General features: G+C 43.0%; 1 protein-coding gene across 2 annotated transcripts; it reads right to left on the bottom strand.

Annotated features, from left to right (window-relative positions):
- Nucleotides 1-70,819: 70,819 nt before the first annotated feature.
- On the bottom strand, nucleotides 70,820-140,332 carry LRRC2 (leucine rich repeat containing 2). 2 transcript variants are annotated; one of them, XM_060280112.1, is made up of 10 exons: nucleotides 140,208-140,317; nucleotides 136,548-136,630; nucleotides 128,734-128,879; nucleotides 109,479-109,686; nucleotides 107,119-107,275; nucleotides 96,697-96,833; nucleotides 82,320-82,465; nucleotides 80,312-80,467; nucleotides 78,094-78,230; nucleotides 70,820-73,105 (listed from the first exon to the last, which is right to left on the bottom strand). In XM_060280112.1, exons 3-10 carry the CDS (start codon nucleotides 128,856-128,858, stop codon nucleotides 73,056-73,058), a joined length of 1,116 nt encoding a protein of 371 aa, XP_060136095.1. In that variant the 5' UTR covers nucleotides 128,859-128,879; nucleotides 136,548-136,630; nucleotides 140,208-140,317; the 3' UTR covers nucleotides 70,820-73,055. The 2 variants fall into 2 exon arrangements, with proteins under 2 accessions (XP_060136095.1, XP_034955691.1); XM_035099800.2 differs by lacking the exon at nucleotides 136,548-136,630 and having other exon boundaries at nucleotides 140,208-140,332.
- Between the last annotated feature and the right edge of the window lie 3,847 nt (nucleotides 140,333-144,179).

Raw genomic sequence — 144,179 nt, 5'->3', positions numbered from 1 at the left:
TTATTGTTATTATTATTATTATTATTAATCAACCAACTTTTTTTAGGGACAGGTACTGGAGCACAATATTTCCTGATATTTTTTTAAGTCTACAAACTAAAATTTTAAAAAATCTGAATCCTACCAAGAATGAAGAGAATACTATGAACAAAGCACTGGACAGAAACAATAATTGAATGTATTTCTTCTTTCAGTGCTCTGAGTAATGCAAAACAACAACAACAACCCTGCTACGATAATGTAATTGAAGCACTTTCAACAAGTTGAACTGCAATATAAATACTTCACTGAAAAAGCATTTCTGTGCATGTGTACATGTGTGTCACAATCAGGCTGTTCTCCTGCTATTTCCTTATTTGATACTTGTGAACTTTCGCATGATGGAAAAGCCACTTCTGAAATTCTAGGGAAAGTTTAGAGCTCATTTCCATGTTGACTGCTTCTGGGAGGAGTGTAGTTTGTTAAGGGCATTGAAAATTGAGCTCTGCACTTCAAATGTATGGTGTCGATTTGTGACCAAAGTCTAACACTTATTGACCAATCTCACTATGATGTGGTGATGGCCACAAGCTTCTACTTGGGGACAAACAACGGGGAAGAGAGCTTTGTGCTCTTGTTCTGGGCTTCTCTGAGGCATCTAGTTGGTCACTGTTAGAATCAGGATGCAAAATCAAGAAATTGTACTGCATGATCAGACTCCATCTTCAGATTTACAGAAGCCATCCCGGTTTCTGATTTGATCCTGGAATGTCCCACTTTTCCTTAAAGGTAAAGGGACCCCTGACCATTAGGTCCAGTCACACGCGACTCGTGGTTGCGGTGCTCATCTCGCTCTATAGGCCAAGGGAGCCGGCGTACAGCTTCCGGGTCATGTGGCCACCGCACCAGGAAGCCCAAAGGGAAAGACAGCTCTGAGTCCACTGCTCTTAACCTCTACATTTGCAGGCATCCCTGTATGGGGTGATTTTAATGTTTAATGTTTTATTAAGCTTTTATGTATGTTGGAAGCCACCCAGAGTGGCTGGGTTAACCTAGTTAGGTGGGTGGGGTATAAATAATAAAATTGTTGTTGTTATTGAATAGGACATCCGTATTTTCATCAGAAGGTATGGTCAATTGCTGCCAAAGGTGTGATGCCTACATAGCAAAGAATGACCCGCTAAGATAGGAAGGGCTCCAGTACAGTAATACTTGGTGGGCACTTGGGACATGTTGAAGTGAATCTGCTGAGGCCCCTGCCAGAAAAGAGAGCATGTCATCCCACTCCATGTTCAGAAGCCAGCGGTCTTGCATGAATCATACTTCAGCATTGCTGCTCTCCTTTAGGGGGTATGAAGCAAGTCATGTGGTACCCAAAGTTCTGTCCACCAACACCTTACCATTGTTCTTTGCCCCACCTCCCAGGCAGTGGTGGAGGAAGCGGGTGCAGGGAGTGCAGACTGCCCCGGGTGTCATCACTGAGGGGGGTGACCGAATGACAAAAATATGAGCTTTTTAAAAAAATAATTTTTAAAAAATTGGACTCATGAAACTTTTTAGTTCAGTCAACAAACGTAACAAAATGTGGCTGGCACTGGGTGCGGTGCCACACCGTGGTGGGGCGACACTTACCGCAGGGCCTGCAGCGTGCCTGAGCCACGTGACTCTCCTGGGAATGACATAGTGGCTTGGGCGCCTGCAGGCTCCACGCTGCCTCAAATGACAGCATGGGACTTGCATCTGCCTTCCGCTTCTCCTTCAGCCGCCCTACAGCTGAGGGGGAAGTGGCGGCGAAGCTCCACGCAGCGCAGACTGCCCCTATGGGTGGCTCGCCTCACCTCGCCCCACCCCTGGCTGCAGGACGCGTGCACCACACCCAGCACCCGAGCAGCTAGCAATGCCACTGCTCCCAGCATTTGTCATCTGAGACAAATGCCAAACTCCTGATGGTAGTTCATCCGCCCTGCAGATCCACTCTCCCTATTGGCCAACTGCTCAAGAACAGTTGAGCATGAGTTCAAAATATCTTCTTCCGGCATGGAGAGAAATGTCTGCCCGACTTCTTAGTTCTCAAAAAGAGCTGAATGCAACACACACAACTCAAGGCATCACTCGTTCTTACTTTTTCCTCCGCTTTTGATCTGATTGTAGCAGTGGCACAGCTCCTGCAAAAGGAAGCCAAGAAGAGAATGAAAGTTTTCCTTTGACAAAGTCTTTGCTTTCCTTGCAACAACTGGATACCATGTGAAGTTATATTTCCAGTCATTTTCCTAGAGGTAAGAAGAGCATGTTACACATAGAGCGCTCTGACAATTGCAATTGGAAATTTGTTTATTTTCCTGCCATTCGCAATTGGCATGGCTAGTCATTCATTTACTTGCTCAAAGAGGGGTGAGGGGATGGGGAACTATTATACAATGCTGAGAATGGATTCTTTGCTAACAATCACATGAATAAATTCGGCCTATTTTTATGCAGATAATAATGGTCTGCCTGATGAGGAGAGGTCACGGGGGAAATTCCACTAGCTAGGCCACAGGCATGGAGCAATTTGGTCTTCCACTGATTTGACACCCGATGAAAACAACTCCATTGTGCCAAATCTTCTGATGCCAGGCTAATAACGGGTGTCAAGGAAGGCAAGCGCTGCCAGCAGATTCTAATGAGGAATTTCAATCAAATACATATTTAGCATCCTAACAGTGAATACGAGCACAAAATAACAAAGAAAAATATACAGAACATAATCATTCATACCAGATAATAAAGCCCTGGCTGCTGTATGTTTGCATTTAAAAAACTACTAGATAAGCGATCTCACACACAAAGAAAATCCTACAGCATTTACTGGAGGGGGGAAAAATAGGCTAAATAATTCATCAAAGCCTGAGACGGTTTGATTTTTTTTTTTTATGTTCCCTTTTCTGCATGTTTGGAAACTCCGATAAACATATTCTTTTGACTGCTGTGCAAAAGACATTGGAAGAGGCTGCACTCCTTGTCTCCTGATAGCTTATCTGTCTCTGTTCATACCCTTTAAAAACAAGTGAGGAAGAGAAGGTTGGTTCACCTAAAAGAAAGAGAAAATCTATGAAGGAAAGGTTTCACTAACCCCTGAGCTCAGGAGAAGATTGTCACTTGTTGGCTCAGTTCATCAAAATATTTCCCTTTCCCTAGTGATCCGTCTAGTTCCCTATACTTATGTCCTTTGGAAGCCTGTAATCTACACCACATACCATGTTATTGAACCTCGGGAAGCCTTAGTTAGTTAATTATGGGAATTGTTGCTGGGACTCCGAGATCTGTCTCCAGCTATCTAGGCAAAGCAAAGCACTAGCAAGGAGATAGAGCCCACACTAGCTTCTACACAACACTTTTCTTAGCTTTAAGATAAACATCCTGGGAGAATTTCTCTCTTTATTCAATTGCTATCTCAATGAATGTTTCTCTTAACAGCGCAGCATTGCAATAATAGGATGATGGCGATGATAACACCTTTAAGTCAGCACTTTATACCTGTAATGGTCTCGTGGTGACTTAAAGCAAAAATGCAAACAAAAATTTACATTTTGATACACTTTTTTTTTTAAAGCTAGATGCAAGACCATACTAGCTCCCCAATAAATTTGTTCTGGAATCCCACAACACTGGTAAGATAATCATTAAATGACTGGGGGATGTGGGTGGCGCTGTGGTCTAAACCCACTGAACTTCTTGGGCTTGCAATCGTAAGGTCGGCAGTTTGAATCCGCACAATGGAGTGAGCTCCCATTGCTCTGTCCCAGTTTCTGCCAACCTAACCTAGCAGTTTGAAAGCATACCAGTGCAAGTAGATAAATAGGTACTGCTGTGGTGGGAAGGTAAACAATGCTTCCGTGCACTCTGACTTCTGTCACGGTGTCCCATTGCGCCAGAAGTGGTTTAGTCCTGCTGGCCACATGACCTGGAAAGCTGTCTGTGGACAAACACCGGCTCCCTCAGCCTGAAAGCAAGATGAGCGCCGCACCCCATAATCACCTTTGACTGGACTTAACCATCCAGGGGTCCTTTCCCTTTTTACCTTATTATAAAATGACCAAACAGTAAATAACACCCAGCAGAAAAAAGAATTAGCTAAACTTAGTGACGGGAAAGAATTTTGATTCAGTTTTCATGTAAAGGCAAACCTTCCAAATTCACACGTTCTGAAACAATAAGCAAACTGAAATGCTGACATCCAATCAAAAGCCTGGGAGAAAGGGCAAGTCTTTGTCTGCTTCTGGACAAAAGATCATGTTTTGTGCACCAGGAAGACCTCCGTAGAAAGGGCACTCCATAGTTGGAGAGTGGGGTGCCCTCTCTCCTGTGGCTACGCCCTGCTGGAGGGGTCACCATTACGGGGATCGAGACCAATCTGAACTGGCAGCAAGAAGCATTAAGCGGTTTTTCATAATATTGTTAGATCCTTTCCACACCATGGCTGAAAAATATTGCATAAATGTATTTATTCATTCATTTGGGATCTTTCTCTTCCTTGCACAAGTCATCCCAATGTATTGGCAAAGTGGTTGGATCGATTTATAAAAACCCCTGCTTACAAATGGAATACACTTGAACAGGGTGGAAAGGGTGAAATGGCTGCTGAGTGAGATTGCTGACTTCGTAACTTATAAAGGAGCACTATATGTGTTGGCAGCTAAGAAGATCAGGAGAAAGAACTAGATAAAATAGTGGTCAACTGCAAAGGAGATTTGGACATTTAAGCTGGCACATTCTACCAGCCTGCTATTCTATTGTATGCAACAAATAATTTCTAGGAGACTGTGGTTTATTGTATTTGCAGTGCCTGATGTTTTTATGGTTTTTATGGTTATTGTTGGTTTTCTTTTTGTTCCCCTTGTGAATGATGCCACGGCCTATGGCTAGTGATAAAGTTTATGATGATGGCAAAGGGGTCGTTAAAAGTGAAAAGTAAAACCAGCTGGTCCAGCGGTATGAATCCATAGCGCTAGCTTCATTGGAGTAGTGATACTGTTACTTTCATGCCCAGCTTCTGTACTCCCCCACCTCTCCAGCGGAATAGCAATGAAGGACACAACACAGCTTGAATGGGATCAAATCAGGCCACAACTTTATTGACAACAGGTGTAAGCAATTTGGCAAAGGCATTGGCAACCATTTGCTTTGGGCCTGCCTACCCGAAGCGACGCCAAAAGTCAACAACGCAGTGGGGGATTCCTAAGACTTACATCAAATATACCCTGCAGGGATCACCACCTTGAGGAGTGCTGTGGCCCAAGCCCCCACTTGGCCATACAGACAAGGGGAACTCCCTTTAACCGAATACCCTACATATGGGGAGGGCAGGCAGAAACTGCAACTTCCCCCCCCTCCCCACATACAAAACTAAGGTTTACCCAATGGCTAAACCATAGATTGACTGCACTGGTGACACACACTGCATCAACCTCCCTGCTGCCTCATGCCTCCCCATCGCAGTACATGGCAGGAACTGCACATCCCTGCTGGGAAGCAAGTACTGCAGTTCCACTGGAGCTGCTTCTGGGTTTGACGCTCCTTTCTGCAATAGCAGCAGCTTCATTCTGAGTGCAGCTGCACATAGAATGAATCACAGCAGTCAATCATTGAATTAACATTCTTTTTTTAAGATAAATTTTATTGTTTAAAAGCACGATGAATAAAAACACAAATATACATAAGAAAAATACAAAAAGTTACAAATACAGGAAAAAGGGGGGGAGAAAAAAGAAAAAAGCTAGAAAGCCTTATCTAAAAAAACATTCCAACCAAGTCTATCCTCTAGGGGGGGGGGGGAGGAAATATACAGAATATATACACTCATTACCTTTGTACTGTACACAGATACTTCCCACCCCTTTTGTTATACATTTGTATCTATCTTCTCTTTCACAGGTTCTTACTAACAGTATCCTTTTTTCCTTTTCTTATCCATTCCAATCATTTCTAATTTTCTCAAACATCATTCAATATCCATGAGTAGAGAGTTATTTGGATAGTATGTTTTAAGATAATTTTTGTACACACTCCACTCTTTTGTAGCTTTTTGCACAGGTATATCTCTTATTGAATCGGTCAGTTTTGCCAATATTATATAATTTAACATCTGTATTTGCCAATCTGTTGTTGTGGGTAGCATCTCACTTTTCCAGCTTTTTGCCACCAAAATTCTTGCAGCAGTCACACCATATAGGAATAAAGATCTTGTTTCCTTTTCTGAATTTCCTTCCTGAATTAACATTCTTGAAGTATGCTTAAGTATGAATTGAGAACAAACAAAAAAATCACTTCTAGCAATGCAGGACATGAAACTGGGGCAATTGTTTCATCCTCCACAGCCCAACCTCTGTCATGCTGTTTCAAAGTTCTACCCAACTCAAATATTCATTGCAAACTGCAATTATTCTCATATCCATGAGGGCAAACGTACGCTCCCTACTCTGTGGGGTCATATTCTTTGTGTTTCAGTTTGCTCAGAAAGGTCTGTTTCACAGCTTGCTTACGGCGTGAACGATACATTAGCAGCAGTGTTTTTAAGGAGTCAGTAATAGTGGCATGTAGCAGAGGTGATGGCGAAACAGGAGTCCGACGGCAATTAAATGCAAAAGATGTGCAAAACACGACGCGGTTAAACCCAAAAGATGCCAGAGAACATTGCTGCTGTTCTTTTTAAGCTAACTCTGCAGTTCTCTAAACTGGTTCATCACCTACACTTTCCCTCATCTATTGTTGAATGATAAATTGCCATAACCTGGGGAAATCTTTGTGGCATTCTGAGTGTGAATTTGCACTCGTGAATGATTAATCAAGGGGACATGGGAGGACTGGTCTCCAGCCTGTAGTTGCATAGTGCCTGGAGAATGGAGCAATCAGCAAGATGCAGACTTGCTCTTTCTGTCTGTATAGTATCTGGGAACCACTCTGTGCAGAATAGCTTTAGCAAGGCAGCTCATATCCCCCTAATGCTCCTTACTACCAGGGTAGCGCCCCAACTCTGCTGCCGACACACCTCCACATAATAGCGTTAATGTGCACCCCAATCTCAAAGTGGTGAGAGATTTCAGGGGTGCCACTGCCCAACATCTACCCTAGACTTGATTTCCTTGGAATGAAGGTTCTCAGACACCGTGGAGACTTCATTATAGGTGGTTTAACTGGCACATAAAGGTTCAGATTAAGATAGAAGGGCTCACAGCATTAACACTCCCCTATGGTCCATGGGGTCACGAAGAGTCGGACACGACTAAACGACTAAACAACAACAATTTGGTTTCTAACCTTGGTTTCAGCACAGAGATTGAGTCTCTGTGCCTTTCCAGCTCCAAGCGAGGCAAGACTAGACCAACTAGCCCATGAGCTATTGTGGCCTCCAGCCAGGTGAGGGGTGAAAGCCTACCTCCTTCTTCTGGAAATAGCACCCGCTAGTTGTTTCTATGGCAACACACCTGCACTTAGCCAACTCTTTAGTCATGTAGGACCATTAGCTTAACAAAGAGACCAGTTTGGCCAACCCATCAGTTCTTTCCACTATAGAATCAGAGGCAGACTTTCAAATTTCGGAAGCAAGGCCAAAATATGATGTCCACCCATGCCTCTTGCCTTTTGTTCTACTCAATTAACTACATCCTAGGTGCAACATTATTAGATCGGCACCCAGTGCAGCAGAACTGGCCATGCTGTCCTAAATCTGCCTCTGATAGACTCCCATCTTAGCAAAAAAAAAGCCACAGGTTTGCTTGGGTTCCATAGACGATATCCAGACTGACACCCTGCCCTCCTAGAAATTATTCTGCATTTCCATATTTTGCAAGTCACTTTGAGATGTATGTAAAAATTGATTAAATTAATAAAATGCTAATAATAGAGCAAGGGCCCTAAATGCTGACAACAGCGTGGAACCGAATGGGCTGACACCATATTGACCTTCTGTACCAAGTAAGTCTTTCTTCCAATGCTAGGATTTTAACTGTCTAGCTAATAGGCTGCTTTCCCTAAATTAGTTTTGGCACTTGTCAAAACAGGCTTTCTGAGATGTCAGACTTTTGTGCTGACAAAAACCATGTGAGACAGAAAGCCAGTTTTGTCAGATACAACAATAGGCTGCTCTTAGTTTGATCTCCTGTCTTCATCATTATTAACTTGAAAAGACAGTAACACGTTTTTGTAATTAAATGTGGCTCTGGCAGCCCCTGTACCTCAGTGGTAACAAGAGACTGTAAGGGAACTACTAACTTTTTGATATTGAAACCAAGGAATAATTTTAATAAAGGAAAAAAGGGAAGAAAGAGGGGAAAGAATGAGGTCATTTTCACACAAGAGACTTCAATAGGCTGTTTTTTAAATTGGTTCCTAACACAAAATGTAAAACCTGCACTGACTGCGCTGTATATTCCATTTTTCTTCCTGTTTCTTTCCTGAATTTATTCCTCAATAGAAAAAAAGCACAAGAGAGGCTCAGATGAGCTCCTTAATGTTACGTCTGAAAGTACCGTGAGATGTGGCTACAGAAACCAACTAACAAGGGACAAACTCTCTTGCTTAAGTGTGTGGAAGAATTGATCAATCACATGGAATAATGATGGCAGATTAAAAATGTATGGTTTTAAAATCAGGCTGTAATTGGAGCTGCAATGAGACCTTTGCTGCTGCTGCTGCTGCTGCTGCTGCTGCTGCTGCTGCTGCTGCTGCTGCTGCTGCTGCTGCTGCAAGAATCAGACCAACTTTACTCAAGGACCTTCACTTTGGAAGCCACACACGATGGAAAGCTGTGTTCAATGCAGTGTGGCAACCTGATAATCTGGAACAGGCAGGGTCTTGCTTTGCTTATTAATCTGCCAAATCCAGGTGTGTAAAAACTTGCATCACTACTAAGAGCTTTTGCTTGCGGTTCTTGCTGACCGTTCATATAGTGTCAGGGGACAGACCACTTGCTCAAAAACACCCTGGATAATGCAACTATATTGAAATCTGGTAAATCTTCTCTTGTTCTTTTATTTTTAAGATTCTTTTTTCTTCAATAAAGTTCCAAATTTCTCTCTCTTTCTCTCTCTCTCTCTCACACACACACATAGTCAGGATCATTGTGGGGATTAATTGAGGAGGGGAAGAACCATGTATGCTAGCTTGAGCTCCTTGGGGGGGGGAGTGATATATAAATACCCAATTACAGTGGTACCTCAGTTTTCGAGCATCCCAGAAGCTGAATGTTTTGGTTGTCAAACGTCGAAGACACGGAAGTCATTGCTTCCATCTTCAAATGCGCCTCGGAAGTCCAACAGCTTCCATTGTGTGTTTTTCAATCTTTCTAATTGAACTTGCAGCCAGTCCTTTGCGCCTCAGTTTTCGGGCATTTCAGAAGTTGAACGGTCTTCCAGAATGGATTACGTTCGAGAACCGAGGTACCACTGTATATACTCAATTCATCACTGTACTCTGCAGAAGAGGGCAGTCTGCGGATCTCTTCTTATCAAGATACTCATTCAATATAAGATAGGAATTGATTCTTTAATGTGTTGGCACCTACCCTCTGGGATTCCCTCACATCAGGTATTATATGGACACTGTTTCTATTGTCTTTGTGATGACAACTGAACACCTTCCTCTTTCAACAAGCGTCTACATTGTCTACATTGGCTCCCAGTACATTTCCGAGCACAGTTCAAAGTGTTGGTGCTGACCTTTAAAGCCCTAAATGGCCTCGGTCCAGTATACCTGAAGGAGCGTCTCCACCCCCATCGTTCTGCCCGGACACTGAGGTCCAGTACCGAGGGCCTTCTGGCGGTTCCCTTGTTGCGAGAAGCCAAGTTGCAGGGAGCCAGGCAGAGGGCCTTCTCGGTAGTGGCACCCGCCCTGTGGAACACCCTCTCACCAGATGTCAAAGAGAAAAACAACTACCAGATTTTTCGAAGACATCTGAAGGCAGCCCTGTTTAGGGAGGCTTTTAATGTTTAATAGATTATTTTATTTCATTTTTCTGTTGTAAGTCGCCCAGAGTGGCTGGGGAAACCCAGCCAGATGGGCGGGGTATAAATAATGTATTATTATTATTAGTTTTATTATACATTGAGATTTTCATTCCAGTCACCCAGTGAGCTTCATGGCTGAATAGAACCATGAATGGTCCTAGTCCAATGCTGGGGTTGGAGTAGCAACAGGATTTGAGAATTAGTTTTTTGGTTTTCCCCCCCAGATGCATTAGAATTGCAAACATTTATTATGCTTCATGTGCTTCACGATTCTTTCTTGTACTGTAGTTCTTTCCTTTTTACATGGACTCTGACACGCCACTATGAGATTTGTAATTCACAATATTTGAAATTGAATCAATCTACTCTGTAAGATGCTACCCCTTTTGCTGTTGATTAAAACTTGTATTTTGAAAACTGATATTACATTACAGCTGGAGCTTCATGCTAAAATTGCAGTGGGACTCTGAGATGGATTACCATAATTATTTATTAAAATTCTTCCAGACGCTCTTTCAGTGTTTTTATCAGTAGATAGCTGGTTTTAAATTGGGACGTCCCTGCCGGCTAGAAATATCGCCTCTCCTAATAATTTGGAAACGTTGGCAAGGATGACTAGTTAAAGTGCTGCACTCTGCTTTTCCGAGGTTCCATACCAAAAAAAAAAAAATTCTTAAAATCGCATTTCTTTTCGCTATAATTTCTTGAGTTGATTAATGTGTAACAGCACTAGAGGAGTCCAATTGCTACTTGAAGTAGTGTGGCAAATACAAAAGTAGCAATTTAGCCAGGAATTGGTCCAGACCCAGGAGCAGGGACAATAAAAGTCTTGATTGACACCAGAGGCTGGAAGGTCAGAGCATTTTAGAGTGAGTTTCTCAAAACATGTGGAATCTAGCAGATCACGAGCCAATCAAGGCCAGAGTTAGGCAGCCAAGCAGCTAAATGGAAATAATCAGCAGTTAAGTCTGAGGCAAGCAGTATCGCAACCGACAAGTTAACCCAGTGTAAAAGCAAGGGTGGGTTGAAGGCAGAAACGAAAGCAAGTGGTGTTTATTAGGATTCAGTCTGGGGCCAAGCATGCCTACATAACCTGTAGTTTCTTTCTGAAATGGAAACTGGAGAGGCACATACATATCAGGACAGAAATGAATCCAGGTGGGCAAAGCATCAAAATTTTATTTAGGACAAGTATCCTCTTCATTCATTACTTCTGTGAGATTATAACTGTGTGGAATAAATAATAATAATAATAATATTTCCCCAGCCACTCTGGGCGGCTCCCAACAGAATATTAAAAGCACGATAAAACATCAAACATTAAAAACCTCCCTAAACAGGGCTGCCTTCAGATGTCTTCTAAAAGTCAGAAAGTTTATTTCCTTGACATCTGATGGGAGGGAATTCCACAGGGCGGGCGCCACCACCGAGAAGGCCCTCTGCTTGGTTCCCTGTAACTTGGCTTCTCGCAGTGAGGGAACCGCCAGAAGGCCCTCGGCACTGGACCTCAGTGTCCGGGCTGAACGATGGGGGTGGAGACGCTCCTTCAGGTATACTGGGCCATTTAGGGCTTTAAAGGTCAACACCAACACTTTGAATTGTGCTCGGAAATGTACTGGGAGCCAATGTAGGTCTTTTATGGTTTCGGCGGCCACTCCCAGTCACCAATCTAGCTGGGAGAAAAAGAGAAGAGTCTACTGCCCCTGCCTTTTGGGGATTTTCTAAAAGGGTGAACCCTACAATCAGCACATAGGCCCTCCCCATGTTTTAGAACCTCAATTATGGAGGATTTCCCATATTATCTAGGCTTTCCCATTGCTTGGACCACAGGGGAGGAATGCCAGCAAGACCCTCCAAATGTCCATATTTTCCAGGAAAGTCCCGGATTTACAGAAGCCATCCCAGAATGTTCTGCTTTTCCTTAGGACAGCCCTATTTTCATCTGACAAATGGTGGAGGGTATGGAGTTATGCGACCCTGGTAGCATAGCTGCCAAGTTATCCCTTTTTTAAGGGATTTTCCCTTTTGCTGAATAGGCTTCCTCGCGAGAAAAGGGAAAACTTGGCAGCTATGCCTGCTAGCCAAAAAAATAACTATACCACCTTTAGAAGACACCTGAAGGCAGCCTTGTATAGTTTTATTTTGTTTTTATTTATATTGGAAGCCACCCAGCGTGGCTGGGGCAATCCAGTCAGATAGGTGGGGTATAAATAATGAAATTCGTATTACAGTATTATTTAATAGGACTTCCCTATTTTCATTGGAGAATCGTTGAAGCATGATGCATGATGGCAGGACATGCAGAGCCAGATTTAGGTTTGATGAGGCCCTAAGCTACTGAAGGTAATGGGGCCCTTTATATGTCCAGCTGTCTTTTGCCAACAACAAATTGTCACTGTTTTTTGTGTTGAATATATGCTAATTTATGAACCTAATAGGTATCAAAAGCCGATTTTACATAGCAAGATATGTATTTTATCAAAGTAACTGTTGAACTGAAATACAATTAAGAAGAAGTATATTAAAAGTGAAATGGGGGGGGGCAAGAGAGTAGGGCCCTAACCTATAGCTTGTTTAGCTTATACATAAATCCGGCACTGAGGACATGGGACAGTAGACATGCGTGTAGGGTAATGATGAGGAAAGCCCAAAATTACTGGTACTGAGGCTCCAGGCAGGGGCGTAGGAAGATAGGGGCGGTGGGGGCGGGCCACCCCAAGCGGCGGGCTCCAAGGGGCACCATCGTGGGCACCCGCCCCGCCCCCAAAATGCGCACCCCTCCCCTGGAATGCATGTCACGCCCCTCCGGGAGGTGCGGCACACCACCGGAACGCGTGCCACGGCCCTCCAGGAGGCGCGCCGTGCCCCCGGAATGCATGTTCCACCCCTCCAGGAGGCACACCACGCGCATCCGGGTGCCACGGCCCTCCAGGAGGCGCGCCGTGCCCCCGGAATGCATGTTCCACCCCTCCAGGAGGCACACCACGCGCATCCGGGAGGCACGCCCCGCCCCCAGAACGGGCGCCAGCCCCACCCCCAGTGCCGGAGCATGAAGCTCCGCCACTGGCTCCGGGCCTCTTCTGAAGCCATAACAGGGTTTTCTAGGGATTACCTATGTTTCAGCAAACTTTTAAGTTATAATTCAATTATACGTAAGGAATATATATGTATTTCTAAAGCAAGCAAACAAAACACACACTCCCTTTTCATAAGACAAAAAGGTGCTTTGAGCATTTGGCGATTCTACAGTGCCTGTGTCTTACCACGGTACACAACAATAAAACAACAGCGGTGTAAAGAGGAGGATATTAGTCTTCTTTCACAGCATTTGGCAGAAGCCAAAATATGGGATTTCAAAGTAGTATTTTGCAGAGGGTATATTTATCCTTTAGTGGAAACCTCAGGAAGAGAAATAATGGAACTATTAGCAACTTAGGCCCTGTGGTTTTCTAGTTGTTCCCAGAGTAATTCAGCTTGAAACAGCTTTTCCCCCAAGAGGTTTCCTATCCATTTATCACTTCCTTCCATTGCAATGTCTTATTCTACCTGGTGCAGTTATTCAGGAGTCTAAACTTAACTTCCAGGGCCAAGTTCATCACTCCTTTCTTGTTGTGAAGTGAAATAGAGATTCCTCTATAACCTCTGCTGTTGGGTATAAACATTATTCTAGAGTTAAAAGCACTTTCCAAACACCTCTTATTTCATTTCCCATTCATGGTATACAGAATAGCATCCAAGCAGTTTCAGCCTAAACAAACTTTTCATAGGGATGGAGAGAAATTTGATTCAGTTCACGTTCAAAGGCAAATCTATCAAATTCTCACTTTCCAAAATAACAGAAAACTGAAATGAGCCATCTTTCAAAATCTGTGCTTCTCTCAGCAAACAATGCTTTCAAAAATGTGGTTATTGTGCATAAAAACAAATATATCATGAATGCATTATGTTAGGAGAAATTGCTTGCAAAAATGTGTGCCCTCGTCAAAACTGCATAAAAAAATATTCTTGGGAGAAAATCACACAAAAGTCTGACAGATTTCCATGAAGATCTAATACTCCATGAAATTGTTTAATCCTCTTTTAAATCTATTCAAGTTGGTAGTCATCACTACCAACTTGCAGGAGTGAGTTCCATCATTTGACTATGGCAAATATCATGGTACCCACCTTCCGTTCACGGAAGCAAGCGAACGCCTGTGAGCAGAAGGGAGACATCATCAAGAAGAGTGAAAATTAAGCAACAGGAGCTGACAGACTCAAAACTGTGACAAGCTGCTGTATCTGAATAACAACAGTTAACACACCGTGCCAAGTAACTAGCAGTAGTTTGTGGTTGGGTAGTTTGTGTTTTGTTGTTGTTGTAATTAATTGGAAGTGTTACTTGCTTTTAATAAACATATTTTTTGTATTCGCTAGACTCCAGAGTATGGCTAATCTGGCCCTCCTCATCCATGGCACAGCAGTGTGGGTATGTCTCCCAGATCTGATCTCTCTGGAATTTCCCTCCAATTGCCAAGACCACCAACTTCCTGACCTGTAAAGACCTGCAGGTTCCTATGAGAATGATCAGATTGCCAGTATTCATTTTGTAAAATGAAACTGCTAGCAACCATTTAAAAGATAAGCTCAGAATTCTGAGGGCAATAAAGACTCAAACCAATTAAAAAAAAGTTGTCTGGCTTAATTATTATTTTTAAGATCTAGGCCCATTTCACAAGTTTTGAAAGGCTAACTAGAGCTTGGCCTCCACTGCTCAGTTTTTGCTCTGATAAGGCATGGCTTAGTATTGCGGGCACCAATATTCAGATGCACAAATGCACACCCTGTTTGGATGTCTGACTGAACTTGCAACTAAGCTTGCCTCGGACTCTATTGAAACTGGCTGACAATATTATTGAAACAGAATAGTTGGCTGGATGCAAGGTCCCATATGCTCATTGCTCAGAGAGACAGTACTGAATCTTTCTAATGGCTAGCATCTTAAAAAAAATCATCATCATCATCACCACCACTGACACTAATTGGCGCCCTTGCTGGCATGATGAACGGAAAGACCAAGGTTTAAAGATGATCACCGACACTAATTTTTGTCCCTAGGGAGAGTTTTCCCAGGTCAGGGTTAAGGCAGCACAAAGAGTATGAACTGCTACTGGCTGTGTTTTGCCTCTCCTCTGTCTCTCCCCCTGCCCCATTTTGTTGATGATAGTTAAACAGCCTGTCCCTGCAGCTGGCTGACAAAAAAAATTAAAGTGTGCCTTCTTGCTCTTAGCTGTGTAGGGGGGGGGGCCTTTCAAGAGAGATGGAAAAGAAGTACAAGTTTTATCTGTACAAAGCAGAAAGGCATCAACTAGTGTTTTTTCTTCTTCTTCAAATAATCAGCTAGATTTTCATCCTCAAGGATTTAAGTATTAACTATATTGTGAGAAAAGCAAAAGTCCATGTCTTCACATAGAGCCTTCATTAATACGCTGGTATTTATAATTATGGAAAGGAAATATCTGAATGTTCAAGCAAGTAAATCAAAATAATAGATGTGTTCACTACTACCTCATGAAATCATTCGTGGGTTCATCTTTTTGCTGCATATAGTGTTCCCCAAACTGGGACGCAGCGTTAAGTAAAGTCCTATCTACATAGTACCCAAGGCTATCCAAGTTCTTTTGACCCCTGAGGCAAAATATCCCATAAGCATCTCTCCCTGGGAGTAGTAATACAACAATACCAAACCATATAACAATTAGCTGCCCTTTCCTGCCACCCAGAATGACTGCCTGAGGCAGTTGCTTCACTGCCTAATGATAAGGCCAGCTGTGCAAATGGCAATCAGAGTGAGGTGCAAGAATAATAAGGAACAGAGTAGAAATAACAAATGGGATGTACTTTTAAAAAAACACACAGTGCTTTGAATATAAAGCATCTCTGTCTCCACCAACTCATAGAATTGTAGAGTTCATTTGATCCTACAATGCAGGAATCCTGCCCACAGCTGTCCCTGGGTGGGCTTGAACCCACAACCTTCTGGTTAAGAGCCAAACCCATTGCACCACCTGAGCATAGCTGCCAATTACCCCGTTTTCCCCGGGAAACCCCCGTATTTTCTTACCATTTCCCGCAGGTGTCCCGAATGGCAAAATACCCCGTATTCCCCTGGGTTACGGAGCTCCTGCCGGTGGCCATGTTCTTCTGGTGCTGTGCCGGCACCGAAAGTCACTTCTACGCACTTCCAGACATGCGTAGAAGCGACTTCCGATGCCGCTGTGCCCATTTCCAAAATGTCTGCAGCGCCAGAAGTCGCTTCTACGCATGTCCAGAAGTGCGTAGAAGCGACTTCTGGTGCCACGGCGCTGCTGATCCCAGATTTTTCAATCCGGAACTTGGCACCTACCGGGTATGCACCTAAGATCTCTCATCCTCTCCAATATCTCAACATTGCAAATATGAAATCATCACAGTCTAACCAGGGTGTCCTGGACAAAGCAGCTGAGCTGTTTAGTTGTAGGAACTTGCTTAACAGAGCAACAGCATGCCACTCACGAAACAGCATTTCAAGGCTGTTGTTCCAAGCTGTATGGATCCTTTAAAAAGATCACTCCTCTTCTTAAGCAGTGGCAGGTATTATGTGGAAGGTCTCAGTTGTAAAGACTTCTATATTTGTTTTTGTAATTATTTAAATAACTGAAATATAAAAAAATTGACATCCTCTTAAATTTACCTTTTTACTTATTTTAAATGTTATTAAGAAATTGAGTATTATCAACAGGCAGTAAGTGTCTAGGTGCTGTGCTGAATTTTTATTGATTATTTGTTTATTTTATTTATTGTTCGATCTATCTGTATTTAATATATTATATGAGAACTAGTTTTACTGAAATATGTCAGCTGGAGGCTATGCATACTTCCCAGACATGCAGACAGTGACAAAATTAATCTCTCTTCCACCTTGCAAAAATATCATCAACCTTGGTCTCTGCTGAGCACTGGCAGAAACACACTTTCAAGAGTTTGCTCCTTTGAGTAGGTTAACAAGACAATAACAAATCCTATTACAACTGATGCTGCAACGTTTTTATATCCTCAAGGTATGTCTCAAGTTTCAAGGCCAATCTTCATTTCCATGCAATTGATAAAACATTGAATTAAAATATAAATGAAAAACATCCTAGCAAGCCCATTCTGCTTCTTACTATTAATGAGGTTGTCCCAATTATTTTAGATATGAAACCACATCTGCAAGGAATTTTAGACAATCCTTTTTTTACCATTCTCCAACAATCCCTTCCACTCCACTGTTTTTGAACATCACTTTAAAAAAAATACTAAATGAAGAAATATATTAGACATAAACCTATTATGCTTCTGCAGTTTAAGACATGACTCTTAATAACAAAACATGCCAATGCTTTGAATGACTTGTGTATTGTTTTGCCTTCTCAAACCTCTGTAACACATGACTTTAAATGGCTTTGTCTCAGTAATTTTTTAAAAAACAACTCTTGTGCCATCTAGTGGTATTCGCTTCAGCCATTTTAAAAAAAAACTACCAGACTAGTATTTTCCAGATACAAACAAAGGTCTGAATATCCCCAAAGGTTTCCTGCAATATAAATGGAATTCCATTCTACTTGCATTTCTTTCTCAGATGTCATGTAGCTCCATTAATGCAACAAACTTCATCATACCTCAGCAGCTACCTTGAGGCTAGGTTTTGTGTTCGTACAAAGATGGCCAGCCAACACATTCTAGGTTAAAAGTAAAGGGCCCCTGGACAGTTAAGTCCAGTCAAAAGTGACTATGGGGTTGTGGCGCTCATCTCACTTTCAGGTCGAGAGAGCTGGTGTTTGTCCACAGAGAGCTTTCCAGGTCATGCGGCCAGCAGGACTAAGCCGCTTCTGGTGCAACGGGACACTGTGACAGAAGCCAGAGCGCACAGAAATGCCGATTACCTTCCTGCCACAGCAGTACCTATTTATCTACTTGTACTGGTGTGCTTTCGAACTGCTAGGTTGGCAGGAGCTGGGGCAGAGCAACAGAAGCTCACTCCATCGCGGGGATTCGAACTGCTGACCTTCCACTCGGCAAGCCAAAGAGCTTCAGTGTACCCTATAATGCAGTGGTGGATAACTTCAAACCTCACGGTCAAATGTGCCCCTTCAGGTCTCTCTTTCTGACGCTCAGGACTCTTCCCAGGGTGCACCTCCTCCTCAGGCCACAACTCTCACTAGTCTTACATTGCACCTTCTGTTTTTGTCTGCCTGAAATGCATCCTTGAGCTCTGACAATGCTTCTTCCTTTCCTGGCTGGAGGCTAGAGAAGGGTTTGTGTGAGTTTGTACATTTGTTGCTCTGTGATTGCCTTTAGTCTCACCCAACACTGGGCATATGCCTCCCGGATAAGGTTACCCAGAAAGCAACATGATCGGAAAAGCGTTCTCCACCCCTGATAATACCCGTCTCCACATAAAACCTATAGCCAATTTTCTCAATCAGCATCTCAAATTATGCCTCCCGATTCTGACTTGAATCAAAACCCTACTATTTAAGAACTCTCAAGTTCTTCTTTTACTTCAGATAATGGTAAAAGCATCCTCTGCCATTTCTCCATCTTATGGCACAGCATTAATAATAGTTCATAACTGTAGGTCTTAGCAAATATTTTTCCAAGCAGAAAAGGCTATATATTCTGCATAAGCAGTGGGTACAAAAGGTACTATGTGTTAGTGCTTCACGGGGTGCTAATGTGCTAATGCAAATCACAATAGCCCATTTCCCCCCTGTTTTTAAAATGCATAATTGTTCACAGCAGTGAACTCAGATGCTGATTAACTAAAACAAACTCATTTTAAAACCCATGCTCCAACCCTCACTCCAGTTAGGACAATGCAAGCCCTGATTCTTTAAAACATTAGAAAATAAAACTTCAGACCTGTATCTCCTTTAGAACAATCTTCCTTCCTAAATTAATAGAATGGTAAGTTTGGAAAATGTTTAAAAGGATGATTATGAAACTGCTAGAGTAGATTAGAATTAAAAATGGAAATCAGTCAGGGGGGACTTGGGGAAGTCTCAAGGACAATGGTTTGAGAAGTTAAATAAAGGTTTAAATGAATTTATGTATTATTGTTGTTTGTTTCTTTTTGTTTTCTGTTTTGTTATATTGTTATATTGTTTTTTGTTTTGTTTTTTAGTGTGTTAATAGTGGTATAAAATCGATAAAAACTATTATTAAAAAAATAGAACAATCTTTCTTCCACATGTTAGCTCTATAAACCAGTGTTGTGCCAAAAACATTCCTCAATTTTCTTAAAGTATTTATTTCCCCTGGAAAGAGCCTTCTATTTTCCTCCCTCATCCAGTGGGTGCTATGTTTCTTCATAACTTCAGTGAGTGCCGAATTGAGTTTACTTTGCAATTGTGAGGCAGCTGAGGGTGGGGTGTGTGTGTGTGCTCCTCGTTTCTGTAGAATGATAGAAATGTCTCTTGCAAAAACCCTAAGCCACATTGGAAATAAAGTATACCCAGCAACAACAAAAATACAAGAAAATTTCATAAACATTTTTCTTCCATGCTCCGAGAAGGCTCCGAATCTCGGGGTATTTACAGGGCGAAAAGGGGAGAGCAGAAGGCTATCTGCACCCCCAAAATTAAGGGGCAAGAGGTGATTTTGCCTTGAAAAAATCGGCAGTGCCCAGCAGAGCTCTCGGCATCCCTTGCCTTCGGGCTGAGGAGAGAGGGGGAGCCCGGGCACTAAGACGTGGAGATCGACTCACCCTGTTAAAAGCTGTGCTCCCAACGTGGCAAGAGATAGTAAAATTTCTTTTATCCTGATTTAAACTTGTACCGGAGCGTGGGAAGTAAAGAAAGAGAGAGAAAAAAGACCCCCCCCCCGTGAGGGACTGAGAGAGACTTTAAAGGGGAAAGGAGACGGCGAAAGAAACACGGACAAACCGCAAAAGGGGGGTAAATAAGAACGAAAGAAAATAAAAGATATAAGATAGAAACGCTGCTGGAGAGACAAGAAATAGCATAGAAGTGATTAAAGAAAATGAGAATTTTACTGAAGTCACCCGTACTTTGGGGAGGAAATAAACGTGTACAGAGAATTTGTGCCGCTTGAAGGGGAAACCCAGAGATAGCTGCTTTGTATTGAGAGAGAGAGAAAAAAGCCAGAGAAAGAGGATCTTATAATAGAGTGGGAAGCTGGTGAGCTGAAGCGAAAAAGACCGGGGCCAGAGAAGGAGAAGGGGGAAGAAAATGGCGCGTGCTTAAAATACAAATGACTAAGCAAAACAGCTGAGCAAAGAAGGCAGGGAGAAGTGGAACAAAGAGAGGTCGAGAAAGAAAAACCTCTGAGAAAAGAAGACCAGCAACGAGCGTCATCTGGTGGTAAAGAGGAAAAAACACCACCACTGTCCTCTAAACTCTAAATAAGCGCCATCGAGTGGTCAAAAAAAGGAAGTGCAGTCTCAAATTTTAAAAGAAAATCAGCAAAATGCCAAATGACTCAAAATTAAAGAAAACAGCAGTGTCTGGAGCAGTTGGAATTTTACAACAAAGAAGAAGTTCAACGATGGAAAACGAAATGGATTTAAGAGACCTCATTTGGAGTCTGAAAGAAGACATGGGAGAAGTGAAAAAAGACCTAGCTGAAATAAAGAAAGAAATGAGTGATAGAGTTAAGACTTTGGAAGACAAGGTAGAAAAATTAGAAGAAAAAGCAGATTGCGATGTAAAAGACAAAGAAGAAATAAAAAACCACATGAAAGAGATAAATGAAAAAGGTTTAGAGACAACAAGAGAAATAGAAGAATTAAAATTGAGAATACAAGCAATGGAAAACACGATAAAAAAAATGACCAAAGAAAAAAAGATAAGTAAAAAAGAAATGGAAAAAGCCAAGAAAGAGGTGGAAGAGCAAAAGATGGTCCAGGAGGCACAGATGGATGCCCTTGCTATGATGCAAATGAAAATTAGAGAAAAGACATTAAGATTCAGGAATATTCCAGAGATAGAGAACGAAATTGTGGAAAAAAGAGTAGCCACGGAAATATCTAAGTGGCTAGGTTTGGAAGAAGCTGGAATAGAAAAACAAATAGAGAAAGCATTTAGAGTCAACTCAAGGAAGGCTAGAGCGAACAACTGGCCTATGGACTGTTTAGTGACTTTCAAATCAATGTGGCTAGTGGAGAAGATTTTGCAAACAAAAGGAAAGAAAAAGCTAAAAATAGGAGGAACAGAGACAGTGGTACTGAAAGAAATTCCACCTCGCCTGATACAAAAAAGACAGAAATATCAGTTCCTGACAAAGCATTTGAAAACGAAAAAGATAATTTTCAGGTGGGAGTACCCAGAGGGGTTATCCTTCTTCTATAAAGGAAAGAGAAGGAAATTTGAAAATGTGGGGGAAGCGGACTTATTTTGGAGGAAATACTGGCAGGACTAGGGGGGCGAAAAGATTAGACCAATCAAAGAAAATCAAGAAAACAAGGAAGATGAAGACGATCAAGCCAGTTCAGAGGAAGAAGAGGAATAAGGAGAAGACAACGGAGAAGGAGAGGAAGAATCGGATGAAGAAGGGAATCCCAAAGAACAGGGGGAAATATGAAATGTTACAGGGGACAAAAGATCTAAAGATTAATCAGGCTAAATAAAAGGGAGGGGGAATTCTATCTTGGGCCTCTACAAGAAATGTAAGGGATGTATCTCCCCAGAGATGCCTTTTATGTTTAAAACCGGTTGTTTTTCTAAAATATAAAGAGAGAAAGTAAGATATCATTAATTGTATTTTTAATTTTTACAGTGAAAGAGATTTTTTCATATCTTTGAATAAAATTTTCTAATAAAGTGTACTTAAAGTCAAGATGAATTTAAAAATATCTTCATGGAATGTGAACGGGTTAAATGATTTAAAAAGGGAATAAGGTGGGATATTTACTAAAAAAATCAAATTGGGATATTGCTTGTCTGCAAGAGACACATGTAAGTAAGAAACATGAAAGGGTATTGATTAATCCAAGTCTGGGGAAAGAATTCATTACAGCTGATGAGAAAAAGAAAAGAGGGGTGGTGATATACATAAAGGAAAAATTGGAACCAAAAATGATTTGGAAAGATAATGAAGGGAGGGTGGTGATAGTTGAAATAATGGTGGAGGGGGATAAGGGGATGATAGTAGAATTATACGCACCAAATGGAAGTAAAATTTATTTATTTCAAAAATTAGAGGAAAAATTATTGGAACATTTGGACAAACAAATAGTAATAATGGGGGATTTTAATGGAATAACCAGCCCAGAGTTGGACAAATCAAATATTAAAAAGAAAAAGAGAGAAAATAAATTGCCTAAAAGCTTTTTTGAAATAGTAGAAAATTTTGACCCGATAGATGTGTGGAGGTTCAAGCATCCACTAGACAAAGAGTTTACATATTATTCAACCTTATATAATTCTGCAAGCAGGATAGATGGAATATGGATAACCAAAAATTTAAGTATAAGAATTGGGAAAGCGGAAATTCAACCTAAAACCCTAACAGATCACAATTCGGTAATGATAACAATAGAAGAACAAGAAAAAGTGAGAAACAAAAGATGGAGAATGAATGTTTTTTTATTAAAAAATAAGGGAATTGTACAAGGAGCCCGGGAATTAATGAAAGAATTCTTTGAATTAAATTGTAATGGGGAAGTAGATCTGAAATCGGTGTGGGATGCCGGGAAGGCAGTTGCAAGAGGTTATTTTATTAAACAAAATAAATTGGATAGAATGAAGAAAGAAGGGGAGAAATCCAAATTAGAGGAAGAAATAAAAAGAAAAGAGAAAATATTATATAAAATATTATATAAAACAGGGGAAAGAGAGGTAGAGCGAGAGATAAAAATGTTAAGAATGGAATATGAAAAATTGATAGAGGAAGCAACAAAATGCTTTCTTTTCAAATCCAATTTTTTTATCAAATTGTAATCTTTGATTAATTTGGAAATATTGTAACCACGTTTTTAGATTTTTAATTCTTGGTATTCTTTTAATTTTAAATTTCCCTCTTTCTCCTCTAGTAGCACTTTATAAGTAGGCCAATTGTTGTCCATATTAATCCTTCGTACAGCCACTATTTCAAGTGCTGAAACCCACCAAGGCATTTTGGGTTCAAAGAACCTCCTATATTTCTGCCATGTTGCATACAGAGATCTTCTGACAATGTTCATCATGAAAACATTCTTTCTCTCAATCTTTTCCTTCATTAGGTAATGGTGCCATCCAAAACCCAGCCCCAATACCTCTAAGTCTAATATATCCGTGTCTTTAAGTTCTATCCATTCTTTCATCCACATGATAGCAGCTGCGTCATGATAGGTCTCTAAATCGGGGAGCCCGTAGCCCCCCCTTTCCCTGTGGTCAATCATAATTTTATATTTTATTCTCGGCCAGGAAATTTTATTTCCAGCCAGGAAATTGAAGGATTTTTAAAGCAATACCGCCTACCACAAATCCCAACTGAAAAAATGGCCCGAATCAATGAGGATATAACAACCCTAGAAATTGTAAAAGCAATTAAGGATATGAATAAAGGAAAAGCGCCCGGCCCAGACGGGCTACCCATAGAATATTATAAAGAATTACAAGAAATCTTATTGGATCCCCTTAAAAAAGTAATGAATCTAATAATAAAGAAAGTAGTCATTCCCCAATTGTGGACAGAAGCCCAAATAATACTGATTTCCAAACCAAATTCGGACATAGAGGACCCGGGAAATTATAGACCGATTTCGCTACTAAACAGCGACTATAAAATATTTACAAAAATATTAGCTGACAGATTGAGTTCAACATTAGACGATATTATACATAAGGATCAAGTAGGGTTTGTTAAAGGGAGGTTCGCAAGAAACAATATAAGAAACGTGATAAATATTCTGGAATGCTTAGAGAACCGTAGGGATAAACAGGCAGCATTACTATCGATAGACGCTGAGAAGGCCTTTGATAGGGTGGCGTGGCCGTTTATGTTAAAAACATTAGAAAAGATAGGAATAGGAGAAAAGCTGGAAAATGCCATCAAGGCCGTTTATAGGCTAAAATATTAATAAATGGCAGGCAGACAAATGCAATAAAAATCATGAGAGGCACCAGACAGGGATGCCCCTTATCACCTATTCTTTTTATCATCACCTTAGAAATATTATTAAAAAACATAGAAGATGAGGATATTAAAGGTATTATATTTGGAAGTAAAAAATTTAAAATCAAAGCCTTTGCAGACGACATAATAATAACAACGGAAGACCCCATCCATAGCATTCCCAGAGCTATAGAAAGGATAAAAGAGTACGGGAGAATAGCGGGCCTAAAAGTAAATTACGACAAAATTAAAATGTTGGTAAAAAATTTGGAACCAAAGGAAAGATTAGAATTACAGGAAAAAACCGGTTTAACGATTGCAAAATAAAATAAAATATTTGGGCATACAGACAATGGTCAAGGGCATTGATTTGATACAGGAGAATTACGGGGAGACATGGAAAAAAATAAAGAAAAACTTGGAATTATGGGATAAATTTAACCTTTCATTATTGGGGAGAGTGTCAATAGTAAAAATGTGTGTGGTATCTAGAATGATATATTTGTTTCAAAATCTTCCGCTATTGGGCAAAAGCAAAATATTTAAGGATTGGAAAAAAGCAATTACCAAATTTATATGGAAATTATAAAATTTATTTGGAATGGAAAAAAATCTAGAATAAAATATAAAATAATGACGGATTCAAAGGAAAGAGGGGGATTCGGCCTACCAAATTTAGAGATCTATCATGATGCAGCAGGATTAGTATGGATAAAGGACTGGATGGAACTCAAAAACAACTTTTTATTAGATCTGGAGGATTAGGCTTCAAATGGCATCTATACATGATGAAAGAAAAAATGGGAAATCATAATTGTTTTATGAATAATATAATAAGAAAGTCTGTGTATAAAATATCAAATAATATTGGAACCTAAAACGCCATGGTGGGTGTCACCATTTGAAATAATATCATTTAAAAAAAATAAGCATGGAAACGAGATGGCCAACATATATAGTGAAATAGTAGAAGAGTCAATGGGTAATTTGAAATTAAAGAAGTATGAGGAAATTAAAAATTTAGGTAGCGTGTGACTACAATATTTCCAAATCAAACAAAGGTTTCAATTGGATAGTAAGGTAGGATATGAGAAAGAAATGTCTAAATTTGGGGAAATTATGCTAGAGGGGAAGGGGAAATATATTAAAAATTTATATGAATTGATACTGCAATGGGATACAAAAGACGAATTAACCAAAGAAACAATGATTAAATGGGCTAAAGATTTGGGAAAAATAATCACAATTGAGAAATGGGAAAATTTATGGAAATGAGATCTGAAATATGTATCAAATTATGATCTAAAAGAAAATTTTCTCAAAATGCAATACCGATGGTACCTGACGCCCACAAAATTGGCCAAAATGTATAAAGGAGTGAATAATACGTGCTGGAGATGCCAGGAAGAACCGGGAACCTGCCTGCATATCTGGTGGCAATGCAAAAAAATCAAAAAGTTTTGGGACGACATATATGATGAATTGAATTTTTTAAAAAAATATCCTTTCAGAAAAGATCCGGAAATGTTTCTACTAGGACTTTTAAATGATGAAATAAAGGCAAAAGATAGAATATTAATTATGCATGCGACAGCAGCCGGCAGAATACTCATCGCAAGAAATTGGAAAAGTGAAAAGATACCCAAAAAAAGAAGATTGGGTTGAAATGATGATAATATATCAAAATTTAACAATCAGAGCAGGTAAGACAAAAGGAATAAAGGAGGAGAATTTAGAAAAAATGGAGTATGTTTAAACAGTACCAAAAGAAGCAGATAGAAAAGACCAATCTCTTAGCAGATATATAAAAGGCACCAAAAAAAGACACAAAAGGAAAATAGGGAGAAAAGTATACATAAAAAACTAGAAATATCGAAAGACCAGAGTAAAGGGATGACTGGAAGCCTCTTTTTTTAGGGGGGTGGGGGGGATGGATAGTGGGTTTAGGTATATCTTTTTGTATTATTATTTATGTCTTTAAGGGTGATTTGTGTTAAGTTATGAGTTCCATATGATTTATGTATTTATTTATGTTTTTTATGTTTATATTTATATGTTTAAGGATTGGGGTTTATATTTTTTGTATTTTTTGTATGAGTGTCAGTATGAAAGGATAGTCTGTTGATTTAAATTTGTTATATATTTGATTTAAGTTTGATTTAATTTGTATTTGATTTATTATTTGTCATTAGTATTGTTTTGTTTGTTTGTTTCATTTTCTATGTATGTTTTTAAAAATGAAATAAAGCTTATTTTATAGATAGATAAGATGATAGATGATAGATAGATAGATAGATAGATAGATGATAGATAGATAGATAAATTTTTAGCTGCAATTTTTTCCTCATTAACTGGTGGGGAATTGTTGTGGGGAAAACAGAAGAAATCTTCAGTACAGCACTACCCTGAACAAGCGCACTCATTTTATGATACTAGTTTACATGATTTATAAAACAGCCACTGCCTTCTTAACCCAGGCACAGTTACTAAGGATGCTCATTTGAGTCAACGCTTCTCCCTCTTTTTTTCTACAGGTGGGTGCTATGGAAACATCAAACACAGAATAATACATCAGATGCTTGCAAAAACCCAAGATTATTGTTTCCACTACTAGTTTATGGTTCACTTTTGTATCTACCATGAGGTTGCTTTTTAAACTTTTTCACCCTGCTCATTTAGCAGTTGAGTTATACCACCACAATAAATGTGCACACTGCTGGCAGTCTTTACTGTTATTGTTTTAAAGACTTTCACATCCACCCCCAACACCTTTTTCATATCATAAGATGGAGTGCACATTTTCTCTGTGCAGCTCTGAATAATAAGGTGAACTGGGATGGTTTGGATCGTGGTCTCATGTTCCGGGAAAGGATTCCACCATTAATAAGGTGTTTCAAGCCAATCCTGGGGTCCCTTAAATTCCAATTTGCTCCGTCAGTTTTCTCAGACATTAAACTCTCAACTCCCCCACCTTCATTTCTCATCATCAATTTACTCTGGCCAACAGATAGAAATAAGAGCAAAAATAAACCATGCAACACCTTAAGTACAGAGTGAAATATAAATAATAATGTAACTGTCATTAGCTCATGTATATTTGCATACATGATACTAAATTAAATAAGTTGTCCCCAAAAATGATTCCTCAGATGGATAAATGCCTACTTATTTTCACTGCTAACGATTTTAAAAAGGCCATGGTCAATTACGCCCATGGGATTTTATCTCATTTAACAGGAAATTGGGTTTACCTTCCTGGAATTTTGTTCAGTGAGCAGACAATCATTTGTTGGTGAACTGCAGAATAAAAATTACATGAAGAACTCCTTAAGGTGAGAGAACCACCCAACATATTTAACCCAAAAGCGATTGGGAAGACAGTACATTTAATCTGGCCAGAGTAAAAGTGATACAGTGTTTAACTAGGTGCACATTTCTAAAAATAAGCACCTAACTGTAAAGAATAACTGAGTAAGTTGTGCATGAATAAACCAAAATGTCTTTGCCTTACCAAAACAAACATGGAGTTAATCTCAACTGAAGAAGGGTGACAGTTCAATGCAACAAACATCTTGGGCAAGAGATTTTGTTCAAATGCTACAATAATTATAATCAGGACTAGAGGATACTGCAAGGATCACCAGGAAGATACAATAATATCTTCAGGTGGGTGGGGTTTGCGACACCGCGCGGGGCTTACCTGGCTGGTGCCACCCACCTGAGTGCCTTGGCCTATTACCCACCACCGGGTCAGGTAGGACAAAGGGGGCAGAGTAGGGCCAAAGAAAGGAGCCAGAGCACATTGGAGAAGCCTCTTTGTTCTTTCTTCCTTCTGGAGTCAGAGCTCTCTTCTGGATCGTGGCTGGATTCCACAAGGCTTGAGGTGGGCCTCCTTTGCCCTTGTGGGGGCTTTTTTACTTTTTACTTGCCTTGTGGGGACTGTTACTTTGCCCCCCCCCCGCCAATTGAACTGAGGGCCCTGCAGCCCTGGGATTGGGAGGGCAGTGGCGTTGGCTTCCCTTGGGGCTCCAGGGCGCCCCACCATACATTTTAAAATTCGGGCTCATCAGCCCTGGGTGGGTGGGTGATGCCGGGAGCTTCTGGCGCATCCCGGGAACTCGGCCGGGAGGGGGGGGGGGCTAGCTGGATGCCTCCTTGGCTGCGACTGCGGCCTGGACCAGGCCGCATGGGGGGGGGGGTCCGCCGCTTTGTGCGACCTCCTCCCCCCTGAACATTTTTTTCCCCGAAGGGATGCCTCGGCCTCCTGGCTGCAACTGCGGCCTCGGCCTGGACCGAGGGGGGCCAGCAGGCCCATACACAGCCGCCGCTTCAGCAAGAGAGTTAACCTTAGGCTTGTGGGTTCTGGTACCATATGGGGCAAGTTGCAAGGGTTCGACTAGATGACCTTTGGCAGGTCCATCCACGGCCGCAGCTCAACAGTGGGTGCTTCTCTGGGCCCACTAGAACCATGTCATGCATGGCAGTGTGAGGGTTGGACTAGATGATCTTTCCAGACCCGATGGGTTAATGTGGCGTATTGTGATTCAGTGGGCATGAATTTAACCTTTTCATTCTCTTTACAAAGCCTTTGCAGACGACATAATAATAATGCGCAGTTAGGTTGGTTGGTTCTGTCCTGAGTTTATGTTCTTTAACAGGCAAACAAACAAACAAACAAAACAAACAGCTAATTCAATAGGGCTAATAAATTTAATCAGCCTAGAATTCAAGAGTGACTGTAGCAGTGGTTAGGTTACACCCATGGCCACCGGTCAGAAAGAAAGCTCCCCTTCCCGTGTGGTTGAGCGCGCCTCCAAAGCCACAGCAAGGGGCACCCCAAGTAATGCGGTAAAAGCAGCCAAGCGAATCAAAAAAAGGGCTTTATCTTCGGGGAGGAAGGTTCCTCCCATGAAACTGGTACTCACCAAGAAAAAGGTGAGGGAGGATCCATTGGTAGGCCCCTCCACTTCTGAGGGTAGGCTCTACAGGGCCTCCCCTAAGGAAAAGATACCCGTTTCCCCAGTCGAGTCGGTTTCAGAGAGCGACTCTTCATTGGCTAGCGTAGATGAGCTGCTGGAATTAAGGCGCCAGAACCGTGTCCTGCAGCATCGCCTAGCTAAGGCTAAGGATAGGTCCAGATCTCCTCGTAGGCGCTCTCGCGCAGGGAGGCGGAGGCATAGGCGCAGGTCACCGGTCTCCAGCTCATCGGACAGCTCCTCCAGTCCCGACTCGCGCAGAACACATCGCGGGAAGAAGAGGTCGCACAGTTCAAAGAAGCATGGGCACAGGCGAAACGGGGATTCTTCGGATCTTTCTGGTACGTATGACTCCTCAGGCGATGAGTCGGAGGAGGAGCGTTGCAAGTGTTTCTGGGTCACTACACATAAGGCACCCGGCCTGCCTAGTTGGATTTGGGAACGGCGCACTCGTCGTCACCGCCGTGCATTTGGGGCCAAGGAGCTGTGTGGGGAGGATGGGTTGGATGCTAAAGGCAAGGTACGGGCATCCAATTTTAAGCAAGCGGATCAGCCTCCCGGTGTCCGGCTGAAAAAGAAGCTGTGCAACAGCATATTAAATGGGGAATTTGTGGACATGTTCTCACTCCTTTCACCGGCGTACGTCTGTAGTTCTAAGTACAAGCTAAAATTGCATAAAAAGAAAGAGAAGGTGGAGGTAGACAGGACGTTTGATAATTGGCTCATCGCCTATGCTTCTTACATGGGGTTGGTGGCTGCCGCTTACCCCGATAGGAATCATCCTAAAGGCCAGGAAGATGGTGGGGGACAGCGCTGCCTTGGAATATAATGAGGACTTTCGGGGGAGGGCGGCTGCAGACCCCAAGGCACGCTGGGATATAAAAGACAGTGACATTTGGTCTGAGATAGCGGCCCCCCATTTCCAAAAACAGCCTCACGGAGACAAATCAGGAAAAAAAACCCACAAAAATAAGGAGGGTGGCAGAAGATAGTTTGGGAGATTGTTAAGAAGATAAAATATCTAGGAATAGAGGTTACGGCTAACAATGTAAATTTATTTGAAAACAATTATGGGGGAAAATGGAGAGAAATCAAACAAGATCTAGAAAGGTGGAATAATTTTAAGTTCTCCTTCTCTGCAAGAATAGCAGCAGTCAAAATGTCGGTGCTGCGTATAATGATATTCCTATTTCAAATGATTCCAATTATAGGGAGGAAAGAGACTTTTGAAATATGGAAGAAAGATTTGAGCAAATTTATATGGGCAGGAAAAAAGGCAAGGATACAATTTAAATTATTAACTGACACAAAAGTGAGAGGAGGCTGGGGAATGCCGGATCTTAAATTATATCATGCGGCAGCGGGAATGTGTTGGATTAGAGAATGGATCGAATTGGATAATAAAGAATTGCTAAATGTGGAAAGTTTTAGGAACAACCAGGGATGGCACGCTTATTTGCTGGAGGAGAAAAAGGGGGGATACAAGGAGTTTACGGACCACGTTATTAAAAAATCCTTATTAAAGATTTGGAAGGAACATAAAGAAATTTTAGAACCAAAAATACCTAAGTGGGCTTCCCCCCTTGAGATGACGTCTTTATTTAGCAAAACCAAAGAAGGGAAATGGATAACGTATCAAGAGCTCTTAATAAAGGAGAATGAGCAACTAAAATTAAAATCATACCAACAATTAAAAGAACATTGCACAAGCTGGTTACAGTACTGTCAGGTGCAAAGCTTATTCCAGAGACATAGAGATTGGGTTTCAAGAAGGGAAATCTAAATTGGAGGAGTTCCTGATAGCAAATAAAGAAAAATCATTAGCCAAAATATATAACTATCTCTTGGAATAGGAATTGAAAGATGAATTGGTAAAGACAACTATGATAAAGTGGGCACAAGGCATTGGGAGACCCATCTATAGTAGCCAGTGGGAAAGATTGTGGAAAGAAGAGATGAATTAATGTATAGGTGGCATATTACTCCAGAAAAAATTGCAAAAATCTATAATAGAAATTCGAACAAATGCTGGAAATGCCAGGAAGAGATTGGAAATTATTATCATTGTTGGTGGCAGTGTAGTAAGATCAAAGAATTTTGGAATTTGATATATGAAAAGTTAAAGAAAATGTTAAAAAAAACATTTGATAAAAAACCAGAGATATTTTTGCTAAGTATGGTACCAGAAAATTTCACCAAAGATAGGGAAAATACCCTCCTCTATGCGGGTGCGGCAGCCAGACTCCTGATAGCCCAGAATTGGAAAGGGGAAAAAGTCCTGACTGTATTGGAATGGCAGGAGAAATTAGTAGAATTTATGAATCTTTCTAAAATGACAGCAGCAATCAGAAATAACCCCAAACAGAGCTGTAAAAAGGAATGGAAATATGTTGAGGACTATTTGAAAAAAGAAGGAATGAATATCGATTTGGTGATCTGCTTAGATTGAAAGATATGAAGGGGAATATAGGAAATATGTGTAGATATAAAATTAGGTAAGCAAAGAGAAAGAAATTCAACAAAGGAAAGCAGTACGCAAGCAATGGGAAGCAATTTTTTCTGTTTTTCTTTTTTATTTTGTCTTTGTTTTTGTTTTTTTCTGTTTTCTCTTTTGTTCTCTTTTTTTCTCTTTTGTGTTTAAAATGTATTATTATATTTGTATTATATTATGATTTGTATTATATTATGATTTGTATAGTTTATGTCTTTTTTCTTGTTTTTTTAAATCTTTTTGGTATAATTAGCTTGGGTTATTTTTTTGCTTTGTTTTGATGTACCATTTTAAGAAATTGAAATAAAGATTGTTTTTTTTAAAAAATTAAAAAAAATAAGGAGGGTGGCTACGTCTGCGTGCTGGGAATATAACAATGGGTTGTGTAGCAGGGACAGTTGCCGCTTTGACCATGTGTGCGAGCGTTGTGGTGGTTCGCACCCGCGCAAAGTGTTTTCGAGCCAAGCTGCCTTTTCGTGGCTTTCGGAAGACTGTATCGGGGAGTACATTCAAGGACGCTAAGGGAGACTCAGGAGCCTCCACCTCAGGCACCCAGCAGGCCAAGGCAGGCTCTAAGAAATGAGGTTTTTTCCACCCTGGCCCCGATCCCGGTTTCTTTGGCAGCTATATTACCTTTCTTGCAAGCTTATCCCAACAGGACAGCGGCCAACTACTTGGAGGCCGGATTTCGCCACGGTTTCCGCATACCAGTTTCCAGTTCACCAGTATCCAGAACCCCTCCCAATCAGAAGGCGGTAAGGGAAATGCCCCTGGTTGCATCCAACAAAATTGAGAAGGAGCTGCGTCTGGGCAGGATAGCTGGCCCTTTTCCTGCCCCCCCCCCCAATTTAAAAATTTTATAGTTTGCCCGCTTGGCATAGTGCCCAAGAAAATCCCGGGTGAGTTTCGCATGATTCACAATTTGTCTTATCCTAAGGGTAGGTCTGTAAATGCTGCCATACCACGGGAATACTGCTCGGTAAAATATGCCTCCTTGGATGTGGCTATTAAAATGATTAGGGAACTAGGCCCGGGGGCCTTATTAGCAAAATGTGACATTGAGTCAGCCTTCCGGCTGCTCCCAGTCCACCCTGAGGATTTTTGTCTCTTGGGATTTAAATTCAATAACAGTTGGTACTTTGATAAGGCCATGCCTATGGGTTGTTCAGTGGCTCCAGATGCAGCCCAGACCCCAGACGCCTTTCCAGACGAGCTGTGAGAGATTGGAAGCGAGAAGTGAACCAGGGAGTATTGTCAGCCTTAGCCCCCTCCACTAGACGTTCCTATTCCAGGGCCTGGGACGCCTTTGGGCATTTTCGGGGCTCCAAAACACGGCGCTTAACCGAGGGGGAAGTACTTCAATTCCTAGTTCTCCTGAAGCACAGGGGCCTGGCCATAAAAACTCTAATGCTTTACAGGACAGCTATATCCTTCTTTTCCAAATTCCTTCGTTGGCCGGATCCATGCGACACATTTCACGTCAAGAAGTTGCTGTCGGGCTGGCGTCGCATCATCCCTCCACGCCAGGATGGCAGAAAGCCCATTACCACCGACATCCTGAATTTAATTTGGGAAAAAATTACCAGAGATTTGCTGGTCAAATTTTGAGACACGTCTCTTTCGAGCAGCATTCTCCATGGCCTTCTTGGGGGCTATGCGTATCGGAGAGTGTCCGGCCATCGGGGAACGTCAAGCAGGGTTGAGTGATTCAGATGTCAAGTTCTCCGGGGACACAGTCAATGTCAAAATTCGGTCCTCCAAAACAGATCAGCTGCGAAAAGATGTCACGTTGATGCTTGCTCCAACGGGACAAGAGGGTGCCTGCCCCTATAGGGACTCTCGCAGTTTTTCCAGGGTCCGGCCAAAATGCAGGGGGCCTTTCTTCATTCATGCTAACGTGCAGCCTTTATCGCGGTTTCAATTTACAGCAGTCTTGCGCAAAGTCCTAGCAGCCTGTGGAGCAGATCCCCAAGGATACTCTGGACATTCCTTTCGGATCGGGGCCGCCACTTCAGCAGCAATCCAGGTTTGGGACCCAGCCCGCATCAAGACATCAGGGCGTTGGTGCTCTGCTGCGTTAAAGAACTACATTCGCCCTGGCTCCTCTTCCTTAACGCTTACAATTTAACTTTTTTGCAGGTTTGCCCTTCACGAAGATCTGGGTGGTAGGGCACAGCTTCGTACATTGGGCGGCGGAACATGCCCGGCCACAAAAAGGGGGTCTTCACCTCAACATTCACCCCAAGGTACGCATTTATTGGATGGGCCACCGGGGCATGCGGTGGTCAGGCATGATGCCCTCCTTTAGTAAGGCCACAGCGATGCATGGCCCCCCGGGAGTACTGGTGGTACACCTGGGGTAAAATGATTTGGTTGAGCAAAAAGGGCAGATATAGAGAAGCTGCACACCTTGTACCCAACAATGGCAATAGGCTGGTCCAATCTAATCCCCCGCCTGTGTTGGAGAGGGGTTTCCAATCCTTCTCGCATTAACTACGCGTGCAAAAAATCAACAGGGCTATGTGCAACACCATGAGGAAAACTGGGGGATTCCCTATCCCACACCCCACCATTAGGGCGGATGCAGCGGGCATGTTCAGAGCTGATGGGGTGCATCTGACACCACTTGGGAATGACCTCTGGCTAAATGACGTGCGGCGGGCCCTCATGGACCAGCTAGACATTAGGTTCTGATGTCAGAGTACGGATCATGGTCACTTGGTCGTGGGACTTGGCGGCGAGGCCCTTAGGGGCCTCGGGTGGCGGTTTTAGGCCTTGGCAAGGTTTCCTTTTGTCTATCTTCAGTTGGGAGGGATGCAATCAGGCTCCCTTCCCATGCAGCGGCGTTGCAGGGGCCCATTTAAAAGGGCAAAATCGTGAGTCCCTGGCCCTGGAGCGGCGGCTCGTAGGTCAAACTCCCGTATGGGGTTAGTGGAAGGGCATGCTGTGTAAGTTTGCGCTTTACAGTCCCCTCTCACTGGCCTCATCAACCTGCATATCCTCAGCCAGAGGGGCTTAGAGGGTTACCTGCCAAGGCCTGGGCCAAGTTTCCCACTTCCTGAATTCAATAAAGTTGTGGCCAATTTTAATCCATACTCTTGACTCTTCTTTATTGGGGAAGGGGGTAGGCACCACAGACAGGACTTAGCGCGTGTGTACACAATAACCATCCTAAAAATATAAATCTTGAATTAAAGCTTCAGGGTTGCAACTGGCTCCTACCTCAAAGGAACACTGCCCTGTCTCCAGTAGTATAGTTGCATTAGAAGATCCCTCCTCTTCAAAGAGGGGGGGATTTGCGGGCGGGACCCACTCTACGCTCTGAGCAGGGGGGCGTGTTCGGCCCCCTGCTCCACCTTTACCTGCCGCGCTCAGGGCCCTGGCTGGCCAATAGGGTCAGCTGTGGGCAGGGCTACCTGTTTCAAAAGAGCGCGGCAGACACTGCCTCTAACGCGAAAGGACAGGCAGGCAGCAAAAAGCGGGCTCCACATAAGAAGGGTTCTACCCCTAAGGTGATGGTTCAGTTTTTCAGCGAACTCAAATCTTTTGTGTCTGGTTTTGAGGAGTGTATGACTAACCAGTCTTCTAAGTCATCTAGGTCTCCATCGCCTGACATTATTCCCGATATACAGGTGGATGATCGGCCTGGCACATCTGTATCTTTCCTTCATGACTCACAGTCGGGTACGCATGACATACCCCAGGTCGCTGGTTTAATCTCTGAAGCACCTAGGTCTGGGGGCCAAGCTGTACATGCCCCCCCTCAATAACTCAATTTTGCCTCAGTCTTCTTTAAGCCTTCCACAGGGTCAGCAGAGTAGGATGCATCATCTTGAGGGCTATATCTCTTCCGGAGGCAAGGGAGCACAGCCTCATGCCCAGAAGAGCCAACAGCCAGGGGGAAAGAGACGTGCTAAGACAAAACATATTCAGGAGTCCAACACCTCTTCTGATGGGAAGGATGAGCAGCAACAGGCCCAGAAGAAACACCAGCCAGGGCGAACAGGCAGGCCAGCGGAGAGGGGTCGTTCCAAGGGCAAGCACGTCCATGACTCCTACACCTCTTCTGAAGGTGATGATGACCAGAGGGAACAAGAGCCAGGTGTACCGGACAAGCAAGCAGGGAAGAGACGTCATAAGAAGAAGCATGTCTGGAGGAAGTTGCGTTCACGCAGTTCGGAGTCAGGTACGTCATCTGATTATGACAGTGATGCATCTCTGGGGTCCTACTGGGGGAAGGCAGAGGGGATTTCTGGCCTACCGGACTGGGTTTGGCGTAGGAGGGCTAATTCCCACCATAAAAAATTTGGGGGTTCTCTGGAATTGAAGGATGGGGCCCTGGTAGTGGATGTTACTTCATCCATGCACACGGAATCGGACACAGTCCCCGGTGACCACCTTTCCCCCAAACTGAGGGGAAAAGTCTTAAATGGGGAATACGTAGACATGTTTGATTTGGTGCCACCTGCTGAGGAGTTGGGTAAGGGTGAGAAAAAGCCCTCTTACACAAGGCGTAGAGGCAAGCCGAGGGTACCCACAACCTTTGAGAATTGGCTGGATGGCTACCAGGCATTCATGGGAGCTATAGTTGCCGCATACCCCAAGCGTGCCCTGCATTTAGTGGCCTATCTAACATTAGGACAGCCTATTCTTTAGCTGGTGAAGCAGCTGCTATTAGATATGATGAGAAGTTCCGCAGGAAGGCTTCTCGTATCCCTAATGCACGCTGGGACAAAATTGTAAATGGCATCTGGAATGTTGTGGTTGGCCCTTACGTGGAGAAGAAACCGCTGAAGACTGTTCGCTCAGGTCGTTCGGATACCATGAAAGAGGTAAAACATAAGCTACTGTGTTGGGATTATAACAAAGGGGTTTGTCAAAGGGCGGTGTGCAAGTACTCACATGAATGTGAAAGGTGTGCAGGAGCTGAATAGGTTAATTGGGAGGGAGCAGCAGGAATTCTTGCCAAAAAGGAAAATGTCAAATAATATGAGACTTTTGTTAAATGCCATCGATTACTTAGATTGGAATCCTAGCCAGAAAGTAGCTTTTGTCTTCCTCGATGCGGAAAAAGCATTTGATAATTTGAATTGGTTTTTTTTTTAAAAAGTAATAGGAAAAATCGGAATTGAGGGTAAATTTTTAAATGGGATAAATGCAATTTACAATAAGCAATCGGCAAAGCTAATTATAAATGGGGACACAACAGAAGAATTCGAAATAGAAAAAGGTACAAGACAGGGGTGCCCCCTTTCCCCTCTCCTGTTTATTCTCTCAATAGAGAGTTTAATAATCGAGATAAAAGAGAATAAGGATATTAGAGATCTAAGGGTTAAAAATAGTTTATTCAAACTCCGAGCCTTCGCGGATGATATTATGATCATAGTAGAGGATCCAAGCTTTTCAATACCTAATCTTAAGATGAAATTGAAAGAATATGGTGAAGTAGCCGGATTTAAGATTAATAAAGAAAAAACTAAAATGATTGTTAAAAATATAAGGGGGAAAGAATTGGAGAAATTGGAGACAGATACAGGGTGGGAAATAGCTAAAAGTGTAAAATATTTGGGAATAGTAGTCTCGGCAAATAACGTAAATTTATATGAAAACAATTATTTGAGAATGTGGAAGCAGATCAAAAGAGATTTGGAAAGATGGGGTAATTTGAATTTAACAATGATGGGAAGAATTGCGGCCATAAAAATGTCAATTTTACCAAAATTTTTCTTTTTATTTCAGATGCTGCCAATTATAGAGAAAAATGAGGTATTTGAAGAGTGGAGGAGGGAGCTAAGTAAATTTATATGGAGCAATAAAAAACCCAGGATCCAATATAAAATCTTAACAGATAGTAAAGAAAGGGGTGGGTGGGGGGTACCTGATTTAAAAATATATTATGCTGCAGCAAATCTATGTTGGGTGAGAGACTGGATTATTTTGGAAGATAAGGAATTATTGGATATTGAGGGCTTCAGAAACAATTACGGATGGCATGAGTATCTTATGAATGAAAAGGAGAAAAGATACAGAGAATTCACAGACCACGTAGTGAAAAGATCATTGCTTAAGGTTTGGGAGGAGAACAAAAGGATCTTAGAACCCAAGATTCCCTGGTGGTTATCGCCAACTGAGATAACATCTGTGAAGGGGGGAGCGAGGAAGGGCAGATGGATAACATACCAAGAGCTGATTGAGAACAAAGATGGGCAATACGTTCTAAAATCATTTGATCAGGTAAAAGAAGATTGCACAAGCTGGCTCCAATACAATCAAATGCAAAGCATATTCCAAAAACATAAACTAATTGGCTTCCAAGAGAAAAAAATCAAAATTACAAGAAATACTAATTGATAAAGAAGATAAACATCTGACCAATTTATATAAATATTTGCTAGAACGGAACCTTAAAGATGAAGTGGTTAAGTGCAGTATGGTTAAATGGGCACAAGACATAGGGAGAACAATTTACAGTGTACAGTGGGATAAATTGTGGTCCGAAAGCTTCACAGCATGTACATCAATAAAAGAAAACATAATGAAAATGGCCTACAGATGGCACTTAACCCCGGAGAAAATAGGGAGAATTTATAAATTGGAATCGAACAAATGCTGGAAGTGCCATAAAATTACAGGTACATATATGCATTGCTGGTGGTGGTGTGAAGGTGTGCAGGACTTCTGGAATAAAATATATGAAAAAATGAAAAGTATGTTAAAACTAACCTTCGCAAAAACACCTGAGCTATTCTTGCTAAGCATGATTCCAGAAAGCGTGCCCAAAGATAAGAGGAATATTCTGTTGTATGGTGGGGCGGCAGCCCGGACATTACTAGCACAAAAATGGAAGGGTGAAGAATTGCCAGGGGTGGAGGAATGGCAAATTAAAATGGTGGAATATATGAATCTGGCCAAAATGACGGCAGCAATTAGAAATGTACCTAGACAGAAGATCCAAAACGAATGGCAATTAGTGGAAGATTATTTCAAAAAAGAAGGTATTAAAACAGAGTTGGTGATTTGCTTAATTTAAAGAATGCATCAAGAGAGGGAATTATTAAAGATAAGGAGGAGAGGTATTATTTCTAGGGAATTAGGAGAAAACAAGTAGAGGTGGAAAAGGATGAATAAGCGTTAAGTCGACAATCGGAGGTGTTTTTTTTTTCATAGCTTAATTTTAAACATTTTGGTTCTCCTTTCTTCTTTTTTTCTCTTTTTCTTTTCTCCTTTTTTTTCCCTTTCCTTTCCTTTTTTCTTTTTCCATGTTAGGTTATATTATGGGAATGAATGAGTATTTGAGTGTAATTTTGAGTGTAATTTTCTTTGGATCTCTGTCTTTTTTCCTTTTCTTTTTGTTAACCTGACTCTGCCACGACTATGAGTATTGTCTATTTAAATCTAACTCAAGGTTGACGTGGGTGAGGTTAATTTTTTATGTTATATCCTTATTATTACTTCATTATGGGTTATACTTTCAATATTATTTCATTATTTATGATTTTGTATGTTATGATTTCTTTATTATTTACATTATTGTTTTGTTTGGGTATGTATGAATATAAGAAACTGTATTTTAATATGAACTTCAATAAAGCTTATTTTTTAAAAAAAATTTTTAAAAAAGGTGTGCAGGAGCTCATTCAGCATCAGCATGCTACAAAGGAAAGCAGCCCTTTCGTGGCGGCCGGGGACACTACCAACAAGGGCCTAGAGGTGCCCCCGGCCCCGCCAATTCATCGAACTAGACACCATCTCACAATCTTCCCCATACCCCAGGACAAAATCCGTGCCCTTAGAGACAACATAGATAAGGATCTTCCACTTAAAAGCTCACCCTTAGGCTCACCCTTAGGCAGGTACAATCTCTCCTGGGCCAGGCAAGGCCATTACTAGGAATCTTACTTTTCTTGAGTTTTCCAATAGTGGTTGCAGTGCGCCGGTGGACAGTCGAATTCCGAAACCGCCGGGTTTGCTTTAGGACCAACAATCAAGCTGTGGTAAACGTATTGGCCAAGCAGTCCTCACGTTCCAATAGGGTCTCCAGTTTGCTTCGCTCATTTGTGACACTCTGCCTGGGTAAAGAATGACATAGCGGATGCTTTATCTTGATTTCAGATGGACCGCTTCCGGTCATTAGCACCTCTAGCTCAGCAGTGGCCAGAACCCTTCCCGGACCACCTCTGGAGCCTTGGAAACGCAACGTGATTAAGGGAGTATTGGCCTCTGTGGCCCCCTCTACCCTCCAGTCCTACAATAAAGTCTGGCGCAAGTTTATGGATTACCGGTGCAAAGTGCTAGCCCTCGCACACAACATCCCGCCTACTACAGAACACGTATTACAATATTTGGAACATCAGTACACTTTGGGGCGGGCAGCTAAAACTTTTACATTCAGCGGCAATCACATTTTTTCAGTAAATCTCTATTCTCTCTGGACCCTTGTGCGGACTTCATCGTCCACAGGGCAATTGATGGTTGGGGCAGGCTCCAGCCCACAAAAGTCGAAGGGCGAAGGTCGATAACTTATGACATTCTCTGCTTAGTTTGCAAAAAAGTGAGGTCTATTTGTTGGTCTAGATATGAAGCACGATTGTTCTCTGCAGCTTATGCCATCTCCTTCTTCGGGGTCCTCAGGGTTAGGGAGATAGTGGTGGAAAAACATTCAGGCAATGACTACCGTGGCCTTCTTTTAAACGACATTCAGCTATCCAGCGCCCAACTGGAGTTCAAAAACTGATCAGCAGGGTAAGGGTGCCTGGTTAAAATTAGCAGCTTCCAAGCATCAAGGTCCCTGTCCTGTAAAGGACACTAGGCGTTATTTGTGTCTGAGACCTGCTGGCTCTGGCCCACTATTCATTCATGAGGACAGTTCTCGGCTGATGAGGCACCAATTCACGCGTGTCCTGCGTCTGGCAATTGACGCATGCGGGTTTCCAGCAAAAGAATATGCCGCCCATTCTTTTAGGATAGGGGCTGCTACCTCTGCAGCACTTTCAGGCCTCCCTACAGACAGGATCAAGGAATTGGGCCGTTGAAAGTCAAACGCCTATAAGGGGTACATTCGTAAGGATCTTTAGCTGGAAACCACTTACCTCTCTTTCTCCTCCCTTCATTCTGCAGTTTCACCTTCAGTACAAGTCTGGATTTGTGGGCACAGCATCGTGCACTGGGCACGAGTGCGGGCTTGCGATCGTGGCCTTGGCAACAACCTGGGTTTGCCAGCTGATGTGCGTGTTTCCTGGATTTCAAGGTGTGGTATGCGTTGGGAAGAGCTGATGCCTGCTGTGACAGCTCAAGCTGCTGCTTGCGGTCCCCCTGATGTCATCATTATCCAGCTGGGGGGAAATGATCTTGCATACAGGAAGAGCGTGGACTTATTGCTTAATATAAAGAAGGACTTTGATGGACTTGCTGCCTTGTTCCCTGGTACAACCTTGTTTTGGTCCACACTGCTCAAGAGGAGAGTGTGGCGCGACAGTCATAACCCACGGGCCTTGGAGAAATCCAGGAAACTGCTGAATCGCGTGTTGGCGCGCAAACTGCGTAGCATGGAGGGCCATGTTGTGGAGCACCCTGAAATCAGGTTCAGTGAGGCGGCTCTCTTCCGCGATGATGGCGTGCATCTTTCAAATCAAGGAAACGACATCTGGCTAGCTGATATCACACGAAGCATTAGGGCTTGGTTACAGCGGTGAGGGCATTGGCGGCGAGCCTTTTGGCTCGGGTGGCAGTAGGCATTGGAATCTGGAGTTGTCTGGTGTGTTCGAGGACTGGTTGTGGCCATCATCCAACCCTCCTCTTATAGGGGTATCCCCTTAAGGAATCCGGCGGTCGTGGATCCCGTCCTACGCCTTGCTGGTGGCTAGGGCCATGGCACGACCCCCGGTGACACCAGGGGGAGCTTTCAGTTGTATTTGCATCAACAGGCTCCTTCCTTGGGGTGTTAACCTGATATGACCCCCCCCCGCCGAGCGGGGAGGAGTCACGCTTGCTAGTGAGTCCAATGCCTAAGCCAATACCTCTCACCTGCTCTAACCAATAAAGTTGTGGCCTTATTCTACCCATCAACCCTAATACCATGTGTCACTGTGTCTTTATTTATTGCGGGGGGCGGGTCCTCGAACCGCAAACACATCTTAGCATGTGTAAAGGTAAGAAACTAACTTGAACATCATTTAGACCCCAAGGCACTCCCTTGATCGAAACAGCAGCTCCATAAAAGAGCTGAGAAGTTATTTTAGCACTGAAAACTATACTGGTCCTCCTTCCCCCAGAAGAAGCATAGCAGAGTGGCTAGCTGAAGCCTTCTGAGAAACAAAATATATGTTTAGGCAGACAGAATGGATTATCACTCCCATATATTGAAAATGTACTGCATAACTTGTTTCTAATTTGAGCATCTAGAAAACACACTGAATTAACTTCTTCTCAAGTACTATGATCTTTGATTTCCTATAGTTAATCTTGACACAATTAAGTTTACAGTAAGAACAGAATTTAGCTAGCAAGCACCTAATTCCTGGTCTAGGACAGGAGGAAATGACTGTATCATCCATGTGAAGTAAAAACAAATGCCCATCAGGACCATAAGACTCTCTTAAGGAAAATGGCAGCTGATGATCTGTGATGCTAGTCTGACAATCTTCGGCGGTCCTTTCCACGTGCCTATCCCTACCTCCTCGTGGTGAGAGCCGGGCAACGTCTCTAGGCGGTAACGTCTTTAGGCGGCTAACAGGGAAGGCTTATCTGAGGTTCTGGGTAGATACCAGAGAACCTCAGCTCAACCTCACCCAGACCCGGTATAACCGGTATGAATCGACGTGGAAACACAGAGAGAGGTGGCGGGTCCCCTGACCATACCACCCGGGTGAGGAGCAGCTCCCATGCTGGCGGGCCTGGGGTAGTTCCTGCGGTGGAACCCCTAGTTTTCGTGTGTGAGTACCCAGGGTGTGAGAGGGCCTTCAACACCAAAACCGGACGCGGTGCCCATCACCGACGAGCCCACTCGGACTGGTATGACGCGCAACAAAACATCCATCAAGTGAAAAGGAGATGGACCCCCAATGAAACATCACTGCTGGCAAGAGAGGAGGCAAGGCTCCTGACCTCGGGGACATGCCATATGAACCTGGCACTGATGGAGAAGTTCCCATATATAACATTGGGGGCAATTAAAGCCCACAGGCGCCAGCGGGCCTACCAGGAATTGGTGGCAGCGTATACCCAGGAACAACAGGAGGTGGTAGAGAGACCGGCCCCTCCAACCCCGGTGGAAGCATTGAATACCCAGTGGTGAGACAGGCTAATAGAACATCTGCAGCAGCTCCCAAGAATGGCAGCCACCACGGAACACCTAACACAATTGGCAAGGCTGAGTGCCACCGTCGGGGTGAGGACCCTCACCAACGTGTATGACGAACTGTCCCTGGTTGTGAGGGGCATGCAGGGAATGTGCACCTGGCGGACACAGAGGGGAGCGAAGTAGCCAGGAACAACCGACATCCAATAGGCGGAAGAGGTGAGAGCGTTACGCCAAATTCCAAAACCTATGGCGTAAGAGTCCCACTAAATGTATAAAGTAGGCTCTGGATAAGAACCGAGACACGCCAGTCGAGAACGGCACGAGCCTCTTTCCATACTGGGAGAAGCTAATGACCAGGGCTCCGGACTGCTCACCCGGCCCTGGCCCCAGGAGGGATGTAATAACATCTCTATGGGCACCCATGACGGCTGCTGAGATAAAGAGAGCCCTACCATCGGCCTCAACAGTGCCAGGACCGGACGGAATAACCGTGGAACAGGTCAAGAAGATGCCTCTAGGTGCCTTAGAGAGGCTCTTCAACCTGATAATGGTGTGCGGGAAATGCCCTCAGTCATTGCTGGGGGCACAAACAACTCTAATCCCAAAGAAAGAGCACGCCCAAGATCCGGGAGACTTCCGCCCAATCACAGTCTCCCCAGTATTAACCTGAGTCTTCCATAAGGTCCTGGCAGCGTGACTTACGAGGGAAGTCAACCTAGACCCACGACAACGGGCCTTCCAGCAGTTCGATAGGTGTTCTGAAAACATCTTCCTCCTGGATATGGTACTGCGATACCACAAGCAACGGGCCAAACCGTTGTGCATAGCCTCCCTGGATGTGGCGAAAGCATTTGACTCTGTGTCCCATAACACCATAAAGGAGACCCTTCAATTGATGGGGATCCCTGACCCGATGACTCACTATATTAGTGACTTCTATGACCGGAGTACCACTACACTCTCATGTGGTGGTGTGACCTCCCAGGAATTTCACCCCAGGTGTGGGGTGAAGCAGGGTGATCCAATGTCACCCTGCATATTTAATATGATCATGGACCGCCTCCTTCGGAAAATGCCGAAGGAGGTGGGGTCCGACCTGGGAGACGGCGTGACAGTGAATGGTGTAGCCTTTGCCGACAATCTGGTGCTGGTGGCGTCGACACCAGTAGGGCTACAAACCACGATCGACATAGTGGGCGAACACCTCTCACTATGTGGCCTCACTGTAAACTCCGGGAAGAGCCTGACAGTATCCCTGGAAAGTGTTCCCAGGGAGAAGAAAACGGTGGTGAACCCGCGGCGGGTGTTCACCTGTAACAACAGACTGTTACAGGCTCTGAAGCGGTCAGACCAGTGGCGCTACCTGGGTGTCCCCTTTACGCCAGATGGACGAATGGCAGCTCGGCCACTAGACCACCTAAAGAAGCTTCTGGATACCATCGGCAAAGCTCCCTTGAAACCTCAGCAACGGATGTTTGGCTTGCGTACTGTCCTCCTGCCGTCGCTATACCATCAGCTCTCAATGGGCTCTACCACGGTCGGCCTACTCAACAGAGTGGACCGCTGTGTGAGGACGGCAGTGAGAAAGTGGCTAGGTCTCCCGGATAGTACGCCCGTGGCGTACTTCCACGCTAAGGTCGGCGACGGAGGCCTAGGAATTCCAGCGATGCGCTGGATGATGCCACGACTACGTAGGGATCAGCTCCTACGGTTGCCACTATTAAGGACGGAGCAGTCTACGTCTGGGACCTTTCTGAGGCGGGAGCTCTCTCTAGTAGAAGGGCGGCTACTGGAGAGGGGAAACAGCCTGTTCACACCTCAGGCACAACAACACCAATGGGCCAGTCTCCTGTACCAATCGGTGGATGGCTGTGCATTGTGGGAGTCTGGGAAAACCCGTAGCCAGCATGACTGGGTCTACGGCTGCACAAAGTTCCTGTCGGACAGGGACTATCGAAACTCTATTCGGATGCGCATCAACGCGCTTCCGACCAGGTCCCGCTTGGCCAGGGGGCAGAGAGCTGACCGGCTATGTTGTGGAGGGTGCCAAGCGCCCGAAACTCTGAACCACGTCCTCCAAGTCTGCTACAGGGTCCACCGGCATGATGCTGTAGTAAAATACATCCCGAAAGGACTTCGGAGGCAGGGGTATCACGTGGATTTGGAGCCTCACTTCAGGACATCGGAAGGTTTGAGGAAACCCGACATAGTAGCGAGTATTGGACGAACCGCACGGATAATCGACGCCCAAGTGGTGGGCGAACAGGCGGACCTGCGGAGGGCTCATGCCCAGTAAGTCCAATATTACACAAGGAACAACAGCCTCCTGGAGATGGTAAAAGAGTGCTACCAAGTGGATGACCTGAGCACCACGTCTGCAACGCTCTCTTGCAGGGGTGTGTGGAGTGATCACTCGGCAGAGGACCTGTTAGCCATGGGTATTGTCCGGAAACAAGATCTCAAGGTTCTCTCCTGCCGAGTGGCGATAGGAGGCATCTACGCACATTCGATCTTCAATTTCAAGATAATTTAAGAACAAAGCAGGTGCAAGAATACAACCTTGCCTGACTCCCTTTCATTTAAGGGATATCCTTAGTGAGCTTTCCCTGATTACCACATCTATTACGCCCAAAGAGGCGTAATAAGATTTTACTTAGAAGTCTTTTGTCAACAAGAATGTTGTTCAATTTCTGCTGTAACTTAATCCTGGGGCAGAGTCAAAGGCTGCCTTTAAATTCATGAAGGCCATAAAAGGTTTCCCTTTTGAAGGCCCTGTATATTTTCCAGCAAGATGGGAAAGCACCAAACCATGATCTAGAGTGGAATGATTCTCTCTAAATGCTTCCTGAGAGTAAATAAATCCCCCAACTCTAAAAAAGGAGTTCAGTTTACTCCTTACAAACCTAGCATATAACTTCCCCATAATGGACAGTAAGCTAATAGGTCTATAGAGTCCCAGATCATTGGCTGGACTTTTTTTTTTAAGGATAGGTTCTACAATGGCTTTCTTCCAGCTGCCTTTCCCCATAGCATCATATAGCATCTGATGCTTCATGGGTCTGTGGTGTCGGACTCATAGCACTGCTGCCTCTGCTTCCCATCAAAAACTGACAGCTAGATGAAGACCCAGATGAAGACCTTTCTACACATTTGCTGAGATGGTTTTCAATGTTTGCCCATGATTTTATTGTCTCCTTGAAAAGCGCCCTGGAAATATCTGTTGAAGCATGATAAACAAGTCCATCAAATAAATGTCCTGTACTGTACCTCCCCAGCCCAGGAAGGCAACCAGCTGATGGTTAATTCTCAATTGACAAACCCACACACTTATAGCAGCACCATTTAGCTGGCCTGAACTTTTCCAGGTTTGTGCCTTGTGGAGCAATTGAAGCAACAGTGGGACCACACCTCTCTTAGGTGCCCTCAAATGACAGAGTGTGCAGCGCCCTCACTAGCTACCATCTCCTGAATGGTAGTTATTATTATTTATTTATTAATTTATTTATTTATACCCCGCCCATCTGGCTGGGTTTCCTCCACCACTCTGGGCGGCTTCCAACAAAGATTAAAATACATTAAAATATCACAGATTAAAAACTTCCCTAAACAGGACTGCCTTTAGGTGTTTTCTAAATGTCGCATTCTGGATTAATTGTAGTTTCTGGGTCACCTTCAAAGGTAGCCCCACGTAGAGCGCATTGCAGTAGTCCAAGTAGTCCAAGATAACTAGACATGCACCACTCTAGTGAGACAGTCTGCGGGCAGGTAGGGTCTCAGCCTGCGTACCAGATGGAGCTGATAGACAGTAATCACTTCTCTTCCATCTTCAAGCCTCTCCTGGTTCCAGGAGACTGTGGGGCAGGAGATGGCTGGTATTTGACCTGATTGCCCTCTATTCTGCTACGAACACCTCCTGCACCCCCACTTCACATTTCTGATTGTTCCGACCCTTCCTCTTCCCCCGAGTCCTGTTGGCACCAAACCCCATAAACCACTGCCCCTCTCTCCTGCGCCAGTCTCTGCACACACACACTCATCAGAGCCCTGCCAGTCCCCGACAATAAATAAAAATAAAGAGGCACTCATCTTCCAATATCGTGTGCCAAGCTTGGCTTTTGTCAAGAATTTCTATTTTAAAAATTAATTAACGTACAAGCTTTTGCCCTGATATTCACAGGCAATGAACTTTGCATCAGCCAGGACAATCTATTTTAACTAAACTTAGATTTCACCATCCAAGTTTGATCGCAGAAAATTGAAAGTGTTACACTATAATGCCAACAGTTTAAACACTTTAAAGGGCAATGTTATCTATTAAACATCCAAACAAGGAAAATGACGTGCTTGTTAAATGCCATATTATGAATAGCCTAATTGCAGTAACCTTGAAAGGTTTCTATGATGCAATATATGGCACCATTTAATAAGCCTGTTTTATACAGGTTTATTGTGTAAGACAGCTTTAAAAGCATAGGGTCTGGTATTCATTGCTAGTCATACTTAAGAGTAGAGCTATTCAAATCAAAGCTATTCAAATGACTTACTCTGAGTAAGGCTGCAATCCCAACCTCACTCACTTGGGAATAAGCTCCACTGAACTCAAAAGGACTTATTTTTAAGTAGACATGTTTAGGATTGTGCTGTTAATTGACAATCACAGATATTCTTCTATTTTTCAAGTACTCATTCTCTCTCCCTTTCATATCTCTGTCATGACTCCGAACTGGAGCATCTTTTTCCTACTCACAATTACTTTGCTGAACAACTGTGACAGATTATTTTGCTTACATATACTGTGTAACTTTATAAGGAACCATACTTATAATCTACAAAAGGTAACACAATAGCAGTTTTTCATTCTGCACATATTGAGGGCAAGAACCTGGGAACCTGCACACAAAATTCCACCACTGTGCTACAACTCTTTCCCTACTTTGGACTCTTGCCTCATTCCCCCACTTCTTCCTGCCTCTTTCCTTTCTCTTTTTCCAACATCAAACAGTAGCTATAAAGGAAAAACTATATCAACAGTTTTCATTGATTGGTGACAAATTATTTTACACCTATAGGATGCACTGACTCTCCTTTTTCATTGTCATCCATAGCAATAACAATTCATTCATAAATGTATTCTGTAACTTCATGTCGATAGAATTGTTCCTGAGAATCTGGAAGCTGAGTTGAATGGAGCTTTTGCATGCAAGTTAGAGAACATAGGACTGCAACCTTAATTGAATGAATAAAATGTGATGTTAACTGCATGTTTTCCCCCTTCACATACTTGTCAAAGTCATTAATGAAAAATGATGGGTCCCTAGGAAAGTTCTCAAGCACCACACATCTCTCTGTGGCGAAAACTGATTATTTATGCACACAGTACATCACTGGAGTGTAACTTTAAGTTCAACAAGGCTTTCACATTTAATGAGTCTATGGAACTCTCACCCCATGCTTGCTTTGCTGTGATTCTCCCAAATTGTCACCAATTATAAAACACTGCGGAGGTCAAATCCTCTTCTAATTTACTGTTCATCTCATGGCTTTCCAGTTCTGCTTTCCAGTGACAGACACCACATAAAAAATGTGTGCCACCAGACTGCTATCACCATTGGCCAAATAGTTTTGCTGTAATTCCATTTAAGTAGAAAGGAGAATACAAAATGAGAGTCGGCGCATGTTTAATTCACGATGAAAACTTTAAAACTAATAAATGTAGACATGTATGGTTTTCCTACTTGGGTAAATGGCAGCTTCCATGTAGAGAACATTTTTTTATAATTGGAGAAATGATGCAAGGGAAAGGGTTAAAAAGAAATCCTGTGCCATGGTCCTTACTGGCCCCCAGCACAGATGCTATTTGCAAAGTAAAATTAAAGAGATGGAAATGCAAGCACTCGTCTGAGTTGGATGCATAGTTTGGCTCGAAGATAGAATAATAAAAGATACTTTAATATGTTATGTAAAAAAAAGATGCCTAAATGCAGTGATACTCATGCACAAGGGAACCGATCAGATGCAACATTAAAGCTCAAAGCTCACTGCATTCAGGCACTTCATGCTATACAATGACTTAGCATCAGTCAGAACCAAGCCACACTGAAATATTTGCACGGCTGCTAAAACTACACCCAGCAAAATCATTTGTAGCATAATAACGTCTAGCATAATCTGAGTTCCATGTGTATGCCTAGAACATTGTTAAGTCATTCCCCAAACACAGAGCTTTCAACAACCATTTCCAAATGAAAAATATCCATGTGGGACAAGAAGCAATTGATTCAGCAGTGGGGCTGCCAAGCTTGAGGTGCCCTGAATAAGATGCCCTCTGGAATGTGATGGCTGCTGCACCCATTTCTGTAAATCAGGGGTCAGCAAACTTTTTCTGCAGGGGGCCAGTCCACTGTCCCTCAGACCTTGTGGGGGGCTGGACTATATATATGAAAATAATATATATAATAAGAAAAATATTGGTAGAAAACTGGGTATTGAAACTTGCTTAACCCAAATCATATATCCCAGTTTCCAGCGGCCCTTTAAAGTACACTTCACACAGAGTATACACAGTCAGAAGTTGACCTGGCTAAGAAAACACCACCAAGAGCGTAGGGTATTATCTCCCTTATATGAAACCCCTTACTAGCTGCACACTTGTAAAAGTATGCAGATGAAAATACAAACGGTTGGGTTTCTTTAACTGAAAAACAAACTGAATCTAAAGAGACTTTAAACTAAAGATAAATGCTTTCTCCCACATTCCAAACCTCCCACAAACTCCCGCATAACTCCCATTAAACTACCCAAGAATTAACAGCAAACTAGCATTATAACTAAGCAACTCTCATACTAAGATTCAACTAAGGAATCTCTTAAACTGAGAACAACTGAGAGAGTGATCTACTACGAGATGAATCAAACTGAAAGATCTAACTAAGAGATGCAGAAGGCTTTCTGGCAGAGCCTTATATACTAGAAGCAGAGCCCACGCCTGTGAGCAATTCACAGAAACACCGGCACCTGTTTCTCTTAAACAGACAGTATTTACATTAGACCGGCTCCAAAGTAACTTGACTATTCCAACAATTTTGGGGGGATGAACAAATTCCCATGACCCACAAATAACCCAGAGATGCATTTTAAATAAAAGCACACATTCTACTTATGTAAAAACACCTGGCAGGCCCCACAAATAACCCAGAGATGCATTTTAAATAAAAGGACCACATTCTACTCATGTAAAAACGCGCTGATTCCAGGACCATCTGTGGGCCGGATTGAGAAGGCAATTGGGCCGGATCCGACCCCCGAGCCTTAGTTTCCTACCCATGCTCTAAATGTTGCCCTTAACAGGCAATGGGGAGAGAACAAACAGGGGGTTGCATTGCATTGATTTAATATTTGTGTTCCACTTTTCCAAGAACAATTGTTCAGCTCAAAGCAGCTCACAATAACCACAACAGCATTAAAAACAGCAACAAATGTTGCAATCACTAGAATATCAAACACCATAGCATATAAAGCAAACAACAAATTCATCAAAACGATAAATACAATTCAGTCAAGTCATAGCAACTCATAGTACACCAAAATTTACTCCAGATTCCAGAACAACACAAAATGGATTAGCTGCTGGTTATGAAAGTGGGGAAGGAAGGAAGGAAGGAAGGAAGGAAGGAAGGAAGGAAGGAAGGAAGGAAGGAAGGAAGGATTTGTCGCCTTTTCCACTGCCTGCCTGGTAGATCAGTAATGCACACACCATAATCAGTTAGCAGCAATAAATAATAATTTATACCCCCACCCCCTCTGGCTGAGTTTCCATAGCCACTCTGGGCAGCTTCCAACAAAATATTAAAATACAATACAAGTCCCATGGGGCTGTGGGGCCCTAGGGCTGTGCCCCGGAATGATGCCACCACAACTCACTGCACTGTAGTGTTGCAATTCAAAAGTCTTGCTTGATCAAGAGGTCACAAAACTACAGGTTGACTTAGAATTCATTTTCAGTGGTGTGTTCTTCCCTCAGATTGTATTTGGGAAATTTGGAAACCATAACATCAAAAGGTGTGAATACTTTGTGCAAGAAGAAGCATCTCTGTTAGGTCTCATGAATAATTGCTGCCTTTCCATAAAGCTGTCTGAAGAAAAGGGATGCAGCATAGCAAAATCTGGAGCTCTGATGCAAGGCATCTAGGCTGCTGCTACTCTGAGAAATATCACAGCAGGATTCCCTTGACTGAGTGTCACAGGCTTTGAAACGCAGAAGGAATTAAAAGACAGACATGCTCCCTTTCATACCTTATTCAAGACAACATATGAAATATTATTGTTGATCCTCCAATGTGATGAACTCCCTTTTCCTTACCAATACTGTACATACAAAAAGAAAATCACCAAGTGCCATCCTATTCATGTTTACTGAGAAGTAAATCCCATTGCATTCAGTGGTGCTTACTCCCAGGTAAGTATGCACAGGATTGCAGCCTGACTCCAAGAAATGCCAAAATGGGAATCAAAACATAAGCTTAGTGTCAAATTCAACATCCTTTTTTCATCTGATGTGCAGATGCTTTTAAGTAGGTGGCTAATCTCTCAAGCTGCATAGATTTACAGACAGTAGAAACTTCTTGGCCATCACATTTAGGATGAATTCACAAGTTGGGTTACTCACTTGAGCAGCCTAATTATCACTAGATAATGTGAATACACCACAACAGAAAAAGCTACTTATCTGTGGCAGTGTGGTAAATCATCACTTGCAGCTGCATTTCCTCAGAGCAAACAGGAAATGCTCCAATTGTCCTATAGTTTGATAAGAAAAACCCTTCTTGCTAAATGAATCATACGAAGGTAAATATTTCCAAGAACTATGGACAAGTCACCCAAACACCACAGTTCAATTCTCTTCCTTTATCACTGTAAAACAAAACAAAACACCTGAAACAGTAATTTCAATTATTTGAAAACAAACATGAGATCAACAAATAATTTATCAAACTCCAGCATTCTTGGAGGAGTTCTTTTTATTATTATTTTTAGCATGTGTGGTTTTTCCAGGCCTACTGAACAATGACAAACATCTTGTGACATTTAAGAAGTGGTTTCAATACATTAATTTTTAAAGCTGTACAACTTTCTCTCTCTATATATATATAGATAGATAGATATTCAGCATTTATACTATGTTAACCTTCCAGCTACACATGAATAGTTGGTGAAAATAGATCAATGTCATCTTTCAAGCACTAAACTCAAACCAAACATTTTGCCCTAGGTTTTGTTCAGGTGAGTGTTGTTGTTGTTGTTGTTTAGTCGTTTAGTCGTGTCCGACTCTTCGTGACCCCATGGACCATAGCACGCCAGGCACTCCTGTCTTGCACTGCCTCCCGCAGTTTGGTCAAACTCATGTTCGTAGCTTCGAGAACACTGTCCAACCATCTTGTCCTCTGTCGTCCCCTTCTCCTAGTGCCCTCAATCTTTCCCAACATCAGGGTCTTTTCCAAGGATTCTTCTCTTCTCATGAGGTGGCCAAAGTATTGGAGCCTCAGCTTCACGATCTGTCCTTCCAGGAAGCACTCAGGGCTGATTTCCTTCAGAATGCATAGGTTTGGTCTTCTTGCAGTCCATGGGACTCTCAAGAGTCTCCTCCAGCACCACAATTCAAAAGCATCAATTCTTCGGCGATCAGCCTTCTTTATGGTCCAGCTCTCAGGTGAGTATTTCAGTCCTTTAAGGGTTTTATTGCCATTTATCATCAAATACCGGTATTTCATATCTGAATCAAGTCGGCTCCTGTAACAACAGTAAGGAAGCAAACCGACACCTGAAAAATAACACTAATTTAGCAATATGAACTCCCATTCATAATGAATATGAAAGATAAACACTTTTTTATTATTCCCGATGCTTGTGAGAGACAATTTAAAAACACTCCTCTGTCTAAGTTGCAGCAAACTCCCTCCCAGCCTCTCCTTAAGGCTCAGGCAAAAACACAACTTGATCTTGCATGATCTTGCATGAAAATATAGACCAATTGTGAAAGCAGTCTATGAGAAATAGATAGTTCTTTGTGATTCTTTAGAGACAAAGCACTTTCTAATGACTGCTTGAGCTTCTATTTCATATTTACAGTGATCACAGAGGGGTAAAACTGGGGCTTTTTATGGACTCCCTCCACTGTAAGCTTAGCCCACAATGGAAAAAAAAAATGTAATTGGAAGCTGATCATTGGAGACATGCCTAAGTATGATCTGTCTAGTGGGTTAAATACTTGCAATATACATTTTACCTGGGCAAACTGGAGAGATCTTACGACAATTTCTTTCCCATCCCCCCAAATACATAGGTTGGTTTTGCATGAGAAGCAATCTGTAGTAGCAGCTGCTAATACAATCTCTGTGCAGAGATTCTGCTGAAGGGTTTTCATGAGAATTTAAACACACACACACACACACACACACATTTCCACAAAAACCTAAATGAGAAACACAGAGAACCAAAACTGGCATATCCCTCCTCATAACCTTCATCATGAAGTATGTTGTAGAGCACGCATCCCCAAACTTCGGCCCTCCAGATGTTTTAGACTACAATTCCCATCATCCCTGACCACTGGTCCTGTTAGCTAGGGATCATGGGAGTTGTAGGCCAAAACATCTGGAGGGCCGCAGTTTGGGGGTGCCTGTTGTAGAGATTTCAGCAAAAGGGGGGGTGCAAGTTCCTAGAAGAGAAATATCACCCAGACGCTTCTTTTGCCGGTGCTGATTATTTCTGAAACATGAACATTCCCAAGATTCCAGGGTCACTTTTTCTAGGAAGCTGGCATGTTTTTGTCCAAGGTTTAAAAGAGGCAACTATCAGTGGCAAGGGGCTTTTGTTGCATGGACCCACAACTGTTACCAAAAATAAATAAATTGTTTGTTCTTTGGGGGGGTTTTTTTGAGAGTGTTACTGTTGGAAAGATATAAATTCTAGTAGCAAGAATATTCCTTTGAGGACAGGAGGAGGTGAAGGGCAAAAGTGCAGCACACCATCAGTCTTCCTTTAGAAACTGGGTTGTAAAAAGTAATCCCAGCAGAGATAGATTAGCAGGGCAGAGTTCAGAGAAGGTTGGCTGAAAAATGACATTTATTGTGTCTAGTGGATTTTGTGAAATAAAAAAGCAGCTCTGTGTGTGCCTGCAAGTGGATGTAAGTTTACCTCACAGCTAGCGTGTTCCAGACAACAGACACATTTAACAAAAGCATAAATCATTTAACAAAAAGCACTGTCCTGCCATAAATAAAACATTCGACAAATCACAGTCAGACAGCAGCGCCTCTCAATAACTGAATGCACTGTTTTCCCAAAGGCTATTACTTTGTTCTTAACTCCAGTAGCTAAAACCAGGGAACCAGGCAGAGGGCCTTCTTGGTAGTGGCACCCGCCCTGTGGAACTCCCTCTCATCAGATGTCAAAAGCAACTATCTGACGTTTAGAAGACATCTGAAGGCAGCCCTGTTTAGGGAAGTTTTTAATGACTGGTGGTTTAATGTATTTTTAATCTTTGTTGGAAGCCGCCCAGAGTGGCTGGGGAAACCTAGCCAGATGGGCGGGGTATAAATAACATATTATTATTATTATTATTATTATTATTATTATTATTATTATTATTAAAATTGCTGTGGGTGCTGGATGGGATATTGCCAGTTTTCAGCAATGGCTCTTGCTCAATTGTTAGGTCTGTGTTCGCTCTTCCACACTCCACATATAGGACCACCTCTGATCACATGAACCAACCCAGACCGTCACCATCTAAGGCCATTCCTCAAGTCCCTCTTCTGTGAGTGGTCCAGAGGGTGGCAACACAAGAAAGGACCTTTCCTGTGGTAGCTCCCCACTTGTGCAATGCTCTCCCCAGAGAGACTTGCAGGGCCGGCTCTAGGTAGACCCCCGGTGGCATGGTGCGCCAGGGCGGCGGGCCGGTAGGCAGGGTGCCACGTGGCAAAGCCGCACAGAAACCATGCTGCGCCCTGCGAGGGCGGGGGCGCCGGAGCGATCTCCGCCCCTCAGCGCCAGGGCGGCCAACCTGCTCGAGACTGCCCTGGAGACTTGCCTAGCGTATTCATTACATATCTCAGACCCTCCAAGTCTCCCATTTTCCAGGGACGTCCCTCATTTAAAGAAGCCACCCCGGTTTCTGATTTAATCCCGGAATGTCCCACTTTTCCTTAGGATGTCCCTATTTTCATTGGAGAAATGTTGGAGGGTTTGATATATTTAAGTGCCAGGAAAAAAAAAAACATTCCTCTTCTCTCAGGCCTTTGGCTAATTAAACAATCTATGGCCTTTTAAACTGTGGGGGGGGGCATTGTTTTTGTTTGTTGCTATTTTATGGGGGGGTGTTTTTAAACTGCCCTGTGATCCTCGGATGAACTGCAGCAGAGAAATTCTATAAATTCTATAAACCGCTTGTTTACTCATCTTCACATTTGGTGTTTTACTACTGCCAATTTCATGCAATTATTCTGAGGCTGTGCGTCTCTAACACACATCATGAATACCAGATGGTGTTACCTGGAGAAGGGAGAAAGGGTATTTGTTCGTCAGGAAGGCACACTCACTGGTCTGTCCATTCTTCAACGTACCTGCTTCAAATTCAGCAATACCAGCAGCAACAATTAGGACAGCACAGTCAGTCTGGGAGATACCAATACGGTAGTCATGATTTTTTAAGGGGCGGCACGATATAATGTTTGCTTAAAATTCTGTGTTGCATTCTACTTTTTCTACTTCTTCATTCAGGCAAAGAGGAGCAGAAAAGGAGCTGCCTTCAGCAATGTTAGAAGGTACAGATGGCGTACTTGTCCTGAGAGAAGCAGAGCAATCAACAAGTAGAGGCCACAGAAGAGAAAGCAAAAACTATTATTATAGTGCAGGCCAGGAGTTGCCAAAAAGAGGGAAAAAATGCATATGCAAAGGCTTCACTAAGGGATCTGGGAAAAAGTCATATCCAGTAGAATTCATCTAAGCTTTGAAAATCTCACAGAACTGAAAGAGGAAGTGTCTTACAGGCCCGGTGGAAGGAGGTTAAGTCCTGTAGGGCCCTAGTCTCATGGGACAGAGCATTCCACCAGGTCGGAGCCATCACTGAAAAGACCCTGGCCCTGGTGGAGGATAGTCTGATGTCCTTAGGGCCCGGGACCTACAAACTATGGTTATTCATGGACCTTAAGGTCCTCTGCGGGGCATACCAGGAGAGGCGGTCTCGTAAATACGAGATGTACATTGTGCCCTATATTATTCCACAGCAGCACTGAGAGGTTGTCCAGGCTGTGTGATAGTTGACATCCGCACGAAACATTTAAAGTGCTGTTATACCACTTAATAGCACAGCTTTCCTCAAAGAATCCTGGGAACTAGTTTGCTAAGGGTGCTGAGAGTTGTTAGGAGACCCCCTCTCAGAGCTACAGCTCCTAGCACCCTTAACAAACTACAGCACCCATGATTCTTTGGGGAAGCCATGACTGTTAAAGTGGTACACGAGTGATTTAAGTGTATGTTGTACATAACTTAATTGTGATTGTCTCAGGGTTACTCAGTCAGCTTCTTGGCTAGGTAGGGAACCTAGGCTGGACCTACACTGACCTTCTTAACGTTATTAGGATGATTTTGGATATCATTCTAAAACGTCGCAGGGCATACGGGTAAATTTAAATATTCCTTACCTTGTTTTGTCTGTAACGATGCAGTTTCCCTACTGCTGGTGCTTGGTGGCTCTGCATTATTTACATTACAAGCAAAACGTAATGTGTCCATCTACATTATGAAAACCCTTCCTTAACCCTTCCTTAACGTTATAAACCATGAGCGTAGATCTGCCCCTAGATGGGACCAACCAAATGCAACTCTTTGAGTTACACCACAATGACCCTCTTTCACGCTCGAAGACATAAGCTAAAGATACCTCACGAACCTCAAATGTGTGTCACTTTCCAGATTTCACACTGAGCTGTGCGTGCACAAAACAGAAAAGGACCAGCTCTAGTTTTTAGCTCAGAGGTGAAGGCACTGTTTACAGAACAGCATGGAAAAGTGATGCAGAACTGTTAGTGGTCCTGTGGTTCTACCTGCAACCCACTTTATGTACACAGGCTAATATTTACTTAAAACAGAATTTCAAACGCCTCGGCTCCGGTTTAAGCTGAGCTCCCATGACAACCAGGTTTTGAATGTAAACCTTGGTTCTTAAGCGATTTCAAGCTACATAGTTCAGTTAGGTTGACAAAACATACAGCCCCTACAAAATTTCAAGAATACGCTGTTCGTTAACGATTTCACAGGAGAATACAGAAAACTGGAAAGGAGTACAGAACTGAAGTCTTGGAGATAACAAGCTTATTGATTTGCCCTTTTTTACATCAACTAGCAGACACCCACTTCAGAAGCTAGTTATAGCTGCTTTTAAACTTGTCCTCTCGGTCTCTTTTTCCATACTGCAGCTGCCTATTACTGCACCGCTGTCTTTCTTACTGAGCCACAGGGATGCATTTTCACCTCTGCACCACCTGTCAATACCATCTTAAGGGTTTCCCCCCCTTGTTTTGAGTGCCATCCACAATTTCAGTTTAGTGCCATCTGTTACAAACCTCAGGACTCCTGAACACCACCTCCATTATCTGCAGCAAGATAATTTAGATCTATATAAATCCCCTACTGCGTGTGCATAATTTGGAAAGCACAACACAATCAGAAAGCTCATTAAAAGGTTTCCTCCGCTGTTTTACTTACATTTCTTAATCCTATCTCGTTTGCGTTGTAAAGACAGAGCCGACTGGATAAAGACAACACATCTTTTTCCTGCTGACTTGTGACGCTCGCACCATAAAACAATGAGATGAGACAATGCAATTAAGTGGGTGTTCTGCATTCTGCTAACATGTCTACATTTGGTATCTTATGAGAGGGGGAAGTTGTCCTCTTATGGGCATCGTTCATTTTCAAAACTTTCAATTAACAGCAACGAACCCAAAGTATCACCAGGGGCAAAGGCAAAGGGAGATGACATTTAATTCATTCTTTTCTGTGCTATGGGATTTACGGGGCAATTCTATAATCATAGAATCAATGAATTATCTGGTCCAACCGCCTGCAATGCAGGAACCTTTTGTCCACCGTGGGGCTCGAATGAACAACCCTGAGATTAAGAGTCTCATGCTTTTCCAACTGAGCTATCGATGTCTACTTAGAAGTGAGGATGGAATTATAGGCTTACCCTGCAATCCTATGGTATCTCAGAGGGCATCTCCAGGGTCCATAGGAAGCATTGGATCACCCTCTCCTAGGGTGGAGAAAGAGAGGTTTAGCCTCAGATTCTCCTGTCCACGATTGTGGAAACTTCTTCAGCCAATTGCACCATCATAAATCCCTCCCTGCTAGAATCATTGGGGATTCCTATAGCCTGGTGTCCAAACAACTCACTTATCAATCACAGTTGTGACTTCACTCATTGACTGACAAGTGGGAGCAGCCAAACTGGCTCATTTAACAGAAATTGCTTAGGAAGGGCACTTTCACATGATGTTTCATAGCTTTCTTTCTAGAAGGGCTAGAGACTCACTTGAAAAATGTAAGTTCAGAGACTGGCCCTGTTAATGGGTGTCAATGAAGGCCTTCACAGGCCAAATGACTCCACTGACTTTAATTGGGGAGTACGAGAAATTATTATTATTAATATTAATATTAATATTAATATTTGTACCCCGCCCTCCCCAGCCAGAGCGGCTAACATCATATAAATAATACAATAAGCATAAAACCAAGCAAGCAGTCGATTAAAATGCATCCCAAAATTAAATCAAATAAATTAAAACTAAAGTTAAAACTGAACAAATGACAATCCTCAGGTTAAAATTGAAAATGGTTAATACCCGCCAGGACCAAATGAATATTGAAAACAATGCAACACACAAAAATACTAGAATTTGACAATGCATTGTTTGCTGTCATTTTTTCAAAGGTATTCCCCTCAGTTAACAGGGGGGTCAGCCTAATTCTGTGTATACTGGACATACCTATTAATCGACCACTTCATTCAGTGCTCCATCTTTACGGTAGCCTAATATAGATTTGAGTCTCCTAGTCTTGCACACGCTGAAATTCAATACCCATTTTATGATCCATGACACTCATTTAAATTTCTTAATGCAGTGAACTAGCAGCAAAACTATATAAAAAAAATCCCCTGTGGAACACAAAGTGTTTTCCAGTTGAAAACCTTGCCTCATTAGGCCACGCACATCACAAGTCAGAGAAAGGTGTCTTCTCTCTTCTGCTCACCAGTCTCATTAGTTTTCAGCAGTTGTTAGCCTTCTTCCAATTTCTGCACGGGGGAGTCCAGCTGCTTTTGCAACAGGAAAGTTGAAGAACAGTAATGACGTTCTGAAAACAAATAACTAAATGTGAATCTTGGGCCTCTTTGCCCTCTACAAGAAAAAAAAAAGAACCAAATTATGGTCATAATTATTACTTGCATAGTAGCATTTATGCACATGGTGCTTCACAAAGAATGAGAGCTTACAGAGAATGATGGTAAAGGGGTTGCAATCTAAAAGAAAACAAAAACCAAAGGGGACAAGAAAAGGAGGGAAATGGAGGTAGGAACAGGGATAAGAGAGAATTTGATCTGGTTTGCTTCAAAAGGCAAACCTTCCCAGTTTCCACAAAACACAGCCATCTTTCAGATTTTTCCAAATTTTGCAATGCAATTCTCCAGACAGGTAATGTGTACACAAATTTGCACACTAGGGTAAAGTGTGCATACAAATCAATTTGTTAGTGAACATAGCGAGCAAGAATATAAAAGGGGAATTGCATTGCATAAATGTGTATATTGGGCAAAATTGCAGGCAAACATGTGCACATGAGGATAAATTTGCTGATGAATTTTCAGAATGACTTTTTAAAAGACTGATGTGGAAATGTGGAGAATAGAACTTCAAATTGGAAACATGAGAGAAATTGAAATTAATAGATTTGCCCATCCGTACACAGGTCAGGTATTCCCCCATGATAACTGCCTCCAAATTTTAGAAATTAAGAAGGCCATGCAAAATTAGTTGCCAAGATAGGAACTTACAGTTAGAAAAATCTCACCTGAACAGTTTGGTTTGCCTCTGCCTTCTTGAGTTGAAAATCCTGGTTCAGACCTTTGCTCCAGTTTCTCCTTCTGCAGAGATTGCTTTTCTTTCTTTCTCCTAAGCATGTTCTTGTTACATTGTCACTACATTTTTTTTTTAAAAAAATCTCCATTTTCTTCTACTGTACTCTCTCTACACTTTTTCAGTAATGTCATTAGCAGGGCCGTCTTAAGCGCCCTTGGCGCCATGGTGCGCCGGATCTCTCCGGCGCCCTCCCGCCGTGTTTCCCAGCGCGGTGGGCGGGTGGGCGGGTGGGCGGGTGGGCGCAGCGCTGCTGTCACAGGCGCTGCTGCGCAGCGGGCGGGCGGGCAGGCACAGCACGATCTCTCCGGCGCCCTCCCGCCCCGTTCCCCAGCGCAGTGGGTGGGTGGGCGCAGCTGCGCGGCGGACCGGCCGGCCAGCGGGCGGGCACAGCTCGCGGCGCCCTCCTGGCGGGCCGGCGCCATGGTGCCCTGCGCCACCGGGGGTCTACGTAGAGCCGGCCCTGGTCATTAGACTAGTTAAAAGTAAACAAATGCATATGTATATATACAGTTAAGAACATAGAAAATTGCATTATACTGCACTACGATTACGGTACTGGCAGAGGTTCTCAAAGGTTTCAGGCAGGGAGTCCTCTCCCTGACCTACATGGAGATGCTGAGGATGGAACACGAGACTTTCTACATGCAAAGCAGAGGTGGGGAAGAGAAAGGACCCCTGGACGGTTAGGTCCGGTTGAATTTGACTATGGGGTGCAGCGCTCATCTCCACTTTCAGGCCGAGGGAGCCAGCGTTTGTGGGCAGAAGAGCTTTCCAGGTCATGTGGCCAGCATGACTAAGCTGCTTCTGGCACAACAGGACACCATGATGGAAGCCAGAGCACATGAAGATGCCATTTACCTTCCTGCCACAGCGGTGTCTATTTATCTACTTGCACTTTGACATGCTTTTGAACTGCTAGATTGGCAGGAACAATGGGCGGTCACCCCGTTACAGGGATTCGAACTGCCGACCTTACGATTGGCAAGCCCAAGAGACTTACCTTCCAAGTCCCGGACTGCAGAATCCGGGACCGGCAGCCGTGTGACACTGGAAGTTGCATCGACGTAACTTCCGGTGTCGCTTTGCCCTTCTATGGGCACCAAAAATGGCCGTCGCCGGCTTCAAAAGTCGCTTCTACGCATGGCCGGAAGTGCGTCAACGCAACTTCCGGTGTCGCTCCGCCCATCTATGGGCACCAAAAATTGCCGCCGCTGACACCAGAAGTCACGTCTATGCACTTCCGGACATGCGTAGATGTGACTTTTGAAGCCGGCGACGGCCATTTTTGGTGCCCATAGAAGGGCAAATCAGAAAGGAAAAAAATGACCGCCGTCAGGAGAAAATAACGGAGAAAAACGGGAGACGAAGTGATATGGGGGACCACCGGGAAAAGGTAAGTAAAAACGGGGGGTTTCCCGGGGAAAACGGGGTACATGGCAGCTATGCCAAGAGAACATTATGCCACCACCACAGACGTAGTATCATCAAACCAAGGCCCTTACCTGGACTCCTTTACAAATACAACCCAGTCGAAAATAATTTCCTCTCAGTTAGTCATCTCACTAAGCAAAAAGCTAGGCTGTCACTAAGAGCAGGGAAAAGGAGCCTGTTTCTGGACCACATGGGATGATGGGAACTGTGGTCCAGAAACATCCGGAAGGCCACATGGAGCCAACGAATTCACAAGTCAGTTGTAGCTAATGACCATTTTATGCTGATCTCTCTGTTAATAGAAGAGCAGAACGCAAGAGGCAAATTGCCATTCTAAAGCCACTTGGACTCGCCTCAGTGGTAATAATGCCTACTGTGTCTTTTGTGCAAGTTGTTAGAAGAGAAGACAAACTGAGGGAGACAACACACAGCCCTTGAAACATGCCGTTAGAGCCCCAATGTTAATGGAGACACGAAGAGCAGGCTAGAGGTTAGAGAAAATTACCCACGGCAGTTTGTAAAGCAGTAGGGGAAAACTAACAGCACAAAATTGCACCAAGCATGATTTACTCTATCCCAGCAAGTCTTCTATTGTTCTTGTCTTTACAATATTAGAATATATGCCATTTTTCTTTTTCTAAAAGGGCCACCTATGGTGTTAATGAGTTCATTTCAAAGTACATTCCACTACACAAACATTTAAAAAGCACAAGCAAGAACAAACAACAACAATTTACTTTTCTTATGTGCTTTTGGGTTGAAATACTTCTTGGAAGAAGAAACAGCTTGTGTTACCATGAATAAACTCCTCTTACTAATTGCAAACAAGACACTCTCTTAGGTCAATTAAAAATTAAACTAATTGGAATAGCTGAAGAAGATTTTATCTCATTACTATGCAGGCCATATTGCAGTCCAGTATAGGGACTCCTTGATGGCATTTTAGAAAGGAGATGAAAAACCAGATGAAAGAGCTCAAATGCCTTTATTGGGTCGGCTAACATAAAGTGATAAAAATGAATCATTCTGACAGTGGAAGAAGAAAGTTTGGTCTTTTCCCTCACTCCCACCTGCCTTGATTACTCACCTTCCTTCTTTTACTAGGCTCACTTTAGTGTTTAAACCGTATGCTTTTATGGGTGTATTTTACACATCAATATTTCTCCTCATTAGAACCACAGAACTGCCTCCAGTTTTGTGAATGGTTCCACCCCCAATGTGGATTGAAACAGGACATGGGGATCTAGTACACGATGGTGAGACTTTATTCAAAATGTGAAAGCCCAGTGGAAATAGCTCTTAAAGATCTTAATTAATTCCTTAGCTTTCTTTTGCATATTTTTTTCCCCTGAATGCATTGCAAGAATGATTATTCTAAGTTTTGGTCACTGCATTCATAATTTTGTAACTTCCAAAGTGACTCTTATTAAGTCTCCAATTTTTAATTGTTTTCACTGCAACAGTGCTCTCTATCTATCTATCTATCTATCTATCTATCTATCTCTCGTTTATTTTGAAATACCTCTTCAGTTCCAGCAACTTTAGCTTGTAGATGCCTGATACAGGCCCCTTTTCACTTGTGATTTAGTAGTGAGGTCTGTGGAGCCCTCACTGTGAAGTTTAAAGCCTGGAAACAATTGCATGCTGGTGTCTGGATGTCTGCTTTGGGATTACCTTGGGCCCCCATACGTCTGGGTTTTCCTGGACATATTCGGGACTAGGCCCTCTGAAATTGCGTGGGGGGGGAGATTTCTGGTAAGTGGTAAATTGCCCAGGAAAACCCAGACATATGGCAACCTGGTACAACCTACTCAACAGCTCCAGTCACAGATGCAGCAGCAACAGGAAGGCAGAAAAGGAAGAAAATGCCTAAGTGAGTGGGATTGGGGGGGGGCTCGGCCAAGTATATCTGAAGGAGCGTCTCCACCCCCATCATTCAGCCTGGACACTGAGGTCCAGCTCTGAGGGCCTTCTGGTGGTTCCCTCCCTCCGAGAAGCGAAGTTACAGGGAACCAGGCAGAGGAGGGCCTTCTCGGTGGTGGCACCTGCCCTGTGGAACACCCTGCCATCAGATGTCAAGGAAATAAACAACTACCTGACTTTTAGAAGACATCTGAAGGCAGCCCTGCTTAGGGAAGTTTTAAATGTTTGATATTTTATTGCTTTGTTGTTGTTGATAATAATAATAATAATAATAATAATAATAATAATAATAATATTCTGCTGGTAGCCGCCCAGAGTGGCTGGGGGAACCCAGCCAGATGGGTGGGGTATAAACAATATATTATTATTATTATTATTATTATTATTATTATTATTATCATTATTATCATTATTATCATTATCATCATCTAACTAAAGCCTGGCAGAGAAACTCATCGAGGGAACCCACACCTCCTACCCGGCCCTTCTCTCACCGTTGCCAAGCACTGGAGGTGGACAGGGCCGCAGCGCCATGCTCCACTTCGCCCACTTCACCGGGGTGAACAGGCCTTTCTTGCCCACTGCCTCACTAGTCCAGGACAGCCTCACCCCGGCAGGCAGCCCAAGGGACCCATTGAACCTCCTTGCGGGGTAGCCCCATCGCGCTCCAAAGTGTGCCTGGATGAAGAAGTTGTAGCATCTGCTGCACGCCAGACTCAGCGGTGCACCCAGCAGGAAATGCAGTGAGGCAACACAGGGAGGAGCGCTTAAACGGTAAAAAACGTTTTGAAAAATATATTGAATTTTCCATAGCTTACCATCGCCATCTAGTGTGACATTTGTATATTGCACTTTGCAACACACTTTAAACGTTTTATTTGCTGCTATATAGCTGAGTCCAGGGACAGCATAATCAGAAGCAGCTGAAACCAGGAAGTAGGCTTATTAAATGTGTTCACCACTTCCCAACAAAAGGTCCCAAAGTGATTTAACATCATGTAAAAAATAGAAAAATCTAAAAATAGAAAAAACAGATTAAACAGATTAAAACCTTTGGTGCTGCCAAAGTGCACAGGAAAACAAAGCTGTCTTTGCCTGCCACAGAAACTTGGTAGGCCTCTCTGGGGAAAGCATTTAATAAACTACAATCCATCCATAATATAGCTGTTCTCCATCTCTTGGTCAAAGCAAAGCATGTCTAAGAAACCTTTGAGGTTTCATATCAAAGATAACTCAGATTTTTACCTCCCTTTGATACAATTAGCCTCTTTGAAAGCATCTTCTCTGATCCACGCAGCTTCTCCTTCAACAGACTCCTGTCCGGCTACAATAAAAACGAAGTCAGCAATCAAATAGGTTTCAATTATGGTAAATTTTCACATTTGCTTTACAAATGGCAAAGGAAGCTTAGAAAGCTTTCTTCGAGACCTCTAATCCCCAAAGCAGGAAGAATCTGTATTCCATCTTCAAATTACTGGGAATACATTTCTTCTGCCAGGTTGACCCCAATTGATTCCTCCCTTTCTCTCTTTCTGGCATATATCTTCCCACCTTGCTCTCCCTTATACTTTTCCCCGCCTTTTGTAAATGGCTTTTTTTTTATCATAATTTTCTAAGTCTCAGGTTACAGAGAGATTTTTTTGTAAAGAAAGGCAAGCAATACTTCTAGGGAGAAGGAAGCTAATTTCACAGGAGACCAAAGCCCTTTCAGCTTCCAATTTATATTTGCAAAGACATATTCATTTTCCTTTCACAAAGTAATAACAAAAGACTTGGTCCCATCCCTCCAATTACTATGGTTACAGTCTTAAGCTCACACCTGTCCACATCATCAGACTGCATGAATGGCAAGAGATCACACAACACATGACAAGCTGTAGTATTAGGCACTTTTCTTGGAACTGCAGGTCTTTCCAATCAAGTGTCTTTATCTTTGAAATGTACAGGCTTCCTTTATATCCAAATCAAGCCATAGGTGTCAAAATTGCATCAGTCTGGTCCAAAACTGAACATCTGGCTGGCCATTTATGAGTATGGCTGTTTAAATAAATGAGCTTGAAACTCAATAATTGACTTGTTTGGAATTTTATCGGTACTTCCCGATCTTACCTCTGCCAAAATGACATTGCCAGTGACTTGTTTTCTTTCTTTTTTCCCTAAGAGATGCTTTTCTAAATAGTCAGTGGATTTCAGATGAAAAGGATAAAACAAAAGTGAACAGATTTGAAGGGGGGGAAAGCTAAAAATTATTTTTTTAAAATTATTAATTTAGATTTTCAAGCTAAAATTTCTGCAGGTGATCCTTGCTGACTCTTCAGAAGAAAAATATCTTGCAGGACTGGGGCAGGACAAAACTTTTTGAATGTGACCCCTGTGAATAGCCCACAGAGATGAAAGGAAGCTGTACAATAGAAATGCTTGATGGATTGCATCCCTGGAGTGGATTCATGCAGAATATCAATGGTGTTGTTTTCACTTCTGGAAGTCATTCCAGCATGGGAGCAGCCAAGATTGTAAGCAAGGAAGTTAATGATCTCAGGTACAACTTCCAATATCTTTGGCGGTTCTGAACTGTTTAATGTTGCAGGATCTGCCACAACTCAGCTCCTGGTTCACACTTGCAAGCAAGCAACTCCTCTGGGGGGGTGAGGCAACTGCCAATGAGAATGTCTAGAGACCTGCCTTGAGTTTACATACAGTTCCATCCTGTGCATGTTTACTCAGAAGTAAATTCCACTGTGTTCAACATGACCTGCTTCTTAATAAGTATATTATTGCAGAGTGGGGGACCTGCCTCAGGCAACAGATGCAGGAAGAATGAGGATTGATGGCAAGGTCCGCTATAGGTAGCATTCTGCACCACCCAAGCTAACTTGTTGCTGCTTTCAAATATGGTGTGAGGATGCTGCCATTGTTTAAAGGTTCCACTCCGTCTGGGGGACCATATTGTCCCTTGCCTTAGGTAGCAAAATGTCTTGGGATGTGCAATGCATCAGATGTGCCAGCACACAATGTGCAAAGAATCTACACCAGGACATAGATCTGGATTTACTGGTAAATTTCCAAGTGATCTTCCTCAGCAAAGATTTCAGTACCCTTTTGTTTAGCAACCACAGCGACGACAAAGCTAATTTGCCCTTCCAAATTAGGCAGCTGAGATAAAATAAAATGCTAGGTGGTGAAGTGGAATCAGGGAGTGGCTTTTTGTGTGGTGGGACTCTTATGGTTCTGAAAACAAATTCCCTGGGTTGAGCATGTGAGCAGTCATACCCTGTTCCCAGTGCTTTTTTGTTATTACAACAAGCGCCACACTTTTAACATTGGGGGAGGGAGGTGCCAGCACTGCGTACCCTTCAGTACCCCCAGAAAAAAGCACTGTCTGTTCCTTATTTCCATGATTGTTTGGTCCCCTGCTATGGCCACTGTTTTGCATCTAACATGATCGGCTGGTGGATATCAGGGTTTCCTCTAAAATTAAGTAACTCAGGCAAGTCCCTGATTTACACAATGCTGCATTCCTAACCCTGAGGAATTGTATAGCAGCTCAAGGCAATTACTTGAACAATCATGTACATCATACACCAAGCTTTGTTTTGACTGTGGCTCATCCTAGACCACCAATGAGTAACCCGTGGCCCTCTAGTTGTTGTTGGATTATAGTTCTCCACATCCTGGCCATACTGGGGGTAGGGGGGCTGATCTGATGGGGGTTGAAGTACAACACCCAACAAACAGCAACAACATCAGAAGGGCATAGGTTCACTTCCTCTGTCCCTGATCGTTCCTGGCCATTGGCCATGTTGCCTGGGGCTGATGGGATTCATAGTCCACAACATCTCGAGGGTACCATGTTGTTTATCTTTGCATACTTACTGGAAATTGAATGGGACTTACCTTTGGCTAGATGTGCCTGGATTACAGCGTTACTCTACTTTGAAAGAATGCAGACCGGAAGTAGCACTGCCGCCATTTTGGAACTGGGCGGAGCATGCTCAGAAGTGACTTTTGATGCTGCTTTGCCAAGTTCCGAAATGGCCACCGCGCCAGAAGTCGCACTGCAGCCATTTTGGAACTGGGCAGAGCAGCATCAAAAGTCGCTTCTGAGCATGCTCCGCCCAGTTCCAAAATGGCCGCCGCACCAGAATAAACCGGGGGAAAACAAAAAAATCAGTTTTTTCAGCTAGGAACAGCTGGAAAAACGGGGATTTCCCGGGGAAAACGGGAGACTTGGCAGCTATGGCTTCCTCCAGGGGCACCTCTAGATTGTTAATACATACCAGAACTTGAGGCTTGAGCATTTGAAGTGGATTAAAGGGCTCTGCTGCCCTAGCACAACAAACCAACAGACTTTTTGCAGTTCGGAAAGTGTTGGGAAAACGCTACTGAAAGTGTGGGAGGCACAAGTTATTAGTGGGTAAGACAGGCAAGCACCCCACAAGCAAATCAGAACGGATGCAGGGAGAATGATCATTGTCAATATAACCACCCCATAAGCAAATCAGAATGAAGGCTAAATAAAGGCCAGATTTCATCTCACCTCCACGTAAGCTTTGTGCCAGCAAATCAGAAGGAATGCTTGATCAATAGGTCATCTAGAGGGGCCCAGCTTAGAATCGCCAAGTGGCTTATTTATTTATTTATTTATTGGAACACAAAGGAAAGAGCCTGACATGACTTTCATCTGACTGGAAACTACAAGAGAATGCAAGAATAATGGGTCGGCATAATAATAATAATAATAATAATAATAATAATAATAATAATAATAATTTATTATTTATACCCCGCCCATCTGGCCGGGTTCCCCCAGCCACTCTGGGCGGCTTCCAAAAAAAACCAGAAATTCTAAAATACAGAAATCCATCAAACATTAAAAGCTTCCCTAAACAGGGCTGCCTTGAGATGCCTTCTAAAGGTCTGGTAATTGTTCTCTTTGACCTCTAGTGGGAGGGCATTCCACAGGGTGGGTGCCACTACCGAGAAGGCCCTCTGCCTGGTTCCCTGTAACTTGGCTTCTCGTAATGAGGGAACCGCCATCTGTTAACTCGCACAACAAGGTGCTGTCAGAATAGGAGCAGAAATGTATTAACATTCTTCGACAATAACAGTACGCCGAGGAGTGTGAGGAACATAGATGTATGATAATTGCCCCAAGGCAATTAGTGCTTCAAGAGAGAAATTAATTACTACAGACACCAAAAACAAGGAAGCCAAAAGGTAGCTTCCAGAACTCAATTATACAGATTTTCTTTCTAAACAAAGGCATGATAAAGATTGTTACTTCCTCCAAGCGTAGTCAGCTGTAACTACAGCAATTAAATTGTAAATGATCTGTCTGACCCATGTACCCATTTTTAAATGTCTCAGGATAATCCATAAAATGTAAGAAATAAAGCTAGCACTAAATAATAGGAAGGCTTTTATACACCCAGGCACAACACAGTCTAGATGTAATGTGACCTCCGAGTGGCCAGGTCAGCCAAAAAAAAAGCTTCAATGAGCACTTAATCTTACCAAGCATCAAAGAGAAACAAGCTCAATGTAAAACCCAAGGCAGGAGGAGAGCAATAGATAATGAACTTCACTTACTAAGGTAATGAGCTCTGTTTTCTAAAGGGATAATGAATGGAGTTAACAGCTTGGACAGAGGTAGCCAGGGTAGTACAGACTAAATGAGGCATGTCCAAAGTCCATTTCAGGGAGTCAATTTAACCTGGCCCCCATGGCAGTATATGTCCTGGGACAAAACCCTTAAAAAGCTCAGCAACTTCAATCCTAAAAAAAGCTCAACAAGTTTGGTCAGCCCTCGCGCATGTTCACTTCATCAAATCTGGCCCTCTTTGAAAAAAGTTTGGGCACCCCGACCTAAATCATATGTCGGTCACCATAATCACTACCAGTCCAATAACTTTTTTTTCTTTGAATGCCTGGTGACTACCCTTTTGCCATAACACTAAACTGCCCTTAGTTTCCAAAGCAATTTCCAAGGCTATATTGCAGGCATGTCCAACAGGTAGATCGTGATCTACTGGTAGATCACTGGACATCTGCGGTAGATCACTGGTAGATCATTGGCTCCCCGCAAAGAAGCTGAACAACTGTGGCTCCCCTTAAAAAAGCTCAACATTTTACCTCCTCCCTGAAAAACCTCAACAACTTTGACCCAAACTACCCCAAAATGAGCCTTCCTCCTTCCTAAAAAAAAGCTCAACAACTTTGACCTGAACCCCCCAAAAGGGGGTAGATCACTGCCAGTTTTTAACTCTGTGAGTAGATCGCAGTCTCTTGGTAGTTGGCCGCCCCTGCTATATTGCTTCCTGCTTCACCAGATATTTGGGGGGGGGGGTGATTGGGGCAATGGGGATGATGATCAGGGCAGAGATCAGAGCTCTGAGCCACATACTCCCTGACTGTGTAGAGGTTTTAGGTGCAAGCAGAATTCCTGAACGGGGGTCTTTTGCTCATCCCAGCAGTACAACTCTCTGCACCTCTTCTTCCATTCCACCCATTTCCTCCACGTCCCGCATGAATCACTTCTGCCTCTCAAATCCAATGCAATCTTTCTCCTTGCACCACTAGGACTGATCAAGTTGTAGTCCACATCTGGAAGGCACTGCATTGCCTATCTCTCTTTAATACGATTAAGTTGTGGAATGGTTTTAATTAAGGGTGATTGCTCATGTGTGTGTGTGTGTGTGTGTGTGTGTGTGTGTGTGTGTGTGTGTGAATAACCCAGTGGCCGCCAGGTAACTTGAAAGTTGGGATATAAATTCAATAAGTATAAATATATAAAGGTGAAAGAAAAAAAACAGCTGGAGTTTATGGAACATATGCCAGTCAAAGTTCTACTGTTTCAGGTGCTGGAAGTAAAATGATTCCCTCGCCGTACTCTAATTCCTGTTGGGTGCTTTGTATTAACAATTAAATTCTTGCAACTGAAACTGATTTCATCTTTTCGTGGCCTCTTGGTGCATGCAACCTGTACCAGAGGCCTGTTCATAACAAATCACGTTATATGAAATGCTGTCAGCACACATGATAAATGGACACTTTTCTTTTCTCCTGAAGTGAAAAGTTCTCAAGTTCCAGATGGCGTTTAAATGCCACTGGTCAAGAGGAAAAGAAAGATAATTGTATTTTCTTTTTCAGCATTCTTGGTATGTGACTAACCAAGACTTACTAACTTGGTTATTTACCCCTCAAAAATGCTGATTTATTGGTGACCACATTCTTGCTTGCTTGCAAATCCTTAAGGCACAATCTAAGCAAAATTAAGCTCTTTTAAGTTTTCCTTCTCCTTCTTCCCAGAACACCTTGCTCAAGACCCTCTTTTCCTGTCACCTCACCCCCTCAGTTGCCCTGACGACCTTCCAAATCCTCTATTGTTTCTTAATGGCCCTAGCTTGGCCAGGTCGTTTTTTGCTCAGGAATTCAACTGCAGCTTGTACTTCTCTCCCTTCACACCCCAAATAATCAACATCCTACCATTTATTAACTTCTAGGGTTTAGGGAGGTCCGCCTCCCAAATCTATAACACCAACTTTACCAGCTGGCTCCAGAGTTGAAGGGGTCCTTGCCAAAAAAGCCCTCCATGTTCTGGACTTCCCTATTGGCCACGGCTGGTTGGTGTGATGGACCACCATTTAAAATTTCCCACAGTGCTCTGGGTTGTCCTGCACAGCTTGACTCTGGAAATTGTAGGAATTCAAAATGATATTTACTTATAGCTCAGTAAAATGTTCCGAGGGGAGGCATCAGAAGCCCATATGGGCATATTGCGGCTCGAGGATGATGGGGCGACACCAGGCCTGTGTGTATAGCATTGCAGCCTTCATTGTACATGACATGGGTATTTGCTATGTTTATGTGGTAGTATAAGCTGTCTGTTCAAACTTTTACCTGCCTAAATCTGCTGGGTGTCATACAAATGAAACAACTTCACAACTGCACAGGTTATCAATATGGTTTATTGAACAAATGAAAAAAATAACTATGCAAAACAAAATCATTTTGAAAGTCTACTGTACACATACATAAAAAGTTATGACAGACTACAAAACAACTAAACTGTCATAAGAGAAAGTGAACCTATGGCTGTGACACTGAAACAAAATAAAAATATTTTTATAACGGAAAAATACTGCCATTTCAGCATTAACAATACTAATGAAAAGTGCCTAGTTTTAAAACATTACTCTAGCTTTTTTAAAGCTGGAACGTGTTTCCTGAGCTCTTTTTTCTCTTATAGTTCTAACAAATCTCTCAAATTGTAAGAAGCTACTTGTCAGAAGAGCTGCCGCTGTGTCATAATTTGGGTTGCCAACTTTTCAACTGGCAGCTATAACTGTCTTCAGCAGCAGCTTAATATACGGTACATGTGTTATTAGCAAGTGCTGAAGCTGTTTGCAGCAAGAAAAAAAAGCATATGAATTCTGCATATCAAGTTGCTGTGAAATACACAAGAACAGGCCAGGCAATTTTTTTCCTACTCATTTGGCAAACTTAGCTATTGCTCTTAATGAAGATTTTGAAAAATACAATCAAACGCATTCCCAAATGGCAGTTCCCATTTGTGCTCTATACCCCAAGCCACCCAGGGATGTTTAGGAAGCAGCACTGGATGAGGCAAACTCTTGCTCCAACAATCAAAGCAAAAAGGCCCTATTTCTTTGCTTACTTGGCTTGGAACCCTGTTCTAATTTACTTTTGCCATAGCCCTGCTCAACTGCAAATTGCTTTCTTAAACTCTCCTGCACTCAGAAAGGTTTGAAGCTACTGTGAGAAGTCTCGGGGGGGGGACACCCCAGAACTGTGCACACATCTGGCATATCCGTGCAGGATTCTGCACTGCAGCCTCTATATTTCTGACAGTAATTTCAGCTGTAAAGCAGCGTGGGGAAAAGACAGCTCTGAACAGCAGAGTAAACGTGTTAACTGCAAGCAATCACCTTTCCTCCAAGGATACAATTACAGGGAAATTGCCATTAGCCAAGGCGCTGTTCAGACAGCAGCTTTCCCTGGTGACTGTCCCACTAAATAGGAAGTGGGAGGAAAGGTACTTCTAGGAAATGGTACCAACTGAGCACCACAGTCACTGATTTGATAGTGATGGTGTGCTGATCCCACTAGTCCAAAGAATGGTCCAGCTCGGGAATTGGCATAGTCCTCTTGTGAGCTGTAAGTATCCTGGACACCTGGCATTTGCAGCAAACCCCTCTGCCTGGAAAGCAGCTTTAATTGGGGATTGATTCTTACAGTGCTGCAGTACACCGGACATATACACAGAAATGGTCAGTACAGAAGGGAAAGATTTTAATTCGGGTGCCTGTTTTTGGTCTAAAAAAATTACAGTGCCCCACGTATTTTAAAGAATTGACTAGTTTCACATAAGAAACATTTTAATGGTAGACAGAGTCACATGGTGATTACAACTATCACATCATAGCCTGATCATTTGAAGCTAATCCAACAAAACTCCGATAAACACTGCTAGCTTCTTCTTCTTCTTCTTCTTCTTCTTCTTCTTCTTCTTCTTCTTCTTCTTCTTCTTCTTCTTCTTCTTCTTCTTCGCTTATATTGGCACTTAATACTAAAGATGTTTTTCCCATTTGTTATGGCAAAATTAATCATTTGGTTTCTCTGATGACGTACGAATACCAGACCTCATATTTGGACACTAAGTGATACCTTTGTAGTGTAGCAAGGAACAGTCTCTGCAAAGAGAAAATAGAAGTATACTATGTTAGTTGTCAGTCTCTGAATGCTCATAGCTTACTTGGTTAGGCAGGTCTTGAAACAATTGCGGGAATAAGCTACACCCTCCACCCAAATCCTCCACACATTTTAAATTAATAACTTTTGTTGCAAGGAGTGTTCCCTACACATGGATATACTGTCTCCCTTTGAGGTGTTGTAAATCGCTACAATCAAATGGTATATAAATTTGATGAAATGAATAAACACATGATAAGCTCCACACAAGATGTCAGACACATAAGGGGAAGTAATCAAGGTGCTCTACACACTTCTCTACACTCTATCTGATCACTAGTTTCAGTTCTGAGGACCGCCGTTTCAGATATATATAACAATAAAATTGGGGAGGGTTAAAATGGCCCTAGAAGACATCCTGTATGAGAAAATAATATGTTTAAGCATATGGGAAAGATGTAGTATCCATATTTTAAAAAAAATTCTGAAAGAAAACAACTGATCATGCTATTCAGAGAGAAAAAGAAACAATGGTCTTAAGTTACAAGAAGTTAGGGGAGAAAAGATCATGAAAAAAACTTTAAACCAGGAGTGGGGAACCTGTAGCTCCCCAAAGTTTGTTGGATACCAACTCCAATCAGCCCATAATGTTGGCCAGGGGTAGGCAACCTAAGGCCCATGGGCCACAAGTGGCCCATGGGGGTTGTTTAACTGGCCCACGAACCACCACACACACACACACGAACCAAGCTGCCCGCAGTGCAGTGCAGCACAGGGACTCGCTTCTGCGATGCTGGAAATCAGATGTCGGATATTGTGGCCGTGTGCGCGATCCGGCCCACAGAGGGATCTCCGCTGGAGTGAACCAGCCCAGGCAAGGTCAACCTTGCCGACCCCTCATGTTGGCCATGCTGACAGGGACTGGTGAGAGCCAGGAGCCAATGGTTTCTTCCGGATTGCAGATTTCCCATCCTTGCTTTACACCAAAGCTCTACTTTCCCCAAGGAAGTGGTTTGCCCAACTTATTGGGCCCTTTGTGACATTCTGGTGGCCTAATCAATGCTTCCCATTCCTGTGTCAGCCAGGTGTCTATTGTGATCTCCTTGACTTGTTTGTCCTTGAACTAGAGACAAAGCTTGTTGCTTGAATAGTTCCAAGGCAATAAGGCATAATTCAGGAACAGTGACTCTCTCCATGGAGATGCAGAGGCCATTCTCTTACCCTCCCCATCACCATCCCTTGAGCTGCAGCAACCAAGGATCATGTTCTGCTGACAGAGGAGGAGGCTGGACCATGATAGCATCAGGGGAAACACTCTTTTGAACAATGCCTCACCATCCAGGAGCTGAACAGAAATGGTGGTCCTCAAGGTGTTGTTGGACTTCTACTCCCATCAGCCCCAGTCAGCATGGCCAATGGTCAGGCCAGTGGGAGCCAGTGTGGTGTAGTGGTTAAGAGCGGTAGACTCGTAATCTGGAGAACCAGATTCGCGTCCCCGTTCCTCCACATGCAGCTGCTGGGTGACCTTGGGCTAGTCACACTTCTCTGAAGTCTCTCAGCCTCACTCACCTCACAGAGTGTTTGTTGTGAGGGAGGAAGGGAAAGGAGAATGTTAGCTGCTTTGAGACTCCTTCGGGTAGTGATAAAGCGGAATATCAAATCCAAACTACTCTTCTTCTTCTTCTTGAACAATGGCAGTTATATTATTATTCTACAGTAATTTATTGCATTTATATCCCACCTTTTTTTCAAGTTGGCGTCCATAGTTCTCTCCTCCTCATTTAATCCCCACAAAAACCCTGTGAGGTAGGTTAGGCTGAGAGGCAGTGACTGGCCCAAAGTCACCCAGTGAGCTTCATGATGGTCAAGTTGGGATTTGAACCCTCATGTCCCAGGTCCTAGTCCAACACTCTAACCCAGGCTTGCTCAACCTCTGCCTTCTAGATGTTTTGAGACTACAGTTCCCATCATCCCTGACTACTGGTCCTGCTACCTAGGGATCATGGGAGTTGTAAGCCAAAAACATCTGGAGGGCCAAGGTTGAAGAAGCCTGCTCTAAACCCTATACCACATGGCTTTTTGTTGTCCAGCAACATCTGGAAGGCCACAGATGCCCATTTCCTCTGTTAAAGCAGCTGATGTTGTCTCTGGGTCAGGAACTAGTCTCACCTGCATATATGAGGCTTCAGTTTCCACATACCACAATTCCAAAAAAAGTCAAGGTTTTGCTTGTTCTCCTAATATTTCATTATTAACCGACAATGTACTGTTTAAGGCAGTAACTGTACATGACACTCTAACAAACTTCATGACCCGTGTCAAGTCAGACTCTCATAGGCCTCTGTTTTTATGTGCTTGGACAAATCATAAACTCCTGACAAAACACAATTATACACATAACCTTCCTAATATTTCCCCCTAAAGCTTCGGCCTCAGACTGTCTTCCTGCAATCCAGCTGTTAACCCAATTCCTCAATGGCTCCCAGTTGGAGTAATTATTTACTTTCAAGAAGCATGAATGGGCTGCTTGCCCTAAAAAATGGCAAAGATTATGGCAGTGTTTGGCCACTTGACAATAAAAACCAATATCCAGCAGTTTGAGTCCACACAGAGCTTCCAAAACAGATAAGCAAGCACAGAGTTATCTGTCTATAAATCCACTAAGTTCGATAAATGTGATGCCTCCAACATGATCATTACTGAATACCTACCTTTTGTAAATTACAGGGATGTCTCCCCATTGGATTCTTGCAATCTGATCCAGCTTAGGGTGTTTTCACAAATGATACTAAGAACAGCACTTGGGATGAAAAATTACCATCTATTCACAGTCTTAGTTTGAGATGCATGGCTTGTGAATTTTGTTTATATGGAATGGAAAGTAAAAGAGGGCTAAAAGTTAAAGGTAAAGGACCCCTGACAGTTAAGTCCAGTCGCAGACGACTCTGGGGTTGCAATGCTCGTCTCACTTCACAGACGGAGGGAGCCGGCGTTTGTCCGCAGACAGTTTTTCTGGGTCATGTGGCCAGCATGACTAAGCTGTTTCTGGCGAAACCAGAGCAGCACACGGAAATGCTGTTTACCTTCCCACTGGAGCGGTACCTATTTATCTACTTGTACTTTTTGGCGTGCTTTCAAACTGCTAGGTTGACAGAAGCAGGGACCGAGCAATGGGAGCACACCCCATCGCGGGGATTCAAACCGCCAACCTTCTGATTGGCAAGCCCAAGAGGCTCAGTGGTTTAGACCACAGCGCCACCCGCATACCTAAAAGAGGGCTAGTTTTGATCAAATATTCAGTGGGATTTGTTGGAGGAAGCCTAAATGCAAGGGAGAGTTCACATTCCATCACATCCAAAGCTCTGTCAACTGGCCAAAGCAAGAGATGGGATCATTTTTCACCATTTGTTTTCTCATTGGTAGTTTTTGAATTCCCCCTTCCCATTGAAACTATAAGGTTCCAGGCTGGCATAGTTAAGGAGCCTAATCCAGAGGACTCTTGAGAAAGTGAGGGGCAGATCCAGCAGTCCCAAGGTCACTCTGACATGCAGCATTCCTGAATATAAGTTACACTGAGGGCTGGGCCATTATGGCAGCAGAGTGGTTCCTTGGTTCTTGAACTTAATCCATTCTGGGAGTCTGTTTGACTCCTGAAACAGTTCAAAAACCAAGGAGCAGCTTCCGATTGGCTGCAGGAGCTTCCTGCACTCAATCAGAAGCCATGGAGCCACGTTGGATGTTCGACTTCTGAAAAATGTTCACAAACTGGAACATTCACTTCCGGATTTGCAGTGTTCAGAAGCCAATTTGTTCGGGATCCAAGCCAATTTGTTTGAGTACCAAGGTACCACTGTATCAATAAAATCATTTTTCACGTGGCTTGGTGCTAGACTAGGGAAAGAAGCTTCAGAAACTCTTTGGCTCCAGGACATAATATGAGAAATAATTATACACATAACTACTAGCAAGGCAAATATGTTTATGCCAAGGCTCTATACAGTGGTACCTCTACTTACGAATTTAATGTGTTCCGAACGCACATTCGTAAGTAGAAAAAAATTGTAAGTCGAATCCCATAGGAATGCATTGGGAGAAAAAATTCGTAAGTCGAAGCAACCCTATCTAAAAATTCGTAAGTAGAAAAAATCCTATCTAAACCGCATCCAAAATGGCGGACGGAGCTCCATTCGTAAGTAGAAACATTCGTAAGTAGAGTTATTCGTAAGTAGAGGTACCACTGTACATGGTTTAACACAAAATTGGCTTTCTTGGAAATAATTGGGGCCTTGTGGAGCAAGGGGTAGATGAACTTAATGAGCTACAATTTTGTAGTTGTTGGCACATTCTTAAACTTGGATCGCTTTAAAAGCGGATTGGACAAATTCGTGCCTATCAGTGGGTACTAGCCATGATGACTATTCTCTGCCTCCATGGTTAGAGGCAGAGATGCTTCTAAAATGCCAGTTGCTGGAAACCGTAGTCAGGTCCCGTGCTCAGGTCCTGCTTGCAGGTTTCCCAGAAGGCATCTGGGTAAGAACAGGATGTGGGCCATTGGCCTGATCCAGCAGGCTCTTCTTAAGTTCAGAGAAGAACGGTTATATGGTTGGCTAAGAGTTTTTTCAATAATGGGGCAGAGCTGCTTTAGGGACTATTATTCATTTACTTCTCTCCTTCCACACACCTCTCATTTACTCATTTACTTCTCTCCTTCCACCCAGCCTTCTCCTTTTTATATGAACTTCTTGCAGATTTCAAGCACACCTCCATAAGATGATTGAAAAACTCGCGTTGTGTTTTAAATGGCTATTCTCAGGGATTTTGACTCTGTGCCAGATTCCAGATCCTCTATGAAATACCTCACATGGATCGCAGTGAATAATTGACTAACTTTCCTCCCTAATGTGATGAAGAAATCAGGTTGAAATTAGCATCTCAATACACTGAAATGAAAAGGAAATTAGGCTACAATCTCATTGATAGATGTCTGTACCTCTTTCTCTGAGGTCTGTAAGGTAGGCTTTCATAAATTCTTTTTCAAACAGCTCACGATCACGGTCACTTTCTGTTATTTCGTCAATCTCTTGAAATGAGGTTGTTTCAAGAGGGTTATCCTTGAGGCTTATAAATCTGCAAAAAAAATGAAATATTAGCATGAAGAGGGTTATATAATGTTCCTTATCATGAGCAGACTGTAACTTGCTATATGCCAAATGATTTATTGCCCTATAAATTTTCCGTTCTTCCTGCTTGGTTACTGAGCAAAGTCAATTTATCTATGGGCAAACGTTTGCTGCTCTTTTCGTGGGCATAGAAGCCACACACTTTTCATGCTAATTAGCTAGAATAAACGTTAATTCAGAAGTAGCCTTGTGGAGGCAGACATGCGCAAGACTGAGAGCACATGCTTAATTATTGAATTGAAAGACATGTTTTCTACCTCCTGAGGAGCATAAAAATAGTTTTGACTCCACCCTCTCGGTTCAATTTTGCACAGCAATCTTAAGCAGGGGAAACCATGAAAAATATTTTAACTCAAGGGAGTTAGCTAGAGTTATGAAGGGAGGAAAACACCAGATTCGTACATGAGCACTGCTCCTCCTGGCAAATTTCCATGGCTCAATATTTAGATCCCTACTAACCCCCTTGAGATCATGATAGAATGACTGGTTCTGAGAGCAAAGGCCTTAAACCAGGGGTCAGCAACCTTTTAGAAGGAGTGAGCAGATTTTGAATTTTGAGAGAGTACTGAGAGTAATCATCACAAAATAGCTGCTGGGGGTGCCATAATCCAAAACGGCTGCCAAAGAGAGCAAGGCGCAGAACATGACCAACTCTGACAAGCTTATGCTTACCATGGGAAGTTAGATATGTTCTAATTGTGGAGATCACACAATACTGGTTGCACCCACACACTGATTGTGTTGGTTGTCCTGAATTTGTTTAACATGGCAGTTAAAGGGGTAAAGGTAAAGGGGCCCCTGACCATCAGGTCCAGTCGTGTCCGACTCGGGGGTTGTGGCGCTCATCTCGCTCTATAGGCCGAGGGAGCCAGCGTTTGTCCGCAGACAGCTTCCGGGTCATGTGGCCAGCATGACAAAGCTGCTTCTGGCGAACCAGAGCAGTGCACGGAAACGCCGTTTACCTTCCCGCCGGAGCGGTCCCTATTTATCTACTTGCACTTTGATGTGCTTTCGAACTGCTAGGTGGGCAGGAGCTGGGACCGAGCAACGGGAGCTCACCCCGTTGCAGGGATTCGAACCGCCGACCTTCTAACCCACAGCGCCACCTGGGTCCCATACTAACATGGCAGTTAGTATGGATTATTACGGAATTAATTGGGCTAAAGGAAGCTTTATCTTATCTGCAAATATGGTTATTGTCAGGGGATTGTTGCGGCTACTCCCGAGTAAAGACGCTCCAGTCCATTCTGTCTTTAAGGGTTTTATTCTGCATACTATTTACAGTGCAGAGATAGCAGAAAACATGACCTCCTAGTCACTCGTAGAATCTGATCCTTCAGCTCCGGGGCCAGCATAATAGCTTGGGCACCCCGAAACGCCGCCCTCTAAACCTGCGTTTGGGTGCGCGCCTCAATTCGGGCACCGGAAGTGCCTGTGCTCCCTCTTCTGCTTGTTGGCTAGGGCAGTGCAGGGGCTCTGATACCTCGCTGAGCCTTTCCTCCACTCCTCATTCCCCCCACCTAACCCGCTGCTACTGTTCTCGCTGGGCGAAGTGCTGGTCAGGATGATGGGGGGAGGCTCCCTGTAGGGAGTCCCCCTGACATCCATGATCAGTGCTTATTTTCTAGAAAAATAGGTGCCATAATCACCATATTCACCATCCTTACCACTCACCATAATACAATTCCTAGCACCTTTAGCAAACTACAGTTGCAAGGATTGTTGGGGAAATTGTTCAGTGTGTGTGTGCCCTTCATTGCTCCTATTCCCCAACAGCAAGCCATGAACATAGTTTCTTGGGTATCTAAAAGAGTTTTCCTTATTCCCTCACCCCCTTGTTTTACAAGCATATCTGTCAAGATGCTTCTTCTGCTATCTGTTTGTGACACCTTGTAACCTGGACGTAATATTGTCCGTGTGTTGGGAGTTAGATTATGTGAAGAAAATGCAGGATTAGATTGCATCCAGGAATAGATCCAGGAAAGAGAAAAGGAAGAACATTTTTTGAAGTTGTTATTGATTACTTACTTTAAACCTGTGGTTGACTCGCATATAGCTGTGGGCATCGAAACCAACTTATCACCACTCACTGCCAGTAAAGTGAGCTTCGACATGTTGACCAAAACTTGTGGAAGATAAGTAAGCTCGTTTTTCTGCAGGAGAAGAGTTTGTAATTCTTCCAGCCTTGGGAGATCAATAAGAGTTGCATAGTTAAATGCATTAATACCATAGCTGATATGTTTGCTTATATACTAGCAAACTTCCTATGTATTTGCCAGGCCATGAGAAAATGATAAGGTTTTCAAGAAAGGAGAGCTGAAGAAAGCAGACCACTGGGAAGATGATTTGCAGAATGAAAGCAAAGGGACTCACAAAACATCTGCCAAACACCCTAAGAGCAAGGCAGTTGTAGCAAAATTCCTGCCCTCCATCCATGAGAATGTCACTGAAATTTTATTTCCCATTTGATAATTTCGGGATGCAATTTCTTTTCGCATTAACTGATGGAGAATGGTGTTTGTGTGAGAGTGTGTAGAAACAGCCCTAAGCTAAATACACTATAAACCAAGGATGTTGGTAGACTCAACTCCCACCATCCCAAGCCATAATCTATGCTAGCTGGGCCAGATGGAAGCTGAAGTCAAACCATATTTGGAGGGTCACGGGTTCCCCATCCCTGATATAAACCTCCTTCAGGCATGCAAAAGAACACAAGGACTGAAACTGGGAAGATTCTGAATGCCCTTAGAACAGGCATCCCCAAACTTTGGCCCTCCAGATGTTTTGGACTACAATTCCCATCTTCCCTGACCAATGGCCCTGTTAGCTAGGGATCGTGGGAGTTGTAGGCCAAAACACCTGGAGGGCCGCAGTTTGGGGGTACCTGCCTTAGAACCTCTCTGTTGAAATTCATGCTGAACATGTTGGGTGAGGAGGGGAAATTGTGGGCAGGGCTGGTGAAGCCATGACCCTGACCCAAGTTGAGCCTTCACACATTCTTTCCCCCCCTGAATATGACTATAGAGTCTTAACCATAATTACAGTGGTACCTCGGGTTACGAATGCGATCCGTTTCGGATCGCAGTTCGTAACCCGAAAAGTTCGTAACCCGAAAACGCCGTTTTGCACATGCGCAAAGCGCTATTTTCACTATTTTTGCGCTTTGCGCAAATGCGTGCGGTGCTTCTGCGCACGTGCGCGCGCCGAAAATACTTCCGGGTTTGCGCAGTTCATAACCCGGGTTGTTCGTAACCCGAGGTGTTCGCAACCCGAGGTACGACTGTACTTTCAAAGCAGGACAGCAGACATGTGGCATAGCTGCCACCATCCTTCAGGCTCATAGACCAGAATATTTGTGCACATCCAAGGTTTCATAGCTTCCACCGCAAATGATCGTTAGATCAGTGGGTGCTGGTTTACAAGGGCAAATGAAGCACTACCCCACCAACCTCTATCTACCCTCAGCCAGCCCCAAGTCGCCTGCCTTCTTACTTGCTACCAGTTCAAGGAGTGGCACTGCCTGGCAGCTTCCTCCTTCTTAGGGCTCATCCACACTATATCCCATGCATAGGAAACATGGATCTGAGAGGCTTCCTTCTTGACCGACACTTTTCAGACACGGGTCTGAGCAGTTTTCCCTTTGCCCAGCCCCTTTTCCCCGGAAAACTCGCTCTTTAGTGCTAAATCAGAACAAATGGCAACCCACAGAAAAGCCAATTCAGCACTAAAGATCAGGTTTCCCCAGTGGAAAGCAGTGGAGCAAATGAAGGTGTGGATAAGTCCTTAGTCTCAGTGTTCCACTTGCAGAATTCAGCAGTGGGGAGAATGGGGAAAGAACCAGAATCTGTTGTCTCCGCCTCTCATTGACTGTGGCTCCACTTACTGGTGGTCTACCTCCCTTTTGCTAATGGGCACCAGCCACCACTGAGTTAGACAACCTTCCAATCCACACCTTCTGCAAATTTAGACAGTCTAGTCAGTCAATGCTTTGTTTGTTATAACCAAACTTAATTTCAAAGGCAATATAAAGGACTACCTGTCTATGTCTTGTGGGAGATCTTTTAGGTTGTTGCTGCTCATATCCAACCACTGCAAACTCGACATCCGGAGCACACATATTGGAATTGAGGGGAAACTGTTTGCTGACACATCGACAAAGGTCACTCTTTTCAAGTTACTTAGCTGTAAAACAATTCAACAATTATGAAGAATTCAGTGAGGAAAGAATGCATTTAATTATGGAGCTTGGGGATTTCATCTCCCCCCAATACGCACAAAGAGGTATCTAAGAATTAAAATTGTATTGGTGTTATTCAACTAAGCTTTACTCAGAACCACTGAAATTAATGAACATGACAAAGTTAGACCCACTAATTCCAATAGGTGTGCTCTGGGTAAAACTTAATACCACCCTATGCATTCTTCCTGACTTTAAAGCAGTGCTAGAAACTTAAAATATTGCTCAGCCTGCTGCTCTAAGGGTGCAATCCTGTAACTACTACTCACTAGTAAGACCCATTTTCAATGGAATTCACTCCCCAGTTGGTGGGAAAAGATTGTAGCCTTGGTCTACAATTCTGCACACAATTCTGCTCAGGGAACATTGAAGAAGATGAGAAACCTCCTTCCTTTTTCTAGGATCCTCCAATATTCTCCAATCAATGGTAGCAGCTAGAGGAGAGATACTTCATACAAAGCTGCCACCACAGCTAGTAATCTGGGTTGGACTTGCACTGCAAATATTTGAAAGTACAATTAGGAAGACTCAGATACAGGCACACACATTTAAGCTTCACATGCCCCAGAGGGTAAAAAATGATAATTGCTCACTTGCATATATTAATTAAACGTGCTTAACTTTCTCTTTCATGGAAATCAGTGGGACATAAAAGAGCCTAACTTTGCCTAGATCACACACATTATATTAAAATCAGTTAGGCTTGCTTTCAAGAAATGGATTAAGGATCAGAATTTTAATGTCCCCAGTTCTTTAGGAGACCAGCAAAGGATGATGCTTTGCTTTAATCTAACAGTTTTCCTGGAGAGCAAAAGACACCTGAAAGCCAGGAAATCAAATTAATCCTGCTTCCTAGGAAAAGCATAATAAAAGTAAACAAGCAGGGGAAATATGGGAAAGAATTTAAACAGCATCTTCTTTTGCTTATGGGGATACAATCCATGAGCCCTTGTGGAAGAAACATCATAGCAATGTTGTGTGCCATTCCTTTATTCTACCTGGCGTAACTCCTGTCTGACTCCCATATATTTCATCCAAATAGTCCTTTGAGATAAACAGAAGTTGCCAGTAGCAATTCTTGCTAGATTTTAGCCTGTTTTTCAAGCATAGGTAAAGGTAAAGGTACCCCTGACCATTAGGTTCAGTCGCGGATGACTCTGGGGTTGCACACTCATCTCGCTCTATAGGCCGAGGAAGCCAACGTTTGTCTGTAGACAGCTTCTGGGTCATGTGGCCAGCATGACTAAGCCGCTTCTGGCGAACCAGAGCAGCACATGGAAATGCCGTTTACCTTTCCGCCTACTTATTTATCTACTTGCACTTTGACGTGCTTTAAAACTGCTAGGTGGGCAGGAGCTGGGACCCAACAACGGGAGCTCACCCCGTCACGGGGATTCAAACTGCCGACCTTCTGATCAGCAAGCCCTAGGCTCTGTGGTTTAGACCACAGCGCCACCTGCATCCTTTCCAAGCATAGGTGGTCCTGAAATCAGAGCTTCCTTTCTGCAGTGATGTGATTCTTTCAGTCCAAGTTGTGCACCCTGGGATGTCTTCTTACCCCCCCCCCCACATCACCAGATAACACTGCTAAATAATTAGATAGCAGAGCTCAGCCTTGCTCACCTACAGGAATCAGGGTACTATTTAAAAACAGATTTGCTGGAGTTTGAGAGCATTGCATTTCTTTTTAAATTACAGTAATTGTTTCTAAATTTGAATGTGTACATATAAATTTGCACTGTGCCCTTGCAGCTCTTGAAAGGACACTGGGCTTTGCAAGCCACTCATCAGTTGATCACCAGTTTGATTTCAAACCATGTGGGCAAAGGAAAACAGGTGACTTCATGTCATTATGATTATTAAATTTATTAGATTTATATACTGTCCTTCATCAAAAGATCTTGGGGTGGTTCACAAGATCAGGTAATTGGCAGCAAGGTGATCCTTCCCACCATGGGCATAGCCAAGGAAGGGCAGGGAGGGGCAGCTGCCCCCCTCCCCAGATCAAGTAAAACAATAAGAATACTTAACTGACCAATCATGTCGGTTCTGCCACCCTAATCAAAGTACCTCCCCCCAACAAAAGTCCTGGCTACGTCCATGCTCCCCACCACTCAAAGTTGGCCCACAGGAGGTGGGGAAGGAAATGATCCCACCAAGCAAAGGTTTGCTTCACATTCATGTACAGTCGTACCTTGGAAGTCAAACAGGATCCATTCCGGAAGTCCATTCTACTCCCAAAACGTTTGGAAACCAAAATGTGGCTTCTGATTGGCTGCAGAAAGCTCCTGCAGCCAATCGCAAGCAACAGAAGCCCCGTCGGATGTCCGGCTTCCAAAAATAGTTTGCAAACCGGAACACCCACTTCCAGGTTTGTGGTGTTCAGAAGCAAAACGTTCGAGAACGAAGCTGTTCAAAAACCAAAGTATGGCTGTATAAATTTTTCTCTCAGTCACTAACTCTCACAAGCACTGAAATGGTTTTGAAGGGCTGTTGGTGAGAGACCAGCAAGGTATCATTTTAACCTGAATGGAAAGTGTGGGATGTACAAACTGAGTGACAATCGCTCTTCCTTGTGAGCCAAGTTAATTGGTGACTCCTTTCCTCAAAGCTGGTCATCAAACTTATAGTTCATATCACATGGTAGACAGCATGGATGGGAACCTGTAGCCCCTCCAGTGTTGTTGGAGTTTGGCAGTTCTCATCACCTCCGGCCATTGGCCATATTGGTTGGAGCTGATGGGAAATGGAGACCAGAGGTTCCATACAGAAAGTGCTCTATGGACCAATAGCACACAAGTAACATTTGCAGCCATTTCTGGAACCACAGCAATATTTCAAAGTGTACCTGTGTGCCAGTGGATCACATTTCAACTCGCTCCATGCCGATTACTGGGAGCAGTTCTTACGCAGAAAGAAAACAACCAAAGACGGTGGTATATAAATCAACCCTTGAAAATACTGGGCTAAGACTGAGAATTAAGAGACGTGGTTTGCTTATGCCATTTTGATTATCCTGAAGTAACTCTTGTCTTTGTGAGCAACAGGTCCAAATTACCAACAATAGGTACGGCATTGATTTTAACAAGAAACAAAATAAAATCACCCATAATTGCTGGGTGTGTGGAGCTGTGTCATGAACTCTGAATATCGAACTGGGAAAGCAAGCAAGCAGTAAGAGACTTCTGTAGCAAGATGGCCACAGAGCTATTTCAAGTTGAATGCCAAACGGCAGAAAAGGACTTTTATCAGCAGCAAAGGGATATAAAGGTCAAGCAGATGTCAGTGGACTAGTTGTCACCTCCTCCCCTGTAAGAAGATCCCTGTTTTCCTATCTCAAAAAGGCCTGGTCAGTCATGATGTCCTTCAGAAGCTGCCAAGTATTTCAGCATCCCAGGCCAACTGCTAGACTGCAAAAAAATTATGTAATGTGAATATGAAGATGTAACGACATGAATAATATTTCACGACTAATAAGACACTCACTAAATAGACAGGGTGTACATGGGAAATATATTGGATAATTGACTGATTGGTCTGAATGATTACTCAGGTGTCTCCTCCCCCCCCTTTTTTTGTCATCACAACCCTCTGAGGCAGGTTAGCCTGGAAGAGAGTAATAAGCTTTGTCACCCTGTAAGCTTTATGGCTGAGATTTATGGATTTGAAATTGGAAACCCTGATGATGCTAGTCTGATACTAGTGTCCCTCTCCCACAATAGCTGTTTTCTGGAATAGTCCCAGAGGTGGGAGCAGAATGACTGAAACAGAGTGCCACAGCAACAAAGGGGATCTGTAAGTATGGGTGCTTGTTCCTGTTTCTTTCTCTCTGGTATTCAAAATCTTTTCTTGCTTCACAATTTATTTTGATGCTGCTCTTCTGCCCCTTTTAAGTGATCTCTGTTGCAGTGCATGCAATCATTTGGGTGCCAAAGACAGCATTTCTATAAGCAACCTCACCTCAAGTCTGAGGCTTTCTGAATTAGCAGCATGGAACGCACTATCACAGCTTGTCAGATAGTGCTGGGAAATGAAATACATATACAGTAGGTATGAGAAGAAGGAGAAGGTTGTTGGGATGGCATAGAATTGGAGAATTGGAAGGGGACACAAGGATCTTCTTGTCCAACCCCTTGCATTGCCGGAATCTACTAACTCATGTTAGTAGCTTCGAGAACACTGTCCAACCATCTCGTCCTCTGTCGTCCCCTTCTTCTTGTGCCCTCAATCTTTCCCAACATCAGGGTCTTTTCCAGGGAGTCTTTTCTTCTCATGAGGTGGCCAAAGTATTGGAGCCTCAGCTTCAGGATCTGTCCTTCCAGTGAACACTCAGGGCTGATTTCCTTCAGAATGGATAGGTTTGATCTTCTTGCAGTCCATGGGACTCTCAAGAGTCTCCTCCAGCACCATAATTCAAAAGCATCAATTCAGAAGCTGATGATCTGAGTTACAGTCAGCTCCAGGTCTTGTTTTTGCTGACTGGGACATACTTTGTCCCAAAAGCAATAAAGCATGCAAATACCAGTAACATTCTTATATTGTTATTTTCGTTTGTAGTTCTGAAGGAGGGCTGGCCTTAAGGTTCATATATTATTCCCCTCCCTCTGAGCTTCCTCTGTCACCAAAGCAGTTCAGTGGCTTTAGGTGATGCTGGGCTTTTGGAATATCTGCACTTATAATTCCTAATTAAAAAAACCTCTGGTTTGTTTGTTTGTTTACAAAAGTTAATTTAAACTTTCCCCCCATCTCATTATATATCATTTCCCAGAATGCTTTTATTACCTTACAAGACCACCACATATGATAAAATGTGGCTTCCTTTTCTTTACATTTCCAACAGATATTTGTACCTGTCTTATACATTTTTGCTAACTTACTTGGAGTCAGATGTCACCCCCTAACGTTTTACTCATACGGTAGGGCATATGAGCAAGGCCAGGATTCATTGCGTACGCCCTCTCTGGGTCCAAGCCAGTCTCCAGAGCCTCCTCCCCTGCTCCTCGGCATCTTTGCTGTTGCAAGTTCACCTGTCCCCTCCAAGCATACCAGCAGTGACAACCTGGAATCCTTCCTTGGCATCTCCAAGTGGTTGTGTGGATTGTCCAAAAGGACAAAACAAGTGTTTGGCGTTGGAGATGTACACTTAGGGCACGTTGCCCAAGGGACCGCCAAACCTGGAAACAACAAGATGAGACTTGGGGGACCAACACAAGCCATCCAGTTTGTATGATAAGTTCTGCACTCCTGCATAAGTGGGGGGGGGAGCTATTTGCTTCTTTCTGGTGCCATCTTTGTCCAGTTCCCATATGTTAATGTACCCAACTGAACACACAGAAGACTAGCTTGAATCTAAGTCTTTAGTCTTAAGTTTTTAGTTATATAACTCCTGAGGGAGGTGCAGAAGGCCCGTGGTTCAATTCCCTGGCATCTTCAGGGAGGGCAGGTAATGTGCCCCCCCCCTCTGAAATCCTGGAGAGCATTGACACTCAGTATTGATAATACTGAGCTAGATGGACAAATGGTCTGTCTTGGGAGGGTGCATATACACACCTACTGTGGGATGTCTGTTTTTCCCAATTTTCTTAGTTTTATATCACAAAGAGTGCCTCCCTTCTACTTCATAATCCCTTGGAAATGGAATGTGACAAAGAAATATGAAGAAATGGACTAACACAGGCGAGAAGAAACTTGGGTTAGTTGTGCCTCAGAATATATATGGGGTTCTGATTATACTGTGTAAAGAACACCTCCTCTGGGCTCTTTCAGGTAGGGCTATATTTAACAAACTGTGCCTGGCTTCTATACGGCATGGAAGCCAAGCAGAGTTTTTATTTCATTTTTCCCCTTCCCTGAAATGCTAACAACAATTCCCTGAGGTATAGGACACAGAGGAAATTATGGCAGCTGAATAGTATATTTAATAAAGGAAGTCATGTACATTTTATTTCCTTTAGAAGAATGATGGGTTTTTGCACCTTCGGTAACATTTTATTTTTAAACAAGTGCACCAAGCTTATCAATTTTACCTCGGCAGTTTATTTTGCCACCTCTATATTCCCCCCCCCCTTTTAAGCACTTTGTTATCCAACTCTGAATCAGTTATAATGCAAGCTTTGTGCAAGCTTCATTTTATACCACATTTGACAGTCAAACTACCCAGCCGCCATTACTGCTGTCCTCATTTTTAATCAAAATTGTCATCTTTATTTGACAAACGACCTATATTTCTGCTTATCTTAATCATTCTGCTTTAAAATATAGCCTGTGCAACATTCCTGAAGACCCCCGTTGCTTTGCTTCCCAACTCTCTGGCAGCGAAAGTTTTGGCTGAGAGAAAAGGACGCCGCGTCCCTGAACGGAAAGAGTTGTTTGATTAATGGGTGCATTTTCAGTCCTGCTTTATTTATTTATTTTTTTGTCATTGAAAAGGATCCGCTGATAAGGTCACCTGCTTGTAGTTTTAGCGTGAACTGCCCATTTCGTAGCATGTCGGAATGCAGAGGTCTGTGATCCTTTTAGTTCTTGGCTACCTCTCTGAAACAAAGCTGTATAGTCAATTAAATTCAACTCATGTGCCATATTCCAAAAAGCTGGAACCTGCACAGGGCCAGCCAAACCAGGATCCAAGATCAGCATCATGGCTCAAGGAGTAGATCAGGGGAGGCAGCAGATCGCCTGCCCCCACCCACCCACCCCCATCCTCAAGGCTGCATGCTGCCATTACCAGGCCAATCCTCCTCTGGCACTGGCTGCCCTTGAGCCAATCCATCATCCCTACACTGCCTGCTGTCTTCATAATACAGTGGTACCTCAGTTTACAAACACAATTGGTTCCAGAAGTCTGTACTTAAACTGAAACGTACTTAACCTGAAGCGAACTTTCCCATTGAAAGTAATGGAAAGTGGATTAGTCCGTTCCAGACGGGTCCGTGGAGTACTTAAACTGAAGCGTACTTAACCTGAAGCGAACTTTCCCATTGAAAGTAATGGAAAGTGGATTAATCCGTTCCAGACGGGTCCGTGGAGTACTTAAACTGAAGCGTACTTAACCTGAAGCGAACTTTCCCATTGAAAGTAATGGAAAGTGGATTAATCCGTTCCAGACGGGTCCGTGGAGTACTTAAACTGAAGCGTACTTAATCTGAAGCGAACTTTCCCATTGAAAGTAATGGAAAGTGGATTAATCCGTTCCAGACAGGTCCACGGAGTACTCAACCTGAAGTGTACTTAACCCAAGGTATGAGTGTAATTGGTTCTGGAAGTCCGTACTTAACCTAAAGCGTACTTAACCTGAAGCGAACTTTCCCATTGAAAGTAATGGAAAGCGGATTAATCCATTCCAGACAGGTCCGTGGAGTACTCAACCTGAAGCGTACTTAACCCGAGGTAAGTTGTTGGTAGGTAGGTGGAAGGGGTGGTGAAGGTGAGATATGTGATGTATGTTTTGTATGTAATATATGTAATGTGATGTCAATCTGAAGAAAGGCACTATGTAACAATACTGACTTCGCCAAACCTTTAGTAGGCATTGCAAGTATAGGCCATCATAAAACATCCATATATAAAATTTTAAAATATATACAAATAAACAGCCATGTAAAAATATGTAATAATGTGGATTTTCATTGGAGTTTCTTCTCGCTAAATGGTGCCAATCACCACTCTAAGAGAAACTATTGACAAAAACTCAGCCACCCTTGCAGTTACTTCCGGGTTAATGTCAGACAGATAGAATCTGATAGTTTCATTGTGCCATGATGTTGGACTACCCAAAAAAGGGGATAGCGCACGTTTGAGTAGCTGGTTGTACAATGCACAGTAGAAAAGAATACGTTCTACTGTGTCCGGCACATTCATGCGCAGTGGTTCTGGGGATGTTTAAATAATCTTGAAAAAAGCTGAGAGGAAAATGTTCAGTCAGGCTAACATAAAGGCCCTGCACTGGGTTCGAACTGTTAATTTTGAAATATAAGTGACCCTGTTACCTGTTGTATTTAAACCATAGAACTTGGGGGAGGATTTTCATTGGAGCTATGTAACAATATGGCCCCTCCTCTTAGCAGTGGCGGAGCTTCATGCTCCGGCACCGGGGGTGGGGGCGGGGCTGGCGCCTGTTCTGGGGGTGGGGCTCCCGGAGGGTCATGGCGTGCATTCCGGGCGTGTGGTGCGCCTCCCGGAGGGGCGTGACACGCGTTCCAGGGGCGGGGCGGGGCGGGGCGTGCGTTTGGGGGGTGGGGCGGGCGCCCGCAATGGTGCCCCTTGGAGCCCCCACCGCCCCTATCTTCCTACGCCCCTGCCTCTTAGCAAGGTTTTGTGGGATGAGATGGCTCCCTAGATCCTAGGCACGCCCACCCTGTCACAACAGATGCAAAGAGCCCCAGCTAAAGCTCTGCAAAAGTCCCCCAGCAATATAAATTACAGGAAGCCCACAACTTACATGCATTTAGCTTGTGCACATTCAGATTTACGTATGTGGCAAAAATATAAAAATTAAAAAGTAAGGGGCAGAAAGGGCATGGGGTTCTAGGGAAAATGACTTCTGCAATCCCACCTGCCCTTAAACCCAATGGGTTTTAACTAGACAGGATTTTGGATTTAGGCATGATCTCCATGATCTCTGAAATGTAACCCCCACAAGTGGCGGGTGCAGAGGTCCCAAATTTCAGCAGCGCCCTGTGCAATGCCGTAATTTGCCATCCTCGCCTCCCTTATTTCCATTCTGAATAATAGTTGTTTGTCCCTGAGGCTCTGCACCCAGTGTAACCAAACCAGTCGTGCTCCCCTAAATTCACCTCTGCCCCAGAGTACATTGCGGGTCTACTGTATAAGCAGTTTCCTTGCAGTTCCTGGTTCTAATTGCTTCCTGATCAACATGGTATGGCATGGTGTTAATGATGAATCAACTCAGTTCCCGTTTTCTGCGTAGAGAGGGTTAATTGCGAATTTTCTCTCAATCTTTTTTTTTGGTGAAATATTGCTAGTTCATATTTTTTTTATAAAAAAAAAGTGGGGGGAGTTGAATAAAGTAGCAGTAAAAGCCCTGATTGTGCAGAGCAATTAGGGGGCAATTCATCGCTTATGCCACACTGCACAGAGCAGGAAGCATTTAGGGGCAGTAAAGTCCACATCCCCCAGAAATGCCTTTTTCAGTCAAAACTAGAAAGACTGGTGCTGGGGGGTGGGGGTGGGGAAGCAGGAGGATAAAACAAAAATATATTGAAATGCAATAGATTGACAATAATTGACAATTTTTTCAATGGATTGGCAATGATATTTTGATAAAATTAGAATTAAAACAGAGATAACAAAAAAAAATCCAAGCTAAATGATAGCTAGAATCAACCCCCATCCAAGCAAAGAAGAGCAAAGACCAAACAACAAGCTTCACTCCACACAGAGGCTGAAATATTTGAAAGCCATTTCCCTCATTTTTTGACATGATTGCACAGAGATTCTCCATGCCAGTACCAAAAGCTGGCAAGACTTTGCAATGCTGGCTTAAAGGGAATCCTCCCAATTAGGCAGGGAAAGGTGGAAAGTGGCTTTGAACTGTTTAAAGCCATTATGTGGAGTGCTGGCTCCGGGTAACAATTTTTGGCCACTTCCATCTGGGTCTGTAATGACTGAGCTGGCCCCAAGTAAGGCCCAGACACATTTTTATATGAGTGAATTATCCTTGTGTCCAACACTGTTAGAGCCTGCGAGGAAAGCCACTGATAAACAGCCGACACAAGGTTTAAATCAGGGATTAGCAGGAGATAGGCTGCTGTGGATCATGTAGCAAATGCTGTTTCTTGCAAAGAATGCTGGATTAAAGGGACACTGGTCTAATTCAACAAAGCACTCCTTATGCTCTTAAGCAAACATGTATAGGCCTACTAAGAATCACCTAACATAGATTTGTTGTGCCTTAACTATTAAGTGGTTCTTCCTGGGTATGCATATTTGCTTTGCAAATTTAAAGGACACAGATCGACCATGGATACTCTAGTAATACTGTACATAAATAAATGTAACAGACAAAGTAAGCAGGAATGATTTTAGCCCACCCATGAAGCATTAGATGTCAGGGCCTGCCAATAATTTCATTATTATTATTTTTTTGCTGCTTTTTCTCAGTGTCTTTTCTGCAGGCTGCAGAACCAGCCAATCCAGAATTGTTTTCCCAGTGAACCAGACTGCTAAACAACAACGAGAAGAACAATATTTTGATGTAACTAGGAACTACTGCAATGTAAGCTATTGTTTCATTTGACATAAACTGCCATTAAAAAAAGAAAACCTTTCTGAAACATAAAGCAAGAAGTTCTTACAGAGGTAATTTTATTTGCAAACATTCATATTTGAGAAATATAACCCCCCACACACACACACCTCTTACTCCAAAAAAGATACAGTTACCGGTATGTTGCAAACTATAAAACACTAGTTAGCTGCTTTCTCCTCTCAGAGGGGAAAAAAATCAGTGATTGTTCACTTCAGGGTGGAAAATATTGAGAACATTTTCAAAGATAATATCAGTGAAATGGAGCCCTGGAATAGGATAGCAATGGCAGGTGCTAAATAAATGTCAAGGGAAAAGATGGGAGGTAAATGTTAAGGCATAGCTAAAAGACACTGATCTTTGGCAATGTGCTATTATAGCAGCAACATTTCAATGACTGATACGTTGGAGATGTTATCTGCCTGTTTGATGGATGCTGGTGTAGCAGAATGGCAATTGCTTACATGTAGCATTACTGAATCATATATTCACAACTGGGAAAGCTACTTTTTTATCCTTCAGCTAATAGCAGATCAGGTTTGCCATAAAGCAGCATTGTGCCTTTTGAATATAACCTGTGATGATGAACTTTCATTCCAACTTTTATACTTGTATGGTTGTTGGGACTGAAAGAAACCCTCTGGATGATACTAGCCAAAGTTTGACATTTATTGGGAAGAAGAAGAAGAAATAATCCCATTGTTAAGTAAGCAGATTCCTGACTGGAATAGAATTCTTTTATGAGGGTGGCACAGTTTTCCCCATAGATATGCGTAACTAGAGCTGCTCCTTGACAGTCCCGAAAGAATGGGGCCAGGGAAGCAATCGATCCAATAAATCTTCACACTGAGCAAACTTTTTCTAAATATCTTTTTCGTTTCCATTTGCCTTTGTTGATATTGAAAATTAGCACTTGGAGATGTGCTCCTGACTGCTCCTTGAAATTTGGCCAACTTGGACATTACAAGGAAGTGAGAAAAAGCCCTCCATGACTGGTTTTTTAATGCTGGGGGGAACAAGCCCAGAGGGCATAGATAGACGGAGCTTGGTCTGGTGAGTCTCAGATTGTTCAGGCCTAAGATTTAGATTTCTGGTTCAGGTTGGTTCCCTCTGCTCCTAATGGACACTATCAACTATTTTAAGTGCATCACCAACATCATCATTTCTTAGTTGTCTTTCGCCACAAGGGGCCAGGGTGTGTTACAGCAGTATCCCCAGTGTGTGCTAAGTGATGACTCATCCCTGGGAAACCCGAATACCCATCATCTCAGCAGGCCATTGGAGGCAGCAGCAGTTGTGGCTCAGCTCAGCTATCCTGAGCAAACAAGTTGCTTGCATAGGATCTCTCTCTGGGACCAGAGAGAAGAAAGTTCATGGACTGTATTAGGACTTAAAGAAGACTGGACTGTATTGCCAGCTTGTTTAAGTGCAATGTGTTACTTTGTATTTTTGCAATGTTTTATTCTGTAACTAGTTTTAGACAGTTTTGCCATCAAACCTTTTGGATCTCTTTTTTCGTAGTAGAGAGCATTCATTTCTACTCTGCACAAGGTCCAGATCAGGAACTTCAACTCTAACATGCCTGCCATAAATAAAAAAGGTAGGTGGTGTGAAAGGCTAATGAACACGGCTGATTCACACAGGTATTGGAAAGAATACATTCAGAATTCCATTATAGGAATTGCAAAAATTTGACAAGGAACTGTTGAAATGGACCCTTCAGCATCACACCCATTTGCCTATATACAACCCTACACCTGTCTACTCAGAATTAGGACCCACTTTGAGTGCTTCCTCTGAGGTAAGGGGTGAATTGCTCTTTCAGGTTGAGAGCCGTGTTCTCTTCTGGACAGTCTTCCAGGTTCTGCAAGCCTGGGCAGTGCGTATGGAGGTCCTGGGTTGCCCAGAAACCAAGATGCCTCTCTAAGCCTCACTAATGTGGTCCCAGGGGAAGCAGCTTGGCTGCAGGAGTTGCTGGAAGGAGGTGCCGTCCAACCACCTTAGGGACTCCACTCCGGATTCATGTAGGGTTTACTCCTTAGCTTTTTCTTCTCCCAAAGATATCCCACAAGGTAAGAGAGGTTTAGGATCAGAGTCTTCCTTCTCCTAGATGAGCCAGCTTCCCAGGTTTATGAGCCCTGTCTGCCCCTCTGATAAGCATTGTCTCTAGCTGTGGGCTGAGGCTAAGGCTCCACCCTTTAGTTTCTTCTTCTTGTTGTTGTTGTTGTTGTTGTTGTTCTTGTTGTTGTTGTTTTCCTGGGCAGTTGTGCATTAACCTCTTCCTCAATAGACAGCCTCTTGTTCTGGGCCTACAAAGTAAGTGATCTGGCCTTGTATATTAAATAAGAACTTAATAGCTATCTTCTTCATGCTTACACCTTCCTCTGTGTTCTTCTTCCAGGAAAGCAAGAATCATCAGCATGCATGGCAAAAAACCCCAAGGAGCATGGGAAGCAGGGCTAGAGAGGCAAGGGGTGTGTCTCAGGAGGCTTATGGCCTGGGAGAGTCCTGAGGGCCAGATCTGGCCCCTGAGCCTTAGCCCCCCCCCCAATCTGTGGTCCATGGGATTGTAGCCCTAGCGTCTCCCAAACATTTATAGAAGCTCATGCAGTGCTAATGCTTCCACAAATCTCCTCTGACAACTGACACCTCACCACCTGCCCTTTCCATTTTCACACCCTCCTGCTAATATTGGGAATTATATGCTATGCCAATATCTGCCCCCCAACCACACCCTTCCCCCAGAAAAAGAACACAGCTGCTGCTTTCCTTAGATTGACAGACTTTTGGCAAACATTGCAGGGGCAAGTGAAAATATGTGACCCTTCCTTCCCTCTTCATGGAAGCAATGGGAATATGGGTTCAACAAAGATGGGACGGGATTCGCTCCAAAGGAAACATGATACAGAAGTGCAAACCCAGATACCGGTAAATTAAATGCACATAACGCCAGGATTGACTATCTCTCACACCTCCCAGCATCTGCAAATGTCAACATAAGTCTAAATGACCAATTATTCCACAGTAAATTTTAGGAATACCGGTATACTGTATTAAGAAGGGTATTTAAGATGTCAGTCTTTAAACAAATTTCCAATGTTTGATACACAAATACCAAGTGCGTATACCAAGTGTGATGTTGGAGATCTGCAAATTTGATACCTCTGATTTCTCATCTACTTTTGCTCTGCATGGATGCATCTATCTTCCTTGTATAAAATCAAACTGTTGGTCCATGTGGTTCAGTCCTTCCTCTCCTGATAGGCATTGGCCCTTCAAGGCCTCTCTACATGCAAATCCTTTTTATTCCTGTGCATTTTACACTCCCTCATGGATGTGACACCAGACAATGATCAATCCCTTCCCCTTCTATTAAACATGCACACCTAATCTTGTCACAGAGCTGAATGTTCCATGGTGAGATGTATCCGTATTTTGTAGAATGATCTTAGCTGGACCACAGACATAAATGTCTGAACCTCTGCCAAATATTTTAGGTTTTGCTGTGGATGGCAGCCTTGGAACCTGGCCATGTGCTTTTAATAGGCCACGCCTAAGCAGTAGTAGATTGCATGCATCCAGCTGTCTGCATAATTTTGTTTTTCTTGGCAGACACCCATTACACTATTATTAGCCTAGTACAAAGTACCTCCTGGCATGGTTTTGCTCTCCTTTTCACTAGCGCAATGAGAGCCATATCATGTCATATATAAAAACAGACACTCATCTGTTCTGACCTACTCTTCCAGCAACTAGGCTTTTCAGTTTTATGGATTCTAAAACTGCCATTAAAACACTTTTGTGCCGTGAACTACACTTGCGAAAGTCAATTTTGTCACATGGGTTTTTAAAATATCATCATCATCATCTCACCACCCAAACTGATTACCAAAATGAGGTCAAAAATCTTACTTCAAACGGGAGTTCTGCTAGTTCTAGATTTCCAGACAAATCAAGTCTTTGCAGGTTCTCACAGTCTCCCAATTCTGGAGGGACAGCCTTCAAGCGATTAAAACTCACATTGAGCTCCTGCAGGTTTTTTAAGCAACCTGTCAAAATAAAGTGAGCCAAGATCAGCTGTGCAGTAATTCCAATGACTACGGTAACAAGAAGAGGCCCCTGGAAAACACGGGGCCAAGCAGTTTTCTAATTCAGTGGTACGGAGTGAGTTTTCCCAGAGAAAAGCAACAGAGCAACTAGAAAACTGGATGAGCCATCATAAATACAGACAGGGAAAACAGACCCGATATGATTTCATGAAGGGGGAGAGGGAGGAATTAGGGCAGCCTAATGCATTTGCTGATAAATTGCATTAATTAATTAACGGTTTAAAAGTACACATTTCCATGTGAGGGAATAGTTCTAAAGAAAAAGTGATGCACGTGTTTATATTACACTTTTAGATTAAACACAATACAAACATTATCTTAAATGAAGGATTCTCCATTCTCTAATAGAAGGGAATACCTCTTTTAAGATAATAAATATGTTAATTATAAAATGGTGCTTGACACTATATATATATATATATATATATATATATATATATATATATATTCTTAGTGGGTTGAGAATGTTTTTGTTTGTTTGTTTTTTTAAAAGATCATTTCTCATAAAAGACAACTGCACGATAGCACAATTCTCTCTAGTGTTGGAGAATATGACAAGTGTATGTTAATTTTGAATTATTGATCTGTCTGTCTGTCTGCCTTTCCACAATGCCTTTGCACTGAGGAGCTCAAGATGATACAAACAACTATCCCGGAATGAGCTAAATTAGTTCAGAAGAGGGAAAGTGAAAGGCCCAAGGACACCTCCTGAGTTTCAGGTATGAATGGGGATTTGAATCCGGTGTGCTCAGATCTCCCCAGCCATCGTCCAACATGCCATGCATCTCTTGACTGTTATACTCCATAATTCACAGAGGCAACATTTGATGCTCCACCAACCCAACATCTGCAGCCTGCTGTAGCCATCTAGAAAAACTACAGAAGAGACTAGCAAAAAGGAGGGAATATAAAAGCCTGGTATTCTCTCTTTTCTGCTATGTGATAAGGCAAACCATATTCTGGGGCTGTGGGAAATTGTAAGGTTTTATAGGAGGAGGAGGAGGAGGAGGAGGAGGAGGAGGAGGAGGAGAAGAAGAAGAAGAAGAAGAAGAAGAAGAAGAAGAAGAAGAAGAAGAAGAAGAAGAAGAAGAAGAAGAGGAAGAAGAAGAAGAAGAAGAAGAAGAAGAAGAAGAAGAAGAGGAAGAAGAAGAAATTCGGGTCACTACGGCTATAAAAGGAAGCATATTTCACGAGGCTGTGCAAGCGCTAAACATCCCTGGCTCTGACAGGGGACTGGGGCAACTATAATGAAGTGAAGGACTAAATTATGACCAAGAACTATCTATTCCATGAAGATCCAATTCTATAAAGGGCCAAAGGCAGAGGTGAGGCAGAAGAAGTGACTTGATTCTAGAGTGGAAAATCCCCTTTTGGTCCCTTGCCCCATTACAGGAGTGGCTTCTGAAGATATTTTGCTGCCTGAAGCAAAGTAGTAAAATGGCATCCCCTCCTCCAAAATCAAGGTGCTTAGTACCCAAGACCAGCCAAGTTATTCTGGCACCTGAGGCAGGAAATCCCACATGCACATCTCTCTTTCCCTGACGAAGAAAACATAACAACAAATTAAGCAGGTAACTCTTTGCTGCCTTTTCACTGCATACAAAATATGCTGTCTGAGGTGGACCACTTTGCCTAATGGCAGAGCCGGCCCCATCAGAACATAGGAAGCTGCCTTATAGTGAGTCAGGCCATTGGTCTCTCTAATTCAGCATGATCTGCACTGGCAGAAAGCTCTCCAAGTTTCAGACAGGGGATATTCCCTCCAGTAAGTTAGCAAAAATGTATAGGACTAACTCAAATGTCTGTTGGCAATGTAAGGAAAAAGAGGGCACCTTATATCATATGTGGTAGAATTGTAAAACGATAAAGGAATTCTGGGTAATGATATGTAATGGGGTTTTTTTAAAAAAAAAATGTTTAAAATAACTTTTGTCAAAAGACCAGAAGCCTTTCTCTTAGGAATTTTAGGTGCAGATATGCCAAAGGATTTGACAAGACTTGCCCAGTGATGGAAAGAGGATAAGATGCCAACTAAAGTGATTGTGCAACCCGTACAGCACACAGGCGACAATTATTCACACAATTAAAATTCTTGTTCAAAAACAATTTTTCACCATTTATCAAGTTTGTGAGAATAAGACAAGTACTTACAAAGTGCCATGAAAACTTATAAGCTATTTAAAATAAAGTGAACTTGCAGTGTCAGATTTTACTAAGTTCTTACAACTTCTTGACTCAATTTTTGTTTTTTCTTGTTTTTTAGGTACGTTCAAAAAGGTAGGTAAATTCAACGGTGTTCCCAGTAGCTGTGAAGTGCAGGTGGAAGACAGGGTGCCAGCGTTCTATCCCCGTTTTGCCCTAGCAGCAGTTGAAGAGCTGCTATTTCGCCCCCGACAGGGCCAATTTATTGGGGTAGGCAGATAGCCCACTCCCTGAGCACAGTTCTCTGGGCTTCCTCAGTAGTCTCGAGCCATTAATGTATCTATTATGCTAACTAATAATAATCCAAATAAAATCTCATTAGAATCATCATAATACATTTCTAAATGTTCACTTAAATACAATTAAATACAAAATTAATACAAAGGTTCATAATTATATACTTACATGTCGTTATAGAAAAAAAATTCTTGGCTTAAACATAAAGAACTGATTAGCTTAGCAAGGTAGCCATGTTTGATTACAAATATATATACTCTTATTGTGGGCTTTTTAGCATGTATTTTACATTAACAAGGAGGAGGAGAAACGGAGGAGAGGATGGAAATGAAACTATCAATACTATCACCTTTGCCCTTGCATGTCCAATAAGGTAGAATCTGTCACTCACATTCTTTTATTTTGTGAATTTTACAGTGAAGAACGAGCTGGACTTATTTTACCCCTTTTGTCAAAATTTAAACCCTTAAAATATTATTTGGAATTCTCCCCCGAAATTTTACAAAAATTCCTTCTGGAAGATTCCTCAAGTCCAGTATCATATGATGTGGCCAAATTCTGCACTTTAGCTATTAAGAAACGTAAATCTCTTCTATTTGAATAATATATTGCAAATTCATTCTGTGTAATTGTTTTGCTTCCGGTGATGTTATTGCTGATTTTTTGTTTGGAATTATGGTATTTTGTATTGCTGGCTTTTGCTGTAATAAAACTAAACTGATGATGTTTGGAATACTTACATCCCATACAGATACTCATCTCAATATCCATTGCTGTAATCAAATAAAAACTGAAAGATCGAATTTGGAATTTAATCCTACCGGATGTAATGTTTTAAATAAAAATATTAAACGTGCTTCTTGTTGTTTTAGTGTTTTTTAAAATGTCCTGTTTTTTATACCGGTATTTCCTAGGAACGAATTGCCAAATCCCAAAGAACAATAAGTCCGCATCACTATGTTTCATTTTAAGATAGTGCTATCTCAGGGAGATAGAAGTGCTAAATTTAGGCTTAAATTTTGCCCCCTACTCAGAAATGCTCGCCCATGAACACCCACATTGACCTTTATAAAATGATTTAACAAATTAAACTAAGACTCATGTTTCAGTCGAAGACCGAATCTACAAACATCTCCACTCCATTCAAAATAAAATCATCTTTCATTCCTCAGAATCAGGACTTCAGGATAGAAGCTTTTCAGCATGAGATATTAAAAGTTCTTGATAAACTTGAAAAACGCCATATTCCTATTAAACATAACATATCTAGAAAACAGCAGACAAGGGTGGTGCCACCATAATAATGGATACAGTGGCTTATGACTCAGAAATCAATAAACAACTTGCAGATAATAACTTTTACCTACTTTCGTTGTTAAATATAGATTACAAAATTTTTACTGGGGTATTGGCAAACAGGATGAAAAACATTCTAAAAAGAGTTATAGGGAAAGATCAGGCTGGGTTTTTACCTGAAAGACAAATAAAAGACAATACTAGAATAATTATTGATTTACTAGACTATGTAGAAATGAATCCGAGTAAAAAATAGTAATGTTACTTGTAGATGCTGAAAAGGCGTTCGACAGTATTTCATGGAATATCAGCACTGGAAACTCTTTTAAGAGCATTAAGAGAAGATAAAGAAATCAAAGGCATAAAAGTAGGAAATCATTGATATAAAGTCAAAGCGTTTGCAGATGGAAATGCCATTAAAAAGCATTCAAAGAGCCTTAGAAAAAATGAAGGATTTTAGCAAAAGGAAGAAGCGGACCATTTGGATCCCTTCCAGTCAGCAATCAGGCTGTTTCCTAGTTCTGCTGGATCTCTCAGCGGCTTTTGACACCATCGACCATAACATTCTTCTGGACCGTCTAGAGAGGCTGGGAGCTGGGGGGACTGTGATACAGTGGTTCCGCTCCTTCCTCCTGGGCCGTGTTCAGAAAGTGATGGTGGGGGGTGAGTGCTCAGACCCCTGGGCTCTCACTTGTGGGGTGCCTCAGGGTTCTGTCCTCTCCCCTATGCTTTTTAACATCTATATGCAGCCGCTGGAAGAGATCATCAGGGGGGTTGGGCTGGGTGTTCATCAGTATGCGGATGATACCCAGCTCTACCTCTCTTTCAAATCAGAACCAGTGAAGGCGGTGAAGGTCCTGTGAAAGTGTCTGGAGGCAGTTGGAGGTTGGATGGCGGCTAACAGATTGAGGTTGAATCCTGACAAGACAGAAGTACTGTTTGTGGGGGACAGGAGGCGGGCAGGTGTGGAGGACTCCCTGGTCCTGAATGGGGTATAACTGTACCCCTGAAGGACCTGGTGTGCAGCCTGGGAGTCATTTTGGACTCACAGCTGTCCATGGAGGCACAGGTTAATTCTGTATCCAGGGCAGCTGCTTATCAGCTCCATCTGCCTGTTTATCAGCAGGCTGAGACCCTACCTGCCCGCAAACTGTCTCGCCAGAGTGGTGCATGCTCTAGTTATCTTTCGCTTGGACTACTGCAATGCGCTCTATGTGGGGCTACCTTTGAAGGTGACCCAGAAACTACAATTAATCCAGAATGTGGCAGCTAGACTGGTGACTGGGAGCAGCCGCCGAGACCACATAACACCAGTCTTGAAAGACTTGCATTGGCTCCCAGTATGTTTCCGAGCACAATTCAAAGTGTTGGTGCTGACCTTTAAAGCCCTAAACAGCCTCGGTCCAGTATACCTGAAGGAGCGTCTCCACCTCCATCGCTCTGCCCGGACACTGAGATCCAGTGCCGAAGGCCTTCTAGCAGTTCTCTCGCTGCGAGAAGCCAAGTTACAGGGAACCAGGCAGATAGCCTTCTCGGTAGTGGCACCCGCCCTGTGGAATGCCCTCCCACCAGATGTCAAAAAGAAAAATAACTACCAGACTTTTAGAGGACATCTGAAGTCAGCCCTGTTTAGGGAAGCTTTTAATCTTTAAGAAATGAGTGTATTCTAATATTTCTGTTGAAAGCCGCCCAGAGTGGCTGGGGAAACCCAGCCAGATGGGCGGGGTATAAATTATTATTATTATTATTATTATTATTAGGCTTTAAGTTGAATAAAGAAAAATCAAAATTATTAACAAAAAATATGGGAGAGAAGAAAAGAATTAGAGGAAAAAACAGAGCTAAAATAGAGAATAAGGTGAATTATTCAGGCCTTTGGATAACAAACAATAATAAGAATTTATTCAAAGATAATTATATTAAAAAATGGAAAGAAATTAAAGAAACCTTAGGGAAATGGGACAAATTAAAATTATCTTTGTGGAGAAAGGTTTCAATGATCATGATGATGATACTCCCTAAAATTTTATTCCTCTTTCAAATAGCAACATCTGGATTCCCTGCGGGCCTATGTGTGAGTTTTGTTTGTGGACTTTACCTCAGCTTTTAATACTATTGTCCCATCTAAATTGTTTTCTAAATTACTTCATCTTAATGTTCCTGTTCCTGTTTGCCAGTGGATACACAGCTTTTTAATGGACAGGAGGCAGCAGGTGAGGTTGGGGGAAATTATATCGAGCAGCAATACCATCGGTACATCTGCTCCCCAGGGGTGTGTGCTTTCCCCACTGCTTTTCTCTCTCTACACAAATGACTGCACCTCAACTGACCCATCGGTTAAGATCTTGAAATTTGCAGATGATACAACAGTTATTGGGCTTATCTAGGAATCTGTGTATAGGCAGGATGTAGACCATCTTGTTTCGTGGTGCAGCAGTGATGTACCCAGGTACATGCCCTCAGAAGCAGATTCATATTTTCTTAAAAATCATTTCTAAGTCTGTGTCCTCTGTCCCACTAAAGAAAGGAGATGATGGAATCATGTTCTGACAAGCGCATCCTTATTTGAGATACCAACCACCTGGTTTTAGTATGTACAGTATTCTTCTTTAGGAAGAAGATGTTCAAGGTTTCTGAAAGAACTGGCATGCGGCCTAGAACTGTGATAGGAAAGGAATTCTTGCGAAAGCAGGCCAAGGATTATGTGGACTAGACTAGAGTATTCACATTTCAAATATATATATATATATATATATATATATATATATATATATATATATATATGTATATGTATATGTATATATGAATGTATCTAATAATCATTTTTCCCTTCTGTATCACTTCTTTGTATATCAATAATGTATCTGTAATGGAAATAAGGATGTTCTAGGCCAGCCTATGCTGAGTCGCTTTCTTGCAAGCTCGCAATAAAGTACTTTTTATACTTTCAAACTCAACCCCACGTTTCTGGAAGTCTTCTTCGCCTTCGCAGCTGCCCAATAATTTGAACCCACTTCTCAGGTACAACATCAGGAATAATTTGATGCTGAATGACCAAAAGACAGTGGAAATGGTAATTGATTTCAGAAGGCACTCTTCCGTCTTGCTGCCACTTTCCATCATTGGTAACATGGTTGTAGTAGTAGTGTCCTTTAAGTTCCTGGGCTGTATAATTTCCTCAAAACTTAAATTGGTCAGGCAACATCAATAGTACTTTTAAAAAGGCCCACCGGAGGTTGTATTTCTTGCGTCAACTAAGAAAATTCAATTTGCCCCAGGAAGTGTTGATCCAATTTTACAGAGGTACCATTGAAACTGTTCTCTGTAATTCTATTACTGCCTGGTATGGCACAGCCTCCAAGATGGACAAGAAAAGGCTCCAATGAGCAGTAAGAATTGCAGAAAGTGTAATTGGTGTTAGTTTGCCTTTAATAGAGACACTTTATGCTGTCCGGGTTAGGAAGAGAGCGGAGGCAATTGTCGCAGATCCTTTGCATTCTGAATTTCATCTGCTTGATTTGCTTCCATCTGGACATCACTACAGGACTCTATACACAATAACAGCTAGGCACAGGAACAGTTTTTTCCCTTGTGCCATCAAATTGTTAAATTCATTGTTGTGTAGCGGAAGAGGAGGCCTGTTATGGGTGGGGTTCCTTTGCTGTGCTATTGTATTGTGAGTGGAACAGTGTTTGTATAAGGTACAATTAAACTGCAATGTAGTCGAAGCAAAATTCCAAGTATGTTGGTACTTGGCCAATAAATCATTCCTTATCCTTATTTTTTATAATTTTGCCTTGTAAAAACCAAATAAATTTTTTTAAAAAAAGGCTTTATAGGTCAAACCCAGCACTTTGAATTGGGCCCAGAAGTTAATTGGCAGCCAGTGCAGCTGGGCCACGATTGGCATTATATGATCCAATGGTTTGTGTCGGTGTACAAAAGAAGAAGATCTAAATTAAATAATTAAACAACCAATGTATCTTTGTGCCTTCTGAGTGGAAGTAGTTAAAGCAGTAATGAAATCCAGTTTCCCTGGTAATTTCATGCCTGAGAATATTTTACTTTTAATTAGTAGCTGCAGCAACGATCCCAGTCATTCCTGAGTCATGATTTATTCTTATTTTTATTTCTTCCTTTTTAAAAAATCATTATTAAACACATTAAAACCAGTAATTAAAGTACAACTTTTAATTTTTAATAGGCAGTGGGTGTTATTATTGTGGAAATGCAATAGAGAAAAGCTGCATTACAGTTCCTAAGTGGCTGTTAAGAAAACTGTAAGTGGAGACCATTATAAAGCCATTTTTGTACATAAAGCCCTTTTGAAAGGTAAAGAATCTTCCCATGAATGCTAATAACTGACTCATGCTGCTTATTACCCATAAGCACCTCACCCATCCAATCCATTTACTGAGCTGCTATGATGTCACAGAAGGTTCCACACCACCTAACCGTTATATAAGAAGAATCTTACGTAAAGGTATAAATCAGGCACAGGCAAACTCGGCCCTCCAGCTGTTTTGGGACTACAACTCCCACCATCCCTAGCTAACAGGACCAGTGGTCAGGGATGATGGGAATTGTAGTCTCAAAACATCTGGAGGGCTGAGTTTGCCTATGCCTGGTATAAATGTTGATGGGGATAATAATGGTGTTGGCGATGGTGCATTTTCTGTGAAAGAAAAAAGACCAGCTTGACTAAGAGGCCTGGGCCTAACCCTAGACACAGGGAGAGCCTGGTGGGAAAACTGCTATGCTGGTGATGTGGAAGTACATCTCCAACAAATGCACTCATTTGATTGGGGACAAGCACTTCATCGTAGTAATTTCCATTAGCCAGAGTGTGTAGGCCAATGATTTTTCAAGAGGACTTTCTTCAGGACAGGGGAAAACACATGAGCAAAGAGCATTTTATGCAACTAACTATCCCCCGCTCTTCATTTTTATGTGACAAATCATATTTCCAAGAACGCCTGTTGCGTCTATCAGCTCAAAGGAAGAAGAAGAGACCTTGAGATAGCATCTAATTTGGAGGAGGATTCCATTTTTATTCTATTCTCCACTGCCACCTTGTGGAATACTTATTAAGCTTGCTGGTTTGTTTCATCCCAAAGATCAACACACCAATAAAACAGCCAGACTTTGAATTTTTGTTTCATACCCATAAATTTCATGCTTGTGCCTTGTGGGTGGTTTTCTAATGCACTTAGCTTTCAGAGTGCCCATAAAATATATCCTGATATCAGCTGGCAATTATATTCATAAAGTATAATGTACATAAATAAATAAATCATATCCATAAGTGTTAACAGTTGGAAAAATTTAACCTGGCATTAGACACTATTTAGTTAAGACACTATTTAGTTAAGATCTGTGCTACTTAACCCCACCCCCCAAAAAAGTGAAAAAAGAAGAGACCATTTTAATTTTATTTACTTCTAGTTTTAAGGGGATGAACAGTTTCCCCCTTCTGTAATGAACCAAGGTTCTTGGGTTTAAAAAGTTGGCAACAACAAAACATAACTCTCTTGGTTGAAACTCAAGAAAATACAGTGGTACCTCTACTTACGAATTTAATGCGTTCTGAATGCACATTTTAAAGTAAAAAAAAAAATGTAAGTCGGATCCCATAGGAATGCATTGGGAGAAAAAAATTGTAAGTCGAAGCAACCCAATCTAAAAATTCATAAGTAGAAAAAAATCCTATCTAAACCACATCCAAGATGGCGGACGGAGCTGCGTTCGTAAGTAGAAACATTCGTAAGTAGAGTTATTCGCAAGTAGAGGTACCACTGTAATAGTCCAGAATTTCCATTTCTGGGAAGGGAAAGGAAGTGTGAACTATTGTCAACAACCCAGTTGCAATATCTCAATGACTCATTCACAAATTAAGCCCCAAATCACCAAATTTGAAACCACCAAAAAGTACTGCCATTGCAAAACCTGGTGTGCATCTGGATACATCTGTCACCCATCCACCAGCATTATTTTCACTTAAGTGTCATTTAGGCAGGCAGTCAATCATCAGAGGTGGGATTAGGGCATCATGACCGGTTCTTCCACACAGGGCACGGGGGCCAAGGAGTACCTTCCTTCCTGCCTGCCTTCCTTCCTTCCTTCCTTCCTTCCTTCCTGCCTTCCTGCCTTCCTTCCTTCCTTCCTTCCTTCCTTCCTGCCTTCCTGCCTTCCTGCCTTCCTGCCTTCCTTCCTAAAGCCTAGTAAGTGCTGGGCTTTGGGAAGGAGGCATGAGGGCTCTGACAGGTCCGAGAGTCCTCCTGTCTCCTTCCCAAAAAACATGGAACAAGATCGTGGTGAACTTCCATCTTTCCCCCCCCCCCCCAACAAAGAATGGGAAACGTCACCTAAAAGTGAGAGAGCGCATTTGACAGGAGGCGAAAAGTGTTAAGGAAATGCATGCTCCCTTTCAGTTCAGCGCTAAATGTGATGATAAACAATAAAGGTGATGTCTGGGGAGCGGGAGACCTACCAATTTCAGGCGGAAGCTCTGTGATCAGGTTACTCGGTAATTCTAGTATTCTCAGCTCCTGAAATAAGGCAATGTAGGCTGGAATGGTTGTGATCATAGTATTGCTTATATGCCATTCTTTTAGATGTGTCTGGTCTTTCAGAGAATCTGGAAATTCCTAAGAAAAGGAGATACGCATAAAGGTCTTTATTTAGGAATCTTCACAAACAGAATTTTGTCAACATTTTGAGATACTAAATGTGCTTTGAACATATGTTTCATTGTACTATGCACTTCCAACTCTATGCTTCTATGAAATCACAATCCCCCCCCCATTTAACATGCATGCAAAGGGAAGGGGGGCAGATCTCTCCTGGTCTCCTCTCATGCATTTTAAAAGGAAGAGCGGCAACTTACACACATTGACCCCATTCATAATGCCCACAATACATGTATTTTTAATACACAGTGCTGAACTAGAGGAGAGGCTGGAACTATGTGATGAGATCTCACATCTCTTTAAATTTATTTCAAAAACAGTCCCAGGTACTGCGGTGACTGAGGGAGGGAGTCTTAGTCATTTTGCCTCCAACCATTTTCCGAATATAAACCATTCCCCAGCAGCTGTTTCTCCCGTTAAAGAAAACATACATGCCAGGGATCTCCAGGGATTCCAGAACTTTTCCAGGGTTTGGCTTCCTGGAATGAAGTTCAGCAGAGACTGTGGTATCTATGGGATAGATGGTTTTGTTTACACATATACCGGTATATAACTTGAGCATAAGATGGAGGTGCTCACCGCATTAACACATCTTGCTCCCATATATGGTTGCTAGAGGAGCCCCACAGTCCAGCACAGAGCCAGAAAAAAATGTCTCTCTGCCTCAATCTTTTGGATGCTGATGAGGAAGGACACTTATAAGTGGCCAGCTAAGGTCATTGTCTTACAAAAAAGAAGCTTGTTTGACTGGTTCAGCAACCTTCTCTACTAGATTCTAACTCTCGCTGGATATGAGGCCAAGAACTGGAAGCTGCTCAGGGCATCATTCAGACTGACCTTCACCCCTCAACGCATAACACCATGTATGTTTTCCTTGATGAGGCAAACAGCCTGGTGAGATGGGAGTGATTTACATGAGGCAAAAAGCACAGGGCAAAAGGTTGTCCATGAGAAACCAAAAGAAACCAAAATTGGCAAAGATTTGGACCATGTTCCAGTGGCTTCTCACCTGTTTTAGAAGATTGTCATCCCTCTGAGCTTCATTTCTCCCTTTAGCAATATTTATTTTTTTCCAAGAGTTAAGGAAGAAGTGGAGCTCAGAGGGATGACATGACAATCTTCTAGAACAGGAAAGGGAAACCTCCAGACCTCAGCCCAAATTCAGACTACCGGGCCTCAGAATTCAGACTGCACTGGTCTCTCCAGACCACCCCACACCCTCCTTGTTTGTAAGTGTTGCCAGCACAGCCAAATAGGCCTGCCCAACCTCACTAGAGGCCACTTCGAGTTGGACATTCTCAGCCCTGCAACTGGCTGTAAAACAGGGACATATTTTGGAGATAAATTAAGTTTGAGTAGTGCTTATGTCCACGAATGGTTCCCCCCCCCCATGTGTCTTTTTCAGCCTGAGAGCCACAGTCTCTCCTGGGCAACCTTCTGTAGTAGAAAGTAGTAGAAAGCAACCCTGGAGATCTTTCCAGCCTACCTTGCCTTTAAATTATATTGGAAATGCAGGGGGCTTCCATATTGCTTTCCTATTAAAGATGAAGACTAGACTTTTCTAGTGGCTGTCTTTGTGGAACAATTTATCAGCTTCCTGCTGGCTTCTGAAGATTACTGAAGAACATGAGGGAATTGAAGAGCAGAGCCAAAAGGAAGCCTGTGTAAATTTCACTTCCTATCATAAGCTGGTTTGTAAACCAAGCACTAAAATGCCATATAAGCCTTTAGCCATATGCATGGTGAGAAGCACAATTCTGAAAAGCCAGTCATAATAAGTTTTCAAGTGTCCTTTAAACATATTTTCACATTCATTTTTTCCTGCTTTTCTTTTGATCCCTTTTCTTATTTATTTTTCAAGGATGAATGTTGTTGTAGTATCATGTTAACTTTTGCTTTATACAAGGCACTGCAATTCTTTCTTCTTCTTTTTAAGGCTAGAGAAGAAAATCTTGCAAGCCTACAAGCAAAGGCTCTAATTCAACAAAGTTTAGGCATGCTTAAGTCTAATGAAGTCAACAGATGTTGGCACACCTACGGTAATTCTGATAGATTATGACCAATGTGATTATATAAAAGGTGGGGGGAAATGATTTAATCCTCTGATCTCAATATCATTTGTGGCAAAGTGTTGCACCACCCAAATATTCTACCCACTTACTGTCCAGTGCTCTCCTGAAAGTTGAAAAATAAATTTGTTTCTTTCTTTCTGCGTTTCATTCAACAAGGCAATCTTCTTAATGAGCGGAGAGTTGTTTTCAAGCTTATCCAAAATTCTGTTAGCATCTACGACACCATTATTCAGATATGCAGCTTGTGGAATGCCATTTCTTCTGCACTCTAGGATAATGTCCCATTCTTGCCTTATCCTGAAACAGGACAAATGAAAGCATTTGTCTTTTCTTTCTTATTCCCTCTCCGCCCCATAAAAAACCATGTAATAACATCGTGTTTCAAAAAAGACAAGATCATTCAGCATCCAAATGAGATCGTATAATTTCTGCCACTGTAAAAAAAACAATGTCAACAGCTTAAAAGCACAGGAACTTGGTGTGATTGTGCACACAACACAGGGAGAAATACGAACCTTGTGACTGTATGTGGAACTAATGTTCTTTGGCTAAGGACAAAAAATATCCTTTGGGTCTTCTCTTGTCATTATTAGGCACCAATAGGAAGCCAAACTCACTCTTGATGGACTCCCATTCATTTCTGAGATGCTTTGTAACAAAATAAGCTCATACCCTCCAACAATTCTCTGATGAAAATAGGGGTGTCCCATTCCATAATGATAATTATACTATTTATACCCCACAGATCTTACTAGGCTGCCCCAGCGACTCTGGGCAGCTTCCAACATACATAAAAACATAATAAAACATCAAACATTTTTTTAAAAAATTCCCTATACAGGATTGCCTTCAGATAGCTTGGGAGTCAAATAACTCCATACCCTCCAACATTTCTCCATTGAAAATGGGGACGTCCTAAGGAAAAGCAGGACATTCTGGGATCAAATCAGAAACCGGGACGGCTTCTATAAATCGGGGACGTCCCTGGAAAACAGGGACACTTGGAGGGTCTGTTAGCTGTCATATACCAAGTTAGACCACATAGCCCTGACTGAAAGCAGCTCTCCAGAGTTTCACCAAGAGACTTTCACCAGGGCAACTGGGAATTAACATGAGCCAAGCAATGGTTTTTTGAAGAGTTCACACAGGCATTATGCTGAAAAGCTGCAAAATGTCATTCTAATAACACAGAGCAACTTGGAAATGCTGTGGAATTGATCCTGTGACTTTCTGTAGGCAAAACAGATACTCTGCTACCAAGTTACAGGCCTTCCCTGACTTTTTGTGCTGCAGTTCTTTGCATATTTACCCCCTGAGGTCAGTGGGGGACATCCCTCTCTGGAATTCTGCTCACCATTAACATGGGCAGCACCATCAAGTTATTCCTTCTTGTCCTTCTCCTCAGGGCCGTCTTAAGCCTATCTGGCGCCGTGGTGCAGGGATCCCTCGGGCGCCCCCACCCTTCCCTCTGGGCAGGCTCGTCCCTCTTTGGAAGAGTGGGGAGCGTGGAAAAGATCGAAATTCCAAATTGAGCTGTTGGAGAATAATGTTAAATTGTTGTCGAAAATGTATAATTTGCTGCTTGATTGGTACACAATGGATGAGACAACAAAGGAATGTATGATAACATGGGCTATAGATCTGGTATACAATATAGAGTTTGGTAAATGGACAAAATTGTGGAAGGAAAACCTTACATTTACAGCATGCATAACCTTAAAAGAGAACATACTAAAAATGGTATATCGTTGGTACATGACACCAGCAAAGCTGGCTAAAATGTACAGGAAAAAAGACAAAGCTTGCTGGAAATGTAAGGTAGCAGAAGGCCATTTCTACCACATGTGGTGGACGTGTGACAAAGTCAAAAGTTTCTGGGAACAAGTCTATAATGAACTAAAAAAACTATTTAAATACACGTTCCCAAAAAACCTGAGGCCTTTTTGTTAGGGCTGATGGGAAATGAAATTTGGAAAATAGATCAAAGACTGTTCATGTACGCCACAGTGGCAGCAAGAGTCCTATTAGCCCAGAGGTGGAAGACAACAGAAATACCTACAATTGCGGAATGGCGAGTGAAAATGTTGGAATATTTGGAACTGGCGAACCTGACCTGCAGAATCCGGGACCAGGAGGATACGAAATTCAGTGAAGAATGGAGTAAATTTTGGGAGTATGCTAAGGAGAATTACAAAAATTTAAAGACTCTTGTGGGCATAAGTTAGAACCTACAAAGTTGATGTTTCTAAGATATGTTTTTGGCTAAATCTTTAATTTGTCTGGGGTGTGACGTGTTTTTTCAAAATGCGCGAATCAAAAGGGAATTATACCTCTTACCAAAGGGGGGAGGGAAGTACGAACCTGAAAGAAACTGACAAATGTATAATGTTGAAGCTTTTAAGCTGTTGTAAATAGTCTAATGAAAAATCAATAAAAATTCATTATATAAAAAAAGGAAGAGCGGGGAGCGAAGAGAGGCAGGAACCAGGCGAGGGGCTATGCTGGGCAGGGAGAGGCCCCGAGAAGGAAGAGCCCGCCCCACTCCGAGGCATCGATGACACCGTGCGCACTCGGGATAGACAGGGCCGCCGCCGCCACTGCCACTGCTCCCTGACCCGCCCAAGCTTCCCTCGCCTCACCCAAGGAGCAGCCGGGCTGCGAAGCAAGCAGGATGCTCAAGGGCAAGAGCGCACAATGGAGGCGGCCGGGCAGCTGCTGTGGAGCCGGCGGGTGGGCCAACCTCCACCCAGCAGCCACCCAGTAGCAGCAGTGGGCCGGGTCCTCCCCCGGCGGGCGGGCGGGCAGGATGGAGCCGTGCCCCAGGCCGCCGCCTCTGGAGCCCAGCCATGGCCTGGTGGTGCGTCTGGGTTGGCGGCAAGGACACACACCCCCGCCCCAGGCTGGGCACCAAGTTGCAGCTGCCGGAGGTCCAGCACAGCATGGTGGCCGGCGTGCAGGGAAAGGGGACACCATCAGCAAAGCTGCGCAGCTCCACCACTCGCTGAGAGGGTGGCACCCTGACGCAGTGCACCAGTAGCCCCATTGGGAAGGACGGGCCTGCTTCTCCTTCCTACAACAGTTTTCTACTGCTGTGCATTGAGTAGCATACGAAGAAATAAATAATGGCTGTGAGTGAGCTTCAATGTATCATGTGAAGTTACAGTGTCACACCCTCCAACATTTATCTGATGAAAATAGGGACATCCTATTTAATAAAATAATAATAATAATAATAATAATAATAATAATAATAATGCCCTTCTGACTGTGTTACCTCAGCCACTCTGGGCGGCTTCCAGCATATATAAAAACATAATCAAACAACATTTAAAAGCATCCCTATATAGGGCTGACTTCATATGTCTTCTAAAGGTTGCGTAGTTACTTATCTCCTTGGCTCAGGGGTCGGCTAACTCCATACCCTCCAACATTTCTCCAATGAAAATAGGGACATTCTGAGGAAACGTGGGACATTCCAAACTGGGGCAGCTTTTGTAAATCTGGGATTGTCCCTGGAAAATAGGAACACTTGGAAAGTCTGCAGTGTTTGATCAAGCCAGCAACCTAGAAGTAGACTGGGAGCATTTTATAGCCAGCACTTATTGTTTTATTTCCTATTTGCCTTGTAAGTGAAATGTAATCCTCCTTAAGAATAGAAGATCAGGCTGGGTTGGTGCCACAACACCCCGGCACCTTTTCCATTCCTAACACAGTGTTTGGCACTAAAGAAATACTACAGAATGGTAGAAGTGTTAAACAGTCAAGAGCCAAAGGTCACCAATCCAATAGGTTGCTAAGAGTGACTTTGCAAGTGGTGTTACTAATGTAAACAGTACAGATCACCAGTTCAACTGGGAATTCACACAAGCAAGACAATGGCTATTTGAAGAGGTCATGCAGCCATTTCTGGGAAACGCTACAGAATAAAAATAGACACCCCCCCCAAGAGTCATGCATGGATGTTGTTGGCAAGCCTTCAATAAGCCAGTGCTGTTAATGAGCTGCAAAGGTTTTTGAGATGCGACTGAGGAGAGAAGGTAGGTGGGAGGTGAAGTCCATGGAGAAATAATAATATATTATAATGCATTAAAGCGTGTCCTCCCTAAAAGAGGGCGCATGTTGCAGTGAGACCTGGAGACTGACCTCCTGGTTGTGGGTAGGTCTATTGGATAGTCACAACACCTGATTGGTAGGTCCCTCGTCGCTGGGTTTAATCTGGCCAATGGGGTGCAATCTAAATGGATCAAGGGACCTATATAAACCCATGCACGTACAATTAAAATCAAGCAAAACAAATCTATAGCTCACAAGGTTAAAATGCAGCGGAAGTAGTCTGGCAGAATAAAAAAGTCTTAACTGCCCACCTAAAAGATATCTGAGAATGGGGGTCGTGCTAACCTTGGGAAGAAAGTACAAAGTCAAGGTGCTGCCCCTGTAAAGCCCTGTCCTGCATTTCTGCCCATCACGTCTCTGTTAGCGGTGCAACACAGAGAATGGCCTCCAAAAATTATTGCAACTGATGAGCAGGTTCCTACCGATGAGCAGGTTCCCCAAGATGTCGTATTTCTGTTTTAGACTGCAGAAATGAGAGGGTGAAGCACTTGGTAGGCAACACAGCACGGAGCATTATTCACTGGAATTGTGGATAGGTACAGGCATGTGACTGCAGTGTTTTGGAGAACTTTGTGTTACCAGATCAGTGGAATTGCAAGTTGCACATGTTGGAGGGTAGTAGGTCCAGATAACTATTGCTGAATGCCATTTTTGCTGGCATATATTCACTAATATTCAAAGATGGTACAGTATGTGAAAAGCCAGTGTCAATAATGCTAAAAACAGGTATAACATACATATTTTTGCTAGAGAGAATTCCCCTTCAATGTTAATGGAGCTGAATTATAGCCAGTAATGTCAGCACAATTGCCAGTTGCAAATGCTGCTACAGCTACACTATCATAACGTAGCTAGCTTTTCCTAAGCTATACTCCCTGTTACTCATGCCCGTTTTTCCGCAGTTCTCTTTACTTTCGTTTTTGGCAGCTTGTTTGGTGGGTGCTGCTATTTATTCAATTTATTGAAAGAATCCAGCAAATTGCAAATGGCCTTCATCAATAGCACCTTCTTTAATCACAGACCATTTTCACTCTACCATCCTCAACATCCAAGGAAAAGACCAAAGTAAGCAAATTTTATGCTGCATTGCTTTCTGGCACAGGGCCATTCGTCCAGTTTAGAAGTTGGCTGAAGTCTTCAGTGCAAGCCTTTACTGTCTACAACTGGCTGAGAATGTAGAATACTGCAAATCTCACACAAGTGGTATAATATCTGGACTTGTAAGGCTAGGCATTGGGTAGGTAAACCTTTGTGATGGGAGGAGAGGTTGTTGCCTCCGCCTGCCCTTCCTCAATAAGGGTATCCCATTAAAGGGATCCGGGTGTTCTGTCCGAAGCCTGGGCAAGGGTGCCCGGATTTGATGTGTATCAGGCTTCCTCAACCTCAGCCCTCCAGATGTTTTTTGCCTACAACTCCCACGATCCCTAGCTAGCAGAACCAGTGGTCAGGGATGTTGGGAACTGTAGTCTCAAAACATCTGGAAGGCCGAGGTTGAGGAAGCCTGATGTATGACATAGGGCACCCCCTACCGGTGATTTACCCTTAGGAGACTCCCTGCAGACACACAGGAGTCAGGATATAGTCTGGTTTCACCCAGTACCTAAGCCAAACCGCTCACATCTGTAACCAATAAAGTTGTGGCCTATTTTTGCCCATTAACCTAAACTATCCGTGTCCTTGTGTGTTCATTACATAAGCGAACTACAGGGCATGGGGCCTTGACGTGCAATAGGTGCTCCACACAATGTGACCCTGATTTTGCAGAGGTTACACCTTTACAGCACTTGGAAATGTCTAGAGAAGAGCACTGTTCAAAGAGGAAGCTTTTTATAGCTCTTCCTCCCTAGAAGGGTCCAATTGCCAGCCTCGGTCAGTGAGGCCAGCTCAGATCTTGAGAACACTTTTGGGCCCACAGCAATTCTCTAATGCAACTATCACATATAACCACATGGGGCATCCACACAAATTGCTGAAGGATCCCAGGTCTGCCCCAGTGACCCCCGACATCCACACAAAGGTTGGATGGCCACCCGTCAGGTGATTCTTTAGCTGTGATTGGGATCCCTTCCAACTTAATTCAATGAATATCATTGTTCTCAGTCCTCTTATACCACCATGTAGGATCACATTATCACACCACTATTTGAATGTACACAGGTGAAAACTGTCTCTGTGCTCAAAGAAGAGAGAGAGAGAGAGAGAGAGTCGGAAACAGTTTATTCTTTGCAGTCTTAGCAACACTTTTTGTCAACACATGATAGTCAATGTCTCTAAATAAGCATAGCTACATTGACGTCAAACGGTACAGCTGAGCATCGGCTTTGCTTCTCTGAATAATCATGGTGATTGAGAAGTCTTTCACATTGCCAAATTGAATTGTTCTGTTAAAAAGGGAGTTCGGAGGGATTAGGCAGTCCACAATTTTCGAAATAGCTCTGTTGCCTCCTTTCTTTCTTTTTTAATTGCATATGAAAGATTACATATAGATGGTTACAATAAAAAAAACATCACAGCACCAGCACTTTTCCTTTAAAGTTAGCTGCTCTAATAGAAAAAAAAGTTCCCATGGCCATTGATTCTGTAGGTTCACCCTATCTGTACTTAAAAACAGTCTTGCAGCAGGAAGAATTGTCTCAGTTTTTCCTTAAGTTAAATGCACAAGTTGCAGATATGCCTGGAAGCGAAAGGAAAGTCCGATGCTGTAAAGAAAAATATTGCATAGGAACCTGGAATGTAAGAACCATGAATGGAGGTAAGCTGGATGTGGTCAAAAATGAGATGACAAGAATAAATATCGACATCCTGGGCATCAGTGAACTAAAATGGAAGGGAATGGGTGAATTCAGTTCGGATGACTATCATATCTACTACTGTGGGCAAGAATCCCGTAGTAGAAATGGAGTGGCCCTCATAGTCAACAAAAGAGTGGCAAAAGCTGTAATGGGATGCAATCTCAAAAATGACAGAATGATCTCGATACGAATCCAAGGGAGACCTTTTAACATCACAGTAATCCAAGTTTATGCACCAACTACCGGTGCTGAAGAAAGTGAAATTGACCAATTCTATGAAGACCTACAACACCTTCTAGAAATGACACCAAAGAAGGATGTTCTTCTCATTACAGGGGATTGGAATGCTAAAGTAGGGAATCAAGAGATAAAAGGAACAACTGGCAAGTTTGGCCTTGGAGTTCAAAATGAAGCAGGGCAAAGGCTAATAGAGTTCTGTCAAGAGAACAAGCTGGTCATCACAAACACTCTCTTCCAACAACACAAGAGACGACTCTACACATGGATATCACCAAATGGACAGCATCGAAATCAGATTGATTATATTCTCTGCAGCCAAAGATGGAGAAGCTCTATACAGTCAGCAAAAACAAGACCTGGAGCTGACTGTAACTCAGATCATCAGCTTCTTATAGCAAAATTCCAGCTTAAACTGAAGAAAGTAGGAAAAACCACTGGGCCAGTAAGATACAATCTGAATCAAATCCCTTATGAATACACAGTGGAAGTGAGGAACAGGTTTAAGGATTTAGATTTGGTGGACAGAGTGCCTGAAGAACTATGGATGGAGGCTCGTAACATTATACAGGAGGCAGCAACGAAAACCATCCCAAGGAAAAGGAAATGCAAGAAAGCAAAATGGCTGTCCAACGAGGCCTTACAAATAGCGGAGGAGAGGAGGCAAGCAAAATGCAAGGGAGATAGGGAAAGATACAGGAAACTGAATGCAGATTTCCAAAAAACAGCAAGGAGAGACAAGAGGGTCTTCTTAAATGAGCAATGCAAAGAAATAGAGGAAAACAATAGAATGGGGAAAACCAGAGATCTGTTCAAGAAAATTGGAGATATGAAAGGAACATTTCGTACAAAGATTACCATAATCAAGGACAAAAGTGGTAAGGACCTAACAGAAGCAGAAGACATCAAGAAGAGGTGGCAAGAATACACAGAGGAATTATACCAGAAAGATATGGATGTCTTGTACACCCCAGGTAGTGTGGTTGCTGACCTTGAGCCAGACATCTTGGAGAGTGAAGTCAAATGGGCCTTAGAAAGCACTGCTAATAACAAGGCCAGTGGAAGTGATGATATTCCAGCTGAACTATTTAAAATTTTAAAAGATGATGCTGTTAAGGTGCTACACCCAATATGCCAGCAAGTTTGGAAAACTCAGCAATGGCCAGAGGATTGGAGAAGATCAGTCTACATCCCAATTCCAAAGAAGGGCAGTGCCAAAGAATGCTCCAACTACCGCACAATTGCGCTCATTTCACACGCTAGCAAGGTTATGCTTAAAATTCTACAAGGCAGGCTTAGGCAGTATGTGGACCGAGAACTCCCAGAAGTGCAAGCTGGATTTCGAAAGGGCAGAGGAACCAGAGACCAAATAGCAAACATGCGCTGGATTATGGAGAAAGCTAGAGAGTTCCAGAAAAACGTCTACTTCTGCTTCATTGACTATGCAAAAGCCTTTGACTGTGTCGACCACAGCAAACTATGGCAAGTTCTTAAAGAAATGGGAGTGCCTGATCACCTCATCTGTCTCCTGAGAAATCTCTATGTGGGACAAGAAGCTACAGTTAGAACTGGATATGGAACAACTGAGTGGTTCAAAATTGGGAAAGGAGTACGACAAGGTTGTATATTGTCTCCCTGCTTATTTAACTTATATGCAGAATTCATCATGCGAAAGGCTGGACTAGATGAATCCCAAGCCGGAATTAAGATTGCCGGAAGAAATATCAACAACCTCAGATATGCAGATGACACAACCTTGATGGCAGAAAGCGAGGAGGAATTAAAGAACCTTTTAATGAGGGTGAAAGAGGAGAGCACAAATTATGGTCTGAAGCTCAACATCAAAAAAACCAAGATCATGGCCACTGGTCCCATCACCTCCTGGCAAATAGAAGGGGAAGAAATGGAGGCAGTGAGAGATTTTACCTTCTTGGGCTCCTTGATCACTGCAGATGGTGACAGCAGTCACGAAATTAAAAGACGCTGCTTCTTGGGAGAAAAGCAATGACAAACCTAGACAGCATCTTAAAAAGCAGAGACATCACCTTGCCGACAAAGGTCCGTATAGTTAAATCTATGGTTTTCCCAGTAGTGATGTATGGAAGTGAGAGCTGGACCATAAAGAAGGCTGATCGCCGAAGAATTGATGCTTTTGAATTATGGTGCTGGAGGAGACTCTTGAGAGTCCCATGGACTGCAAGAAGATCAAACCTATCCATTCTTAAGGAAATCAGCCCTGAGTGCTCCCTGGAAGGACAGATCGTGAAGCTGAGGCTCCAATACTTTGGCCACCTCATGAGAAGAGAAGAATCCTTGGAAAAGACCCTGATGTTGGGAAAGATTGAGGGCACTAGGAGAAGGGGACGACAGAGGACAAGATGGTTGGACAGTGTTCTCGAAGCTACGAACATGAGTTTGACCAAATTGCGGGAGGCAGTGCAAGACAGGAGTGCCTGGCGTGCTATGGTCCATGGGGTCACGAAGAGTCAGACACGACTAAACGACTAAACAACAACAACAAATGCACAACCACTTCCTCTGAATAACTAATCTAACTGGAAAGACACAGAGCAAACCTGAAACAGATAAGACTGTTGGACTTTTCTTTGCCAACCAAGTTTGCGCAGCGGTTGGGGCGATGGAATAAAAACTTGCCCGCAATTTCTTTGCTTAGCTTTATTTTAAGTAATAATCAAACAGCTGCAAAACACCCCTTCTCAACACTACACAGTCCCCCAGTCATTAACCAAATTCTTTAACACTAGTCAATTAGTAAGTCAAACAGAGAGTACAAAGTTAGAGAGTAAGATAGCAAGATATGATGCAAAGCATTTGGTCAACTTAAATACAGTATTCAAAATAATCAATTATCCTATCACATCGCTGCATTCAGTGCAGCAGGTAAACTCCCCCTGCTAATTAGGCAAATTGCTAACATACCACAGGTGTGCCGAAATGTCGATAGCTCACAGGTGTGCCGCCATGCAGGCTAAGATTACAAACACACAGACCTCTCTGAGTAGCACCATTGACCACATTAATATTAAGAAAACCTAACAAAGACTGCTTCCAAAAGCTACATACACCAGGTGAACCTTGTGTTCACTGCCAACCACTGATAGTTACTATAACTCACTGAATTGAGCTAAGCAAAATTCCAGATTATTTATTTATAATAAAATAAATATCAGAATAAATGTAAGAAAATGAGTAAGAAAGGAGAGCTTGTATTGATTTCTTACACAGAAGCCCTGGGTCAAACAACTTCTCAGAGTTCAGACTAGAATATTTTGCCGCTAGGAAAAAATATTTCCTTTTTTGCCCATTTCTGTCATGGGCATCTGTTAAATAATATAGATGGGATCACTAGCAGTAAGAGACACAGCTACTCTCTCTCTCTCTCTCTTTCTCTCTCTCTCTCTCTCTCTCACACACACAAACACACACACACACACACACACCATTTTATGAATTCTAAAAAGAGTCTTTGTGCCTTTGTGTTGACATGCTGTGCCACCCAAAAGGGGGGGGGCGCCCGTCTAGTTTTGCTCCTAAGTTCAAAGAGCAGTGAGGCACTCATCTACCTCCATATATTTAAAACAGGGTGCAAACAGTAGCATAGTTGTCCCTCTGGGACAAGACTACCTTCTTACGCATTATATGGGGAATAGGCTGTTGCATTAATGATAGTGGAATTGTAGGCAGTGCCAGGAGAGACATAATATGGAGGCTTCTGATTGTTCAAAAAGGCAGATAGCTAATTTGTTCTGAATAAATGTGTTATACACTTCAAGATCAGATAACTCTAATCACTTGAGCATCATTACTGATTCAATGAATCTGTGTAGCCTTCCTGGCCCAGAAAAGTAGCAACCAAATCAATTGCTGGCCGTTTCATTCAACATGTACTTCTAAACCTTGGACAAGCAGGGAAAGCCAAAGACTGTGATACGAATTTTTATGTTGTTTGATTAACTCTAGAGATGAATCAGAAATTTGTATGCCATACGTATGACCAAACGGATGTGTAGAAGCTCATTATGTCTAAGCCAGAGTTCATTGCTATACTCTAAGCCAGCCTGTAAAATGGAAGGTGCTGATGTCTCTTCCTGAATCCTTATGCTAACACAGAAAGTGCTGGGTTTACCGGGAAGGTAAGAGAAACCATGTGGCTGTTCTAACCCCAGGAGGATGATGGAATCAGACTGCTGCATATCTTAACCCTAGCTATTTGAAATGAAAGGGTGTGTGCACAGTTCGCCTCCCTAATCCAACAGCCAGGGCTTTGGATTTTAAAAACAAAAATCTCTTTTAAAAAACAAAAATCTTTTTAAAAACAAAAAATCTCATGAGGCATCTACTTGGCTGATGGAAAAGGGTTTTTTTCCCCTTCTCTCTTCCCTGTCAATATCCCTCCTGCTAGCACAGTAGAGGGGTGTTTCTCCCCACCCCTCCTCCTCTGCAAAGATGACTCAGGAGTTTGCTCCCAAAGGCAGGGAGGGGAAGGGGGGCATGTGATGGCCACTGGCCCAGAGAGGACCTTTGAGCCAGGCTTTATAAGCCTGCCCCTACCCAAGTTTAGGCATCCTTTGATGCACTTTGGTTTTCTACTAGTTTCTGGTCTGGTGGGGGTAAATAGGATACTTTTTCAGGGCAGAGATTCTTGGATTGGCCTTAGAGTCCCTCCTTTGCTGCCTACTCCACACTGCTGGATGAATTAGATTTGTGAGAAACCGCAGTCAAACGTAACTATGCATGAGTGCTAGTTAATGCATGAAGGGGTTAAGGCCACAGAGTTGTGTTCCTAGACTCTGGTTACAGTGAAGCCGCTTCCCTTCCTTTCCTCATTCTCTCTTTACAACATGTAACTAACAAGGAAGGACATGTCTCAGATGCATGTTTGGAACTGTCTTCCTGTATATTATACCAAAGTGTATTCTACCTGAGTAGATGCTGCATGGAATAACACATGAATCACAAATCTGCCCCACGGGGCAATAAAGAGAAATTATTAGGAGTTTGTAACAGGATGTAGCAATTGGCCATAAAAAACTTTAAATGTCATCTCCAATGTTTGGCATTTTGTGCATTGTATGCTTTACTACCGCAGTTCAATCCAGATCACGAAGCAACATTACCTGCCCACCACGAGAAAATAGCCCCTAACCAGCAATAAACTGTGACAGACAAATAAAGCTTAACAGCCACCACTTCAGAGACAAATCTGTTCTCTGAAAAATCAAAATGCAAAATTTGCTATCACAAAAAAACCCTGCACTGTTTCCATTCCACTGCAGTTGGTCTTCACTGACCACTGTGGCAAAATGACATAAGTTAATGTCATTTGTCAATTACATTCGCTTTATGTCATTCCACCCTATTCATTTCAGTGTAAAGGAAACACAATGGAATTGCTGGGGATGCAATCCGTTACATATCACTTGCAGACTGAAAGCAACAACAGTGAGTGCCCATTGTTTTTGCTGGATTGATTTCCATTCCAGACAGGGGATGAATAAAAGAAGAAAAGGCTAAGAAATAAACCCTACACAAATCTGGAGTGGAGACCCTAGGCTAAAGATGGTGCCAAATACGTCTCCTTCCAGCAATTCTTGCAGCCAAGCTGGTGCTCTGCTTCCCTTGGACCACATCAGCAAGGCCAAGAGAAGGGTCTTGTCATCTGGGCAGCCCAGGACCTTCAGAGAAGTCACTTTGCAGCAAAAACAATGTGGGAGGCAGCAGTTACGAGTTACTGATCTCTGCAGCCACAATAGGCACTGTGATTCTCCAGTGGTGTGACTTTGCCCCCAGAGGTGCACTCTATTGTCTTTCAAGACTGATGGGTGCTAACAACAGCAGCAGGCGTATCTTCTCTCCAAGCCCATCAGTTCTACAGTACACCCAATTCCCCTCTTTATTCTGGCGATTCCCCCATTGTATGATGGAGAGTGGGATTGTGTGACTGGCTATAATGGTCCCTGGCAGGCGAGCAGCCTGATAAAACAGCAAAGACCCTCCGTCAGTTTTATACAAGTTTATTTAAAAGAAAAACACATTCAGAGCATGGCAATCTGCCTGCTCTCGTTAATCTAGTTGCTCAGTCTGACTCATCGTTCCTCCCCCAACAGGAAGAGCGCCTTTCGTTTCCTTCCCTTCCCTTGCTCTCAGAGCCTCTCTAATCTCCTAGTTTTAGGACTGCAGGGCTGAGCTACCTCTTCCTCAGAAGACTCAGCCTCCAACACCATCTTATCTGCTGGTTGCCTAGCAATGCCTTGGCCGACATCCAACTCTTCCTCCCCTTAGGAACTAACTGCTTCTTCCTTGGAAAGGAGGGGCCCTGGGCTGTTCTCTCTAAAATCAGACAGACAACTCTCATCTCCAGAGTCACCCTCTTCATCATTCAGCTCAATTTTCGAGGCTGACTCTCCCGGTGTAGTGGTGGTGGGGGGCACATTCCTGACACTGGCCCTGCTTCCTCTATGCATTGGAAGACAAAGGCCTGAACTCAGCATAACCGGGGTTCTAAATTGCACAGGGAGCTCCCATAATTACAGCAGCTTCTCCCCTGTAAATACTGATCCCCCAGTGCATGGAGGGTCTGCCCACAGAGGTGTGATGGATGGTAGCAAAGTCAGGCAAGGAGGGGTTATGGTTATGCTCACCAGGCCTGGCTCAGCCATGAGGTGGGGTTGTGGAGGCCCCCATGGGAGCCCTGCCCACCCAGGCACCTCCGCCACCAGCAGAGAAGCGGCGCAGGCATTGGCACTGATTTCCAGCAAGATCTCATGAGATCTCCCTGAAATCTCATAAGATCTTATGGAGTGAGGGGAACTGAACACCAAATAGCACTGCCTTGGGGAAGAGAGAATCCAGCTGTCGACAGAAGAGTCCTCTTCAGCGTGTCTTTAAAACAGTTTTGCGACTGGAGAACGCATTGATGAAAGCCTTTGTAACATAACAAACCCCTGCTCCATTGACAATACCTGCTGGACTCTTTTAGCCTCTCTCAAAGTAACGTCAACAGCTTCTATTTAAAGCTCGCAATAACAAGGTTTTACATGCCACTTTTAGCCGATATAATCAAATGAAAAGCAATCGTTTAACTCACTTGACAAAATACACTGTTTATCCCTGACACATCAAACCCTCAATTTATCAAAAGATTTTCTTTCTTTCTCTTGGGTTGATATGAAATATGCCACATGCAATTCAAATGGAGCGTTTTTAAACATAATTGCAGCCTTTGTCAAGCCTAAAAGCATATCATCATTGCAGTATTGTCAAATGATTTTTACCATATTACACTGCTTAAGTGCAGGCTTTCCAATCAATGGATATGTACATGTTAGTAGTGGTTCAAAAGACAGTGACGTTGCTTCATCTCCCATGTGTCTCACATTGTATTTGCATGTTGCTGTACACATCAGAGAGGGGACAGAGCTGTCTTCCCCCAATGCACATTAACAGTTTGGTTTTCCCGTGCCTGCAGCCTCCTAAAGCTGCCATCTGGCCGTGTGCTACACCTCAGCTTCTCAGCGGTGTTTCTCATCAATTACGGAGTAGATATAGATTGTGACTAACACTGTGTGTACACAGCTTCAAATGCTAGTGGCCAGAGCACACTGGAGCCAGAGTAAATGGTAATGTGGCCATAGGCTATGATATGGCAGGGAAATGCTGTACACAGTTCTGGAAATACCGTAATTCAGGCGATGGGCCACAGATCAATGGAAGAGCATGTGCTTTGCTTTGATAAAGGTCCCAGGATCTCCAATTTTAAAAAGGATGAGAAAGACTCAGGAGAGCTGCTGCCAGTCAGAGCAGACAATACTGTGCTAGATGGGGGAAGTTGCATGAGGCTTGAGGGAAATTTGGAGAGATGGGGTTGGCAGGATGAGAAGGCGCTGGAAGGCCGAAGTGAGGAAGAAGAGCTTGTGAATCCTTTAACCACTGTCCGGGAGCATTGTGAACAGACTCAGAAATGTGTGAAAGCTTGGGAACATTTAGAGCATGGGTAGGCAAACTAAGGCCCGGGGGCCGGATCCGGCCCATTCGCCTTCTAAATCCGGCCCGCGGACGATCCGGGAATCAGCGTGTTTTTACATGAGTAGAATGTGTCCTTTTATTTAAAGTGCATCTCTGGGTTATTTGTGGGGCCTGCCTGGTGTTTTTACATGAGTAGACTGTGTGCTTTTATTTAAAATGCATCCCTGGGTTATTTGTGGGGCATGCCTGGTGTTTTTACATGAGTAGAATATGTGTTTTTATCTAAATGCATATCTGGGTTATTCGTGGGGCATAGGAATTCGTTCTCCCCCCCCAAAAAAATAATAGTCTGGCCCCCCACAAGGTCTGAGGGACAGTGGACCGGCCCCCTGCTGAAAAAGTTTGCTGAGTCCTGGTTTAGAGGAGTGAAATGCTCAAATGTCATCCAAGTTCCGTAAAGAGGAAAAGTGTACAGAGGAACTCTTTGACTTCTTGCGTGCTAGAGACCATTGGGTGGCTCATAAACTTTTCAGCAAATTGAAATAAATGTTAATATAAGCCTGTGTCCTCCTCATGCATAGCTGATGAAAACCTGAATCTGTTCAGTTTGAATAAACATGCAGCCCTGCTCCTATTATATGAAGGTGAATGCAATTAGCTCTCTGGTAATTCAGAGAGAATTTAAGAGTTGCCCTCAGAATACATCTATGTTTTGTAGATTTGTGGTTGCTAAGTGTTTCTGTAGACTTCTGGTATTAAAGATATTTCCTGTTAAATGTGAAAATGTTTGTTTCTTATGAAAGCCAAGTCCTCTAAGCATACTCTGAGGTAAAACATTAAAAATTAGGCAAATAATAATAATAATAATACTGTGCAAGATGGGCAATCAGTCCAGCCTGATATATTACTATTTAATATTATTATTTATTAAATTTGCATCTTAAAAAGCAGAGACATCACCTTGCCAACAAAGGTCCGTATCGTTTAAGCTATGGTTTTCCCAGTAGTGATATATGGAAGTGAGAGCTGGACCATAAAGAAGGCTGATCACCGAAGAATTGATGCTTTTGAATTATGGTGCTGGAGGAGACTCTTGAGAATCCCATGGACTGCAAGAAGATCAAACCTATCCATTCTGAAGGAAATCAGCCCTGAGTGTTCACTGGAAGGACAGATCGTGAAGCTGAGGCTCCAGTACTTTGGCCACCTCATGAGAAGAGAAGCCTCCCTGGAAAAGACCCTGATGTTGGGAAGGAGAAGGGGACAACAGAGGACGAGATGGTTGGACAGTGTTCTCAAAGCTATGAACATAAGTCTGACCAAACTGTGGGAGGCAGTGGAAGACAGGAGTGCCTGGCGTGCTCTTGTCCATGGGGTCATGAAGAGTCGGACACGACTATTTTTTTTAAAAAATATTTTTATTAATTTTCCAATTAAAACCAATTATATCACATTCAATATTTCAAATTATACACATATATATATCAATCAAACCGAATGTTATGCCAAATCATCTAAAGAATTTTTTATTTGGGTTCCCATGCTTCAAGAAATTGGGAATTCCTCGCAACTGTCCACTGCCGTCTTTTTTCTAAAGTTCAAATCGTCCTCCAAGTTCATAATAATCCAGATCTTCCCCTTACAGTCACATAGATGTTTTCCACTTTCATCCGATTGTTTCCCAGCCGCTGAGATAAATATCAAACAACGTTTCACAGATGTTCTTTCTCCTGTGTGAGTTAATCAGTCCAGCCTCCCCATAAATCTTCTTAATGGAGCTCCTTGTTGCGTCGAAGCAGCCCGAAGCAGCGCCATCTCAAAAAGCTCAAATCACTTTCGCTTTCTCTCATAGCCATGAAGATTCACGATCATTATAGAATTTACAGCTTTTTCAGGCAGGAGACCCAAACATCAAACCATAAACTCTTGGTAAATTAATGGATCTCCTTGCCCTATAGCTGAACTTAGCTTCAGGTCGCTGCTCCAATTTAAAGTGCGTCACAACTCATAAATCCTCCGAGCGCGTCCAGAACTCCTTCCGCCCGACTAGGGGGAGGCTTTTCTCATCAGCAACTCCACATCTTTAAAAAAATATGCTCAGTAACAACAGTTATAAAGTTCAACTCACACAGTCTTTTGCTTCTCTTTCACTCCAAACAAGCCAGGACATCGCGTCCGGGAAGGTACGAGGCAACAATATGAAGGAAAATAAAAATAAAAACTCGCTTCCCTTATCGCTCCGTCCCCATCAATCCTTCTTCCAGATGCAGTACAATCTTTGACTCCTCTCCTTTCAGCAGCATAAATTTCTCAGCAGTAAACAGCGCTTCTTCCCCTCCTTCTGAAGTATGTCCATAGATTTAAGCCTAATTATCTTCTTTAACCATGGAAATCCCCGCCATGCAGATTAGCGTCCGGGAGTCCTGGCCCTCGTAAGTGCTCAGCCCAAGCTCCCCCCACTCCAAAAACAGTCGGAGTGGGTCTGGGGGCATCGCGGGCCAGCGGCCCCTCTCCGTAACCCCCGGAGAGGGTAGGGGGTTGCCATTTACTCCCCTAGCAACCGCCAAATTCCTTACGAAGGTCAGAGAGATGGAAAACAGGTCCGCCATTCCTGCAGGCGGAAACCGGAACGAGTCGGACACGACTAAACGACTAAACAGCAACAACAAAATGTGTATACCACCCTATAAATCCAGGTCTCGGGGCAGTTCACAACATACAATCACAATATAAAAACACAAAATACACAATAAAAAGAAAAACAAGAATAACCCAATAATCCTCCCTCCCAGCACATTTTAAAGGGGCATTTTCCAATGTTTATCTTCCTATCTTAAAAGAATGACAGTGCAGAGATACAAAGGCAACTAACATGATAAAGAGTCTGGAACATCTCAATGAGAAAAGGGTAAGTACCTTTTAATTGTTCTATTAAAGGACAACTTAGGGAGGGGATGCTAGAGGTTTATGGAATTATGCATGTTTTAGGGAAAGTGATACTATTCACCCCTGATACCAGAACCTGGGGCACTGGATAAAATTTGTTGGCAGTAGCTAGGACAGACAGAAGAGAGTACTTTTTCACACAGTCGAAATATTTGCCACAAGCTTGGCAATGCCACAGTTGGTTGCCATGTGATGCCATGGGGGAAATGTCTAGAAATGGTTGTTACCAATGCTGTCAAGCTTCCACTTTAGGACAGAGCTCCACCCCTGCTCCACCCAGAGGCGGAGCTAGGTGCTCTGGCACCCGGAACAGCATGCACCCGGGGGTGGGGCTAGCCGCCTGAGGGGGCAGGGCTAGCATACCAGAGGCCGCCGCGCGCATCCCAGGGGGTGCACACCGGCCACCACGAGCCTCCCAGGGGGGTGCACAGCCCAGGGCATCTGGGAGGGTGGGGCGGCAATGTCAACCACCCCCCGAGGTAGCGCCTGGAGCGGACCGCACCCATCACACCCCACCTCAGTCAAATGAACAGCTGGGCCCACAAATGCAGCAGGATTGCGCACTAGCTTTTTTAAAGTAAATGAAATAACTCGCATAAAGAGGCAGATTTCCCCCAAAGACCATTGAGGCCAGAGTCAAAAAATCCCTAAATGCACCCATAGAACTCATGCCTCTCAATAGCAGCTGTTGAGGGAAAACCTTAGGGGAGGGATGGTGAGGTTGGTTGGTTGGTTGAAAACAGATACACCCCGCTTTGTATTTAAAAGTCCAAGGTGGTTAACCGTTCAAATAAAAGTCAAAGTCTTTGGGGAACTCTCTGGCTCACCGCTGTTGGAAACAGATGCGCAACGAAGTGAATCCTTGGCCTGTTTCATCAAGTCTCTTTCAAAGTTTCCATAAATGCAGGCATGGAGTTTGATTTATTTTATTTTCAGTGCTATACTAAGTTTGCACGGTTTTGCTCATGTCCTAATGCAGCTATAGCCATCCCAATAAATGTAATGCAATGTGCTGAAATCAGAAGGTAATTTCGGGGTAGAGTCTGAAATAGCTCGTCTCCGGTATCATAAAGCCAAGAGATATTTAACTTCTGCAATGTGTTTAAGAATGCTGGGTGTTAGCGTGCATCCCCCTAGGAAAAGGGAAATTATCTAATAAAATAATGCAGACAGGCTATTGTTGACAATGATTCATCGACAGCTTGATTTATAATTCAGTTTTCAGGCAATTAATCAGATTTATATTAAAAAGAATAATACATTTCCTTACTTTTCTAATGCGCTTTGGGCTATTCGTTGCTTCTCCTTTTTTTCCCGTTCTTTGTGCTTCTTAACCCGAATCTCCCACAATCCTCTTATGGCCGAAAAGTCTAATATGATCACCTGATGCCCCATGTTGCTGACATTAAGATTCTCCTGCAATAACAATTTTATTAATATGGTGTCATTATAAGGAAAAAGAAGCCGATGACTTAAAGATAAGAAAAGAAGATAATATACCATAGTTAGACATAGGCATACAATCCTTTCAGTCCTCATTTCAGATGAGGACATGACAATCAAACCAAAACAAAAAAAATTATTAGAGTTAGTACTTGCAATAATTTTAATAATCCATATTCCTTACTCTATTCATCACCTTCAGTACTGTATCCATCCTGCCGCAGGGTGGTTTCCAACAAATAATATGTTGTTCCTCTCTCTATCCACTTTTTAACATGGGTTACGTAACTTACGTAACTTTTTCCATAACCTACATTCATTTCAACGTAAAGGAAATCCCTTTTTAACTCTTTTATGTTACAGAATCTCTCCCTATGGAACTCTATCCAGCTTTCATCTGGAGTCTTTGAAGCCGACTTTCTTAAAATCCATCGAACACTTCCAGTTGTGTCTTTAGAACTTTCTTTGCATCTCTTTGAAGGGACATAGAGTGTGACCTGTCACAGCTTAACACCCTTTGTGCTAAGCACCATTTTATAACTCTGTTAATTTTTGTAACTGAACTTTTAATTAGCAGTAAAGCACTTTTCTGGGTACAATTTTAAAAATTAGTGCCCTCCTATCTATCTATCTATCTATCTATCTATCTATCTATCTATCTATCCATCCATCCATCCATCCATATACTGTATACAGTGGTATCTTGGTTCTCAAACGCCTTGGAACACAAACAACTTGGAACCCAAACACTGCAAACCCGGAAGTAAGCGTCCTGGTTTGCGAACTTTTTTTGGAAACTGAACATGTTCCGTTTTGAGTGTTATGCTTCCGATTTGAGTGCCACACTTCCATTTTGAGTGTTTCACCAGGGGTCAGCAACTTTTTTCAGCCGTGGGCCGGTCCACCATCCCTCAAGCCACGTAGAGGGCCAGACTATATGGGGGGGGGGGGAATGAATGAATTCCTATGCCCCACAAATAACCCAGAGATGGATTTTAAATAAAAGAACACATTCTACTCATGTAGATTCCCGGGCCGGATTGAGAAGGCGATTGGGCCGCATCCGGCCCCCAGGCCTTAGGTTGCTTATCCCTGTGTTACACTGAGGTCTGTCTGTTTTTGCTATTTATTTTACTCTTTTGTTTTGTTCTTGTGACTGTGTGGAACCCAGGTCAGCTACTGATTGATTGATTGATTGATTGTGTGACTGCAGTACATTGTTTATTGCTTTCATTTTATGGTTCAGTGGTCTTGTTGGATAGTAAAATTCATGTTAAACTGCTGTTTCAGGGGTTGTTTTTAAAAGTCTGGAACAGATTAATCTATTTTGCAGTACTTTCAATGGGAAAGCGCGCCTTGGTTTTGGAAGGCTTTGGTTTTAGAACGGACTTCTGGAACAGATTAAGTTTGAGAACCAAGGTATCACTGTATAATGAAAAAAGGAGGGGCTGTAGCTCAGTGGTAGAGCATCTGATTTGCATCCAGGTGATTCCAGGTTCGATTCCCAGCATCTTCAGGTAGGGCCGGGAGAGAACACTGCCTGAAATCTAGAAGAGCTGTTGCCATTCTGTGTAGACTGTCCTGAGCTGGTTGGAATGATCTGCCTCAGTATAATAATAATAATAATAATAATAATAATAATAATAATAATAATAATAATAATTTATTTATACCCCGCCCTCCCCAGGCAGAACCAGGCTCAGGGCGGCTCACACCAATAAAATTACAATAAAACATAAAAAGCAATTAATTAAAATACAGATTAAAATACAGTATTAAAATTTAAAATGCAGCCTCATTTTAAGTAGTCCATAAATCCAAGCCATGAGGGAGGAAAACGCAGGGGTCAGACTAAGTCCAACCCAAAGGCCAGGCGGAACAGCTCTGTCTTGCAGGCCCTGCAGAAAGATGACAAATCCCTCAGGGCCCTGGTCTCCTGTGAAAGAGCGTTCCACCAAATTGGGGCCAATACTGAAAAGGCCCTGGCCCTAGTAGAGGCCAATCTAGCCACCTTATGGCTCGGTATCTCCAGAATATTGTTGTTTGTAAACCTTAAGGTCCTCCGCGGGGCATACCAGGAGAGGCGGCCCCGTAGGTACAGGGGTCCCAAGCCGCATAGGACAGCTTCCTACTGGTATATTCTTATGGGTATGGTCAATGCCTGGGCAGGTGGCCTTCTGGAAACCACATGCATGCTCACACATAAATAGAAGGCAAGCTAGCATAGCAGTCCCCTTATGAGCCTGATTACCGTACCCTATCCTGCAAGGGACATTTTAGAGCAGCTTCCCCCAACTTTGTGCTCTTCAGATGTTTGGAATTACAATTCGCATCAGCACCAAGCAGCATGGCTAGTGGTCAGGGATGATGGGAATTGTAGTCCAAAAGTATAGAGAGCATGAGATTGGGGAAAGCTAGTGGGCATCCTCATGAGAAATTCAAGGGCACTCCCGTAATGAAGACTAATTCTCATGTCACTTCTGTATGATACGCTCCTACTGCATGGCAAGGGGCAGATATAAATCACAAATGTGCACACCGACCTCCTCCAGTTACATGCCTTTCATTTCGTATTCTACCACCCGTGCTTCCACCTTCTGACTCATGTACGATTTATCACCTGCATCATCTCCCATAAATACCCAGCTCTGTCCTGGCAAAGGAAGTGCTCCTGTTACGTATATCTGAATAAGGCATATTTGGATAAATCCTCCTTGCCTAGCTGCTCACGCTATGGGGGAAACTGTCAGAAAGCACCTGCTGATTTATGGCGCCTCCTCTCTCGGATGTGCTTTTGCCACCTACAGCCCACAGGATTCGGGTGGAAGGGCATTTAGCTGCAGTTTCTGAATGACTTTATACTAGATCTGTTGCTGGCGAAGCCCATCTTTCCTGAAGAGCGCCTGCTTTTGAATTATTCTTGAGGTCACAGGCCACCTTTCTTAGATGATACATTGTTGTTGTTTCACTCAGCTTTATGATCTATTACTCAGAGAGATCATGAAAGTTGGCCTCTTTGGCAATACACTATAAAAAGAAGAGGGACTCAGCCACAGAAGAAAGAGTCCAATACTGGGGAAAGGGGAGCTGATGACTAATTTACAACGGCATCATCTGTTACAAGGTCTGCATGCTGGAGTCTATGGTAGCTGTAGCAGGTAATCCTAGCTTTAGCAATACCTATTTACACATGGAGAATTTACTGGGCCTGAATCAATATGCTTGCGTTGAACAGATTGAGCTAGAATCATGCCGGTGCCTCTCCGATGGCTACGTCAGATTTACAAAAGGAATGTGTCAATGCATCAGCCATAACTCAGGGCTGCTGCAAAATCCTTTTCTGATTTTTGGAGCATTTTCAAAGCTGCTGCTACCATTCGCACAACGGCTAGATCTGAAGCTGCTTTTTTTAAATTATTATTCAACAGTCACTGCGTGCCACATTAGTGTTACTTACATTTCCAATATTATTCACAGTTTCAGGCTTCAGAAATGGAATTTTTATTATTTGCACGTTTCATCGGTCCTGGCTTCCTGGTTTTGTTTATGTATTTGTTTTGCGGAAACCAATACCATTTACATATTTCCCCTCCATTTATTTTACTTTTACAAGGAAGCCTGCAGACCCAGTTCTGCCAGAGATGTTAGGTGTGCTGAGGTTCTGCTGAAACTAATGTGCACAGTTAACACATTCTCAAGATGAATCTTCTGTTGAAATGTAGTTTTCGCAAACTGTATGTCATCGCAGCACTCATTAACTAAAAGCTCATCTAGGCTTCCTTTTGTGCTGTGTTTCTCGGCACAGGTCCACACTTCAAAGCTCTGTGTCTGAGCTCTTCCCTCCCACCCCAGCACTTTCCCCATGAAAACTCGCTCTGTGCCTTAGAAAACATAGATTTGATAGGTCTCTAAGTAGCATGCTCCAGCCTTTCCCACAACATTCCTCTGAAGTGTTCCTTTCTTCCTGCACCTAGAGCTGCCATACATCCAAATTTTCCTGAACATTACTCAGATTTCAAAGGCGGAATTGACGTCCGGGGGGTGGGGGGGGGGTAGGTGGGTATTTCCAAAAGGTGGCACTTAGGCAAGTCAACTGAAAAATAGCCTTTTTGTAAAATTTTGGGGCGTTTCCTTTAAAAAGCTCAACAATTTTGGGGTCTTTTTGAAATATGGCAACCCTACCTGCACCTGGCTTCCCAGAAAAGTTTGAGTGTGGTCTCAGCGCCAGCCTGAACCACAGCAACAAATGGCACCAACATGGTTTGACATGAAGCGCATCAGAGTCACAGACCCGTGTCTCATGTGAATATATCTGATTTGTTGGTTTGCCGCTACAATGTGATCATGGCTCCCTGTCATAGTGGCAATGTATGCAAGCAGTAGGCACATGGGTTGTGTCACTTACACGCTTTACAGTGGTTCCTTGATTCTCAAACTTAATCTGTTCCGGAAGTCCGTTCCAAAACCAAGGCATGCTTTCCCATAGAAAGTAATGCAAAACAGATTAATCCTTTCCAGACTTTTAAAAACAACCCCTAAACAGGGGCGTAGGAAAGGTGGGGCGGGGGGCGGTCCACCCCGTGTACCATCATGGAGGGGGGTGACAAATTATCAAGGAACAATTACTGCCCTACTAGGGTGGTTCATAAAAAACTTTTTTAAAAAGAAAAAAACCTGCTCCAAAAGTCTTATCTTACTACACTAGGGATTATATAGCTATATATGAAATTTCATGCATATCAGTTAATATCTTGACCCTCCTCCATGAAAATAGCTGTTTACTTGGCTGTTATCCTATGTCGTGAAGGCTGAAATTTTAATTATAATAATTATAATAATTATAATTTATTATTTATACCCCGCCCATCTGGCTGGGTTTCTCCAGCCACTCTGGGCGGCTTCCAACAGAAAAATGAAATGAAATAAAATAGGGGAAGAAATCCCCAAAAAAGATGTCAATTTGTTTATGTACGCCACCACAGCTGCGAGGATTTTAATCGCGAAATACTGGAAAAAAGAGGAATTGCCCTCTCTACAGGAATGGCAAATGAAAATGCGGGACTTTATGGAATTGGCAGAATTGACAGGAAGACTCCGAGATCAGGCAGATGAAAGAATGAAGGAAGATTGGAGAAAATTCAAATTATATTTAGGGAATTATTTTTGAGAATTGAAAGTCTGAACATCTAGGGAAACACGGAAGTTAAGGCATTAGGGGGGAAAAGAGGAGATTATAAAGTAGGAAATTGAGATACAAATAAAAGGCTGAGATTAAGATGAATTAAGAAAAATACGCGATGATAAAATTAAAAGTAATGAAATAGAAACTGTTACAGATGAATTTAAAATGAAAATCAGATAGAGGGGAGTTGGGGAAGCAAAAGGGACAATGATTTAAAAAGATGATACAAGATGATGTATGTGTTTATTGTTTGTATTGTTGTGTTTTCTTTTTGGTTTTTTGATGTTTTCGATGTTTTGTTGTGTTAATTTGCTATGTTTTCATGTTATACAAAATTTTAATAAAAATATTTAAAAAAGAAAAAAAAGAAAAATGAAATAAAATAATCTATTAAACATTAAAAGTTTCCCTAAACCTTCAGATGTCTTCTAAAAGTCTGGTAGCTATTTTTCTCTTTGACCTCTGATGGGAGGGCGTTCCACAGGGCGGGCGCCACCACCGAGAAGGCCTTCTGCCTGGTTCCCTGCAACTTCTTGCAACGAGGGAACCGCCAGTGGAGCAAGGTCAAGATATTAACTGATATGCATGAAAATTTCAGATATAGCTATATAATCCCTAGTTTAGTAAAATAAGACCTTTGGAGCAGGCTTTTTTTTTTAAGAAAAGAAAAGTTTATTATGAACTGCCCTACTACCCTACCCTCCGCTGGGCTTCCCGGCATAGCTGCCAAGTTATCCCTTTTTTACAGGGATTTTCCCTTATGCTGAATAGGCTTCCTCGCGAGAAAAGGGGAAACTTGGCAGCTATGCTTCCTGGGTCCTGGAAAGTCGGCCTATGTGAAGTAAATGAGACTAGGCCTAGTAGATTAGATCAGGGGTTCCCAACAAAATTTTCTCGAGGACCCCTCATCGAGCCGCTATTGTGACAAGGACCCCCATTAATTCCGAATCCTAAAATTAAAATTAAAAAGTGAGAGCCAAATTAAGAGTCTTTTTATATTTTATATTTATACGTTTTTTACAGTTACAACAGAGTACTCCATCAGTATACAGTTAGTTTTAATTTTCAGTCCTTAATGAGATGAGTTAAATCTGTCCTTTGAGTCCATTATTTCTGAAATATTAGGTTCCAAACTTGAAACTTTCACTCTGAAATCCAACCGCATGTCGAGCCGATTCCTATATTTGTTTTTCATGAAACACATGGAAGAAAATGCTTGCTCACACCGATATGTGGTTGCAAATGGAAGGATCTTTTTCATTGCCTTATCTCCAAGTTTCTTGTTTACAAACACTACTGTTTTGCAAAGAGGCAGCGCGCGCCAGGGAGGAGGGAGGGGAATGGAGAAGACAGGGTACCTGCGCAGTAGCACACAAATGAAGCCGACGCGCGCAAAGCATCTTGGGGAGGTGAGCGTTAGTAGAATGCACGCGCTGCCTCTTTGCAAAACAGTAGTGTTTGTAAAGCGCCACCTAACGGCATACAGCAGAACTACTGCCTCTATCTAATTCTAGTTTTGCGCTAGACTCTGCTCATGCAGGAAGCGGCCAAATCAAAAAATCTGTTATCATACGAAATATATTTAATATATTTTTTATTCTAATAGCATCTTGCGGACCCCTCTGGCATAGCTCACGGACCCCTGGGGGTCCCCGGACCACCTGTTGGGAACCACTGGATTAGATAATACAGAGCATGGTGAAATCACAATAAATAAATAAATAAATAAATACTGAAACCTCCCCTTCAGTAGTTTCAAGCACTACTACAGGTTCCACATAACATCTGTACTGCATTGTTTACTGTGACAGCACCTGCACTTTGGAACTCCCAGCCTATTGCAAGAAAGCACATGCCTTTGCTAGACTCTTTTCAGGCACCTGCTGAAAGCATTCTTCTTTAGGCAAGCATACCTAGATGCTTAGGAAGTTGAAGTAATTTTAATCTTAATATTTTAGCTTTGGTATGTTTTAAAGTAGGGTTGTTAATTTTTCTTGATTTTACTGCTGTGGGGTTTTTTTGTTTTTTGTGTTTTGGTAAACCACTTTGCAGGTTTTTAAAAATAAATTTTATTAAATAAATTAAAAATAAATATAAATAAAATAGCACAAGCCAAAACACAGTCCATCCTAGAGATTTAAGTATCTGTCCATAGTCACCTACTTGTTATCAGAGGCCCAGAATCCACATTCCTTTGTAAGAAAATATGAAATAACGTAAAACCATTTTTGCAGGCAAATAAAAATAAATGGGGGGGGGTGACAAGAAATTTTCCGCACCGGGTACCACCTGACCTTCCTACGCCTCTGGCCCTAAAACAGCAATTTAACATGAATTTTACTATCTAATGAGACTATTGATCCATAAAATGAAAGCAATAATCAATGTACTGTACTATAAAATAAATAAGACAGTAAGTATTGTAGACGATAAAAATCAAAATTAGTTTTTTTTCTTACCTGCACTGATGATAGTCATTGTTTGGATGGGGGTGGCTTTTATCCATTTCCGCAATTGCACCATCAATCAATCAGTAGCTGAACTGAGTTCCACACAGTCACAAAAACAAATTAACCGAAAAAGCCTCAAAAACAAAAATGCAAAATAAATAGCAAAAACAAAAGCACCAAATACATTGGTACCTTGGTTCTCAAACTTAATCCATTCCAGAAGTCCGTTTGACTTCCGAAACGTTTGAAAACCAAGGCACGGCTTCTGATTGGTGCAGGCGCCCCGGAAACAATAGCCGACAGCCGCATCAGACGTTCGGCTTCTGAAAAACTATTGTAATGTTTTCGGTCTTTGGGAAGCAAAGCGTTTGAGAACCAAGGTACTACTGTACAAACTAGCACCACATCTCCATTGGGTAGGGTTGCCAAATTTGTTCTGGAAAAATACAGGGGGGGCAGTTGGGGCAATTTTTTCTCTCCTTAATCTGGTGCTGAAGTGACTTCAAAGCAATCCATTACAATCTATTGCAGCCAAACAGGATGGTCCCTCGGGAATTTGTTACACACACAAACATGCGTACACAAACACACATGAATTTATAAATGTATCTGTGCTTGGCTACCCAGAGCTTTCACACACCCTTTAAAACACATGCATTTGGACAGGATCCCTAACTTGGCAGAGAGAGAGAGAGAAGACCTGAAATACAGGACAAAACTGTATCAATAAAGGACGTAGCATTTTACACTGAAATACAGGACAATCCTGTATTATACAGGACAGGTGGCAACCATAGCTGCCAAGTATCCCGTATCCGCCGGGAAAACCCCTTTTTTCTTACTGTTTCCCGGCGGTATCCTGTTTGGCGATAAATCCCGGCATTCTCCCTTAAATTCGCTTCTTCCCGGCGGCCATTTTTCTGGTGCCGCTTTGCCCTTCTATGGGCACCAGAAAATGGCGACGCTGGCGCCGGAAGTCGCTTCCGCGCATGACCGGAAGTTGCGTGACGCGACTTCCGGTGGCGCTTCGCCCTTCTATGGGCATCAGAAAATGGCGGCGGCGGCGGCGGAAGTCGCTTTTACGTGTTTCCGGTCATGTGCGGAAGCGACTTCCGGCGCTGGCGCCGCCATTTTCTGATGCCCATAGAAGGGCGAAGCGCCACCGGAAGTTGCGTCACGCAACTTCCGGTCATGCGCGCGCTGCCGATCCCGGATCTTTACGACCCGGACTTGGCAGCTATGGTGGCAACCCTATACATTGGGACCACTGGGTCTGGCAAGGACAGTAGTGACATGCTCTGGGATATATGTCATAGTTGCAACTTGACGGTTCTAATGGAGGCAGGCCCCTCACCATTGTGTGAGCTTGTCTCTTTTCCTGCTCTTTTAGCTATAGCAGCCATTTTGTGTTATGCCAGGCCCCCAAAGCAGACAATCTTTCATTTGCACCCAGGGCACTTCCACAAAATTCCAGATGTGCCCACTGGCCCCAAAAGGTGAGCAACACGTCACCTGCGGAAACCTGTCATTTTCCTCATACACACAGTAGGCCGGGCTAGACTTTTGTAATACAGCGCCATATGCAAAACTAAAATTTGGTTCCCGCAAATGAATCTTCTCAATTATGGACAGTTTCAATTTTGCACCCCCTCAGCTCGCCGCCCTCTGCAAGGGAATCGCCTGCAGCACCCTAAATCCATTTGGGTTTGTATTCGATAACTCATCAAAGGAAATTATTTTATTGAGAAGGTTCTCTTTTATTGCTGTATTCTTTGCCCACAAAGTCTAAGCTCCTCTTGGGATGTTCATTAATTACATCTTTAATTATGGATTAATTAGTAGTCAATTGAAAGTACTTTTTGTACTTCCCCTGCTCTCATAGCACTAATGTGTTTCCCATCGAACTTGATGGATGCTGCTGTAGCTACACGGAGAGAGGGATTTATTCACTGAGATGCCCAAACCATTCCGCAGGCAGATTCCTCCTTCTGCCATGTGGGTGAAGCTCCTTCTCTTCCTTGCTGAATTTATTTCATCTTTATTTTATTGCCAAAATATCAGCGTTTCATGAATAATTATCATAATTGCAACGAATGGTTTGATAGCAGCTTAGGAGCGTCTAAGGCTGAGCTAGCCCATTGGCCTCTCTCATTCATTGAGTCTCCAACGACTGGCAACAGCTCTCCAAGGTTTCAAACAAGGTTCCATACCAGCCATACCAGAACCAGAGGGTGTCTGCAGGCAAACATCTGCTCTGCCACTGAGGTCCAGTCCTTCCCCGCTAGGCCTGGTCTTTACTCAAATAACAGGTGGCTTAGATTGAGGAGCCAGGCCAAGGCTTTTTCGGATCCGAAACTGGATCCAGTGCTCATCTCTCATGACCCACACTGTGTTCGAGCCCTGAAAGGGCCATAGCTCAGTGGCAGAGCGTCTGTTTTGCACGCAAAAGGTCCCAGCTTCCATCTCCGCCGTCTCCAAGTAGGTCCGGGAACATTCCCAGTCTAAAACCCTGAACAGCCATGACAATGTCAGCATATTGTCAGCATATAGACAATATTGAGCTAGATGCCTATGGAAAACCCACATAAGCAGGACATGAAAGCAATAGTCCTCTCCTCCGGTTGTCCTCCACAAACGGAAGCATGTTGCCTCCGAACCTGGAGCCCCTGATAATCCTATCTTCCACATCTGCCTCCAGCCTTAATATCTCTCCCTGGAGGTATTTCACTTTTCAACTAACATGCATCCTCTTGTTACAGCCATGGGCGCCAGGTGATAACTTGTTCATCTGCAATGTAACTTTTTGATCTGCAGCAACACTTTCTCTCTCACACACACAAATATCTCTCGGCTTACCAGATCTGCTCTACATCCATTAGATACCTGGCACGTGGCCTTCAGAAGCAGATGTTCTATAACTCTTTTAAATGTTACTGAAGATCCTGACATGCAACAAAGATAAATAGCCAATCTCCCAAAACTCATATACATATACATATATATATATATATATATATATATATATATATATATATATATATATAACCTATGCCCTTGAGATAGAATAGCACAGTTTTTAGGAGGCAGGAGTTGTTTTGTTTTCCACAGTGGAGACATAGAGAGTACTTGTAACTGCAATCAGGTATGCTTTAAAGAAAATTATTTTTTTTAAAAAAACCTCTCATTATACACATTCAGGGCCGTCTTAAGTATATCTGGTGCCCTGGCGCCGTGGTGCGACGATCCCTCCTGGCGCCCCATTTCCCAGCGTGGCTGTCTGGCGGGCTCTGCGCACGGCGCGGCGCCCCCCTGGCAACCCGGCGCCTTGGTGCCCTGCACCACCCAGCCTGGCCGTAGGGCCGGCCCTGTATACATTGCAAGTTCAGGTTGGTGTAATGAATGCGTTTAGTTAACTGATCACTGTATATGAAACACCAAGTGTATCCAAAAACTATCATGTTTCAGGCTTAAACTTTATATCTATAATCTCTATATTTATTTATTTCTTAATTTCTCTTTCTGTCTGTCTCTCACGCAAACACACACATTTTGGCAGGCACTAAAACACTATTAGCAGCATCACTCATCACTGATGACTTTGCATGTTTGATCCCCAACAGATCCAAACCACTGTAATCTCGACAGCCAGCAAAACAGTCGACCACTTACCTACACCTAAAGGGCACTATTGTTCTGAGCTCCTCAGTGTACCTGTGTGGCAAGAAAACTGGAAACTCTGGGGTTGTTTACAGCAACAAAGTAGCAGTCGGTCAGCCCAGTATCTTTATTTGTTTAAACTTGCCAGCGTGACTGGCCTTCCAGATTTGCTAATGTTCTATATTTGTAATGTGCTAACATGATCTGTGGTTCGAAAGCAGCCATGGGCATGATAGAATATCAGGCCTGCAAAGCTCCGTTTGGATAAAAGAACGGAACTTTTAATAGGTTAAGCATCTTAACAGCACTTTGGCGAGGGTGATAAAAACAACATTCCTTTGACCTGTGGTCCCAGCGTTATTTAAAATCACACAGAGGTGCCAGAGTGTTATTCCAGGGGAAAAGAATCCAAGTTGGGTTTTGTTTTTGTTTTGGTTTTTTGATACTCTGTTAGAATTAGACTAATTTCCTGCAGACTGGAGACCTCTTAATAAAATAAGGAAATAAGAAAGAGAACGGAAAGTGCCTGCTAGCTGTCATGGCTACAGGGTGAGCGGAGTGGTGTTGCAGAGCAGGAGTTGGGGAGAGGGACCTAGTCACAAAACAGTCTGGCCAGACACGCTCCCTGTTTAGAGGGGAAGGTGCCACTGTCCTTCTGAACTTGGCAGGTTCTGTGCTTCCTGATATAGTCGCAAAGAGGGCTCCCAGGAAAGGATCCAACTTTTTTTTCCTGGCAGGCCTTCATCTCTGAGACAGCCACTTTGAAATGTATGTGAAGTAGCTGTGCCAGGAAGCACTCAAGGACTCTCGGTAAACAGGTTGCCGGGGCTTGTAACAGAAGGCTAATGCAGAAGGTTGCCACCATTGGCTATGTGCTGAGGTGCCGTGCTTTTGCCCACTGCACAACAGGCAAAAAAGAAAGGGGTTTTGCCTCCTCCGTCACTGCATTTCTTTGCAGAGGAAACTTGCGGCTGCTGATTTTGGCTTTTTATTCAGCTGTCAAAGTGCCAAAAGTAGGCACAGTGCCATGCATGCAATTAGCACTTGTATGAATTGCTGCTTTTAAAGGAAACTCGAGGCCCCACAATATGGATTGGTAACCCAGTGTGAAGGGTATAGGGAGCATTAACCCTCCGATCCCCACTGCGTTCCCCATCTCCCATGTCTGCTATTGGCAACTGAGCAGAGTAGTGAGAATGTCACCAACCATCGGCTAACCTTTGGCCTCTTTCATTAGACAAGGAACCGAGGAGGCCATTGGTGTCACATCAAATTCTAGCCTTTCATCCCAATCAACTCAGTAAATCAGCCGAAATGTCTTCCACTGGATCATGGCTTCTGTGCATTCCCCTCTTCTACAGCAACATGAATCAATATGAGCCACTTACTACACAAGGCTGAAAGGTCATTCTGGTTTTTATTTTTTAGAAGGCTCAGATGCAGGTTGCTAGCCTTCATGTTTGCAGACGTAAGTTTGATGGATGTGTGTCTGAAGGATTCAGTAAGTGGGGGGGGGAGGGAGAGAAGCTCATTTGCAGATCTCGTTATTTTTGTTTATTTCTCGATTTCCAAGGGTTGATTTATTATTTTGAACATTCAGACGTTCTGGGTCAGCCAAGGAACTATGATTATGGTTTCAAAGCTGCGCTTTCAAATTACTCGAAATGTACAAAGGTCATATTGCCTCAAATGAGCTTTTCTCATGTATATTTGAGAGTGAGCACTTTCCTCTGGTGACTGCATGTAAACCAAGACTAATGATAATGGACCACTTCAGAAATTGCACAGAGAGCATCTCACTGTCAACTATATTATGCTACTGATAAAGTTCCATGATTATAGGGGGTTTTTATTATTTATTTTTGCCAGCATAACACGGCAAACTAGTTTTATGTTCTGCTTTCACCGTGATTAACCATAAATCCAAGTCTAGCATTTTAAGCAATGAATTTTGAGTTGGAGTCAAAAGGCAGGGGATCACATAATAGGATGGTCAATGTTTCAGTCAGTTTTTTGAGCTGTGCCTTTTTCACAATGGCTCTACTGTATAAGTAGGAGTTCTCAGGGAAAGCCTTTCTCAGCAGAAAGAGAGATGTGATCACTTGGCTGTCAAGCTACATTGAAAAGCACAGTTGCAGCTGATTGAAAAGTCCACAGACTAACCTTCCAAAGTATGCCCCTGATCATTATGATTACCTCAATAATTGGTGTGAAAATAAAGGTAAACGTAAAGGACCCCTGGACGGTTAAGTCCAGTCAAAGGCGACTATGGGGTTGTGGTGTTCATCTCGCTTTCAGGCTGAGGGAACCAGCGATTGTCCACACACAGCTTTCAGGGTCATGTGGCCAGCATGACTGAAGCGCTTCTGGTGCAACTAGGGTTGCCAGGCTCAATAGAGGACAGGACTTCTGTGCCTTTAATTGCCCCACTCTCTTTTGAGTCTGGAAACCTTAAAGAGAAACCAGCAGACCCTCTGTTTAATTTCCAAGCAAAGGGTCTGCTGGTTTCTCTTTAAGGTTTCCGGACTCAAAAGAGAGCAGGGCAATTAAAGGCACAGAAGTCCTGTCCTCTATTGAGTCTGGCAACCCTAGGTGCAACGGAACACCATGACGGAAACCAGAATGCACGGAAATGCCATTTACCTTCCCGTCACAGTGGTACCTATTTATCTACTTGCATTGGCATGCTTTCGACCTGCTAGGTTGGCAGGAGCTGGGACAGAACAACGGGAGCTCACCTCGTCATGGGGATTTGAACCGCTGACCACCTGATCAGCAAGCCCATGAAAATAGGCAGAATATCAACAGGTGAAGCTTTTTCCAGCAATGAGAGGCTTCAGCATGGGTGTAGCCAGGATCTTTGTTAGGGAGACAGGCCTTTTGTTGGGGGGGGGCAGAACCTCAGTTTGCTATGTATTTTTATTTATTTTTTATTGTTTTAGGGCGACAGCTGCCCCTCCCTGCATCCCCTTGGCTACACCCATACTTCATTTTTTGTTTTCTGCCTGTTTGCAGGTGCTAATGATATGCAACCTTCGTCTATTAAACAAGAAAAGATGAGTAACATGGTAGCCCCTGATCCCTGAATTGAGAGGTTATTGTCCCCCATAACATACCCTTTTTGCTTGTTTGGATAACCCAAAGAAAATCTTGCCCTCTCAAATAACTGTGAAAGTATAACTATGAGGCTGTTGTAGCTTAATTCTTCCCCCTTTTTGTTTATTATTTTTCTTCATCCAGCCACCTTCTCTAACTTGTGTACGGTAGCATCTTGCTGGATGAAGAGTCTGAGACAGGCATCCCCAAACTTCGGCCCTCCAGATGTTTTGGACTACAATTCCCATCATCCCTGACCACTGGTCCTGTTAGCTAGGGATCATGGGAATTGTAGGCCAAAACATCTGGAGGGCCGCAGTTTGGGGATGCTGAGACGCCACAAAAGGTTTCCGCATTGTTGAGACTTTTGGTGGGTCCAAATATAGACATTAGCCAACTGCAGACCTGTGTTTTTTCCCCTAGTGGACCAACACAGACCCCCTTGTTATTGTTGTTACAAGACTGTCATAATTACACCCATGTTGTGGGTATTTTCCGGGGTGGGGGGAGAAGCGTGCATTGCAAAAGGAGATGATGTATTAGCAATGAAACTCACAGTGCCATCTGCTGGCTGAAGATGGTTAATGCTCTGATGGCCAATGGGCAGGTGGCAGCAGTAGTTCAGCGCCACACCTGCTGTAGATCATATAGTCTCAACTTACATACATAAACGACAGGAGGTATGTCTTCCAAATCAGTAATGGTTCTTTGCATTTTCAGCACAGTTTCCAACACAATCCTGTGCACATGTACTCACAATTCCCAGTGTATAAAATGGGGTTTATTCCCAGGCAAGTGTGCAGCGGAGTGTAGCCTAAATTCCCACAGAAAACTCTGGGCACTAAATTTTGCTAGTTTGGCAAAAATTATCGTAAGAATCAGAAATCA

This window comes from Zootoca vivipara, chromosome 11 (genome assembly GCF_963506605.1).
Source record: "Zootoca vivipara chromosome 11, rZooViv1.1, whole genome shotgun sequence".
NCBI classification, from domain to species: domain Eukaryota; kingdom Metazoa; phylum Chordata; class Lepidosauria; order Squamata; family Lacertidae; genus Zootoca; species Zootoca vivipara.
Note: the sequence above shows the minus strand (reverse complement) of the source record. Positions and strands in the feature narration are given on the sequence as shown.

Bases quoted from the DNA above. Each gene is read 5' to 3' on its own strand.
- LRRC2 (XM_035099800.2), bottom strand. From the start codon at position 128,858: ATGGGGCATCAGGTGATCATATTAGACTTTTCGGCCATAAGAGGATTG. The intron at 109,687-128,733 runs GTAAGGAAATGT...GTCCTGTTTCAG, and splicing joins GCCCAAAGCGCATTAGAAAA to GATAAGGCAAGAATGGGACA. The intron at 73,106-78,093 runs GTACAGACATCT...TTCTCTTTGCAG, and splicing joins TACAGACCTCAGAGAAAGAG to AGACTGTTCCTTGCTACACT.